The sequence below is a fragment of the Phoca vitulina genome, unplaced genomic scaffold (assembly GCF_004348235.1).
Source record: "Phoca vitulina isolate PV1807 unplaced genomic scaffold, GSC_HSeal_1.0 scaffold2, whole genome shotgun sequence".
NCBI lineage: Eukaryota > Metazoa > Chordata > Mammalia > Carnivora > Phocidae > Phoca > Phoca vitulina.
The window spans coordinates 11,843,657-11,987,835 of NW_022589705.1; the positions used below are offsets into that span (position 1 = coordinate 11,843,657).

At 40.8% G+C, this 144,179-nt stretch overlaps 1 protein-coding gene, 1 non-coding gene and 1 pseudogene across 3 annotated transcripts; 2 read left to right on the forward strand and 1 right to left on the reverse strand.

Annotated features, from left to right (window-relative positions):
* Positions 1-12,613: 12,613 nt before the first annotated feature.
* LOC116643463 (calcium-binding mitochondrial carrier protein SCaMC-1) lies at positions 12,614-63,897 on the forward strand. 2 transcript variants are annotated; one of them, XM_032422258.1, is made up of 10 exons: positions 12,614-12,971; positions 27,669-27,795; positions 31,630-31,717; positions 44,284-44,395; positions 46,159-46,317; positions 49,503-49,655; positions 53,543-53,650; positions 55,128-55,295; positions 59,482-59,632; positions 61,824-63,897. In XM_032422258.1, exons 1-10 carry the CDS (start codon positions 12,789-12,791, stop codon positions 62,006-62,008), a joined length of 1,434 nt encoding a protein of 477 aa, XP_032278149.1. In that variant the 5' UTR covers positions 12,614-12,788; the 3' UTR covers positions 62,009-63,897. The 2 variants fall into 2 exon arrangements, with proteins under 2 accessions (XP_032278149.1, XP_032278160.1); XM_032422269.1 differs by lacking the exon at positions 12,614-12,971 and adding an exon at positions 23,847-23,986.
* Positions 38,139-41,028, forward strand: LOC116643454 (annotated as a pseudogene).
* Positions 63,898-73,248: 9,351 nt separating the features above from the next.
* On the reverse strand, positions 73,249-73,382 carry LOC116627002. The gene has a single exon (XR_004298390.1). It is a non-coding gene; the product is annotated as a small nucleolar RNA SNORA70 (small nucleolar RNA).
* Between the last annotated feature and the right edge of the window lie 70,797 nt (positions 73,383-144,179).

Sequence of the window (144,179 nt, forward strand, 5' to 3'; positions counted from 1 at the left end):
AGAAAAAGTAGCGTGATTCAAAATTCAGTTTCTACCTCATTCCAATGGAACCCAAGCAAGACAAAATATATCCAACTGAATATTTAGATACTTTTCTTTGTAATTGAGATTTTGAAAGAGCTAAATAAGCATATTTGTATACACACACACATACACACACACACATAGAATTACAACAAAGTGACAACAACAGATACAGAGTAACACAGGAATGTTGCTTTGGCAGCTCAAACACCACCAAGCAGTGTTACCATCAGTGACATTATTTTCCAAAATGGTAAACATTTCTTAGTAGCATTCTGAACAAAGGAAGTATAATTTCTCCTTGATTTGCATGATAGTTCTTGAAATGTTTCATGAAAATTAAAACAGTGCAAAATAGATAATAAACACGTTTTACTTGCATAAATGGTATTGTGAACATCAAAAGTGTCCCCACAAATCTGTAAGGCTAAAGGCAAAAGGAACTGCACATGAATACTATACTCTAGTTATAAAAGTTGTTTAGGCATACAGGTTAACAATTCTGAAACCACTATACATGTATACTGGAATTTAACAAGAAACCCATCTCTCTGGAGTTTATTATCAATATGACTATCATCAATATTATTAATATAATTAATATCATCATCATTATTAGAATTATGAATTAGGCAGCAAATCAAATTACCTAGTGAAAATATTTCACACAAACCCCATGGCAAGTGAAACAATGTCCTTATCTATTCCTAAAAAGTATGTGTATTCCACCTTACCTTCAATTTTTCTGAGTAGAGAAGTAAGATATCAGAGCTTAAAGTATGGGACTAGCTCAGTAGGTTCTCAATGAGAATAATACCATCTCCTGGGGAGCAATTTGGAAATTCATGGGGGCATTTTAAAACAATTTTTAAATAAAAATTTAACTTTAGAATAATTTTAGACTTGCAGTAAAGTTAATTTTCAGTAAAGGACATAACAACTAGGCAGAAGACAAACAAGGAAATAAAACACTTGAACAACACCATACACAAACTAGACCTAATATCCATAGAATACTCTACCTAGCAATAGGAGACTCATACCTTCTTCTTAAGTGCACATGAAACATTCTCCATAATAGACATATACTAGGTCATAAAATAATCTCAATAAATTTAAAAGAATTAAAATCATACATAATATTGTTCTCTGGTCTCAGTGCAGTGAAATTAGAAATTTCACCCCATTGTTAATATAATAATTTTGAAGAAGAACAAAGTTTGAGGATTCATACTTCTTGACTTTAAGACTACTCTAAAGCTACAGTAACATGACAGGGTGGTATTGCCATAAGGATAGGCATTGAGATTAATGAATCAAATTGGAGAGCCCAGGAATAGACCCATGTATATGTGGTCAATTGAATTTTGATAAAAGTGCCAAGGTAATCCGAAGGGGGAAAAGACAGTCTTTTCAACAAATGGCTCTGAGACAACTGGATATCCATATGGAATAATATGAACTTCAATCCTCCTACCTGACACAATACAGAAAAAGTTAGCTGAAATAGATCATACCTTTTTTTTTTTTTTAAGATTTATTTATTTATTTTGGAGAGAGAGAGAGAGCAAGCGAGCATGTGGCAGGGAGGGACAGAGGGAGAGAATGTTCAAGCAGACTTACCGCTGAGTGTGATGCCCAACTCGGGGCTCGATCTCACGACCCAGGTGATCATGACCTGAGCTGAAACCTGGCTTAACTGACTGAGCCACCCAGGGGCCTCCGAAATAGATCATACCTTAATGTGAAAGTGCAACACTACTATTCAAAGTATTGCATATTTAAGTAAGACACCATTTTCACCTCTCATATTGAGAAAGTTTATAATATTCTAATACCCAGTATTTTTATTTTTTAATTAAATAAAGCACTCTCATATACTACCTGGAATGGATGGAAGTGGGAATTAATCCAAACTTACTGGAGGGCAATTTGACATGCTTATTAAAAAAGATGTATCTACTGGAGTGTTCATATTTTCCATTGTTTATAATAGCAAAGAATTGTAATAAATATGTTTAACACAAAATATTAGTTGAAATCTAACACAGTACAATATGTTTTTTAAAAGATTTTATTTTTATTTATTTGAGAGAGAGAGAGCTAGAGAGAGCCTGAGCAGGGGGGGAGAGGGAGAGGCAGACCCCTTGCTGAGCAGGGAGCCAGATCCAGGGTTCCATCCCAGGACCCTGGGATCATGACCTGAGCTGAAGGCAGACGCTTAACCAACTGCACCACCCAGGCGCCCCTTAACACAGTACAATATTAAGCAGTTTTTTGAAATGTTGATATAGGAGAATATTAATGACATGGGGAAATGTTTATATTAAATCAATTAGGAAAAGCAGTACTCAAAATATTATATATAATTTGAGATTATTTTAATCAAGAAGAAATATGCAATAAAGCAGACATATAAAGAAGAGTTGGTGGGGTGGGAGAGAGAGAGGTTACTATATCTAAATTAAACTTCTGGACAATGAGCTCATGAGTATTTTGTTCTCTGTGATTTTCTATACTTTTCATACAATAAATATGTATCAGTTTTGTAATCAGAAATGAAATTACAAAGGTCACTTAAAAATAGCGAAAGAAATTATAAAGGAGAGAATTTTTTTTTTTAATTTAATTTTTTTTTAAGTAATCTCTGCATCCAGTGTGGGGCTCGAACCTACAACCCTGAGATCAAGAGTTGCACACTCTACCAACTGAGCCAGCCAGGTGTCCCTATAAAGGAGAGAATTTTAAGGTGGCTGAAAAAATTCTAATGTAACACAGTTGGCTAATGAAACTCCTTTGTTTTTAAGATTAAATGCCTTAAACATCATTTAAACGGAATAAAAATGTAAGAATAAAATAGACTTATTTATTTATTTATTTATTTATTTATTTATTATTCTAATTTTTTTAGAGGGGGTAGGGCAGACGGAGAGGGAGAGAGAGAATCTTAGGCAGGCTCCACACCCCGTGCAGAGCCCGATATGGGGCTCGATCTCACAACCCTGAGATCATGACCTGGGCGGAAATCAAGAGTTGGACACTTAACCGACTGAGCCACCCAGGCACCCCTACTCCGTTTTTTAAAACTTAGTAATTTTATAATAGTTGATTCTTAGTCATCACGTCTCTCTTATAAATAACCTCTGTTCTCCTAGGAAGAGGGTGGTAATAACTCAAGGGAAGCTGAAGGGTTCATAATGTTGTATATTTATTCACCCTGTTAGGTCACAAAAGGCTACCAGGAAGCCTGTGCAGGATGTTATGTGGGCAGCAGGAAGTTCTTCTGAGATTTAACAAATACATTTGGCTAAAGAAAATTCAAACAGGTGCACATCGTGGCCAGCCTTATCCATTCACTCATGTACACTCTGGATTACTGTAGCCAAGTCATTCTTAGATTGGTAATGATTTGTATCATCCAAATACATGTTTTTAATTCAATGATAAAATGAAAAAGAATGGTCTCCATTTTCTACTTTTAGTTTTTACTGGTGGCAGTGTTGGGTTTTTAGACCAGTAAACTTAATTTTTAAGCAAGCATTTCTGGTTTGAATTTTTTCAGAGAAGATATAATGGCTTTTAGTGCTGTAGTATGTCCCAAACAATTTATGATGATGTATGGTCCCCCCAAAAATATGATTGCCTCCAATATAATTCTTCTGTCTGCAGAAGAAGGGACAACAAGGTATTGCTCCTCTCCTCCAGTAACAAGATTTTGGAATTAATGAAGTGCTTTATAGTGTATTATCTCATGATTCTTCCACTATCCCTTGGAGAAAGGCAGAGCAGGTATTATTAATCCGGTCTTTTCTGCGAAGAAACTGGAGCTCAGAGATTTTAGGCAAGTTTGCTGGAAGTTAAAAATGTCTAAGAACATGGTAACTAAGGTGGTGTTTAGAAAGGACATGGTTCTTGGGGCCAGATATATATGAATATGAATCCTGACCGTCATTTGGGAAAGTCACTCAGTCTTGCTGATAGTTTTCACGTAAGTAAAAAAGGGGTATTAATTCCTGTTTTAGAGGATTGTTATGAGACTTAAATGAGAATAATATATGTAGATTATCTAGAATTTGGGATGTTTCTCTAACAGCTGTCTCCATTCATTTCTCTTAAATATCTCTATATTCACTGAGACCCTTGCAGCTGACTGTTTTAAGTATGAAGCACAACTTACAGGATGGAATTGCTAGGCCATTTTTCAACTGTGTTTCCCAGAGTCACTTTGACTTTATTTTGTGTGGGGCTGGTTCTTCCCATGCTCTAGATGAAATTTAGGGCAAGTCCTATAACTTTTCTGATTGCTTTCAGTTAACAAAATGTTCTTCAATAAAGTAATTGATATGTTTGGTGCAGTGTGGTCATCCCAACTTCAGTCTCGATTTAAAGGTCAATAACTTCTCCCTCTCCCTTTGCTCGGGCATGCTGTGATGAGAGAGCTGTGATGACCAGGCTGGGCCTGTTTGGTTTCTTCCCTCTTTTCCCCTTCTAGGATTTTTCTTGCTCTAGCCCCTGAGCCCCATCAGAGTCACCACGGAATAGAAAGGAGAGAGGAAAGGGCCAGGAGGTTGGTTCTTACGTGACTAACATACTGATAGGAGCTGCACCGAGTTCTCTGCCCTGCTATCTTTCTGTAATGGGGAGACTCCCCACCTCACCCAGTCACTAGGAAACTCTCTTCTGTAGTTTCTTGCTGGGTGTCGTGCATTCTCTCTGGCTGGTCACTTATGTTTCCTTCTTCCATCTCCACACAACTGATGTTGCCTCCACCTTTCTTTCCTGCTGAAGTTCATCTCTGAATTCAGACAGCCCTTCAGCCCTTTCAGTCAGGACCCGAGACAACACGGTCGTTCCCCGAGGCGGCCCTTGCACAGCGCACATCTGGTGCAGGGGAAACATTCAGACATTCTTTGTTTCCACAGACTGTGTAGCTGGCCTAAGGCAGCAGCCCCTCTTTCACTTTATTGGTGAGAACAATTAGCAAACACTGTATAACCATAATCAGGTACCCGGTGCACTGTGTCCAGCACAGTCCACAGGCCTCAAAACGCATAGACTTATGTCGAATTTCCAGGTAGTCTCACTGAGGCTCCTTGCTCTAAGCTGGAGGTGAGGAGTGCAGACCCCTTCCCCTAGGTGGAAGGTGAGGGTGGGTAGACGGGGGGTCTCAGTGTGGCAGCAGCTCTCTCCAGATACCCTCTTCTAATCCAACCCCTTTGACCCTCAGTATGGGTGAGGGCTTCAAGGTCACAAAACTGACTTTCCACCACCACTTCCTTGGAAAATTCTGCATTATGGTCTTGCATATCATTTTGGAATAGGTTATGTGCTGTCTTGGTATCTTAATCTAAACTTCTATTTAACTGCCTGTTAATTTTGCATTACTTTATATAAAATTTGTGTTCCTATACGTTGCCTATGAATTTAGTTTTTGTTAATTGGATCTCATGTTGCCATTGACTTTAATAATAATTTCCAAGATGCTTTATTGTTTTTATCTGACTTGTTTTCAAGTGGAACTGACTTTTGGACATTTGACAAATAATCTGATGTACTGAAACCCAAGTTAAGTTTAATAAAGAAAATCTATCTGTATGTCTACATCCCCTTCCAGAAAATGCCCTTCTCCCCTTTCTTTTTATCTGGACTCACTGGGAACTGCAGGGCATTGACAGAATCCTGGGCCTGTGGATTGTCCCAGAGGTGAGCACCTAACCTCACGAGGAGTCCCTCATGAAGATTTGGAGAGCTTAGTACCAGAAAGAGTGTTGAGAAAGGCTCTCTCTAGTGCCTGAGGTAGTACGACATAAAACTGAGAGCTTTCTACCATGCCTCGAAAACTGTGTGCTGTGGGAAAAGATGAAAGCAGGAGCACAGATAGGAGCAGAGACATGGGAGAGAACCTTGAGGCTCTTCCAGTTCATGGCTCTTGTTTCACCCGAGTTCCAGATGCAGTCCTTCTCTTTCTGCATTAGTTAAATCAAATTGGATTTCTGGCCTTTGGGCTCTTCAAATGCTATCTCCTGATAGCCCACTAAGGTTTCTTAAAAAAATTTTTTTTTGAAAACAGAAAATATAAAAATTAGATTTTAATATGACTACAAATTTACTGCACACACACACACGTAATATAGTGCCTTACGCAGAGTCAACATCTAGAAGATGTTTGAAGCTGTGTAGACATTTAAAAATATTTATTTTTATTTTTATTTTTTAAAGATTTTGTTTATTTATTTGACAGAGAGAGACACAGTGAGAGAGGGAACACAAGCAAGGGGAGAAGCAGGCTTCCCGCGGAGCAGGCTTCCCCCAGTGCGGGGCCTGATCCCAGGACCCTGGGATCATGACCTGAGCTGAAGGCAGATGCTTAAAGAGTGAGCCACCCAGGCGCCCCGAAGCTGTGTAGACATTTAAAGGAGGGTGGGTTAATTAAAATCGACAACAGTAGCAAGAATCAGTACTTTAAGAACCTTAAAAAATGGCACACTTTGACAACAGAAGGTTTCAAGGGTTACAAAAAGAACTTTAACCATCTCATGGCCTTTTTTGGAGCACAAAGTTACATTATTTACTTCAGGGCTTAAATAGATGACTGAGTCACTGAGCAATCATTCACAGGGATTATAAAGTTCCTGATTTGGAAGAAACTTTGATTTTGTTATTGAGGGAAGTGTGCTGATGTGATGCATTGTTTTTGCAATATATAAAACAACTCTCAAAGATAAATGTATTACATTTCTTCTGTTGATGTACTTTAGTATTGTTAGATTGCACCACGAATGAATATGGACAGAATATTTTTTAAGTGGAAAAAAATATGCTGTTACACCCCGGTTTCAAATAATATTTTAGTTTGTATCTTTTGTTAGTATAGTTTAGGGATCCATAACTATATTGATGACTAAAGAGTAAAGACCCACCTATCTTCTTTCTTCTGATCCCCTCCTGCCTGCACTTCCCCCTCCTTGCTTCTAGTTGGCACCGACCACCCTTTATCTTTAGGTTACAGCACCCTCTAGTGAGCTGTTAGCAACATTACATTGTGGCCATTTTCCCCAATAGTGGCGGCTTTTCCTTCAGAAGGAGAGTAACACTTTGAAAATGTACTGAAGAGATGAACTTTCTGCAAATTGAATTGCTCTCAAACTCTTTGAAACTTATTACAAAGATACAGGTACAGCCACATTACTACAAAGAAGTGATGGTAAGTTTGAAGACACTGTGAAGACATAAGTGGACAAATTTTAACGTAAAAGACATTCAAAATTTGAATATATGTAGCAAAAAGGCATGAAAGAAAAAAAAAACAGCAAAAACTTCTGTTTTAAAATGAGTGATGAACACAATAGCCAAACTGTAGAAAGAGCCGAGATGTCCATCGATAGATGAATGGATAAAGAAGATGTGGTCCATATATACAATGGAATATTACTCAGCCATCGGAAAGGATGAATACTTGCCATTTACATCGACATGGATGGAACTGGAAGGGATTATGCTAAGTGAAATAAGTCAAGCAGAGAAAGACAATTATATGGTTTCACTCATATGTGGAACATAAGGAATAGCACGGAGGACATTAGGAGAAGGAAGGGAAAACTGAATGGGAAGAAATCAGAGAGGGAGACAAATCATGAGAGAGAGACTCTTGACTCTGGGAAACAAACTGAGGGCTACGGAAGGGAAGGGGGTTGGGGGGATGGGGTAACTGGGTGATGGGTGTTATGGAGGGCACATGTAGTGATGAGCACTGGGTGTTATACGCAACAGATGAATTACTGAACACTACATCTGAAACTAATGATGTACTATATGTTGGCTAATTGAATCTAAATTAAAAAAATGAGTGATGAACACCTTAAAATGGGAAAATTTGCATTATAAATTTCTGCACAGCATAACTTTAAAAATGGATGTTTTCTTATTTTATAGATAACTTTTTTGTTTTTTTCCTTGTTTTATAGATTCTTAATTTTATTGTTATTTTTACTTGTTTTATAGATTCTTAATTTTATTGTTATTTATACAACCCAGACTTTTTCTAGCTATAGAACCCTGGAGGTATGATTCAGTTATTTTCTTATCTTATAGATTCTTAATTTTATTGTTATTTATACAATAATTTTTTGTTTTATAGATTCTTAATTTTATTATTATTTATACAACCCAAACTTCTAGCTACACAGCCCTGGAAGTATGATTCAGTTATATTCTCTCTCCTTTGACTAAATTGTATGCTCTATGAGAACAAAGACCCCTTTATATTTCTATATCCAAAACTATTTAAAACCATGCATTCACATCAGTACCACTAATTCAAAAGCAATACTCCAGAGTTCATTCTAGTTTTCCCCGTCGCATATTAGTAACTCATTTCTCTGACAGCAAGAAGCCTAGCTCTCTTTATCCTCAATATATTTATTTATTTGCTCAAGCCCCTTGTATGTAACCAACCTCCCAACTCATTAGGCTGCTGCCTTGCTCAGCCAATTTTTTTCTCTGAGCTTTAACCGATGGTGGGCAGCTTTCCTCAAGCTGGCCCAATGGCTTTTGACTGGTGATGAAGGAAGGAAGGGAGAATGGAAGGGAGAGAGGGGAGAGAGATGGATGTAGGCTTTACAAGCAAAAATATAGATACAGGATTTTGACCCAATTCTCCTGATTACTGACTGATTCTTCAATAAATGTGCAAAATTTTTTCATTTTAAATTTATCAGTCTTCAGAACAAAATTTACACAAATTTTCACAAACAAGACATTTTTTTTAAAAGATCTTATTTGAGTGCACCTGGGTGGCTCAGTCGTTAAGCGTCTGCCTTCGGCTCAGGTCATGATCCCAGAGTCCTGGGATCGAGCCCCGCATCGGGCTCCCTGCTCGGCGGGAAGCCTGCTTCTCCCTCTCCCACTCCCCCTGCTTGTGTTCCCTCTCTCTCTGTGTCTCTCTCTCTGTCAAATAAATAAATAAAATCTTTAAACTAAAAAAAAGATTTTATTTGAGAGCGAGAGAGAGCACGAGCAATGGGGGAGGGGCAGAGGGAGACGGAAAAGCAGACTCTCCACTGAGCAGGGAGCCTGACATGGGGCTCCATATCAGGGCCCTGGTATCAAGACCTGAGCCTAAGGCAGACGCTTAGCCTAGTGAGCCACCTAGTTGTCCCAACCGAAGACATTTTAACAGTTTTTGATATAATTATTTCCAAAGTGGTGAGGCATGTGGTTTTGAAGCCAGTTTGAACTTGACACAACTGTTTTGGAATGGGAAGTATTTACATGATTTAGTTATAAAGACAAACTTTCAGTAATTAAGTGCCATGTTTTTATGATTGTCTACATTTACTTTTGGGGGGATTAAGAATAGTGGATAGGCTGAGCAAGAGACAGAATTCACCTTGTTATCTGGACTTCTGTCTCCTAAATGACTTAGAAAATCTGGGGAGAATATTCACTTAGCTTAATGTGATAGAGTCAAAACTTAAAATTTTAAGATTATTGTCTTTCTAAAGATTACTAGGATATTCAAGTTTAAAATTCATTGTATGATAAAACTATCTTTCTAGTGATGGTGATGGCTTTATATTAAGTCAATCAAATTCTCTCACATAGCCCCCTTTGTAATTGCTTAAATTTGAGAAAGCAGTGACCAGGATTTTGACATAGAGTTGGTCCTTGTGGAGAGGCTTGAGACTTTGGTCTTATTAGCACCACACAATAACTACAGGGTCCAGTAGATAAAAAAAGGTAAACTTGTGAACATCTAGAATGATCATTTAAGTGGATTCTTTCTAACAACAAGGTGTTCAAAGCAGGTGCTGAAAGAGGTCTTTGAAGACCAATATAGATGGAATTGATAAAGTTTGAAGGTTGTCCCAATGGAAGATGGTAGTACTTAAAACAGCTAGAAGCTGGGAAAAATAGATACAAGCTGAACTGGGCTGAACCTTAACTTCTGTCCTGACCACAGAAATGAATTGGGTTAAGGAAATCTGAGTGAGTTCAGGGTTTCTCCTCTTGACCTCTGCAGGAACCACTGGTCTTTGGGAATTATTAACATAGAAATGGGTAGGGATGCCCTCTCTCATGCAGATGTTTAAATGTCTATGTGAAATTTTATTCTCTCATGCAGGAAGTTTCTGTTGTTGATTTTACTTTTATTCTGTATGGTAACAGTGTTTTCTTAATCCGTTGTGGACATTTTACTATTGTAAAATACAGTAAAAATGATTTATTAGAAAAGTGAAATTAAAAAGACAATCCATGAGTTATTATCAGATTCAACAAACAAAAGTACTCCATCAAAACTGCTATAAAGTTTCTAAATGCTTCTAAATCTTTGATTTAGCTTGTTGTGAACAAGTAACGGCTTGCAGTCTGGCACTAGAGTGCAAACCACGCTTTGAGTGGTATTACTTTTTACTGACAGAGCATCTCAAACTTTAATGTAGGAAAGGATCACCTGGGGCTCTTGCCTAAGTGCAACTCTGGGGTGGTCCTGAGACTATTTCCTAAAAAGCTCCCAAGTGGTACTGATGCAGCTGGTCTGCAACCATAGTTTTGTGTAACATGTCATAAACTGTTTTGATTTTCACACTGCTACTTTGAACTAAGAATTCTTACTCTATTTTACTCATGTTTAAGTCAGGTACTAATTAAAGTCAGATTTATTGAGGTATAATTTCCACAGAGTAAAATTAAACCTTTTTTTAGTGTACAGTGGTGTGCATTTTAACAAAGTCATAGTTGTCTAACCACCACCATAATCAAAACCTAAACAGTTCCATCACCCCCCAAAGCTCCCTTATGCTCTTACATAGTCAACACCTCCCACCCCGCAGCCCCTGGCAACCACTGGTCTGTTTTCTGTCCCTATAGTTTTGCCTTTTCCAGAATGTTATGTAGTGTATTGTATAGTAGTTTATTCCTTTTTATCACTGAGTGGTGGTCCATTCTATGAATGCAACACAGGTTGCTTATCCATTCACCCATTTAAGGATGTTTTGCTTGGGTTTTGGTGATCATGAATAAAACTGCTATAATCTTTCTTGTACAAGTTTTTGTGTGAACATAAGTTTTCTCAGTCAAAATTTTGACAGGCAATTCCTGTAATTACCAAAAAACCCCCCCAAAACCCTCCCCAAACAAAAAAAAAACAACCCAAAAAACCATTCAAGTGTGGGATGACTATTTCAAGCAGCCTCTCTTCGAGTACAGAGTATCCACAGGGGAGGTTAAAAGAGGTTTTTAAGGACAGATAAAATTTGATGACGTTGGAAGGCTTTTCCAAGGAAGAGGATAATTCTTAAGACTGGAAATCGGAAGTAATATAAAGAAATAAATTGGCCTCACAGTGATTTAACTAAACAGTCCTCAATTTACAAACTCTAGATTCACATATGTCTTAAATATATAACACGGTATGAGGGGAAGTAAACTCAGGGTTTGAGTTCCTGGGCTTTGTTGGAAGAACTAGTGTTTGTTTAGTGATTCAGAGGATGTGGGGAGAGCCTTACAAGTACCCAGTTCTATCTCCTGTAGATAAAGGAATACAATGACAGTTTCTGTTAAGCAGCAGTGAATGAACAGAATTATTACAGTTAATGATATCTCATTTGGCACTTGTGAGTAATAAGACCTTTCGCATACAATATACAACCTCGTTATGAGGCAGATAGTCATACTCTCATCTTACTGGTAAGAAGCTACTCAGAGAGGCTATGCCACGTTTCCAAGTTTACAGAGCGTAAGGATTAGGACCCTGGCATTTTCGACTTCCAATGTTCCTTGTCTTATTCCACGTTATGAAGTAAGCCCTAAGGTTGTAACTGCATCCATCCTGAGAGAGAGGGGCCTGAGGTTTTGCTGGCAAGTGCTGTTGGCAAATGCTGTGATTTATCCGGGGTCAGATCATACTAAGCGGTAGAGCAAAGTAGTCCCACTTTTTACCACCTCCTACCTGGATGAACCTTCATCTTTTCTGCCAAAGAGCCTTGAGTTTCTTTTACCCCCAGTTTTATTGAGGCATAATTGACATGTAATATTGTATTGGTTTTAGGTGTTCCTTTTGTTTTTTAAATTGCTTTCAGATTTAACTCCTCTGCTTCTTAAAGCAGAATTCCCATCCCAGGTGCGCAAGCTCTCAACTTCCTCATTTTTGTCAATAGAAAACAGGCCCAGAGATGTGTAATATCTGTGGAGCCTCAGGAAAAAGTCCGAGATCTGTGTCGCCCGCCATGTCCCAATTTCCGTGCAGTGAGAACTGCCTACCTGTGGGCAGTCTGCAAAGACTCCAAGCTGTTAGGGTAAGAGGCCCTGAAGTTGAGTAACCTGAGCTTCGAACTGTCCTCTCCCCCATTCCCCAAAACGTAACCAGCGGATGCCCAAACCCAAGGCCTCTGGGGGGCTTGCTCCTCGACCCTGCGCCTCTGACAGTTCGACTGGGAACGAGCAGAACTCATTTCCCGAGTCCCACCGCTCCTCCGGAGACCCACCCGCAGCCCTTTCACTTCCTGCGCGTTCCAGGCGGCGCCAGGCCCGCCCCTCCACGCCTCTCGGGGAGGCCGGCGCCCGGCGAGCTCCTCCCCGAGTAGCAGCGGGAGCGGCCACTCCCTGCGCGCCAAGCCGGGCTGGGCCGGGGTCTCTGCGCCTTCTCCCTGCACGCCGCGGGCCCCTCGAAGCCAGGCGGCGGCCGTCGCGCGGGTCCTCGACGCGCCCGGCAGTGCTCGTCCCCGTGACCCCCCTGGGCTGGGCCGTCCCGCGCCTCCCGCACCATGCTACGCTGGCTGCGGGGCTTCGTGCTGCCCGCGGCGGCCTGCCAGGACGCGGAGCCGCGGACGCGCTACGAGACCCTCTTCCAGAGGCTGGACCACAACAAGGACGGTGTGGTGGACATCGGCGAGCTGCAGGAGGGGCTCAAGAGCCTGGGCATCCCCCTGGGCCAGGACGCCGAGGAGGTGGGTCGCTGCGGGGCGCGGCTGGAGGGCCGGGAGGGCTGCGGAGATTCTGGGCGCGGGCTGCAGGAAGGCGGAACTGTGGCTTCCAGCCCGCGAAGGGGTTCCGAAGCTCGGGAATGGGCCGCGGGGCCAGTTACCCCCGGAGCCGATGCGCGTCAACACCTGAAAGCCTACTGGTATTTTTCCGAATGAAATTAGTGCGGTGAACACTGTGGCCCACTGTAACAACTTAAAAAACGCTGTTCCATAGTACCTTTGGTCTGAATGCATCCCGGGCCCTTCACCTGCCTTTTTGCAAAATTTAATAAAAAATTTTTTTGTTTAACCCTCAGCTTTTGCAAGCATTTAATCAAGGTTTTGTTTGTTTGGCTTTGTTTTGTTTTGTTTTAAGCTCTCAGACTTAAGTGGGCCCCACTTCTGTAAAAAGGCTCACACTTCGCATCTCTTAGGAGCTCCTTTGTTATACACCAGCTAGTTTTGTCTAGTGTTTCAGAACTTTTGAAAACCAATCCTATGTATGTTTCCTCCAACTTCCTGTTGAGGAGAGGCAACATTCCATGGTGTAAGACCTTCCTTAATGTCCTAAGACATAAATTGATCTAAAGGATTGGCCGGTCGCTGAGCAGTTTCAACTTCTCTGAGTCATTTTAATTGTGTCTGTGAAGTTCAGCCCCTTTGGCAGGGTGGAGATACTTGGAACCTCTCCAACCCCTCTGAAACATAAGAGGTTCCTATCCTGAGAGGGAAAGTGATTAAACGCTTAAGAGCCAGCAACTGTTTCACAGTTATATTTTAAGCTACTCGTTCAATGTCTTTAGTAGTTACACGTCCCTTTAGTTTATTTACTATGTCTTATTGAGTCAGATTTAGTAAGTTACAATTTTTAGAAAACTGTCTATTTTGTCCAAGGTTCATAATATTCACTTAGGATTTTTAGAAAGTTCTGACTATATGCGTGGTTATATGCTCTTTCATTTCTGATATCGAGCTCCACCCCCCACTTCAATCTTGCCAAAGATTTGTCTATTTTATTTATACGTTGAAAGAATCAACTTTTGGTACTTTATGCTGATGGTCTCTTTTCAGTTTTTTCTTATTCTGTAAGAATTCTTATTCTTATTATTTTTTCTAATTTCTGTGTATTTCCTTCTATTTTGGGTTTACTCATTTGCTCTTTTTCGAATTTTTTTAGTTGAATGCTTGATTCCTTAATTTTGAGCTACAATATCCCTTTAATCACTTTTTTTCTTTAAATTCAATTAGCCAACATATAGTACATCATTAGTTTTTGGTATGGTGTTCAGTGATTCATTAGTTGCATGTAATACCCAGTGCTTATCACATCACGTGCCCTCCTTAATTCCCATCATCCAGTTACCCCATCCCCCCATCTACCTCCCCCCTTTAATCACTTCTTTAGCTGCATCCCACAAGTTTGTATTTTTGTTTAGTTCCAAGTATTTTCTAATTTCCAATGTGATTTCATCTTTGACCCAGTAATTATTTAAATGCGTGCTTTAAATTTCCAAAGACTTCCTTTTTCAGTTGGTTCTTTGAAAATATGAATAAAATAGACAAGCCTCTGGCAAGGTTGATTAAGAAAATACGAACTCAAAATCAGGAATAAAAAATGTGTTTAATTTTCCAAAATTTATATATGAACAAATTATAAAGGAAGTTGTATAAAATCACGTGTATGCAAACATACAATAGGATGGCATATATTTATCACTGTCATATATATGTATTTTATACATACATATATAAGTATATAACTTCCTGTGCTTTTGCTAGATGTTATTAACTAATCCCAGGACTCCTGACTGGTACCTTCTTCAATAAAAGGTTACTAATGATTATTTATGGATGATAGGAGTTAAATTACTTTTTTACTTTTTTCTTTACAATTTTTGTATTATTTCAATTTTTTAAAATAATTGTATATTATTATGATTGGGGAAAAAAGAGGTTTTTGTTTTCATTTTTGTTTTGTTTTTATAAATATCACCTCCTCTGAGATGAGCCTTTCCAGACCACCCTCTATGGAAGAGTTGATCACACCCTACTATGTGTAGGTCCTTGGTCTCACATGTCACTACTATTATAATTTTCAAAAGGTGTTAATTTTAGTTATTGACTGTGCCCTCCACTAGACCAAGCATCTTGAAGATGAGGTCATGTCTTAGTCATTTAAGCACAGTAATACAAAAAGATTTAGGGCTGTGATTTGAAACAGCCTAAATAAGGCAGTGGCTCGTTCGAGTAATTATAGGAAAAAAGAGGTAAAATTTAATTGTAAAGCAGTTGTTAGTGCTTGTATTTCCAGCATGTATAGGACAAGATGACCAAAAATCCTCCTACTGCAAGATATCAAGAAATGCTGGATAAAATAAGATAAGCATTTTTTAATGAAAACTTTTTTTTAAGAGCAATTTTAAGTTTGAGAAGAAGGTACAGAGATTTCCCGTAGACCATCTGCCCTTGCGTATCACGTGCACAGCCTTCCCCACTGTCAACATTGCTCAACCAAATGGTACTTTTTTTTAACCAAGGGTGAACCTACACTGACACATCGTTATCACCCAAAGCCCATAGTTTACCTGAGGATTCACTCGTGATGTTGTATATTCTCTGGGTTTGGACAAATGTGTAATGACATGTATCCATCATTATAATCTCATACAGAAGATTTTCACTGCCCTAAAAATCCTGTGCTCTGCCTATTCATCCCTGCTCCCACTGCTGATCTTTTTATTGGCTCCATAGTTTTGCCACATAAAACATCTTTTTACATGCATAATAAGAAAAAGCTAATCAAACTGTCTGGGTTTAAATCTTGGTTCTGCTGCTTACTAGTTAACTTTGGACAATTTTCTTTTACTCTCTTTTTTTAATTGAAGCATAGTTGACACACAGCATTACATTAGTTTCAGGTGTACAGCATAGGGATTCGACAACCCTGTAGGTTCCGCTGTGCTCACCACAAGTGCAGCTCCCATCTGTCACCATACAACGCTATTACAGTGCCACCGACTATATTCCCTATGCTGGGCCTTTTATCCCTGTGACTTACTCCGTAACTGGAAGCCTGTACGTCCCACTCCCTTCACCCATTTTGCCTGTATCCCCACCCCTCTCTGGACAATTTTCTTAATCTCTAGCCCCAGTTTCCTCAGCGGTGGCAGAGGCAACACTAGTACCTATCTCAGAGGGTTATTATGGAGAATAAATGAATTAAAATATGTAAAGTACTTAGAAAAATGCCTGGTAACCTAATAAGGACTCTGCCACTTGGATGGTGAGTGAGCCAGCTTCCAAATCCCATGTTACCACCTCTTTTTTTTCTTTTTAAGATTTTATTTATTTATTAGAGAATGAGAGAGAGAAAGGACATGAGAGGGGGGAGGGTCAGAGGGAGAAGCAGACTCCCCGCCGAGCAGGGAGCCCGATGCGGGACTCGATCCAGGGACTCCAGGATCATGACCTGAGCCGAAGGCAGTCGCTTAACCAACTGAGCCACCCAGGCGCTCCGCATGTTACCACCTCTTGTGTTGGACCACTCTTGGTACTGTCAGTTCTGGTCTTCTGAGGGGCAGAAACCAAGATGGGATTGGGGGTGCAAAAGATTTATTGGGAGAGATGCTTGTGAAGGGTAAGGGAGAGGGAAAAAAGGAGTGAGCTGAGGTCTTAAGACCGTGACACAAATTTAACCCCTGTTAGAAGAGTTCAAGAAGGAATGATTTGGGAAGAACCTCAGACCAAAGCACAGTTCTTAAAAAGTCTCAACTAAGCCAATAGGGGGGTCCCTGGGGGAAGTGTTATCAGTTAGTGGGGTCCTGTGTCGTTGGCTGCCCCGTGCCGTACCCTGCTGCAGCTAGTCGTTGGTTGGAGCAGCCCAGGACAAGCATGGACTTAGTGCGAGTGCTGTGGGCACAGAGGTGTGCCAGGCAGGCAGCCTGTCGTTCGGCTCGGCTCCCACAGCAGGTTCTCTCAAAGGGCCATCTGACCTAGCCACCAGAGCCCTCTCCTCGTGCGACACCGATCTGCGTCTCTCTATCAGCTTGGGGAGTGCTTCCTCATCGCGCCCTGCCTCTCTTTCTCGGGGAGGCCAGAGGGACAAACTACAGTCCCCATTGCTTCCGTTAGTCCCCGCTGGTACTCCTAATTTCCCTTTTGGACAGTCTGCTTTAAATTCCACTCATACCCTGCTGTAATCTCTGCAGGTCCTCGTGACTTCTGGTGGTGCGCCCCAAACCTTCATTTGTGAGGGGTCTGAGCTTTGCAAGCCAGTGTTGTTGCGTGTGCACGTTCACAGTGATAACTGTGCAGACAGCATGTGCGGTGTCCACATGGGTCCCCTGAGTCCATACCTATCCCCCCTGTCTCCATTGTGTAAAAGCAGCCCTGTCTCCTGCTGATCGAGGTCAGCGTCTACCTACTAAGACGGTGACTTCTTTTCTTGCCTGTTGGTCCCTGGGCACAAGGAATTCCAAGTGTCCAGGTGCAGTTATAGCTTGTAGTTCACTGGGACCATTGCTGTATTCCCTGGCAAGAGTATGTCCTGTTTGGGGACCAGAAACTAGCCCTACAGAGCCCGGAGTTGTGGGAGTAGGAAGCAAAAAGTCTCCCAGTGGGTCACTCGGAGTGCTAGTAAGTGAGACCGCTCCTGCTTCCGCCTCTTGGTTTCTGGACTCATGTATTCTTCCTGCTGGGGGCACAGAACTCTACAGAGGTCTCTCATTTAGTGCATATACGGCATCCTGAAGGCCGGCAACTCATTTTTGCCAAATATTGTTTCCTTGGTGGTGCTTCCGTTATGGTTTCTGTAGGCCATTCTAGCATCCTGTGAGGACGGCTGCTTCTGGATGGTGTGGTGTATGGTATGGCCAGTGGATCTCTTGGTCATGGGCCCACTTCCACACCTTTTACTATGAAGCAGACTCCCTGGTCAGAAGCTATGTTGTGTGGGGATTTCATGCCCGTGGATCAGGCATTCCATAAGCCCCCAGATAGTGGTGCTGTCTAAGCCTTTGTGGGCAGGAAAGGAAAACCCCTACCTAGAAGAGGTATCTGTTCCTGTCGGGGCGGGCCAGTGCCCCTTCCCAAATAGGAGGCCTCAATATAACTGACTTTTCACCTAGTGACTGGTTGGTCTTCCTGAAGAATAGTGTCATATCGGGGGCAGACAGGGGTCAGGTCATGAAAGACATTTTGGGCCCGCTGAGTGGTTTGGATTTCATATGAGTAATGGGGGCCTTGAGAAGTTTTAAGTAAGAGAGGGACACAGGCAGACTTAAGTTTTAGGAAGATCACTCTGGTGGCTGTGTGGGAAATAGATGGAGGAAGAAAGGGCTATGAGGCAAGCCTGGGAAACAGTAGCCAACCAAATACTTGGAATTAGGATTACATGGTCAGTCTTTATGGGGGAAAATTTCAGAGGCGTAGGTCAAGGGTTTGCATAATGTCAAGGATTGGGGAGATTATCTACTTGAGTATCTAGAAATGAGAACTATGAGGTGACTCTTCAAGGGAAGGTTTCAAGATAGTAGTTTGCATCTAAGGCAGATACCCAGCTTGAAGTGAAATCCTTCTAAATTTCCACCGATTTTATCTCTTTTCCATGTTTCCAAGCTTTTGTAATGAATTTAGCATTGAGAAGAGAGCAAGTGTCCGTTTAAGTTCCTTTAGACCTTAAATGGAAAGAATATGGAAAATAAAAGTGGAGTGTAGAAAACGGGCATAAGGGGTACAATAGCTAACCATTATTAAGTGTTCCAAGACTACCCAGGGAAGAGAAAAGACTTCAAAGCAAGTACTGCTTTTTAGAGTATTTTCTATTTTGTGTTCATCCTCCTCCTCCTCCTTAATGTTTGTTTTTTGTCAAAGGCCACATTAAAACATTCTCAAAGACAGTCATTTGAGGTACTCCAAGGAACAGGTTTTAGAACATTGAAGAATAGAGGAAATAATCTGAATTTTAATTTACTCAAATGAAAATTGTGAGGAAAATAAACTGATGAAGAGTCAGCAGTTTTAGCTGGAAGTATGCTTATTTTGTTTCAATTTAGACTTGGAAGAATTTGGAACAGTGAAGGCCAAAAAAACCCAAAAAACAAAAAACAAAAAATTTCCCAGATGTAGAATTAAGGCAGTAAAATGAAAAAAGTGGATCTTGCCCCGTAGGATTTTACAGATATTTTCTTCTTCTCCAATCTTGGCATCATTTTAGCTGCGCCTCTTTTATTAGTATGTGGAGGAGAAAGGGGGACAGGTTTTGTAGAGTGTATGAAGGTATTCCTGTATCTGAGTTCAGAGCTGGCTGACTTGACAAATGTGTTCAGTTAACCTGGTAAATTACAGGCAGTTTTAAAACTAAGTTGTTTGCCGTATCTTCATGTGCACAAACTCTTACTGTAACTTTCTTAGGAGAGGTTTATCATCATAAGGGGCCCAGGACTCTTAAAACAGAGAGGATTGCGGGCGCCTGGGTGGCTCAGTTGGTTAAGCAACTGCCTTCGGCTCAGGTCATGATCCTGGAGTCCCGGGATCGAGTCCCGCATTGGGCTCCCTGCTCAGCAGGGAGTCTGCTTCTCCCTCTGATCCTTCCCCTCTCATGCTCTCTGTCTCCCATTCTCTCTCTCAGATAAATAAATAAAGTCTTAAAAAAAAAAACAAAAACAGAGAGGATTGCTGAGAGCAAAAAGGGAAGCATCTTGGCCCATGAGTTCCATACTTGGTGTGACTGTGTAGCCTGGGTCAAGTCATTCAAACTTTGGTTTACTTTCCTTATTCTTAAAATGCAGGTATCTGCCATGACTCCTGGGCAGATTTTTATCAAGACCCCATGTGACTGGACATGAAAGTTGATGTAAAAAAGCCTTTCAAATGTGATGTCACAGGTACTAGATGACGGGCTCCTTGAGGACCCTCTGTCCCCATGGATATTGAGTGTATGCTGAACGATTACAAGTGGGAGTCTGACAAGTGGTTGGACCGGACAGCCTGATTTAAGGGCTCCTCCACCTCTGATATTCTACGGTTGTTTTGATTCTCTGTCTTTAAATTTTCTGTTTACAACTACAGATGGAATAGGGTCACATACAAAAACAGTAGCTTAGAGGCACCATGGTGGCTCAGTCGTTAAGCGTCTGCCTTCGGCCCAGGTCATGATCCCAGGATCCTGGGATCGAGCCTCGTATCAGGGAGCCTGCTTCTCCCTCTGCCCCTCCCTTTGCCCCTTTCCCTGCTCGTGCTTTCTTTCTCTCTCTCTCTTTCAAATAAATAAATAAAATCTAAAAAACACACAAAACAGTAGCTTAGCAAATGTGTATTGCTTTGAATGGAATTTCTTTTCAGGGTTTCACTCCATAGCATAATTCCTCTGTTAACAGCAGGGATTTATTTTATTAGCATTTTCATTTTAGAAACTTTATTACTAAAGGAAATGCGATAAAGAAGTCATAGAGGTACATTTTAAGGCATCACAGGAGGGGGATTATGGTATAAGAAAAACAATGAATTCCAAATACATTTATGTCAAATGTTCTAAAATATATAACATCTGTACCTTTTGTGTTTTCTCCTTATATTCTAAAATCTGATGTTATCCCTTCTTTGAGGCTATTTTGGAAAGAATGAAAAAAATGGAAGAGTTCTTTTGTAAGGCATAAAATAACCCTTTCCACCTTGGTAGCAGTCTACCTGTTAGTCTCCTTCCCAAATCCCAACATTCTCCCAACCGGGCCACAGCCATAGACATTTGTCTCTTTATTTTCTTTTCTCTGCTTGGCATTGCTCTCACTCCTTTTTTTCTGCCTGGTCAGTTATTACCCATTTGTTTAAGGCTTCAGCTCACCTGTATAATTTTACCCTAGCACAGTCAGAATTATTTTTTTAATCAACATTTCAGGTAAGATGTTTAGAAATAAATAAGCTCCCACAAGGCAACATACTGTAAGGGTGCTGCTTGACTCTTTTTGACTGCTCTGAGTTAAAATATGCTATCTTTTTAAGGGTCACATAGCGTCCACTGAGAAGTCTATATTGGACAGGATCTATGAAAACAACAAGAGGATTTGCTGAGAAAGTTTGATGCCTCACTCTGAAATGTAGACCATCGTATCTACTTCATTCATTGCTGCAATGTGTGTAGTGGTTATTCTTATGAGCTGTGGACTCAGACCAGGGTTCAAATGTTTTCACCATTTGCTACACTTGTGACCTTGAGTGAGCTATTTAATGCTTGGAAACCTCAAATGTAACCTAGGATTGGTAAGAGCTACACAGTAGTACAAATATTAAATTCATTCAATTAATATTTTTGAATAGTTCCAGACACTGTTCAATGAACTGGGGATATAGTAGTGAACAAGACAGATAGGGTCCCTCAACTGTGTCCTCACAACTTTCTGTAGAGGAGGTCTGTTTGTGTTGGATGGGTAGGTGGGGGTAATTATAAGCAAATAAGGAACAGGATAATTTTTAAAAGTGGAAAAGAATTGTTGAATACAACAAAAATAGTTGCCCTTTTATTAGATGAGACTATCGACTCTGTTTTGCTCCTTCATATCCCTTGTGTAAAATTCTGTCAGTCTGTTTTCCTTATTACTCTGGCCATGACTTCTGTTTTTTCTCCTTGGACCACTGGGCTCTTGTGCCCTGTCTGGATGTCTGTCTTCAATGACTCTTTGTGGCTACGTGCCTTCTCTGCAGTGCACAGGGCCCCTGTGGATTGTACAATTCTCCTGTGTGGGAGAATTCATTCTTGATTGGGACACAGCACATCTTGTGAAACATCATTAAATGTCTGCCACTGCTCAGTTGCTCTGGGGGGGAAGTGTTTATTGCAAACAGTGGTACTTAGTCGTACTAAGTACTAACTGTGGTGCAACCTCCTTCTAAAGGCAAACCTGTGGGTATTTCACGGACATGTGACAGGCCTCTGTATGTTGTCAGTGCTTGACAGGATGAGGGAACAGAGCAAGAGCGAACAGATAATGGCCCAATTAAATTTGCTTTGTGAATTTTTAAAAAAGAATTTATTTATTTTCTTGGAGCAGTTTTAGGTTCACAGCAAAATGAAGAGGAATTTATAGAGATTTCCCATAGACTCCCTGCTCCCACACATGAATAGCCTCCCCCATTGTCAGCATCCCCCACCAGAGTGGTACATTTGTTACAATTGATAAACCTACAGTGACACATCATTATCTCCCAAAGTCCATAGTTCACCATAGGGTTCACTTTTGGTGGTGTTCTCTGGGTTTGGACAAATGTATAATGACATGTATGCATCTTTATAGTATCATACAGAGTATTTTCAACTGCCCTAAAAAAATCCCCTGTGCTCTGCCTATTCATTCTTCTACCCTCTCCCCCCAACCTCTGGCAACCACTGATCTTTTTAATGTGTTCATAATTTTGCCTTTTCCAGAATGTCATATGGCTAGAATCATATAGTATGTAGCCTTTTCAGATTAGCTTCTTTCACTTAGTAATATGTAATATACATTTAAGTTTCCTCTGTCTTTTCATGGCTTGATACTTCATTTCTTTTTAGCACTGAATAATATTCCATTATCTGGATGTGCCGCAGTTTACTTATCCATCACCTACTGAAGGCCATCTTGGTTGTTTCCAAGCTTTGGCAATTATGAAAAAAGCTGCTCTAAACATCTGTGTGCAGGATTTTGTGTGGACATAAGTTTTCAGCTCTTTTGGGTGGACTCCAAGGAACATGGTTGCTGGATCATACGGTAAGGGTGTATTTAGTTTCGTAAGAAACTGCCCAACTGTCTTCCAATGTGGCTGTGCCATATTGCATTCCCACCGGCAATGAATGAGAGTTCCCGTTGTTCCACATGAATTTTAATATTCAACTTTTTAAAGAGTACTCCATGTTTAGGAAAAGAAATTACAGAAAAAGTGGAATTTTTACTGTGCAACTACACTTACACATTTTCAGTGGAGCAGGTGAGGGACCATAGGGAGGCCAGAGCCCTCAGTGGCTTTGGAGAGTGGGATTAAGAAGAAGCCACAGGCATTGTTTGTGAATACCTCCTGACTTCTCTCTGTGATCCCAGCTGACTTCTGCCCATTTTGCGATTATCCTCCTGAGTGTGCTGCCGACATCTGTAAGGACTGAGCTGGGACCCTGGTGGTTAGAGTAGCCTTGCTCTGGAGCGACCACAGATGCTGGGTGAAGATAAGGAACTAGGGTGGGAGTTGGGGGTGGGTAAATCACAGAAGGAGGGGTCCAAGTGGGCAGATTTTCATTAGGCCCCCAATTCCTAACCTCCACACTATTAAGTGCTTAAACCTTAGAAGAAGGATTCTAAGAAGGTGTGACGAAACAACTAAAACATGTTGGGCTTTACCACCAGTCAATATGGCCCCACAGTCCATGTCCCAACACTCTCCCACCCACTTTTCTCTAAAAAGAAGCTCTACCTTTAGAGACAGTCCTATGCAGAGGTCTTTCTGGAAGTTTCGGGGGAAGGACATGAGTTGTCCCTTCTAGGTTCCTCCTGGAGTGGGGTGAAAGCCTGGGCGTCTCACCCGCCGGCGCAGGAGCACAGCCCAAGCGCCGAGGCCTCCCTGTCTGGGTCAGACCCCCAGTGGTAGCAGCCGAGGCTCTGGGCGGAGAGGCCAGGCCCGCGTGGCGCACGGATGCACCTCGTGCCTCTGCGCTGGAGCCGTTGCGATGGTCCCTCCCCGTCCTGCGCTTTATCTCGCGGAAGGAGCCTGGGGTTGGGGGGGACATTGCTATCGTCGGTCCCTGCTAACTGGATGTGTGGTGGGCAGGGTCGCCTTCCTCCCTCTCACTTCCACCTCTGTGAGGCTCCTGGGGGCCACAGCGTGGACCACTCCTGCCGCCAGAGACATCCCAAATGGACGTCCTCTATGAAGAACTCTTTCGGTACCTGGACCATAATGAGAATGGGACCCTGGATGTCCTTGAGCTTCAGGAAGGCCTGCAGGATATAGGGGTCCTTGAATTCCTGGAGGAAGGGCAGGTGGGCCTCAGTGGGGCTGTGGTAGGAGAGATGTGGGGGCTGGGAGCCCCGGAGACGCCTTGGGCAGAGATGGGGGAAGCTGTATTGACACCTTACCCAGCTTCCCCTGGGGACCCACTATAGCTTTCAGGTTGGTTACCAACGTTTTACCATTTGAAGAATAACAACACAGCTAATACTTTTCTCAAGCATTTTTCTTGTTTCCCCTGGCTCTCATAAAATTTCCAAATTCAAATTGCTCTGAAGATGCTGGCTACCACGTTGTTTTGGGGGGTCACCTTGTTCAATGTACTCACCTGTTATTACTAGCCTGGATGGGCATCTAGGCCAATGAGGCTCCCTCCCCACTTTGGGGAACTGGGATAATCACCATATGTTTTATGTGTTTGGGAGTGGGGGCGGGGTGTAGTTGGAAATGGTCTAATATTATCTTTCAGTTTCTGTTCCTGGAAGGAGGGCATTCAGTCTGGTGGCTTGTACCCTGGGGGTCTCGCCAGTTCTGACCTTTCCTCTGAGCATGCCTTCATCAGCACACTTGTAAAGACTGAGCTTGGCATCATTTCCTCTGGGAAGCCCTCTTTTTCCCAGCCTAGATCACAGATTGTGTCTCAGCGTGTAATGCCTGATGCATATTTCTATCACTGTATTTCCAAGTTATTTTCTGTTTGGAAATTCTTATTGAATATAATTACTTTCCAATTATATTTGCTCTTTGGATGTTTACAGCAGTAGACTGGGTGGGAGATTCAGGAGAGTGAGGACTGTTGAATGCATTTCATATCATTGGTACTTTGTGCTCAGGAATCTCTTGGCTGAGCTCTGTATGTTAAGATTAAGTAAAGCTCTTCTTACTAGCTGTGGGAGCTTTGGGAATCTTTACTTTCATCATCCATTCGGTGATTGGGCAGCTGGGTTTTGGGAATGTTCTATATACCAAGTGCTACAGCTCAGTTTTCTCATTTGTGGTATCAGAGGCCTGGACCGGGTGTTGTCTGTGGACCAGGCCAATCCAAAATGTTATCTCTGTAAAGTTCACTCGGTTTCTGTAATTCCTAGAACAAAAATGGAAGTGGTTTTCTTTTTCTTTTTTATTTATTTTTTAGTTTTTTTGAAGCATTTTTCTTTTTAAAGCTAAATATCCCTTATGCTTATTATTTATTACTTTTTAAAGATTTATTCATTTGAGAGAGAGAGACAGAGTGAGCAGAGGGAGAGGGAGACAGCAGACTCCCCACTGAGTGGGGAGCCCGATGTGGGGTTCGATCCCAGGACCCTGAGATCATGACCTGAGCCGAAAACAAGAGTCAGACCCTTAACTAACTGAGCCACCCGGGTGCCCTACTTTATGTTTATTTAAATGTACTTTATTCTTGTACTTAGATTTCCAAGTGTGACTTGTATTTGTTTATTTGATACAAACTAAACTTTCAAAAGAAATTCTGGTTTATGCCATAAACAAGTTCAGTTCTTTGAAACACATTTCAAAGCAATTTATCAAACAAACTTATCAAAACAATTTGTTGCAAATCTGTCTTTTGTTTTTTAAGAGATGGTGTGAGCCATATAAAGGCTTTGTATACCCCGTGGTGACTGAGGGCTTATATATTAAAACCAAGGAAGAGTTAAATCTGAAGGGCTTTCATCAACCAAACAGAACCTTACATTTCAGGGGAATACTGATGTGGCTTTTCCTCAGGTGACAGTGACATCTTTAGGGGGTTCTAATGTGAATTTTCTCCCACATGTCTCCAGCTTCCCTAGTAGAAAATTCATTTATATAAATTAAGAATTCATCAGTTAAAAAAAATAGAAATGGTACTTACATTTTGTAATGATAAGAAAGAAAAGATACAACTTTTTATTCTTTTTTTTTTTTTTTTAAAGATTTTATTTATTTATTTGACAGCGAGAGAGGGAACACAAGCAGGGGGAGTGGGAGAGGGAGAAGCAGGCTCCCTGCAGAGCAGGGAGCCGATGTGGGACTCAATCCCAGGACTCCGGGATCATGACCTGAGCCGAAGGCAGTCGCTTAACTGACTGAGCCACCCAGGCGCCCCACAACTTTTTATTCTGATAACAGGTTTTTTGAATGACGTTTTATTTGGCTTTTTACTGTGGGGCGTGAGAGACTGAGTATACAAGTATGGACAATGGTTTGCTCATATATAAAATTGAACTTTGACCCACAACTTAGAGTAACCTGCTCAGGAAACCAACCCCTTTTCTATAGTAAACAACCCAGGGAACCAACTTGCCATAAATCAGACTTAACAGGAGTCCGGATTGCCATCTCTAGAGACAATCCACGAAGCAAAATAATTTCTGTAACAATCAGCCCCAAATGGCCAGAAATTGATTGATACCTGACAGTTTCCCTAATTTTTGTCCCCACTTCCAACTTAGGACCAACTAGGGAGAGGGAAATACATACCCCTAACCAAACACAGGATGCCCCACTTCTCATTAGCCTGCCTACAGCCAAGAGCCACCAGCCAGGGCACACCTGAAGCCTCCCTTTTCCCCACTATAAAGCTTGCTCACCTTTTTGTCTGCCTGCCTTTAAGTCTCAGCCAGAACTGACCACGGCTGACTGCCTTGCTATATACTAAGCTCAGGACAAATAGCCTTTGCTTTTCTCATTTGATTGGTCTTCATTTATTTCTACAGAGGAATGCAAAAGAACATTCAAAAGGGAAACCCTAGTCTTTCATATTATTGTAGGTTAGAGTCCTTATTTACCATAAGAAGGTTAAAAAATCAAGCTGTTCAAAGGTAGGGTCAGAGATGTCTTTTAACTTGCAATTTCCAAAATGATAGTTGTTCCCTGATATTTCCATTGACCAAAATATAAACTTCTTAGATGAAACTTTAGTGCATTAAATGGGGCCCCAGAATGCTGTGCCATTTTCTCTTGGATTATGCACATCTCGGTATATGTTGAGTTATCAGGATGTAATTTTCAGGTGAATATGATCCTCAATCTAATTTGTGAAAGTAATTAAATAACAGTAATTATTTTTCAGTGATAATATAAATGTATTTGCTTTTATTTATTTATATATATATTTATTATTATTATTTTTTTTAAGATTCAATTTATTTATTTGGACAGAGAGAGACACAGCAAGAGAGGGAACACAAGCAGGGGAGTAGGAGAGGGAGAAGCAGGCCTCCCGCCAAGCAGGGAGCCTGATGCGGGGCTCGATCCCAGGACTCCAGGATCACGACCTGAGCCGAAGGCAGACGCTCAACGACTGAGCCACCCAGGCGCCCCTATTTATTTATTTTTGAGAGAGAGAGAGAGAATGTGCCTGGATTACGGGAGGGGGTAGTGTCTGAAGGAGAGGCAGAGAGAGAATCTTGAACAGGCTCCCTGCCCGTTGCTGAGCCCCATGCGGGGCTTGATCTCATGGCCCTGTGATCATGACCTGAGCCAAAATCAAGAGTCCCAGGATTAACTGACTGAGCTATCCAGGCGCCTCAGGAAATATATTGTTTTAGACATCTAAATCCCATGCTAGGTCAAGTGTGTGTTTTTTATCTTGGAGTTTATAAAATGCATGTCTTACAGGAGAACAGCCAATCAGGCTGCTCGAAGTATAAGTATGTCCAAATAATTTAGTAGTTTAAAAAATGATAATTAATTTAAATAATTTTTAAAAATCTCCTTTCTTTTTTATAGAAAATCTTTACTACTGGTGATATCAACAAAGATGGGAAGCTGGATTTTGAAGAATTTATGAAGTACCTTAAAGACCATGAGAAAAAAATGAAATTGGCATTTAAGAGTTTGGACAAAAATAATGATGGTATGTCTTTATTTTGTATTCATCACCAGCTATGAAGAAGCATCTGTCCTATTTCCAAAAGTGTAAAACAATATGTATTTAGTCTCTCTTTTTTTGGAAAATAATTATTAGTAGTTGTAGTACTTGTTTTTCATAGTAATATGATTTTTCTGTAGAATTTATGTTTTTAGTGAAGAAAACTTATGCATAGCCTTGTCTACTGAATTAAAATCTGTGAATAGGGCTGTGTATATATGTTTGCTATAGAATATTGTGCTGATTGGACTTATAGGTTAAAAATAATAACTATGTTTCCTTGTTCTCTGGATAAGAGATATTTATTTTTGTTCATATATAGGTACAATGTAAAATTTAAAAAACTTTCAGATTATCTTAGATTTAATAATCTTTTTGAAAGAATTACTTTAGGGCAAGTACTCTGATCATGAAAATTGGTAGAAAAAGATAAATATTTCAAATATGTGCCTTTTTTTTTTTTTAATTAAGTAAACTCTACCCCCAATGTGGGGCTTGAACTTACCACTCTGAGATCAAGAGTCACATGCTCTACTAACTGAGCCAGTCAGGCACCCCTAAATATGTATCTTCTGATTGGGATTATGGTTTCACGATTTAGATTAATAGTTTAGAGTCCCAGTGAGTAGAGCAAAAAGCAAGTGCCACAGTAGGAGAAAGGGAGGAGTAATGAAACCCTTATCACTAGAGGTAGCCTTTGATAGGAAGTGGGAATTTATTTTTAAAAATTATAATGCATACAAAACTTAATAAAAAGATAAACTTAATAAAAAAACTAAAATGCATCCTCAAATCCCTCCCTGTATATGAACAGTCAGGGCCATTCCATTCACAGACTTGGTATTCAAGAAACAAACAAATAGGGGCGCCTGGGTGGCTCAGATGGTTAGGCGTCTGCCTTCGGCCCAGGTCATGGTCCCAGGGTCCTGGGATCGAGCCCCACATTGGGCTCCTGGCTCAGCGGGGAGCCTGCTTCTCCCTCTCCCTCTCTCCCTGCTCATCTCTCTCTCTCTCTCTGTATCTCTTTGTCTCAAATGAATAAATAAAATCTTAAAAAAACAAACAAACAAACAAATGGATTGAGGAAAAAGTATGGTTTATTCCTGGGGCAGGCAAATTTTTTTTGTAAAAGGCCAGATAGTAAGTATTTTAGCTTTGTGGGCCGTGTGGTCTCGGTTGTAGGTACTCATCTCTGCTGTCATAGTTCACACTTGATCTTAGCCAAAAGGCCGAGAAGCGATCTGCTATCATAGTTCAAAAACAGCCATAAACAATATGTACATGAATAAACATGGCTGTGTTCCAATAAAACTTTATTTATAAAAGCAGGCAACAGACCTTATTTGGCCAGTAGGTCATAGTTTGTTGGCCCCTTGTTTATACTGAATAAAGAACTTTCATTTTAGTTAGGTATAAAGCAAATTTCTTCAAACAACTAAACCCTTTGAATGGATTTGATGATGCTTTCAGTCTGTGATACTCATCCAGGAAGTTGAGTTTGTAGTGGAAAGTAGTGCTATTCAAACATTTGTTACCTCCTAGAAGCCTTATACTACATGCCTCCAAGTTTAGCCTTAGTCCAATCTTCTAGCAAAATGCAGTTCTTTTTTTTTTTTTTTTTAAGATTTTATTTATCTATTTGACCGAGAGAGAGACAGTGAGAGAGGGAACACAAGCAGGGGGAGTGGGAGAGGGGGAAGCAGGCTTCCCGCTGAGCAGGGAGCCCGCGTGGGGCTCGATCCCAGGACCCTGGGATCATGGGATCATGACCTGAGCCGAAGGCAGATGCTTAACGACTGAGCCACCCAGGCGCCCCACAAAATGCAGTTCTTACAGCCAGCTTTGCTTTTCTGCAAACTTTCATCCTATCTTGAGCCCACTACAGCTCAGTCACGTAGTAGGACTGTGTAGTGTGGAGGCAGGCAGTAGCTGGGAGACGGAGCCACCTCAGGGGCATCTGCCAGCTAAGCAGAGGTGGGTCATCCTGGTATGTAAGTTGTGCCCGTATCAGTTGTCCCTTTCAGAAAATTCTACATGAACCAGAGGAAATAATTGAAGGTGAAATTTTGTGATACATTTGTAGTAAATGAAAACAGTTTTTACTTAATTTATCTTGTTTGTAGATTTTCAAACAGTTTCTCATTATAAGTTCATATTTTTGTGCAAGCAAAGCATAAACAGTCTTTCCTCCTTATTTGTGGATTGTGTATTTGAGAATTTGCCTACTTGCTAAAATTTAACCCCAAAAGTAACTCCAAAATCAGTGCTTGCGGCATTTTGGCAGTCCTTCATGGGCTTGACTTCATTTGCTTGGCGAGCACATTTCTTGCTGAGATCAAAGAAATGATGCCCTGCTTTCTTGTTTGAGCTCTCATACTGTAAACAAGTGTCCTTCTGCAGTCCACTTAGTGCCATGTTTCTTGCATTTTTGTGCTTTTTGTTGGTGGTTTTGCTGTTCACAATGGCTCCCAAGCATAGTGCTGAAGTGCTGTCTGGCATTCCTAAATGCAAGAAGATATACTTCATTCAGGCATGAGTTGTAGTATTATTGGCCATGAGTTCAATGTTATAGAATCAACACTCTAATATGGTATTGTATAGTATTTATACACACCTATAACAAGGTTTTATACCGACAAGGTTTTATATTGATTGGTCGATGAATACGTTGTGACCAGAGGCTCAAGGAACCTAACCCTGTATTCTCCATAAGAAAAATGGTTCGATAATTCAGGGTTCATAGTGACCTTGTAGAACATAATTACCAAGAATAATGAGAATTGACTGTATTTCTTTAAGAGTGCAATTATAATGGAGAATATTCAGAATGGCATTTAAGGAATTTCATTGCTAAACAAATTGATCCCTCTAACAGTTTTTTGCATTATGCAGAATCTCATGTTTCTCTTTTCCTCTCCCCAGGAAAATTCTTTCCAAATCCTGGGATTTCTTCAGAGTCCTTCTCTTAAATGAAGTCTTTGCTTTCACCACTAACAGTAATTTTTGTCCGCCTCTTTTCCTGGCGAACTTTGCCATTAGTACTGTTGGGCAGCAGACCCTCTCGTGCTTTGTTTGGTTTCCTCCTATTTCATGCATATTGGTCTTGGGGTCATGAGTCTGTGAGCTGCTTGAGGGAAATGCAGTATTTATGACTCCCATTTATTGCTTCTATTTTCTCTTTCTTCCTCTCTTCTGTTTCGTCTCGTTCTATCTACAAACATGCACTAATTTCTCTAATAATAATAACCTTCCCTCTTCCATTGTCCTACCATCCCTGCTTTCTTTATTTTTATTGCCACATTTCTCAAAAGAATAGTCCCCACTCTTTGGTTTCTTTTAGTCATTTTCTACTTCCTTTTAACCCCGTGCAACACATCTTTACATGTATGAAAATTGCCTAGTCATTTATTAAAATCTAGAAATGCATACGTATGAAATTAATTGATCCTAGCCTAATGGAATTTACTTTGGAGTCAGAGTGTCTTGATTTGAGTCTCAGTCCTGCTGCTTAATGTTGTTACTTGGTAAGGCCACATAAGCTCTCAGTCCCTTCTTCTTTAGATGGATTATTATTATTTACCGATGAGACTTCATGATTTCTGAATGAGATAACATCTGTGTACTTGTTTAGTGTATTTGTTAAACTTTGAGTTGGTGTTGTAGTATGTATTTAAGCAAATCTGTAACTCACCGAGAGTCATAATTTTGCCTTAATGAGTCCAACGCTTTCCCTTACAAAATGAGAGTTTTGAAATTCAGGATTTCTAAGATCCTTATCCGTTCTGAGTCTGAGTTTATGCTCTTTTTCATTTTTTAAAGGAGTAATTGAGGCTTCCGAAATTGTCCAGTCTCTCCAGATACTAGGTCTGACTGTTTCTGAACAGCAAGCAGAGTTGATTCTTCAAAGGTAAGCTTTTTATCTTACTGGCAATCGTGGGCTTTCTTTGACGTTAATTTTCATATCTCGTATTCAAGATCTTCATTTTAAGTATAGCTGAAAACTCTCTACACCTTAACCATTCCTCATTATGTGTGTTCAGTATCTGTCTTCCTTTTTGTTTTGTATGTACATATTTAAGGTGTAGGAGTGGGAAGCGTAAGCTCAGATTGGATTCTCTCTTGCAAGGAAGGCCCCTGGGGCAGTGGAATGGCAGTGAGGTGTTCATAGAGAAGGAGCCTAGGCATTTTCGTGCTGCCATTTTTCCCATTTGGTTTCTAAGGTGATAATGGAACTCATTGTTCCAAGATAAGATGTTTAGCAGATTCATCACATTATTTAACCTACATGTCACTGGATAAGTGGGAAATTCCAAAGGTTCACAAAGAAATACCAATTTAAACTCTCAGAAAATGGTGATGGCAATTTGAACATTATTGCCCAGGGTAATCAATTCAGCTGTTTAGTGAGTCAGACCTTTACAGCCTTAATGTTTTATTTCACAGGATAGAGCAATAATCTCTAAAGTCTCAGTGCCCTTGAAGACTCTTCTATTACAAACACACCATAGGGACTAATTAATTTTTTTTGTGATAAAGGAAAACAGAAAAGGGTGCTTCTATTATATTCCTGTGAATGCTTTCAGTTTTTGACATTATCTAAAAAGTTTCTGCTAAATGGCTTTATTGTTGAGTTTATCTCCTTTTATATCTGTACCAGTAGCATTTTCCTCCTTTCTTTCTGTTCAGAATTTCTTTTAAAAGCAGCCGCTCAACAGGAGGGCCCAAGTCTCAGAGCTTGGGCATGATGTTGCTATTGTTAACACTGGATGAGGAAGGCTTTCCTGAGGAAATGAAAAACTAAAAAAATGAAAAGGGGTAAACCGGATTTTGACAGTGGGGTATGGGGCATGTAATATTCTGTTGCTGAAGTCATTCTTCCAGGGAATTGAAGGTTTGTTTTTTTTTTTTTAATTTTATTTTATTATGTTAGTCACCATACAGTACCTCATTAATTTTTGATGTAGTGTTCCATGATTCATTGTTTGCGTATAACACCCAGTGCTCCATGCAATACGTGCCCTCCTTAATACCCATCACTGGGCTACCCCATCCCCCCACCCTCCTCCCCTCTAAAGCCCTCAGTTTCTCGGAGTCCATAGTCTCTCATGGTTCATCTCCCCCTCCGATATCCCCCCCTTCATTTTTCCCTTCCTTCTCCTAATGTCCTCCATGCTATTCCTTATGTTCCACAAAGTGAAACAAATAATCAAGTCAAAAAATGGGCAGAAGACATGAACAGACACTTCTCAAAAGAAGACATACAAATGGCTAACAGACACATGAAAAAATGTTCATCATCATTAGCCATCAGGGAAATTCAAATCAAAACCACACTGAGGGGCGCCTGGGTGGCGCAGTTGGTTGAGCGCCTGCCTTCGGCTCAGGTCGTGATCCCAGGGTCCTGGGGTCAAGCCCCGCATCAGGCTCCCTGCTCGGCGGAGAGCCTGCTTCTCCCTCTCCCACTCCCCGGCTTGTGTTCCGTCTCTCACTGTCTCTTTCTCTCTGTCAAATAAATAAATCTTAAAAAAAAAAAAAACCACCACACTGAGATACCACTGTATACCAGTTAAAATGGCAAAAATTGACAAGGCAAGAACAACAAATGTTGGAGAGGTTGTGGAGAAAGGGGAACCCTCTTACACTGTTGGTGGGAATGCAAGTTGGTGCAGCCGCTTTGGAAAAGAGTGTGGAGGTGCCTCAAAAAATGAAAAATAGAGCTACCCTGTGACTCAGCAATTGCACTACTGGGTATTTACCCCAAAGACACAGATGTAGTGAAAAGAAGGGCCATATGCACCCCAATGTTCATAGCAGCAATGTCCACAATAGCCAAACTGTGGAAAGAGCCGAGATGCCCTTCAACAGATGAATAGATAAAGAAGATGTGGTCCATATATACAATGGAATATTACTCAGCCATCAGAAAGGATGAATACCAACTTTTGCATCAGCATGGGTGGGACTGGAGGAGATTATGCTAAGTGAAATAAGTCAGTGGCTTTTAATATATTCATGGACTTGTGTAACTACCACCATTACTTAATTTTGGAGCATTTTCATCACCCCAAAAAGTAACCCGGTACTCATTAGCAGTCACTCCTTATTCCTCCTCTGCAAGCCCCCAGCAACCACTGACCTACATTTTCTTCTCTTCTGATTTGTCTGTTCTGGACATTTCACAAAAAAATGGAATCCTACAGCATGTGGCCTTTTGTGTCTGGCTTTTTTCACTTAGCATGATATCTTCAAAGTTCATGCATTTGTAGCATGTATCAGTACTTCATTCCTTTTTTAGACCAAGTCACATTCCATTGTAAGGATATATCACACTTTGTTTATCCATTCATCAGTAGATAGGCATTTGGTTGTTTCCTTTTTTTGGCTATTATGAATAATTCATGTACAAGTTTTTGTGTGAACATATGTTTTCAGTTCTCTTGGGTATATACCTAGAGGTGGAATGACTCGATTATATGATAACTCTATGTTTAACATTTTGAGGAACTGCCAGACTGTTTTTGAAAGTGACTGCATCATTTTATAATTCCAACAGCCATGTATGAGGGTTTTAGTTTCTCCACATCCTCCCAACACTTGTTATTTGTTGTCTTTTGCTTTTTACCATCTACGTGGGTATAATGTATCTCGTTATTGTTTTGATTTGTATTTCCCTGATGGCTAATAAATTGTATATTCTTTTACACTTTTGGGTTATTATTATTATTAGCATTTGTGATGCTTCAGCAAAAATACTAGAATATGTTTATACTGGAAAAACCTCCGTTTTCCTTTCTCTGTGTGTCTTCTTTACTAACACAGAAAACACTTCACTTCTGACACCTCTGGTCACCAAATGTGTGAATTCCCCCACCCCCCCTGACCCACAATAGGCAATTATCTGTGACATTATCCCTGGTACCCTACAATTTAGCTTAATTCTAATACTATCTGCCCAGAGATAGTATCAGATCCCATAGGTTAAGGGCTCAGTCCCACAAGACTCCTCCCCAGTTAGATGCCAATCACAAATAGTAGGTCCCCATGTTACCCTCAGTTTCTGTCTGACTTGGCTACACATTGGAGGTTCCCAAGACCTCCTTCCTCAGAGCAGCTTACAGAACTCAGGGAAATATTTACTTACATCTTCCAGTTTATTAAAGGATATGATGAAGGGTACAGATGAATAGCCAGATGAAGAGATACGTAAGGTGAGGTCTGGGAGGGTCCCAAGCACATGAGCTTCTGTCCCTGTGGGGTTGGGGTGTGTTACCCTCCTGGTATGGATGTGTTCACCGACGTGAAAGTTCTCTGAACCCATACTTTGGGGGATTTTATGGGGGCTTTCTCACATAGGCATGTTCAATTATTAACTCTATTGTAAACCTCTCTCCCCTCTCTGGAGAAATCGGAGTGGGGGACTGAATATTCTTTTTTTTTTTGAAGACACATTTATTCAGTGTCATGATCAGAGTATTACATTTAGCAACCAACAGCATGGGTGCAAAAAAAAAAAAAACAAAAAAAAAACAAACTACATTAAAACCCTTTGTTGGAATGCTTTCACACATTTGGTGACCACTTTCCACAGAACAGAAACTAAAATAACCTGTTATACAATTAGTCACAAATACAGTCCTCAAGTTTTTTGCCCATACACATGTGTATTGTCTAAAACATGTCTTCTTTGTAGCAGCTAGGCCCTGCCCCCACTGTGCTTGGCTGAGTTCACAAATCTGTTGTAACCTGTAGCTTCCCTGTCACTTCTCTGTCTCTTCTCTCCTGCTAAGCCTTGTTTCCCGGCAGTCATGAAAACCTCCTGCCACTGTCATAGCTACGGCTGCTGCTGGAACCAGCACAGCCACCTTGGTTTCGTGGTTTGGCAAAGTATTGGCCTCCACCACCATAGGGGCCAGAGCCTCTGCCTCCAAAATTTCCTCCTTTCATGGGTCCAAAATTTGAGGATTGATTGTTGTAGTTGCCAAAATCATTATAGCTTTCGCCACCTCCAAAGTTGCTTCCATCATTACCAAATCCATGATAGCCATCCTCACTGCCACCATATCCACCACCACCTCGACTGCCACCAAAGCCCCCTCGACCACGGAAGTTCCCTCCACGACCAAAGTTGTCATTCCTACCAAAACCACCTCCACGACCACCACCAAAGTTTCCAGAACCATTTTGACTTCTTTGGCTGGATGAAGCCCTAGCCACCTCTTGCTTAGTAAAAGCGGCTTACAGAACTCAGGGAAATATTTACTTACATTTTCCAGTTTATTAAAGGATATGATGAAGAGCTAGGCATGTCTGTGGACAATGCTTCCACCATGTTTCTTTCAGTTCTTTGAATTCTCTAAGAGTCATTTCCAACTTTGGAGCACTTGCAGTTCTTGCTGCTTAAGGGACTAAACCTCTCCCCTCTCCTATCCTTTATTAGCCTTCAGTTTTCACCTCAGAGAGAGCTATGCTGTCTAAATCTGCCCACTTCCACCCTACAGCGGTTTTTTTTATTTGTGTGACTTGTTTCTCTGCTCTGTGGTTCTTACAGGTGGTAACCATGAGCTTATTTCTATAGCTTAGTGGTTAGAAATACAGTTTCTGAAGTTAGAATGCCTGGCTTGAAATGAAATACTTAATTCTACTCCACTTACCAGGCCTGTGATCCAGGACAAAATACTTAGCCTCTCTCTGTATAAAATGGAGACAATAGAAAGTATATAGGATTGTTTTCAGGATTAAATAAATTTGCTTGCGAAGTGCTTAGAACAATGCCTAGCAAAGGCTCAGTGAATATTAGCTATTAGTTGCTATTGTTTGCGAAGTGCTTAGAACAATGCCTAGCAAAGGCTCAGTGAATATTAGCTATTAGTTGCTATTGTTTCCTACTACACTAAGCTTCGAGGGCACAGACCACTTCTGTCCTGTTAACTGTTACATACTCAGCACCTTGTAATCATGTGCCCTCAGAAAATATTGAAGAATGTGTTGAAGAATGAGTAGAAGTTATCCTAGTGAAAAAGGGTGAGGGGCAGGACATTCTAGATAGAGGGAAAGACACGTTCAGACATGGAAGCATGTTGTGAAGGGCACATTCGGGCAATGGGTCAGGCAGTGTTTCTCAGAATGCTCTCTAGACCACTGGTGGTCTGTCTCTTAGCTGGTGGTCCATGAGCTGTTTGCGTGGTCCATCGGAGACAGCCATGAATGTAATATTAATGACCAATTTGTAGGATTTAAGAAAAAGGACAGCTGAAATAGTAGACGAGAAGAGTGAGTCAGGAGAGAATAATTTGTTTCACACTGTCCTAAGATTCTTATTCAGGAGAAGGAGGTAAAATAATAACTTTAGATTTTGTTGTTATGTGTACATGGTAAAATTTCAGGGTAAACTGCTGAAAGTCTAGGAATTGAGTATATAACTTCTAAACCAGTAAGGGGAAAAATGGAATAAGAAAATCAACAAGTGCAAAATTCAGGCATTCCAACAAAGTAAAGAAAGGAGGAAAACAAAGAAAAAAATGAGACAAATAGAAAGCAGAAGATAGGATGGGAGAAATAAGTTCAAACCCCACCAAGATGTGCCCTGAAATAATGTTAGGTCCTGTTTTCCTTTCACCTCCATTCCCAAATGGGGCAGGTTAAATAAAGTTATTATCTTTTTGGGGGGTGTGGGGTGGGAGAGAAGAGTAAGTTAGGAGGTTATTGCTTCTGGCCAGCCAGGATTTTCTCAGTTTAGTGTACAATCTGATGGGGACAAAGAATTTCAATATTTTCATAGTATTGTGACAGGATATACTAATTGAAAAATATTATTAACAGTGAAAAAGGGAAAGAAGAAAAATACTAACCTCACAGTGGTGTGAAACTATATTACATTTTTTTATGATCCCTACTTATAGTGGACTTTTAATGTATCTCAAAATAAAAACAAGATTTGCTAGAACACAGAGATAGTCAGATGAAAGAAAAAGGAAAACAAAATCCTACAAACTAAAAGCAAGCTGAAGTAGCTAATTAATATCGGATAAAATTATAAGGTAAAAAACATTCATGGGAAATAAAGTGTTACCACATTTAAAATTCACCACAAAGAGATGCCTGGATGGCTCAGTCTGTTAAGTGTCTGCCTTTGGCTCAGGTCATGATCCTGGGGTCCTGGGATCAAGCCCCGCATCGGGCTCCCTGCTCAGCAGGGAGTCTGCTTCTCCCTCTCCTGCTCCCCCTGCTTGTGTTCCCTCTCTCGCTGTCTCTCTCTCTCTGTCAAATAAATAAATAATCTTAAAAAATAAATAAATAAATAAATAAAATCTTAAAAGTCACCCCAAAGACACAAAATTTTTAAGCTGGGTGATAGAATTCCAGGGATAAATTGACAAATTTTTTATAGTAGTGAGAAATTTTAACATATATCTTCCTATACTTGTTAGATCAAGCTGAGAAAAAATTTAGTCAAGATGGAGAGAAATAAATAAGCTTGACTTAATGGGCATACAATGGAACCTTGTACCAAAAAACCAGAAAAAATTTTTTTTCTCATGTACTTATAGCATGTATAAAAATTGATTTTATAGTAGACCATAAAGCCAGGCTTAACACATTTCAAATAATTGGTATCACAGAGACCCATTTTCTTTGACCATATATATTAATTTAGAAGTTAATAGTGGAAGTAAGTTCTAAAAATACATTGGTTTTGGATATGATATACACTTCTCAATAATTTTTGGGTCAAAGAGGAAATCATAGTAGACATTCAAGGATACTTTGACTTGAAAGAATATCACACATGAAAGCTTTTGAGATATAGCTAACGTGGTACGTAGGGGGAATTTTATGGCTTTAAAGCTTGTATGGCTGCCAGGCCAGAGCAATGAGTGAGACCAAGATCATCTACCACCTGGATGGGCAGGAGACGCTGCCCCTGCTCGCCAAGTGTGTCACCTTGGCAGACTTGAAGGTCATTCTGCAGCGACCCAGCTGTATATTCTTCTTCAAGTCTATGGGCCACGGTTTTGGAGTGATGAAGGAGGAGATGTGGGATGACAGTGCCTAGCTGAGGGTGCTGTCCACTGAGGGCTGCACCCAGAGCCAGCTCCCTTCTGTGCTACAACCCATCGGAACTGCCACTGCCCATGGAGCGCACAGGAGGCATTGGGGACTCCTGGCCCTGTCCTTCCACCCTTGTGCTGGTGGGGGCAGCCAGGAAAACCTGGGCAGTGACACAGAGACAGACTCCTTCGTATCTGCCCAGTGTGAGTGGCCATGCAGGAGGGACAGCCCAGAGCACACAACCCGGCTAAATGGAACTGCAAAGGTGGAGCGTGGTGAGAGCCAGGGGGCTGTGATAGCTCGGCCTTTATGAACAACGAGTTGGAGACCACCAGCTTCTTCGATTTGGCTGAGGATGACTGCATCCTCAGCTCCACAGAGCAGAGCAGCCCCTTACACCTGATGAGAAGACAAGCGGCATGGAAGCAGGAGGTTTCACGGCCTGAGTGGTCCTGGTCCTTCAGCAGCATCATGGACTCCATTGTGTCACTCAACATCATCATGGTCACTCTCATGGAAAAGTACAACTTTCTGTGCATCTCCACTGTGGGCCAAGGCAAAGAGCGTGGTGACGGAGGCATCTACATTGTCTCTATCATGAAGGCTGGGGCCGTGGCTGCTAATGGAGGCGTAGATCTAGAAGATGCGCTGTTACGGGCAAGCTAGGTGAGCTGTGAGAACATGAGTAATGATGGTGCGGTACGGGTTTTGCGTGAGACTGTGCACAGACTGGGGCCATCACCCTGACTGTAGCCAGGGGGCTGGGACCCAAGTCCACGTGGCTGCTTCACACTGTCCAGGAGTGAGCCCTTCTGGCCTACTGACCCTGAATCCTGGGTCACCCACCCTGTAGCCTATGGCATGAGCCCTGTCCTGAGCACCATCACCTCCACTGGCTCTTCCATCACCAGCTCCATCCATGACACAGAGTGCCTGGACATGACTCACACCTGTCCATCCACACTGATGTGGCCGCTACTGTCAAAGCCATGGCCTCCTCTGAATCTGCGCTGGAGGTCGGTGGCCGCATGTGACTCAAGATTACCATCCCCAGTGTTTTTGTTGGCTTGGATGTGGTGGACTTGCTGTACCACAATGTGGAAGGCTTCACTGATTGGCAGGAGGCCAGCAAGTATGCTAGCAGCCTTCTGGAAGCAGCTTCATCCACGATCAAGAAGGTCACCTTCTCTGAGCAGTGCTTCTACATCTTCAGAGACCTTTGTGGCACCATGGCTAATGTGTCCCTCCATGATCACGATGGCTTCCATGGCACCTCTACCAGGACAGACTGGCCTCTTTGCCACACCGGGGGCCACCCCTTGGTCCAAGGCTTTCCCTTACCAGTACCTGCTGCCCCCACACGCCTACAACCTGCGCCTGGGCTTCCCAGAGCTGGGGTACAGCTATGGCGGGGGCAGTGCCGGCAGTCAGTACAGTGAAGGCGGCTGGAGCGGAGGCTCCAACCGTAGTGGCAGTGACCGGCAGGAGGGGAAGGACCCGAAGGCCAGGGACTTGAAGTGGAGCGGCAACGGTGATGAGTGGGACCACACAACCCACAGTAGCCTGGGGGCCATGGGAGCATAGCCACTGCAGCCACCACTCCATGACCAGCAGCCTTTGCAGCCCCCACATGCATCTGAGCTACAGCCCCCGCGGTGGGCCTTCTTTCTGTGGTCCCCCCATGCTGATGGTGCATCTACCACCTGTGGCCATGGGGCCCCCAGGAGCCCCTCCAGGCTGAGACCTGGCCTACGTGCCCCCAGACTGACCGCCAGCAGACAGTCCTTCCACATGGTCATGGGGACACCCCAGGGGAGTTCTTTGTGGATGTGATGTGAACAGGGCCCCTGCCCCACTTCCATGCCACTCCCATCCCAGGCCAGCTGTGTTCCTCTCTCCATTCCTCCATCTTTTTTACTTGGTCTGACACCTGAAAGGGAAGTAAACAGAAATAAATTCAAAAGAAAAGAAAGGAATTAAGGCTGAGAATTAATGTGCTAATTTAAAGGGAGAAATCAGAATAATTTCAAAGAAGGTAGAAAGAAGGAGGTAATTAAGGAAGCGCAGTGGAAATAGAATGCAGAGATACGATAATAGGATCAACAAAGTCAAACATCGGTTATTGGAAAAGACAAACTTCTGGAGAGACTGATGAAGAAAAAAGAGAAATGAGGGGACGCCTGGGTAGCTCAGTCGTTAAGCGTCTGCCTTTGGCCCAGGTCATGATCCCAGGGTCCTGGGATCGAGCCCTGCATCGGGCTCCCTGCTCTGCAGGAAGCCTGCTTCTCCCTCTCCCACTCCCACTGCTTGTGTTCCCCCCTCTCACTGTGTCTCTCCCTGTCAAATAAATAAATTTAAAAAATCTTAAAAAAAAAGAAATGAGATGGAAATAAATAATAACAAGTGGAAAAATAAATGATTGCAAAGACACATCAGAAATTTTTCAAAGATAATAAAATGTCACAAACAATTTTATGCCAATAAATTTGAAAACATGAAATAGAAGAATTTCCAGACATAACAATTTACCAAACCTAAATCAAGAAGAAATAGCCAATAGTACCTAAATAAACACATCACATCAGTAATTAAAAATTTTCCCATAAAGAAAACTTTAGCCCCAGATGGTTCTTACAAACTATTAAAGAACAGGTCTACAAATATATGGAGAGTGTAGAAGTGCAGCATCCGATCCATTCTGTGAGGTCGTGCTAAGCATAACAGCAAAGGCAGACAACTAGTGAGAGAAGGAAATTATAGGCCAACATCATTTATGACATAGATGTATATATTTTACTTTTTTTATATAGATACATTTTACAGGTTTATTTATTTATTTGAGAGAGAGAGAGTGCATGTGAATGGGGGGAGGGATAGGGAGAGAGTCCTCTGAGTGCAGAGCCCAATGCTGAGCTCCATCTCATAACCCATGAGATCATGACCTGAGCCGAAACCAAGACTGATGCCCAACCGACTTAGCTACTCAGGTGCCCCTAGATGTAAATATTTTAGAGAAAATATTCGTGATCTGTTAGCTATATAGAAAAAAATGTTAGCTGTATATAGGGGCACCTGGGTGGCTCAGTCTGCCTTCGGCTCAGGTCATGATCCCAGGGTCCTGGGATCGAGCCCCGCATCGGGCTCCCTGCTCCGCGGGAAGCCTGCTTCTCCCTCTCCCACTCCCCCTGCTTGTGTTCCCTCTCTCGCTGGGTCTCTCTCTGTCAAATAAATAAGTAAAATCTTTTACAAAACATTAGCTGTATTTAGAAAGCATATTATACCACAATCAGTACTTTTAAAAGGGCAACTTAAAACATTTTGTTAGATTACAAAGTACAGAAAAGATGCACCTTTTCTCCAAATTGGTAATGATTCAATGCCATTGAAAAAAAAAAGTAGTTTTTTTTTTTTTTTGAGAAACTTGTTAAGCTGAATCTCAAATTAATATCAAAGAGCCCAAGAATAACCTAGACATTCTTGAAGAGCCATAGGAAGCAGGGGACCTGCTCTGTCATATATCAAGAGTTGTTATTAAGCCATAATTAAGATAGGGGTAGTGGTACAAGTATAGATAAGTTGACAAATGGAACATAATATCCCAGAAACAGACCCATCCATATTTGGGGTTTGTCACACAGGAGAAGTAGCCTTGCAGATCACTTTGCAGAAGAGAAGAGACTATGCAGTACATGCTACTAGTGCCTCTGGTTATCCATGCAGACGGGAATGAAACTGGGTACCTACCTCACACCATACGTAAAAATCAACCTAAATGTGAAAGTTAAACTATCATACTTGTAGGCGAAGAAAAGGAAATGTTTTTACCTCAGTGTAGGGAAGGAATTATTTGAAAAAAAAAAAAAAAGACATGAAAGGCAGTAACATAAATGAAAAGATCGATACATTCAGCTATATTAAAATTAAGAGCCTCTATTCACAGATAGCATAAACAAAGTGAAAAGACAAAGGTATTTGCTAATTTATAACTTGAAGTATTAGAATCAACTATGTAAAGAACAGTACATATAAAAGAAAAAGATACCCAACCCATTAAAAAAATGGGCAAAAGACACAAATAGGCATTTCACACAAGGGGAAACATGAATAGCAAGTGAATATGATAAGGGATGTTCAACCTCATTGGTGATTTGAAGAGAAATGCAATTTAAACCCACAGACTATTTTATTTAAGACGTTTGTGAGTGTTCTGTGGCTTTCAGCTACGGAATTTAGAATTTGTTTATTCATTCAGTAAATATTCTCTCTGCCAGGCACTGTTCTAAACACTTGGGTCATCTCAGTGATCAAAATCAACAAAAATCCTTGCCCTGTGGAAGATGCTCATGAATGCATATATGGGAGATGGAGGGGTAGGGTCAGATGATAAACAATTGCATTAAAATAGAAAACAGTGATAAAAATAGAGCTCTAAATATTGCAACCCAGAATAATGTTATAACTAGGGCTCTCATGTGAGATGTTAATACCCATGTGCTAAGACAAATTAATGTGTTTGTGTAATTTCACAAATATGCAGATCAAAATTAAAATTGGCACCAGAAAACGTGATAATATTAATACCTGAAAATTGCATTTGATTTGACTGCCATCTTAATGTATCATTTTCATACGAATTATTGATAAATATAAGGTTTGAAGGAGACACCCAAACTTTTTTTTCAGGGACTGTCATTCAACAAATATGTGAACACCTTCTTTGCGCCAGCCACTTTAGGTCCTGGGTATAGATAGTGAACAAAACAATCAAAATCCCGGCACGGTTCAGAGTTGATCTTGGGAAAAAACTGGTCAAATAGCACACTACCAAGAAACTTGTAAATCAGGCAAAAAGTTAACGAAAAATATCTAAGGCTAGAGTATATTAACGTTAAATGTTGAAGATGAGGTACTAGGATTTCTTAAGACTCAAAAGGCCCAGTCACCAAGTTAGATTTTTTTTTTTACAATTACTGCTAATTTTCTTAGCTTTGAGGAGGTTGGAAAAGGAAATTGATAGAATATTTTGAGTATATTCTAAAATCACATCCAAATGTTAGAACATTAAGAAATATCTTCCTGAGCCAATGCAAGAAAAAAATGGTCATAAATCCATTCATTACTACCTCCCAGTATTTAATCTTCCAGCTTTAGTGTTTGATAGCTCATTGATTAGAGTTTGACACAATGCCAAAAGTAGTCTTGAGTGAGATCTCTCTGTGACTTTGGGGTCCTTCTTCACCTAAATGATTAAAACTAATAGAACATCAAAAGCTTGCTGCCATTTCCAACAACCTATTACTGTGAATTGGGATCTTTTCATAAGACTGTTGAGTTGGAGAATAAACTGTCATTCTGCAAAATGGCCAATAATGTTTTACTTATAAATTTTATTTTGTTTTTTAATTAGCTTCTTTTTATTTTCAGTATTGATGCTGATGGGACAATGACAGTAGACTGGAATGAATGGAGGGACTATTTCTTATTTAATCCTGTTACAGACATTGAGGAAATTATCCGTTTCTGGAAACATTCTACTGTAAGTCTGCTGTGTGTATTACATTGTACTTACTTGTAAGCCATAGTTACTTATTACATGAGAACACTCTGTAACGCTCACAGGCCAGGGTGCCCAATTCCCAGTAGCTCCTTAACTTGTAGAGTTCTGCTTATTCTATTAGGTATATATTCAGAATATCATAAAAAAACCCAAACCCTGAGGCTGCATAAACATTGCAAATGTGGGACACATTTTTGCCATTCTCAATACTTGGAGGAGATACTGCCTTCCAAAAATCTTATGAAGATGAGCGGCCCAGCTTTTATTGCATTTAAGTATTTTGCCAAGAGAAGTGTGAAAATCAGGGGTTTTACTTTTTATAGATATACATTGTTTAAATAATCCCAGAACCTCAAGATTGCTGAGATTCTATTTCCTTGGCCATGTATGATGGCCAGACATGACTTCTGAAACTTTTGCTTGTTTTGTCAACTGTCTAGATTTATCTCTGGGATAAGGTACTTATAATAACAATAATTGAAGGTTAAAACACCTTTGGCTCTTTTGTTTAGCAGTTCACACCTGTCTGTATTTCTCAAAACTTTCAAATTTTAATGAAATTTCATTAATATTCTGCTAACATACATTGGTGTAAATAAAGGTCAGTTTATTGTGCAATCTGCTCCCGAAACCAATGGGAATTCTTGGAGGGAATTTTAATTTTCCTAGTGGGCTTGTCTGCTATGCTTATTCATGGATTTCAATAAGTTTTATACATAATAAATGAAGCCTAGAGTTCACATTGCCGCTAGTAACAATGCCTAAACTTAAATAGAGCATTGTAAAATTATGGTGATGAATGCCTCTTCTATGAGTATAGAATAATATACTATATTAGTAGTTCAGTTGCCTAGATACATTTTCTACTTATGTGAATTTATATTTACATAATCAGACTCTTACTGTACCTTTGGAGATAGTTGTTAACAATTGTGTATTCATTTTATTGATAGTAAAATGAAGACAGAGGAGGTTACTACTATAGCATAGCCTCTTACCCCTACACTCCTACCTATAAAATCTTTTACAGCAGAATCATTTAGATAATAAAGTTGTAAAAATACTATCATTTTAGAACTCCGTTTATCTCAAGTTATATTTGTAATCTATGGTAATGCTTATTGAATACATTGGAGGAAGGATTATTTTTAAACAGTACCTCCCTGTTAGCTAAATTTTATAAAGAACCTGTTGCATGTTTTAAATGACAAGTCTATAAAAATATTTATAGGCAGTCTACATAGGAGATGAGTTTTGGGGTGTTCACATATATAGCTTTAATTTAATTTCTATTTACAGGTCTAAGTAAAGAATGTATCATGGTATAAAGAATAACATGGATAGAATTTTGAGATAAAGGGAGTATCTTTGAAGAATTGACAAACGAATTTCTTTCTGTAGCTAAGAAGGATTCCCACCTGATAAACCGCTGACCTTTCATTCTGACTTAGACCAAGGAGAAAAGTTACTCTGAATCTATTTAAGAAAGAAAGTTGTAATGTTGGTTTTGTAACTTCGTAATTACCGTCAACTTTCATTTCTTGTGAACTGATCCTGCACTTCATTTAGTGTGACTAGGCTATTTAAAATCATCTGTATGCTCAGATTGGTGTAATATACTTTCTAAGGAATGAAGTTGATCTTCACTGTAAAATAACACATGATTCTTCTCTGAAGTGAACCTTCTGGAGCGATCTATTTTTAACGGAGGGAGTATGGGGATCTTTTTTCCATCTTAACAGGGTATTGACATTGGAGATAGTTTAACTATTCCGGACGAATTCACAGAAGATGAGAAGAAGTCTGGGCAGTGGTGGAGGCAGCTCTTGTCAGGAGGTATTGCGGGCGCTGTCTCTCGGACAAGCACGGCCCCTTTGGACCGTCTGAAAGTCATGATGCAGGTGAGCCTTGTGATCTTGTGTCTCAGCGTCTCCCACATACGCTAAAACGATGAGAAATGTGCCGCTTTGAGAAAGAAGTTTTAAAATTTCTCCATAATCTTCTTTCCTACATTTAAAAGATTGGTATGAAATCTCTATTGTTACTAACCCTGAATTCAGTCCCTATGAGTATTTCACCAAACCTTAAATTGTGGGTCCATGTGTGTGATGGACTTTTAATCTCTGGCATTCCATGACTTTTCAAATGTTTAATTAAACAAAAAAAGTCTGTATGGATAAGGAAGATGTGGTATATACATACAATGGAATATTATGCAGCCATCAAAAAATGAGATCTTGCCATTTGCAACAATGTGGATGGAACTAGAGGGTATTATGCTAAGTGAAATAAGTCAATCAAAGAAAGACAAGTATATGATCTCACTGATATGAGGAATTTGAGAAACAAGGCAGAGGATCATAGGGGAAGGGAGGGAAAAATTAAACAAGACAAAACCAGAGAGGGAGACAAACCCTAAGAGACTCTTAATCTCAGGAAACAAACTGAGGGTTGCTGGAGGGGAGGGAGGTGGAAGGGATGAGGTGGCTGGGTGATGGACATCGGGGAGGTTTGTGTTGTAGTGAGCATTGGGTATTATATAAGACTGATGAATCACAGGCCTGATGTCTGAAACAAATAATACATTATATGTTAATAAAAAATAAATAAATAAAAAGTCTCTAGCCATTATTTTAGGAAATAATATTTTCCTTCTGTTTTATGTACTTTCTCAAAAGTGAGATATTTCCGAAGTTTAGAATCTTGGAACAGGGATATGATTTTTAAAAATATTCTAAAGATGAGGTTAGCAGAAAAGACCTGGATTTATAGACTGACTTTGCTATTTACTAGCAAGATGTGGTCTTGGCTGGTCAGAGTGGAAAGAGAGAGAGAAAGGAAAGGAATTGATATTTACTTGGTGCTCATTATGGTAACCCATTTAGCAACCCAGTGAGGTGAGTATTTCATCCTCACATTATCTGTGGAGAACCTGAGGCTCGGAGAAGTAAATAACTTTTCCTTTACAACAATTAGATGAGGAAGGGAGTATCTTTGACTCTAGACCTTGTGGTTCTCACACTGCATGAAACCCCTGAGGTCTCATTTTCCTTCATCCTGCAGTGGGATTAAGAATATCTAACAAGGCTGGTTGGAAGAATTAAATGATGTAAAGTATGTGAAAATGCCGGATACACTGGAACACCCCACTGGAATATAGTAGTTGCTTAAAAAATAGTTTTAGAAGTTGTGTTGTCATACCTATGGTCAACACTTTTTATACCTGTCCTTAGATTTATGTATAAAAAGATTTCTGATGATATTTTAAGCGAGCATCCATTCAGAATGTGCCTAAATCTCAAAATATATTTAGGGGTAAGGAGAAGGAATTGGCGCTTGTGTTTTTCTTTAGGAATGATAGCACATTGCCTTTGAGAGAGCTTGAATAAGCATTCCTCTTTTTCTTTGTTGTATTTTATTGTGAAGTTTATTTAAAATAAAACGGATATCTCCGGACTTTATTTCTTGCAAGTTCCGTGGGGTGAGTGGGTGGGGTTTTTCAAAACTACCTTCTGGTTCAGTAATTCAGTAGGGCTCACAGAACACACTAGAAGCTTTAATACTCCTGGTTGTGTTTTATTACAAGGCAAAGTTGCAGATTAAAATCAGCGAAAGAAAGAAGCATATCGGGACAAGTCTGGGACAGTGCCAAATGCAGAGCTTTTGTTGTCTTCTCTCCGTAGAGTCATGATGTGTTACTTTCCTGGCACCGAGGAGTCACAGTATGCACAGTGTTGCAAACAGACCAAGAAAGTTCACCTACGTCTTTGATGTCCAGAGTCTTTTTTTTTTTTTTTTTAATTCTCAGGTTTTTAGCTACATATTTTATTTTTTTGAAGATTTTATTTATTTATTTGAGAGAGACAGAGATAGCGACAGAGATAGCGAGAGAGAGCATGAACAGAAAGGAGAGGGAGACGCAGGCTTCCCACTGAGCAGGGAGCCCGATGCGGCACTCGATCCCAGGACCCTGGGATCATGACCTGAGCCGAAGGCAGGCGGTTAACTGACTGAGCCACCCAGGCGCCCCTCCGGAGTCTTTATTGCGGATCAACCACACATTGCCCACGTGACTGACTTTTAGTCTTCAGCCCCTCACATCTTGTTTTTCTATTTTTTACAGTAGTCACTCATTTTGTGTGAGCCAAAACAGTCAGAAGAGAGCTGATTTCTTTATGTGTTTTTGGCTTATTGGATTTAATTGTTTTTACATGGAGGCAGTTATAAGGTCTAGTGTATTTAAACAGCGATCACGTCTGTAGTCTAAACCGAGTACTCACAGGGTGAGGCATTCATGTTGCCATGAGTCTATTGCCTACAGAGGTTTTGAGATAAGCCATAGAAGGTATAATTTTTATTTTTGGTGCCAGGCTATGTGCATTCCAGTGTCTGTGGCTCTGACATACATAATATAAAATTGTTATCAGACCCATTTATATTTCATATTGGTATTACTTCTGGTGGGGGGAGAGATGGTATATTACCTGCAGTATATTTTTAAAAGTTTTCTTAAACTGAACTTGTTTGCATTCCAAGCAAAATACAAAAATTCCATAGCCTAATACATAATTTGGTTCATGTTATCTTATGAATGTTGTTTATAATAATTTTAATTTAGATCATGTCCTCTCTGCTTTCCCACACTGAGGATACTGATTTTTCTTAGTTTTAGATTTAGAGTCAGGCCTCTAAAATGGTGGTAGTAATTCTTCCTAGCATTATACATTATCCGAACTTTCTATATTCTATTTTTTTTTTTTTAAAGATTTTATTTATTTATTTGACAGAGACAGAGATAGTGAGAGCAGGAACACAAGCAGGGGCAGTGGGAGAGGGAGAAGCAGGCTTCCCGCTGAGCAGGGAGCCCGATGTGGGACTCGATCCCAGGACCCTGGGATCATGACCTGAGCCGAAGGCAGACGCTTAACGACTGAGCCACCCAGACGCCCCTATATTCTATTTTTAAATACATCTTCTTGCAGTAATAAATAGTATTGAAATAAAGAGGGTGGTTTGTACAGTTACATTAGAAATAGTAACAGTAACATGCCACCAATGTTTTGTATCCTTTTGCTTTTATTTTTAGGTCCATGGTTCAAAATCAGGCAAAATGAACATATACAATGGCTTTCGACAGATGGTGAGAGAAGGAGGTGTCCGCTCCCTTTGGAGAGGAAATGGCACAAATGTCATTAAAATTGCTCCTGAGACAGCTGTTAAGTTCTGGGCATATGAACAGGTAATTGTTGTCACCTGTGGAATTTATTAACAAAGAGGGGTTAATAAACTGATTCAATAGCAATGAACATGTAGTGCTTCTTCGGTTCTTATTTTACTATATAGTAATTTTTCACGTATACTCCAGGAGGAATTTCTCTTCCAGGAGATTAGAAATACGTGAACTCAGATTCTTTATGACCAAACTTTAGAATTCTTAAGTTCATATTATTTATTTTAAAAAAGACTTCTGTATTCTTTTCTAGTAGCTCTTAAAGGAAATAGAGCATTTTTGCTTATTCATTTATTCAGAGTAGAAGCTGCATGCTAACCTAAGTTTTATGAAAGCATCCCAGTCTGACATCTGGAAGGAAAACTTTTAAGTTGAATTCCTGTGTGTAATATGACATTGCCATGAAGTTGAATTGAATTTAGAGTGAAAGCTCCTTGAAGGCAGGGGCTTGCCTGCTTCTCCGTTGACTCCAGCGCTTGGAGCCTGGCATGTGATAAGTGCTCAGTAAGTGTTTGTTGAATGAATGTCAGATAGTAGCGAACATCCTGCAAGACTTGACTCAGGAGTTACTTCCTCCAGGAAACCTTCTTCATTGTCACAGTTCTTTTTGTCTCCCTCTCTTATAGTACTTTCACATTAAATTCTGATTATCTCAGTACTTATCTCTCTCCTTAATAAGACTGTGAGCTTCCTTAGGCAATACTGGTTTTCAGGTTTGTATTCCCCGCACTTTGCCCAGTGCCAGCGAGTCCTTACTGAAGGAGTGAAAACACAGAAGTGCCTGAGCTGGAGTTTGAGCCCAAGCCCGCCTGAATCTCAGGTCCACTAAGGTGAAGGGAAAGATGTGTATTTCGAGCAGAAGCAGCTGCGTGTGGACAGAAATGCAGGCACAGGGGAGCATTGTTCACTAAGGAAATTGAAGGTGGTTCATTTGGCTCCAGTGTGTAGCGGAGTGTGTTTCTGGGACGAGAATGACAAAAGCAGGCTGGACAGGTAGGCAGAAGCCAAGTGTAATAGGAGTCTTGATTTTATCCTGAAGAGGGTGAGCGACCTATTGAAGCATCTTCTATAGAGAAGTGAAATGAGTATATTTACGTTTAAGAAAGATGAACGTGGAAAAAAATGGAGAATGTATTAGAGGAGAGCGAGGCCAGACTGGAGGCAGGGAGACTATTTAAGGATATTCCTATCATCCAGGTAAGAAATGATGAGCACCAGGATAAGGTGGTGGCTGGAGAAACTGAAGAAGAAGGAAATGAACAGAAAAATATTTTGGAAATAGAATCAACAGGACTCACTGACTGAGTGGATATGGAAGTGAGAAAGAAAGAGGAATCAAGGATGATACTCTGGGGCCTCATTTGGGCAACTAAGTACATGGAGAATACAATAAAGGGAATAGATTTTGGGGTACAATGACGGGTTCCATTTTGGACATGCTGAGTTTGAAGCATCTCTGCAACATGAATAGGTAGCTGTCCAGTAGGACTTTTGATCTCTGATGGACAGGTGGTTTTTGAGTTGAAGCCATTGGAATGGATCACTGAGGAAGACTTATAGAATGGAAGAATTCTGGGAATATGCCCCAGGAGAAGAAGAAGGAGCCCCTTGTAGAGGAGATTGAGAAGGAATAGCCAGAGGGATGGAGGAAATGCAGAGACCGATGGCCTAGAAGTGAGAGGATAAAAAAGGATTTGTCAATCCAGAGATAGGAGAGCTTGGTATAGAGGTTCCAGGGAAGTGAAGAGATGAGAAACCATTCTGAAATGAGTGAAAGTAAACCAGGGGCTGACGAAAATTGCATAGTGTAGACACATTTTTGGGGAGTTTGAGTTGAGTGAAGGGAAGGAGAAGAAATGAGGGAAAGTGATAGATAAGAAAGATGGTGGGCAGAGAGAGGGTTTTGATAAGTTTTATTTTCATGTGCCCGTGGCTGAAGGAAGCATGTTAAAAGTATAGAAGGGAGAGGCTGGTGAATGCAGCAAGTGTTCACAGGAAGTATGTGTGGGGATGGAAGGGCTGGGGAGACATGGGTGCCATCCAGAGGCCCTGGGAAGGATTGGCTTTGGTGGCATGGAGAACTCTTCTTCTGTCACTTTGGGAAGAAAGAGATGTATGTGGCTGTGGATCATTCTGTGGAGGGTGGGCAGGAATATTCTTGCTTGGTGGCCTCTGTTCTTCCTTGAATTCCCAAGAAAGGACATTTCCTGAGAATAAGGGAGGAAGTGGTATTGGAAGCTGGAAGAGAATGGAAACATTTAAATAGGTGTTGTAACAAATGGAAAAGAAAAGGATAGACAAAAGGATTTTAGGGTGGCTTTGGGAGCCCCGTTAGCCTCCCGCTTCTCTCTGTTGATTTATCCACTTCTCCCTCCTGGGTCGATGGTCATTTACCTCTGTAGACTCACCTCACCTCTCTGAAACAAGGAATCTGGTTTGCCTGGTTTATGACCAGTCTGTGTTTGGGCAGAGCCTTTCTTTCCAAGTTGTAGGAAGAGAATGGTAATAGTAATATTACCATATTACTGAATATTCGCCATGTGCCCGGCACTATGCTGTATTACATGTATTATCTTATTTAATTTATTTATTATCTTATTTAATCCTTTCAGCAACCTTGTGAGAATAGGTACTGTTATCACAGATGAGGAAACACGTTCACGAACTTGCTCAGGGCCACGCATTTCTGGGGTTCCAGCCCAGGTCTCCCTGACTCCACAGCCCATGATATTAATATTCTGGTTTGTGGATATTTTCACTGCAGTGGGGTCAGATTTTACCCTTGGCCTGATCGGCTGTGTTGGTTGCTTTAGTACTGGTCAGCCACGTGGGCTCTGGGGTTGATGTGGTAGTGTAATTATATGTGTTACCCACAGAAATGTCTTTCCCAGTTGTTTTGTTAATATTTGTCACTTATTTATACTGATGAAAATAAACTCATCTTAAAAAAAGAAAAGCTAGGGGCACCTGGGTGGCTCAGTCAGTTAAGCGTCTGCCTTCGGCTCAGGTCATGATCCCAGGGTCCTGGGATCGAGCTCCGCATTGGGCTCCCTGCTCAGCGGGGAGTCTGCTTCTCCCTCTGCTTGCTGCTTCCCCACTTGTGCTCTCTCTGTCTCGATCTCTCGATCTCTGTCAAATGAATAAATCTTTAAAAAAAAGGAAAAACTATGAGGAAAACATACAAAAATTGTGAACACTTTATCAACCCTATATTTTCTGGGGAAGAATGCTATTACTGTGTTTTAGCAAAGGAGTGACTGGGTCCCATCTGTGGAACATCTGTGTTCTGTGGAAATCTAACTTAAGAACCACTGTCCAGTAAACTGAATGTTTCAGCATCTGAGCTTTGCTTTTCTTCTGGGTATTGTTAATGCAGTGTATGCATTTGGAAAAACATCATCATATTGTCAATTAATTGATTACTAGGAGTTGATTTGTATTTTGGTATTTATTTAGCTGGGACTGCCATAACAAAATACCTTATTAGTTGTTTAAGCAACAGAAATTACTCTCTCACAGTCCTGGAGCTGGGGCATCCAAGACCAAGGTGCTGACCAATTTGGCTCCTGGGGAGGGCTCTCTTCCCAGCTTGCACATGGCTACCCTCTTGCTGTGTGCTCATATGGCCTTTCTTTAGTACATGTGTGTATAGAAAGAGAAAGAGAGGGAGGGAACGGGGAAGAGAAAACTCTCTGGTGTCTCTTTTAAGGACACTAAGCCTTTCGAGGGCCCTGCCCTCATGACCTCATCTAACCCTGATTATCTCCTAGAGGCCCCATCTCCAAATATCATCACAGTGGGGGGTTACAGCTTCAACCTAAGAATTTGTTGGGAGGGGGAGACATGACTCAGTCTATAGCAGGTACTAATTTACATTTTTAAATGTATTTATACAGTACAAGAAGTTGCTTACTGAGGAAGGACAAAAAGTAGGAACCTTTGAGAGGTTTATCTCTGGTTCCCTGGCCGGAGCAACTGCACAGACTATTATTTATCCCATGGAGGTAAGTACCATTGCGAAGTCTGACTGTGTTGGTGGTGTTCGTTTCATTATCGATCGCTGGGCAACAGGTTATCCCCAAACTAGCAGTTTAACACAGGCATTTATTGTCTCACGGTTTCTGTGGGTCAGGAATCTGGGAGTAGCTTAGCAGGGTGCCCCTGGCTCAGGGTTCCTCTGAGCCTAGAGTCAAGGTGTGGGTCAGGGCTGCAGTCACTGCAAGGTTCAACTGGGGGCACGTCTGCTTGCAAGCTCGCTCACGCGTTTGTTGCTGAGCCTCCTTGGCTATTACAGCTGGAGCTGTCAGTTCCTTATCTCAGGGGTCCTCCATTGGCTGTTTGAGTACCCCCACAACATGATAGCTGTTCTTCCCAAGTCGGTGATATGAGAGAGAGAGAGAGAGAGAGAGAGAGAATTGTTAGCCAGCACTTAAGATGGAAGCTGCAATCTTTTGTCATTTCTGCTGTCTTCTGTTGGTCACACAGACCACCCCTGGGAGAGTGTGGGAGGGGACCACACACGGTGTGAACACCAGGCGGCAGGGACAGTTGGGGGCCCTCTTAGAGGCTGGCTGCCACAATGTTGATAAGAATTACAGCACCCATTCTTCTCCAAAGAGTTTCTGTACCATAAATTTAACAGTAGATTTGATGAGGTGACGGCAGTCCTCACTAGACATCCTACCGTTAGACGGTTGGCAAACCATGAGACTGGGGAGTACTTCGTACAGCCCTTGAGCTAAGAATGGCTTTATACATTTTAAAAAGTTGGTTAAAAGGATTTAAAAAATATGTAACAGACCTGAAGTTTTAGGCCTGCAAAGACTGAGATATTTCCTACATCACCTTTGCAGGAAAAGCTTGTCAACTCTTGCTTTAGAGCAAAAATAATATTGTAGATGTGGCTATCTTTATTGATGCGACAGAGGGTTTTTCAACAACTAGTAAGATTTAAGCAAAATATACCCTTAATCTTCATCTTGTGGTATGCATATTAATGTAGCTTTCCTTACAAGTATCTTAATATGGTTGTTCATATTCCTCACACCCCTCAAAAAATATCCTAACTGAATACATAGTCTTCCTCGTATATCCTCCATCTGAGTTAATATCAGCACCTTCCCACCTCCCTGCTGTCCTTCTCCTGTGTTCCAAGCTAGAAACACTGGGGTCACCCTCTACGCTACCATTTCCCTCACCTTCCGTATCTAATTGGTCACAAGTCAATTTTAAGACATCTGTGAATTATTTTCTATTTTCTCTGCCCTCATTCAGATCCTCTTTACAATAAATAGTTCTTCTTGGCTCTGGTGTTAGCCCTTCAGTAGACATTATGTGTGAGGGATAACACATCAACAAATTGGGCAGTCATTTGAGAGACAATATGTGCTAGGTATCTGTTCTCTGTAAAGTTACTTCCTTTGAATTCCATGATGACAGAATTCATATAAATGATAATCTGTTACATTCTTTTATAACTAGGTTATGAAAACCAGGCTGGCTGTAGGCAAAACTGGACAATATTCTGGAATATTCGATTGTGCCAAGCAGATTTTGAAACATGAAGGCGTGGGAGCTTTTTACAAAGGTTATGTTCCCAACTTGTTGGGCATCATACCTTATGCAGGTATAGATCTCGCTGTGTATGAGGTGAGTCTGCGGCAGTGTTTTGAATCTGAGAATGTAGTTAAATAGTTCTTATTGTTAGAATTTGATTTTATGTAAAGAAGCACATGTATACCAGGAAATAGTTTGTGACTAAAAGTAGATTCAGGGGTGCGTTGTTTGATCATTTTTTTCCAAGTACCTTGAATATGAGACCCCATATGCCTGTGGTCACCTTTGTATCAGATTTCCCTGTGAATTATTTTAATGAATCAAGAGCGCAAACTCACATTATATAATATCGTTATAGAATTATAATGTAATATATAATTGTTCAGCTTAGACGACGATACTAGGGATTTTTTTGAGGGAATAGGAAATAAGCACAGAGGGCACATTTTCTTTGATTTGTTAAAATCTACCATCATAAAGCCAAGAGACTGATATGGATGACACAGATTCATCCCTGGCACTGGAAAGACAACTTAGACCACAAATCTTGGATCAACTCTGCCATTTACACTTGATCTTAGCCAAAAGGCCGAGAAGCGATCATCAACTCTGCCATTTAAACCCTTTAATAATTTACGAATCTGACAAACAGTCTTGGTTTTTGCCTTGAAAAAACTGTAGTTCTGGTCAGGGAGAGAGACAAGCCAGCTGCTAAGGCTCAGGGTGGGGAGTTTTGCTGTGATAGGAGTAAGCCTCTAGTGGAGGGGAGGAATGGGATGTGGAATGCAAGTCTTCTTAGAGGACCATACCTTTCTTTCTAAACAGCTTTATTAGGATATAATTTACACACCATACATTTCATTCATTTAAAGTTTACAATTCAGTGGCCTTTGGAATTTAATTTAAAATTTAATTTAAAAATTGTGGTAAAATATATGTAACATAATATTTGCCATTTTAACCATTTTTAAGGGTACAACTCAGGGATGTTAATTATAGTCACAATGTCGTGACCCATCCCCACTATCTATTTCCAATACCTTTTCATGATTCCAAGCATAAATTCTGTTACTGTTTTGAAATAATTCTCCACTCTCCCCCCCCCAGCCCCTGGTAACCTGTAATCTACTTTCTGTGTCTATGAATGCGTCCATTCCAGTTATTTCATACAAGTAGAATCATATAATATTTGTCCTTTTTGGTCTGGATTCTTTCTTTCTTTTTTTTTTTTTTTTTTAAAGATTTTTATTTATTTATTTGACAGAGAGAGAGAGAGAGAGGGAACCCAAGCAGGGGAAGTGGGAGAGGGAGAAGCAGACTTCGCACTGAGCAGGGAGCCTGATTCGGGGCTCAATCCCAGGACCTTGGGATCATGACCTGAGCCAAAGGCAGACGCTTAATGACTGAGCCACCCAGATGCCCCTCTTTTGCCCATTTTTGAGGAACTGTCAAACTGGTTTCCATGGTAGCTGTACCCTATTTCATTCCTACCAACAGTACACAAGAATTCTAATTTCTCTACATCCTTGATAACACTTGGTAGCTTCTGTTTCTGTGTTGTTTTTTTTCATAGTGACCATCCTGATAGATGTGAGGCAATGTCTCATTATGCCTTTGATTTGCATTTCTCTGATAATATGTGAGGTTGAGCATCTTTTCATATGCTTTTTGTCCATTTATATATCTTTTTTGGAGAAATGTCAAAATTTTTTGCCAATTTTTTTGTTGAAGTGTAGTTGAGACAAAATGTTATATTAGTTTTAGGTGTACAACATAGTGATCCAGCAACTCAATATGTTCTGCTCTGCTCACCACAAGTGTAGCTGTGATCTGTCACCATACAACTCAATTAACAATACCATTGACTATATTTCCTATGCTGTGCCTTTCATGCCCGTGATTTACTCCTTCCATAACTGGAAGCCTTTACCTCCCACTCCCCTTCACCCATTTTGCCTCTCCCCTTTCTCCTCCTCCCCTCTGACAGCTATCAGTTTGTTTTCTGTATTTAAGAGTTTGTTTCTACTTTTTTTTGGTTTGTTCATTTGTTTTGTTTAAAAGATTCCGCATATAAATGAAATCATATGGTGCGTTTCTTTTTTTTTCGGACTTATTTCACTTAATACCCTCATAATACTCTCTAGGTCCATTCATGTTGTTGCAAATGGCAAGATCTTATTTTTTATGACTGAGTAATAAAATTTTTATGGCGCACGCACACATACACACCCCATATCTTCTTTATCCATTCATTTATCCATGGACATTTAGGTTGCTTCCATATCTTAGCTATTATAAATAATGCTGCAGTAAACATAGGGCTATAAATTAGTGTTTTCGTTTTCTTTGGGTAAATACCCAATAGTGGAATTGCTGGATTGTATGGTAGTTCCACTTTTGATTTTTCGAGAAACCTCTGCACTATTTTCCACAGTGGCTGCACCAGTTTGTATTCCCATCAACAGTGTATGAATGTTCCTTTTGTGCCACATCCTCTCCAACACTTGCTCTTTCCTTTCCTTTTCTTTTTTCTCTTCTCTTCTCTTCTCTTCTCTTCTCTTCTCTTCTCTTCTCTTCTCTTCTCTTCTCTCTTCTCTTCTCATGTGAGCCGTGGGGGTAGGCAGAAGGGCAGAGGGAAAGGGAGAGAGAGAATCTTAAGCAGGTGCCACGCCAAGAATGGAGCCCGATGTGGGGCTCAATCTCACAACCCTGAGATCATGACCTGAGCCAAATCAAGAGTCAGATGCTTACCCGACTGAGCCACCCAGGAGCCCCTATTTCTTGTCTCTTTGATTCTAGTCATTCTAACAGGGGTAAGGTGATATATCTCATTATGGTTTTGATTTGCATTTCCCTGATGATTAGTGATGTTGAGCATCTTTTCATATATCTGTTGCCTTTGCCCATTTTTAATTTTTTAAATTGTTGTTATCGGAGTTCTTTATGTATTTTGGGTATTAACCCCTTATCAGATGTGTGGTTTGCAAATATATTCTCCCATTCTGTAGATTGCCTTTTCACCCTGCTGATTGTTTCCTTTGCTGCACAGTTTTTAAGTTGGTGAAGTTCTTTTATCTCTTTTTGCTTTTGTTGCCTGTGCTTTTGATGTCCAAGAAATCATTGCCGAATTCAGTGCCCTGAAGCTTTTATCCTGTGTTTTCTCCTAGAAGTTGTAAAGTATTAGGTCTTCTGTTTAGGTCTTTAATCTGTTTTGAGTTAATTTTTGTATATGGTGTAAGGTAAAGGTCCAACTTTATCCTTTTGCATGTGGATATTCAGTTTTCCCCACACCATTTGTGGCAGAGACTGTTCTTTCTCCAGTGTGTAGTCTTGGCATCCTGTTGATCATTTGGCCATATATTCAGGAGTTTATTTATGGACTCTCTTTTGTTCCACTGATCTGTGTATCTGTCTTTATGGCAATACCACTCTGTCTGATTACTGTTGCTTTGTAGGATCTATTGAAATCAGGGAGTATGAGGCTCCCAAGTTTATTCTTCTTTCCTAAGATTATTTGGCTCCCTTGAGATTCCATATGAATTTTAGGGTGGTTTTCTCTTTTTCTTCAAAAATTGCCATGGGGATTTGAGTAGAAATTGCATTGAACCCATAGATTGCTTTAGGTAGTATATTACTATGCTTGTGCTACCAATAACAATAATTTCCCCCACATATTAGCATAGATTCTTATACTGAAAATATTATATATTTAAAAAGTAGATTAGCATATGTATTTTAGACATTTATTTTCCATCATTGCCTTCTAATGGAAATGCAAGGATGTGGGATAATAGGGGGAAAGGCACAGGCTGGGGATCAGTACTCCTGATTCTGTACCCTTGTTAAAAAAAAAATCCACTGAGACTCATTTTCCTCGTTTCTAAAATTGGAAGAATAGCTCCACCTCAGGGAAAGGACTAAGTGAAATGTATGTGTAAAGTACAAAATTAGATGCAATTAGAATTATATTGTTTTTATTAATACTCACCGTAGGAAATATTCTTGAGATACTGCATTGGGAGTGCTGTTGATATTAACATTTGTTTAGAAGAAAATAAGCAACCAGTGCAAACCTCACGTGTCCTGAGTCCCCACGCGCTCCCCCCACCTGCCCGCCGCCTCCTCCAGTGCCTTCTGCTCCTGGGAATGTGCCACCTGATCTTGCAGCAGTGTGGCCCGTCTCTCGTAAGGACAAGAGTGGCTAAGAAAATGTTCACGCTGCGTGAAAGCAGTTGTCGAGGTAGTTGTTCACTGCTTTTCTTTTCTGTCTCTCTGGCAGCTCCTGAAGTCCCATTGGCTTGATAATTATGCCAAAGACTCTGTAAACCCTGGAGTCATGGTGTTGCTGGGCTGTGGTGCCTTATCCAGCACCTGCGGTCAGCTGGCCAGCTACCCCTTGGCTTTGGTGAGAACGCGCATGCAGGCTCAAGGTGGGTTTTGTGTGTGTGTGTGTGGTTTTTTTTTTTTTTTTAAGATTTATTTATTTATTTTAGAGAGAGAGCATGTGGCAGTGGGAGGAGGGGCAGAGGGAGAGAGAAAAACCTAAGCCGACTCCGCACTGAGCAGGGAGCCTGATGTGGGGCTCGACCTCACGACCCTGAGATCATGACCAGAGGCGAAATCAATAGTCGAACGCTTAACAGACTGAGCCACCCAGGTGCCCATCCCTTGGCTTTGATTACACTGTGTCCTCCTGGCTTTTCTCCCACCTCATTGATTAGTCTCTTTTCTTAAGATTTGCTGGCTTTTATTGCTATTTAAAGTATGTAGCCTGTGCCTTTCTTTTCTTTTTGGCTCTTTTGCTGGCCAGTCTCACTCACCCACTGTCATTTCTTTAAATAGTGCCCCCTGGGTATCTACAGCTCTATCTCCAGTGTCTCTTCCAAGTACCCACCACCGCCCCACCCCCAACCAAGCTGTCGCTCATTAATTAACAAATACTTCCAGAGCCCCAATGGTCAGGTGCTGGAAACTCTGCCAGATGCTAGGGTTAGAGCGGTCCACAAGTCAGATGTGGTCCCTGCCATTGTTGAGTGGAGAAGACACACGGTCAACAAGTAAACAGTCTTGTTAAACCATCTCCCCTTTGTTAGGGGAGCACAGAGCAAGGAGCTCTAACCTTACTTTGGGAGCCTGAGAACATTGTCATTTAAGCTCAACCTGGAAAGACAGGTGGGACTTAGCTGGACAAAGATGGGTGGGGTGGAAAATAAAGAGCATTCTAGCTGAGGAAACGTGTATGTGAAGGCACTGAGGCAGGAGAAATGGGGACTGTTTGAGGCACTGAGAGATCATGTGGCTGGAGAGAAAAATGCAAAGTTAGTAACTAAATATTTCATAAGTATTCTCTCATTATCCATCACAGCCATCTTCGGGATTGATACTAATATCATCTGCATTTTACACATGAGTAACTGGGGCAAAAAAGAGATTAAGTAACTTCCTTAAGGTTTTACATTTGGCAAATAGTGGAGCTAGCCTTCAAACCCAGGCCTCCTGATTGACAGCATCACCTGGCAAGCCCTCCCTTCCCGTCTGCCATCTCCATTTCCGTCCTCCTGTGGCCCATAGAGCTGTTGTTTTTAAAGCCAAGGCCTGATCATCTTATGCTTGTTCAGAAATCTTTGTGACTCTCAGTGTCTTCAGAATAAACTCTCAAGTTCTTAGTGGGAATTTCAAAGCCTGTAGTAATCTGGCCCCGCTTTATTTCTCTGCCTCCCGCTGCTGGGTGCCCCTCTGTGTAGTGACCACATGGGCAGTCAGCTGCGTCCCCTAGCACATGCATGTTCCCGCCCCTGTCTTTGTTGTGCCAGCAACAAGGGCTTCCCCATTCCCCCTTTCTTGCCTCTTCAGGTCATTTGCACCGCCCCGGGACCCTACATTTTCCCAAGTTCCCCAAAGTGTTCCCCCTGCTCCCCTTAATTCGCAGGATTGAACTATACTCTCTTTTCCGGGCATAGTTAATGAGGAGGCGGGGTGGTAGAAAGTGTGTGAACTTTGGAGTCAGAAAGACTGTCTGCTCTCAGGTCTCCCCCTTGCAGGCTAAGTGTACCAGGCCAAGTTTCTCCATCTCTCTAAGCTTCCAATTCCTCATTTATAAAATGGGTATAATACTTACCTCGCAGGATTGGTGGATAAAGTAATTAGCCCAGTATCTAACATAGTAATCACTCAACAAATAACTGTGTTATCATTGTTATTATAATTATGGAACTCACTATCAAGTGCCATGCAAGAATTACATAAAGGGGTACTTTCTTGGGCCCCTTGGAATAAATATTATCCTTTCATTATATTCTCAAATATCATTCAGAATTGTAATTGTATATGGTAATAATAACAAAACATTCTTGAATATTAAATTAGCCTGGTTTGGGGGCACCTGGGTGGCTCAGTCGTTAAGCGTCTGCCTTCAGCTCAGGTCATGATCCCGGGGTCCTGGGATTGAGTCCCACATCGGCCTCCCTGCTCGGTGGGAAGCCTGCTTCTCCCTCTCCCACTCCCCCTGTTTGTGTTCCCTCTCTTGCTGTGTCCCTCTGTCAAATAAATAAATAAAATCTTAAAAAAAAATAAATTAGCTTGGTTTCTTTTTTTTTCTCTCTCTTTTTTTTTTTTCTCTAGCCATGATAGAAGGAAATAAACAGATGAACATGGTTGGCCTCTTTCGACGGATAATTTCTAAAGAAGGAATCCCAGGACTTTACAGAGGCATCACTCCAAACTTCATGAAGGTGCTCCCCGCTGTGGGCATCAGTTATGTGGTTTATGAAAATATGAAGCAAACTTTAGGAGTATCCCAGAAATGATGTTCAATTTTTTGCTTTAGCATGATTATTGAAATTTTCAACAATCTCTGGAGTGACTTTTTCTCCTAGAATTACAAGCCTGTGGCAAAAGAAGTCCTATATTTCTCACAAAAAAAGGAAGAGCATATCAGTGATTACTTCAAACATTTGGGCTCAATTTTATATATACACAAATGTCAAAAATCATAGTTTTGATAAGCTCATACGATTTTGAAAAGGCCGCAAAAATTGTATTTTATCTTTTCTTTTCTTACTAGTACCTTTCTACACATCTATGCCCTGAGTCCTAAATCTGAAAAAATGTATTGCTCGAATTAAATATGTTTTGTGTGGTAATTATAAATCATTAATCTTTATTTTGGTTGGTTCAAGTTTACGCCAGTTCCTTAATACTTAAATGTCTTTTTCTACAAAAGAAAATGATCAGAAAAACTTGAAACTTGAGTTGTTTTATGTATTTTGAATGTCTTTATAGACTTGTTAAAATTTCCTTGTAGAACCATTAATGGAAAATCATTGCATGAAAACATATCTTACAGCAGCCAAGTAAGTATATGGCTTCTCCCCTTATCTGTCTTGAAGCTGAATGAGAATGAACTTAAGTGGCAGAATTCCAGGGCATGCAAATACTCTAGTCCATTTGTATTTTTGTATAAGGAGGAGTGATGAAATAATATTTGTTTCAGTGGGCCTTTTTCCATTTTCCTTGCATTGTTATTTGGCTCCTGGAATGGCACACCGATTGTCAGTATATTACTGTTAAATTATCAACACAAGGCAACTTATTTGAAAGCTTCTATTTATTCTGTCATCGCTTTGAAAAGCACCAAGAAACAAAACCTGATATCAGCTTCTTCAAAGCATCTCTCTTGTCTTTGTCCTTTGTTTCCTACTTGGATCAGATTCTGTTTTAATCAGGAAAGCTTCTAGGGAGCAATCTTGGTAATCTGACATTTCTTAATTACATGAAGTAGGTTGATCATGGGTGAATGACATTTTCATTTCCCCCACACTGTTGAATTTGTTTGAACCTGCAGTTCTCAATTTGGACAGCACAAACCTAGGAGATTAGTGCATTTTAATAGTAGTATGTATTAATATTATGTATTAGATACCTACGTTTAAATGAAGGGCCTAAGTCATAAACATATACATTCATATTCTCCCTTGCCCCAAGTTTTAGGAACATGTTACAATACAGAAAATTTATAATATTGTTAGCATATTTTTTATTTTACTAAAACATTTTTGTAGTCAACCATCTTGTTTTGATTTGTGTGATTAGGACTTAGACAGATATTTGTTAGTTGAAGTTGTTCTGTAGCTTTTTAATTTCGTTCCTAAACTCACATTTGATTTCTAGTGATTTCTGTTATAAATTGCCAACATTTTAGTGAAAATCCAGTGATGTAATAGGCACTTACTTTATTTGAACCTACCTCTTATATTTTCTGAACTAAAGAGAAATGTTGGAGTTGTGTTTGTGAAACATTATTCTAAAATACAGTTTTTAATACATTAGTTATGCCTGATAAATGTCTTGGTATTTTTATAATACCTGTGATAAACATGGGACTCTATTTTTTTCTTCAGGGTTGTTTATACTTTTGAGTAATCCAGAAATGACAATATTAAGGTACATGATTAGCTTTTTCTTTGCTTACTCATAAGAATTATGGGATGAATGACTAGAGTTTCAAGCTACTGAAAAGCAGTCACTGTTCATTATGAATTTAAATTGTTTGCTCTTTAACATTATAAGGTATGAATGTGATTTATCCATGCATCTTATATCTTTTGAAAAAATCATCTTGTGTCTTTCGAAAAGAGCCCAGAGTTGAAGATGTTTATTTCCAGTATTACTGCATATGTACTTTCCATTTATATTAAAAAAGCTATATATTTGTTTTAAAAATGACTTGTTTCCTCATTTGAAAAAAAATAGGCCACACACACACACAAACCCCCCCCCCAAAACTGTATCATATAGCCTCTATCCTTGGCAGCAGTTTGAATAATAGTTTTCACATCTGACTCCTGAACAGCGATAGCAGTTGTCTCTGTCATACATTTTGGCATAAGATAATGTTTTTCCTGATGTCCAAATTCCACATTTACTAGTTAGGTTTACACCCCCGGGGGTTCACAGTGTCAGGGAGAATTCAAATCCAGGGATTTCTTGACACAACTTGGTGGAGTATCAGTTCGTCTGGAAGCTGTGGGAAGCAAAGCTAAGTAAGTTTATTGGTAAGTGATTGGACAATTTTTTTTTTTTTTACGATGCAGATTACAATTAAATACAAAATCTGGTTTAAAAAAATAAAAATAATAAAAGTAAGACTGCAAAGAAATTTCTGCGTTCCAACTCAAATGCCAGCCTGATGCCAGGAAGAAACATAATCATCATGCTGTCCGGGGCCCTTTGTTAGCAAAATGATGCTGGGTTTATTTCTCAGTCTTGTATCCACACCAAGAGAATAATCTTCATGCAAACAGGGATCGTATACTATGCTATTTTGTTCTTTGAGCTGTACATCAGGGCACGTGTATAAAAGTGTGGCGTGGTTTCCCTCTCCCCAGATAGGAATGTTATCAGCCCTTTTGTTATCGTGGAATCTGTTGTGGTGGTTGAGATGTGCACCACAGGAGGATGGGTATTTGTGGAGAGGAGCAAGCAGCAACCCTCCTGTCCCTGCTTTGCCGTATCCCCTTGTTGGGAGAAGCATGGAGTGGGCTGGGCTCGTTTAGACTGCTGTCGGGGAGAGTGTGCCCTGCCATGTTCCACCTGCTTTCTCCCTCCCGTGCAGGACAGCTGAGCTGAAGTCCAAGCTGCCCCAGCCTGGACCCACTGCTGCCCTCCGGCCCCAGTGTGATTGAAGATGCCCATTCACAGTCCTGTGGCTGGTGTTGGACATGGTTTTTTGTTCTTTGTGAGTTTTGTTTTTTTTGTTTTTTTTCTTTTTCTTTTTCTTTTTTTACCAAATGTGCATGTTCCCTGGTTGTCAGTGGGCCCCCTGGCCATATACTCAGCTGCTTGGCCACAGCCACTGCAACCCTGTTTGCTGTGAAAACAGAAGTACCCATTTATTCCATAAGAACATATGTGCTCATTTTTCATTTCGGTAAAGTATTTATGAAACACCTACTTGGTGTCAGACACATTTAGGGACTGAGGACAGCATTGAACAAAAGACACAGTACCTTTCCTCGTGGAGATTCCCTAGAGGGAAGAGACAGACAAGACACACAATGAGTAAAATATGTGATACTGTAAATGGGGGTAAGTGCAGAAGGCAGTGCTGGGAAGGTGCTGTTTGAGTAAAGACCCAAAGGAGGTACGGGAACGGGCCATACTAATGTCTGGGGAGGGCATTTCAGGCAGAGGGGCTGCAGGTACAGGCCCCGTGTTTGGCGGGAGTGGAGCGGGGCCGGCGAGGGCGGGGAGGGTGTGAGCAATGCGCCGGCAGGAAGCATATCAGCTGAGCCTTCCTCCGTTGCTCCGTCTCCAGGACTCCAGGACAAGGTAAATGTCTCTCCTCTGGGGGTGGGGCTTTCTTATTGGAGATGTTGGAAGACACCTGCCGTTTCTGGTAACCTTCACGTCCATCCGCACAGTTGGCCCCACCGCAGTCCCAGCACACTGGCCCCTTCCCCAGGTAACATGTCTGCTGGCTGCTGTGTATCTCTCCCTCTCCAGGGAGAATTTTACTTTTTTTTTTTTTTTTTTTGAGAATTTGAATTAAAAAAAAACTAGAGACCTTAAAATCTTTCTAGATATTTTCCTGAGAATAACAGAGAACCTCAATCTCAGCAAACTAGCAAGGCTATAATTCTCTTCACATCCTTCTCTGACCACCCTATATCTGCCCAGGGTTTGTTTGTTTGTTTATAATTTATACAAGTTGGACAATATTGGAAACAGTCCTTTTATTTATTTTTTGTTGGTTGATACTGTCCTGCTTTGAATTCACTTCCACAAAGTCAAGGTAACAGTAACAAAGGCGTGATCTGTATTTTGTTACTCCTGAAAGAGGAGCTGATCTGGCCAGGGATTTTAAAACCATTCTAAAGTACTCTTCAAACTTTAACTTACCACACACCCTCGGTATTCACTCATCAGCCATGTTTTCCAAGAGTTTATACTCATCTCTTTATACAAGTTCTACAACGCAGTCATGACCATGAGCTCAGGATGAGTTAGCGCAAATTCCAGCCCCTATAATTAGTGTGGGCTGTAGGTATGCATCAGTCATCCCGCATGGGAGGTGCACACATGAGTCTTAGAACACCAACAGGGTTGTGCAAAAAATGTGACATTCCCTAATTTTCTTTGTATCAGCTTAAATCCAGCTGGAAGCTCCTGTACCACTCAGTGTTGTGCCAATGATCTGGGGTCTTGGCCCCTCTGGATGCCGGTCATGGTATTCAGCTGTGCCATGCTTGGCATGGGAGTAGGTGGGAACACGTGGGCCATCTGTACTTGGGGTCTGGCCTTTCCATTCTGAAGGGGTGAAAAGCCGAATGTAAATCTCTCTTAACCCTGGGACCCACCAACCTTTATCTCCCTCCCAAACTCTGGGTTTGCCTCTTTTTCTCTTTGCTCTTTTTTTTTTTTTTTAAAGATTTTATTTATTTATTTGACAAAGAGAGAGAGTTGGTGAGAGCAGGAACACAAGCGGGGGAGTGGGAGAGGGAGAAGCAGGCTTCCCGCCGAGCAGGGAGCCCGATGCGGGGCTCGATCCCAGGACCCTGGGATCATGACCTGAGCCGAAGGCAGACGCTTAACGACTGAGCCACCCAGGCGCCCCTCTCTTTGCTCTTAATAGCATTCATCTTTTCCTCCCCCTAGGGACCCTGGCATCCTTTCTGTAGGTAACTTAGATGTTTGCAAAAGACAGAAGAGACTAATTGAAAGTGACTTCTGTTTTCTGCTTTTAAAACTCACTCAGGGAGGGGCGCCTGGGTGGCTCAGTCAGTTGGACATCTGACTCCTGGTTTGGCTCAGGTTGTGATCTCAGGGTTGTGATCTCGGGGTTGTGGAATGGAGCCCCGTGTTGCGCTCTGCACTCAGTGCAGTGTCTGCCTGTCTCTCTCCCTCCTCCCTTCTGCTCACATGCAGGCGTGCTCTCTCTTTAATAAATAAAATCTTTAACAAAATTAAAATAAAATCACTCAGGGAAGGAAATGCTAAAGGCTTACCGCCTTGCCTGAAGTGAGATGAAAGGGAACATATAGGGGAATAAAAACAAATTAGTATTTCACGAAGTTATCCTGTTATAGGCTCTCAAGCTGCCTCCTGTCCGTTGGCGCTCTGTCTCAGGAGTAAGCCTCATCGTGCTATGAAGCAGGGGCTCTGTACAGGTGAAACACCACATTGTTCCCCCTACTGGATCTCTAAATCCCTAAAGCTTTATTAATGTACGGCAATGTAGCTGCATAGCTAGGCAGTTCAGTAAACAATGTCTAAATGGAAAAGTCCGCGATGTCATCAAGAGTGAACACTTTCCAAGGGCTTGGGAGGAGGTAGGAAATAGAGGGAAAAATTAGTTGAAATGTGGAAAAGAATAACTTGGAGTCTAGAATTGTTTCTGAATCTTCTGTTTTGGATAATATAGGGAATACAGATGATAAGGGGCAAGTGTAGAATTATAGGTGGTATTAATGAGTCAGGTGCTTGAGAGCTTTACAGTAGAAGAATCTGGAAGAAAACTAAAGGTGAAGAATTTTTAAAGTCTATCCACTTGTGATCTTTGTTCTTCTGATATTGTTCTCTTTCCACTTTACTATTTGTTAAGATGTTCCTCCTGGAGAGAAATGAGAGAAGCTTCTGTAAGGTAATAAAACTATGTTAAGGAGAGGAAAGAGTCAGTAGACAATTGAAGAATTTTGTTGTAGTTTGGAGATTTTGCCTATTTATGCACATTTGACTAATAAAAATGTATGACTATTATTTTAGAGAATTTTGAACGGAGATTATGGGAGACTTTCCTCTCTATGCCAAGTCTTAATAATTCACTTATTCTTCATATAAGGCATGAGCAGAAAGATTCAGAACATTAAGAGACATACATTGGTCAAAAGGGTTATTCAGCAAAGTTTTTCCTATTTTTTTTAAAGGATTTTACATATTTATTTGAGAGAGAGCAAGCATGAGCAGGGGGAGGGGCAGAGAGAGAAGCAGACTCCTAACTGAGCATGGAGCCCGATGCGGGACTCAATCCCAGGACCCTGGAATCCTGACCTGAGCCAAAGGCAGGCGCTTAACCAACTGAGCCACCCAGGTGCCCCCTATTTTTTTTTTTTTTCATGGTACTATCAGGTGGTAACTGCTGGTGAGGTATTCCCTCCCCTTTTCAGAATTCCCCACAGTGGAGTTCCCCTGGGTCAGGAGGCCTGGGCAGAAGACGCATGAGAGGTTGATTCGGTACAACTCTGTGGACGGGCCCTTAGGCTAAGAAGTGAACTGACATCCTTGTTTATAACTGATAATTGCTCATGATGTTATTCAATTATAGATTTGCCTATTTGGAGCACCAAAGACCATAAATATGGTTCTCTAATATAGGCATGGCAAGTACCAAGCATGCATAATTTCCGAGAGAGAGAGAGAGGGGGAGAGAGAAAATAGATTTATGACTTTTGCAGCCCATTTCATGCCTTCCTTTGTTGAACTGTATAAATTACCTCTTTGGAATAAATAGCACCAGCTTTGGGAACACTAATACAATCAATCTCTTCCCGGATGGATGGATAGTCACATGACAAATGGCCAAGAGCCTCAGCCCAGATGTTGTATTTTCCAAGGATTTCTTGCCAGAGTCTACCCTTTGCTTTACTGACTGCAAACAGAGGACTTACAAAACTCTAGTTTCTATCATCCAATGCAAAATGAAATAGGAAGACTGTTTTTTTTGCCTGTTGTGACAGTAACACAGGACCAGTAAAATAATGACACCAGGCTTACAACAGCAAGGCTTTGAAGGTGCTGGTCATGGGAATTTTTTCCACAGCAGTCTAGTGACCACCATTTAAAAGGCATAAACTGGGGCGCCTGAGTGGCTCAGTCTGTTGAGCGTCTGCCTTCCGCTCCGGTCATGATCCCAGGGTCCTGGGATCGAGCCCCACATCAGGCTCCCTGCTCAGCGGGGAGTCTGCTTCTCCCTCTGTCTCTACCCCTGCTTGTGTTCTCTCTCTCTTCCTGTCAAATAAATAAATAAATAAAATCTTTTAAAAAAGTATACATTGTTTAAACCCAATTTTTTGTTTAATTTTCAACACCATGGTCTATCTTGTATTAGTTTTTCACATAGTCCCAGATAAGATTGTTAAATTTCAGTTGATCCGGATTATGATGATATACAAACTGAGGTAGGGCCAAGTTTACCTCAGCCTGTTGGGTCCAAAGATTATACTCCTGACTCACCTAAATTTTAATCCAAATAATATATGCTCCTTCTGAGAGATGTCATTTTTTTTTTTTTTCCAGACAATAGAATGGTGCCTCTAATTGGAGGATGGGGATGTCTCTGCATCCTTGTTGACTGCGGCTCTCACAGGGATACTGACAGCTTTGGTTGGCTAAATTAAATGGATGCACATAATTGCCAATCTAGTGTTAGGATGCACTGTCCGGGCTCCCCCCACTGTCCGGAGTCATCCGCTGCAGCGCATATTTCCGTTGAGAGCAAAGGCAGGTATTTTTATTGAGCCTCCTGGACTTCCAAAGTGAGCCAAGAATTATGTAAATCATGCTGATTACATATGGAATATATGCACAGCAAGTGTCCCCTTATCTATCTGTGGTTTCGCTTTCCGCAGTTTCAGTTGCGCGGTCCGCCGCGGTCCCGGAGTAGATGATCCCTTTTCTGACGAATCGTAAGAAGGTCAGTAAGTAGTCTAACTCGACGTCGCAATGCCTAGGTCATTCACCTCGCTTCAGCTCAGCGGTAGGCTTTTTATTCTCTCACATCATCACAAGAAGGGTGAGTATAGTCCAATGAGATATTTTTATAGAGACCACATTCACATAACTTTTGTTACAGTGTATTGTTATAATTGTTCTATTTTATTATTGGTTATTGTTAATGCCTTATTGTGCCTAATTTATAAATTAAACTTTACCACATGCACGTACATATAGATAAGAAAAAACAGTATAAATAGGGTTTGGTACGATCCCAGCGTCCGCTGAGGGTCTTGGAACATAACCCCTGTGGACGAGAGGGATCTATTGTAATGCAGGTTAATGAGGACGTTACGTATTTAATTGCTTGGAAGAAGAAAAGTGAACTAATATTTATAAGAATCACATTTAGACATTGTAACTTCTTAAGCAGGTCTTAGACCCAGTTGAGTCTTTGTAAGTAATATTTTTTTACACAGCCTGATTGGTGTATAATTGAGATACAATAAACTGCACATATTCAAAGTGTATAATTTGATGAGTTTTGACATATCTGTATCCCTATAAACACGATCAAGGTGATGAGCATACCATCAGCCTTAAAAATTTCCTCCTCCACTAGGAAACCACTGATCTTCTTTCCTGCTATCACTATAGATTAGCTTGCATTTTATAAATTTCACATAAATGTCTGGCTTCTTTGACTGCAGACTGCTTCCTCTGTGTTGCTGCATGTACTAATAGTCCCTTCCTTTTTCTTGCTGAGCAGTATTCCATTGTAGGGCTATTCTACAGTTTGTTTATGGACACTGACCTGTTGATGGATGTTAGAGTGGTTTCCAGCTATTACAAATAAAGCTGCTATGAACATTCATGTACAAGCTTTGTATGGACATATGTTTTTATTTCTCTTGGGTAAATGCCTAGGGGTGGCATGGCTGGATCATCTGGTAGCGTATGTTTAACTTTTTATAAATTGCCAAACTGTTTACCAAAGTTTTCATACTGTTTTATATTCCCATCAGTGAGAGTCCTAGTTACTCCACATTCTTTTTTTTTTTTTTTTTTTAAGATTTTATTTATTTATTTGAGAGAGAGAGAGAGTGAGAGAGCATGAGCGAGGAGCATGAGGCAGGAGAGGGAGAAGCAGACTCCCTGCTGAGCAGGGAGCAGGACGTTGGGGTGGATCCCAGGACCCTGGGATCATGATCTGAGCCAAAGGCAGACACTTAACCAACTGAGCCACCCAGGAGCCCCGTTACTCCACATTCTTGACTTGTGGCCAGTCTTTTAAAATTTTAACCATTCTAATAGTAGTGCCATCTTCTTGTGGTTTTAATTTATATTTCCCTAATGACTAATGATGTTGAGCATTTTCTTTCTTATGTGCTTTTTTCTTTTGCCCCTAGTTTTTTGCCACTATATTTATGGGTGTATACCTAAGTCAAAATTAAGAAACTATGTTTCATTTTTTTGAACTATTTCTTCAGGTCTTTTGACCGTTTTTTTTTTTTTAATTGTTTGCTTATTATTGAATAGTGAGAATTCCTTATATATTCTGCGTAGAAGTCCTTTATCAGATATATATGTTTGCAAGTATTTTCTCCCAGTCTGATGCTTGTCTTTTCATTTTCATAGCTGTGTCTTTGGAGAACAGTTTCTAATTTTGATGTAGTCCAGGTTATCAATTTGTTAAGTTTTAAATTTTGATGTAATCCAATTTATTAATTTGTTCTTTATGAATGATAGTATTGTATCTAAGAAACCTTTGCTTAAAGTCACAAAAATTTTCTACTGTGTTTGCTTCTAGAAGCTTTGTAGTTTAAAGGCCTTTAAATTTAGGTCTGATCTGTTTTCAAGTTAATTTTTGTATATGGTGCAAGGTGTGGATTGAAGTTCGTGCTTTTGCAAATGGATATTCAATTGTTCTCATACCATTTGTTGAAAGAACTATTTTTTCTTTACTGAATAGACTTTGTACCTTGTTGAAAATTATTTGTCTATAGATATGTGCTTCTGTTGTTGGACTCTATTCTGTTGATCTCGTGTATTTTATTTATTTATTTATTTTTATTTTTTTAAAGATTTTATTTATTTAATTGACAGAGAGAGAGAGAAAGAGACAGTGAGAGAGGGAACACAAGCAGGGGGGAGTGGGAGAGGGAGAAGCAGGCTTCCCGCGGAGCAGGGAGCCCGATGCGGGGCTCGATCCCAGGACCGTGGGATCATGACCTGAGCCGAAGGCAGACGCTTAACCGACTGAGCCACTCAGGCTCCCCTACCCGTCTATTTTAAATCAGCATGACACTGTCTTTATTACTGTGGCTTTGTAAATCTTGAAATCAAGTACGGTAAATCATCCAACTTTGTTCTTCTTTTTCAAGGTTGATTTGGCTATTTTAGGTCCTTTGCGTTACCATATGAATTTTGGAATTAGCTTCTCAATGTCTATAATAAAGCCTGTGGGAAATTTGATTGGGGGTTATATGGAATCTATTAATTTGGGGAGAAATGACATTTTTTTGACCCATGAAGAAGGTATACCTTTCCGTGTATTAATTTTAAAAATTTCTCCCAATAGTGTTTTGTAGTGTGATAGCTTCTCTAGGTGCCCGCAGCTGCAGCTGGTGTGATGCTGTACCCTTTCCTGGCTTCCTTCCCTGTCTCATCTTACTTCCCCATCCTGCCCAGGAACCCTTACCTCGTGGTCTGCTTTGGAGGGAACCCAAACCGAAACAGTCCACCACCAGTAGATCCGGACACAGCAGCAGACACATTTTATTTCGAGATTATGGAGGAACATAGCAGAAGAAGCATCTAACAGACTGACAAGTAGTTACTTCTAGGGAACAGGACTAGAGTAGGAAGGGGTAGAACAGAGGACTGATGTCTTCAAATAGGTACCTGTCCATGTGCTACTTTATTTATTTTTTTGACAGGAAGTAGGATTTATTGGTGGGCATGAATAGGGAGGGAGCAGTGCCGAGGTTCTCATGAGTGCAGAGCCCTCCGTTTGTCCAAGGGGCCACGATTAGGGATGTATTTGACCCCATAGCCATCTGGGATGAGCCGCTTCAAATTCGTCTGCATTAAATTTAGTAAAGCCCCACTTCTTGGAGATATGGATCTTCTGGCCACCAGGGAACTTGAACTTGGCCCTGTGTAGGGCCTCAATCACATGCTTCTTGTTCTGCGGCTTGGTACGGATGGACATGATGACTTGGCCAATGTGGACGCTGGCCACTGTGCCCTGGGGCTTTCCAAAGGCACCCCGCGTACCTGTCTGCAGCCTAGATTGGAGATAGCATGAGGTCAGACCTCAGTGTTCACTGGAAAGTGCTGTCTCCAAGGTCCCTTCGGGCAACCCATACAATCAACAGGCTGCATCTACTACCCAGGAGGCTACTGTCTGCAGCCATGGCACCTTGGGCCCCCATGGAGAAAGAGCACAGTTGGCTTAATTGGCTGCAGACAAGTGCTACTTTAATATAAATTTAAAACAAGCATTTAAAACATAAAGCGAACTAGAATAGTGTGACAAATGGAATCAAAAGAAGAGAGCACAAACATATCTGCATAGCCTGGCCTGGGATCCAGCTCCCAATCCCTTAACTTTATTTGAACATGTCAATCATTTTTGAGTGGCAGCCATAAACTGGGATAAGTTATTGCATGGGTATGAAGAGCTGAAAAATGCTCTCCGTGCAGAAAATTCACAAGTACAACTTTAATCATAATAATGGGGGATAAGTATACTTCGCACCTTGTGTTTTCACCGTGTAGGAAAAGACACACAGAATACATTGGTAATCACTGTGGCAATGGGAGGGGATTTGTTAAGTAAAAACACTCAGTGTACTTCATGACGCACTACTTGATGAAGGGGTTTTATGTAGGGCGCCACTGTGTAGTTTTCATTTATAGGAAGGAACGTTTTGTGTCTGGGGTTTGGCATATTGTTTGTAGCTGGGGCTGGGTAGTCTCTGGATAGTACACCATGTCCCGAATGGAAGTTATGGCTCCAGTACTCCATTTATAGAAGCGGTTCTTGACAGCCACGCGGCCCTGGCACAAAACTATTTCAAGTAACCAGCCTTGGCCTATATCCTCCACTAGGTGGCAGACTTCTCCCAGTTCTGCCGGCCGCAGGCTCTCTTCGCGCTGCTTTCTCCCTTTGTGTCCACCTGGAAAATCACTGGGCTGCCTGGGGCCAGATTTAGATTTCCAGCACAAACCATCATTACCTTGGTTAGAGGAGTGAAGGTAGGGTCGGTCTGTTGGGATTCCAGGAGAGAAGGTGACAAAGAAGGTCCTTTATATGTAGCACAGGAGAGAAAGGCTCGTTCTTATTTTTTTAGACAATTTTTCAAAAATGGAAAAATTCCATGTTTTTCAAGTCAAATTACAAACGATTGGGAAAAAAAAAAAACCCACAAGTATTACCGGTCCTATGTAGGATTATAGTTAAATGTTCAGATATGAACGTTGCGACCATAGGAGATATTTTGAGATATTTGTTTTCATAGGGTGTTGAATCTTTTTTTCATTTGCTTAAAATAATTTGAGAAGTGTACTCATAATTCCAGCTTGAAGTGCAAGGGCAGTAAAATAAGTGTAAAAATAAAATAAAACAAACAAGCCAAATGCACCACAAAATTGAATTTGCTCCATTCTCTTTTAGGGTTTTTTTTTTTTTTTTTTTTTTAAAGAAGTTGTTTATATTGATTCGTGTGGTTCTCTGGTTGACATGTTTTGAAAGAAATACAATTTAGGTTTCAGATGGAGATTGAGATAAACATGCTCTGTTGTATCCCTGGAACAATGAGCATCGGAAGAAGAATTTAATAAGAAAATCAGGCAACTCAATCTGTATTTTTGGATTAATCTGGAGTATTCATGAATTCCATTAAACAGGTGGAAATATTTACAAATTTCGATCAGAGGAAAATAGAAATTAGGGTGGGGAAGAGAACTGTTAGATTCAGTTGTGATGTGGGGACACCCCCCCGACAGGGTCTACCAGATGTTTACCTGCTCCCCCCACCCCACCGCATAATGGGAACTGAGAAAAAGTGCCAGGCCCTGGCCTCCTTTGCTTCTTCCTTTCTCCGTCCTCCCCCACACCACTCCTCGAGTGTTTTTAAGCAATTCTTCTTTACTTCCCAATTATCTCTTTCCTCTTGTTAACTTAGCATTAAAAAACTGCAGACGGGTCACGCGTGAGAACTCTGTACACCACGCCTGCATACTTTGCAAGAAAAGTGGGCAAAAATTGAAAAAGAAAGTCAAGGTGATGAAACCGACCTTGTTACATTGCTAAACTCCTTCAAGCCGGCCTAAAACTGTGATGAGCTTCTTAGCTCATTTCCCTCAAAATTCACAGAAAAATGTCTGCGCTCGAAAAGAAAACACAGAGGATCCAGAGCTGAGACCTGGTGATATTCTGGCCAATTTTTTAGCCAGTGGTAAGATTTTCTCACCAAATGATCACTATTTAAAATGAATAAAAAAGATTCTATAAAAATGAGAAAGAAAATGAAATGAAAGTAAAGATTGAGATTATAAGGCTTGTTCACAAGAATAGAGCATAGTGATATAGCTTCCCAGTTTTAATTCTTATTATTGATTATTTTGATTCGGGGATATTATTTTTAGTGTGTGATACCGGTTCTGAAATCTACTTGATCAACACTGGTTAATACTAATGGTTTTCACCAGGTCTCTCTTTTTAAAGCCCTAACACAGTGGCTAGAAAACTTAGCAGCACATTAGAACCACCTGGGTGGGGGCTAGGAGTGGATTTTATTTATTAATTTTTTATGGGTTTTTCCCCCCAAATTTTTATTTAAATTCTAGATAGTTAACATATAGTGTAATATTGGTTTTTTCCCTTACACATTGTTTTTTTCCCAGTGCTCATCACAACAAGTGACCTCTTTAATACCCAGCACCCATTTAGCCCATCCCCCAGCCTTCTCCCAGGAGTGGCTTTTAAAAGTCTCAGGCCATACTCCAGATCATTTAAATAAGAATCTCTGGGGGTGGGATGTGGACACCAGAATTTTTAAAGGCGCTGACAACCCAGATGATTCCAATGTGCAGCAAAGGCTGAGAACCACTGCAAACTGGTTGCCTCCTGACCACAGCATATAAATGATCTTATGAATGGTTGAGATGAAAGGATATCAAGAGGGTGATGCTCTGGACCACTGGGTGTTATGCACAAACAATGAATCATGGAACACTATATCTAAAACTAATGATGTAATGTATGGGGATTAACATAACAATAAAAAATTAAAAAAAAAAAAGAGGGTGATGCTCTCCAGTGCCCTCCAATGGGGAGGAGACTGGGAAGGAGAGCTGACAGGATTAGCTGACAGATGAGTTAGAGGTTTAACAGAAATTGTTGAGTCACGTTTCTGAACCAAGAGAGATAGAATGACGAAGCTGCCTTTTATTGAAATGGGGAGACTGCATGAATCCCAAAAAAGATGGGGCCAAGTGGGGAGGTGGAGAACTGGGTTTGGGACATATGAAATTTGAGATGCCTATGAGGTAGCCTAGGCAAAAATTCAAGAAGGCAGTTCTGGAATCCAGGCTTGACACACACATCTGGGAGTCTTCAGCATGGAGATGGCATTTAAAGCCAAGAGATCAGATGGTTACCTAAGCAGTAAGTGTAGGTAAGGGGGAGGAGATAACGGGCTGAAGACCAAGGCCTGGTGCAGCTTCCAGTGAGAGGTCAGAGTGATGAGGAGGCAGCAGTGGCGAGTTAGGAGGAAAGCCAGAACGTGGGGTGCTTTGGAGGTCACGTTAGGTAAGGTGAAGACTGAGAACGGACCCTTGGCTTTCACTCCATGGAGGTGGCCAGAGGAAGGAGAGGAAGAGAGGTGCGTGACAGCAGAGCAAATCCTACCACACCACACCAGATTTTCTCCAGCAGTGTTTGACATCAGATAGCTCGACGATTCACCTAGGGTTCAACAGGCAAGGGTATGAGAGCACAGAGAGCAAGGGAAGGTGGCGATCCCTTAGGACTTTGGAATCAAAGTAGCACAACGGGAGGGGAGACTGTTGCATAGAGAAGGGTGTGGGTTGATGGCCCACAGGTCCTAAAGGATCTGAAGAACAGAGGTAGTGGGAATGATTGCAGATAACCTGGGAGGAGAGAGCTTGGGCCAGATTGAGATTTTGAGTTATAACTCTGACAGAGTAACAGTGTGGGGTGAGAACAATTTCTAGTGATCTAGCTACTTAAAGTCTTTAATGAATGAGAGGGAGTAACCAGGAAGTAGGAAAAAATGTTGACGACAAAGGGGATAAGTGGTCAAAGGCAGGACCTTGGTGGAGCAGGCCTTTAATGAGAGGGTGCATGTGGACAATGGTCTCGAAGTTGAAGAGATGAGTGAGGAGCACCCATATCCACCCCCTACCCTGCAGAGGGCCAGGGGTGTCCTCATGGGAGAGGTAGGCTCTCCAAAGAGAGGGGAAGATGGGAGAGGCGGGGTGTGGGGGTACAGAGCTTTATAGGCTAAGGTTTTAGGGAAGCTGATGAGGGGGAGAATTTAAGATACGGGAAGATGGTGAGTGGAAGTAGGAATGTGAGCAGTGTTGACGCCTGCCAGTCTCCCTCCCCTGTCAGGCGGGGGCTCTTTGGAGCTTGTGTTCCCAGGGGTGCTGTGGCCAGAGGCAGAGTTCTGCTTGCTGGCTGTCACAGAGGGGAGCAAGAAGGCAGAGCTGAGAAATTCCATCCTGGAGGGACAACAAGTCCAAACGGAATCATCTGTCCACGTTACTAAGAAAGTATGAGACCATGGCACCAACCTCAAATGTCAGGGTGTGGAGGAGCCTGGAAGCTGAGTGGGGGAAATCAGGGGATAGGCAAGCAGGAGAGGGCCTGGGAGCATCCTGGAGACAGAGTGATGACCTGCTTTTTTGTGCCATGACTTTTCAAATCAAGCCTAACGAAGTCTAGTGTGGGTGGGCATGGTTCGTTTACAAGGGCGGGAATGGGATGAGCGGAAGGCATGGTTTTCAAAGAGTAGTAATTACTACACAATGACAAAATTAGAAAGAATGAAAGGAAATTAAATGTTGTAAAATAGGCTGTGCCTTTTGAATCAAGAATAGCCACTTAAGCTGTTTGGTTATGTAATATTTCATTCATTAGGCATTGAATTACCTCTGGCTGTATGTACTGTTTCTGTGAAGTTAATTTTTATTCCATTATGAAAGAATTAATCAAATCCAGTGAAAGAACATCTGTCCTCATTGCTATCTACAGGAGGAGGGGCGTGAACCAAGTCTTTTTGTGGTTTAATATTTTTGATTTCAGCTTAATAAAGAAGAGGAGCCTGGGGGATAAGAAAAGAGGTCAGGTTTTGCCTTTTCCTCTTGAAGTACATAAATAGAACAAAAAGAAGTAGTAAGATGTAGACAATTGTAAAGACATAAAATCAACCCAGAACATACTAGATGTTGATGGGAAGCACCCCCAGCAAGTATTCATGGTACCACTGAGAACTGAGTGGTCAGTTCAGCCAGTTTTTGTTGTTGTGTGCTAACTACATCACAGAGCCTTTGCTAGGCGTTAGGCATATATAAAAAATAAATAATATGTACTTCTCAGAGCTCACAGTCTGTTAGAAAGACAGACATGAAAAAAAGAACACAAAAATTTCCATATAACATGGGACGCCTGGGTGGCTCAGTCAGTTAAGTGTCTGCCTTCGGCTCAGGTCATGATCTCAGGGTCCTGGGATCGAGTCCCGAATCGGGCTCCCTGCTCAGTGGGAAGCCTGCTTCTCCCTCTGCCTGCCACTTCCCCTGCTTGTGCTCTCTCTGACAAATAAATAAATAACATCTTAAAAAATATTTTCCATATAACGTGAGAAGTGCTAGAATCAATTTTGTTTTTTTTTTTAAGTAGGCTCCTTTTCCAGTGTGGAGCCCAATGTGGGGCTCGAACTCACTCTGAGATCACGACCTAAGCTGAGATCAGGAGTCGGACACTTAACCAACTGAGCCACCCAGGCACCCCTAGAATCTAAATTTTAATTAAAATTTAATTTTTAAACAAATGACCAGATGTCAGGAATGGAGACAGTGTAGTGTAGAGGAGAGAATGCTGGACTGAAATAGAAAACCCAGGTTCTCGCCCCGGCCGGGCTGCTAAGCAGCTGAGTGAGCTTCACCAAGCTCTGTGTGGAGCTTTCTTTTTTTTTTTTTTTAAGATTTTATTTATTTGCGAGAGAGAGAATGAGAGACAGAGAGCATGAGAGGGAGGAGGGTCAGAGGGAGAAGCAGACTCCCCGCTGAGCAGGGAGCCCGATGTGGGACTCGATCCCGGGACTCCAGGATCATGACCTGAGCCGAAGGCAGTCGCTTAACCAACTGAGCCACCCAGGTGCCCTGTGTGGAGCTTTCATTTCACCTCTGAAATGAGTGAAGTTCTGTGCAATGGTCTCTTTCAGCCTGAAAACTCTATGATGCAAGGTGTTACAAATTTGGTAATAGAAACATATAAAAATAAAGACCTTTCCTAAAACAGTTGGCCTCAAGTATAACTTAGGTGTTTGGTTTTTGGAGTTTTTGCTTTATATGATCTTTAAGAATAAATGTGTGTTCTTTAAGAGTAAATGTATGTGAGAAAGAACCTTGTAGACTCTTGAGATAAAACGGCCAACTTTCTGTTTATTAATAATCATGCTAATTTTCTTGACCCAGAGATCTCACATGTTTTCTCTCTCTCTCTCTCTCTCTTTTTTTTTTTTTTTGATATATTACCCCAGAGTATGAAATCTTAGCAGAAGGGGGACCAAAATTAAATTAGCTCCTTATCTAAAGATTTAGATGCCCTGGTACAAACCTCTCAAGGATAGTAAACTAATCATTTCCCTATGGATGGTGAAATTCTGGTTTGCATAATTATTTCCTCATGATTTAATTGAAAATATGAAAGATTAAGCACACAGATACCAGGGACTCTAATACAGGATAACACATTTCCATCTTTTGTCCCTCTAGCCCTTGCAACCTGTAAGGCTTAAATGGAGCTAGAAATGCCCGTGAAAGACGGGCCTGACCTGGGACGTGGAGTTGGGCCATTCTAGGGTAAATGGAAGCACTAGATCACTGGCCATGTGACGGATGCCATTTTCCAGGGGTCTGTGGAGGGCAGAGGCCAGCAGCTGTCTTTCTCCTCCTCTAACGTATTCCTGATCCTGCCTGTAAGTGTCCCTCTGCGGGATCTGGCCGTGCCACCCAAGCATTTCACACCCTCAGACCTGGCAGCACAGGAATTGGCTGGCTTTGTGAATAGATCCTCCTCCAGCCGGGGAAGGCGGCCGCCTCCTGATCTCTGTAGTTCAGAGACACAACCAGTCACCCCGGCTAGAAACCCAGCAGCCTCCTTTTCTCCTCCCCCCTGTCTAGTGCATCGTCTCTTACTTTGGGTTTTGGCACCTGAAGAGCCTTTCTTCTGGGTCCCCTTTGCTCTTACTATGCTCATTGATGTAACTTTAACAATCACCTCTCCTGTTTCTCCTGCTTCCCAGCCATGCCCCCTTCACATCCACCCTCCACAATGTCGCCAGATTCTCCAAGAGGGCATTCAAGGCCCCTCCTTTTTTGGCCTCTCAGCCCTCCTACTTTCATGTCTAGATTCTATGAATGGGATGTGGTTCCCTGTTTCATCTATTTGCACATGGCCCCTGCTTGCCTGTACATCCCCCATCCCAATGTTTAGCCCATAATAGGTGCTCAATGTATGCATATTAAATGGGGCTGAATTTTGTTTCATTCTTTCCTTCCTTACCGGCTATATACCCTTTTATTTTTATTTTCACATATATGTTTCTAGCAGAATAGAGAACTTTTCTTTTGTTTTTCACACATTTCCTAATAATAATAACAAAAACAAATGTTTCAGTTATCAAGTGTTTTCCAAAGACTAGGCACCATTCTAAGAATTTTACATACATGATTCTCTTTTTTCCTTACAACAGTCATGTGGGGGAGGTATTATTGTCTTTATGTTATACATGAAAGGGCTTAGCTTCAGAGACGAAGCAGCTTGACCAAGGTCTGGAACATAGCTGCAGACCTGGGTCTCCTGAGTGCAATCATATGCTTTTATTATCTTGCATCTGCCTCTTACTACTAGTTGTTACCGTTTGTTGAATGTGCTTTGGCAACATAATCTCGGTCAATTGTTTTAAAAACACAGTTTTTTAAAAATGCATGTGTGCTATAAAAATGTGTGTGACTATCATCTCTTATTTAAAAGAAAAACATCACAGAAAGAGTTCTTTGGCTGCTGATTCCCAAACCCGTCTCCCAGCCAAGAGGAAACTCCTGAGTTTTGTGTGTAGTCTTCCAGATCTTTCCCTGTGCTTTTGCACACACTGCACACACCTACAATGTATTCGTGAGAGTAAAGCAAGCTATTTCCGCAAAGGGGCCCCCAAATGTAGTTGATTATAGAAAGTTGACATGTATGTTCTCGCACATAAAGGTCCCAAGGTGGACAGTTCATGTAGAAAGATGCCTTTGTCCATGCAGCCAACATGGACCTTCCTGCTGTTTTAGCCTTCTAGGCATGCTTGAAGCTAGGTCAAAGGTAGCTCTAAATTCCATCGTCAGGAAGAGAGGAAATGCGTGGAGGACCTCTCACCTAGTTTCCCATGAGATTGCTACTTGCGACAGCATTCCAGGAATTATGTTCAGAGGTGACTGGTGCTGTGAGGAAAAGACCTAAAAGGGGCACACCTCACTTTTGCTGATGTTCAACTGGTGGGATAGGAGCATCCCAAATTTTAAAAAATTCTGTTGAATACCAGTAAGTACTGGGCAGTTGTACTTATTTACATGGTTGCCAGCAGTATATGAGAGTCTTCCATTCCTATATTCTCATTATCACTTGATATTATTGGATTTAAGAAAATTTTTACCAATTGAAAGGATGAGAAAAGATCTCACTTGTTTTCTGTTGAATTTTTTTGGGATTGATTTGTAATTTTTTCTCCATATTAAACTCTAAACTTTTATTGGGGATATAAATGTCAAACAACTTTTCTCGGCCTTTAACTTGTCTGTTAACCTTGTTTATGATTGGCTTTCTCAACCTCTGCACTGTTGAAATACTGGGCTAGATAATTCTTTGGTGTGGGGGTCATCCTGTGTACTGTAGGATGTTTAGCAGCCACCCTGGCTTAAGTACATTAGATGTCAGTAATATCCAAGCTCCCCTCCACAGTTTTGGTAGGCAAAAATGTCTCCAGGTATTGCCGGATGTTCCTTAGGGAGCAAAATTGTCCCCAGTCAAGAACTATTGTTTACACAAAGCTTAATTCTTAGTACAATTATATCAATAAGGCTTTTTCTTATGATTTTGTTTTTTCGTGTCTTGTTTAAGGGAGCCTGTCTTATCCCCCCAAATAATAAAAGCACGCTTTTATTTTCTTCTAGTGCTTTTATAGTTTATTGTTCTTTAAAAAGTAATTAGGTCTTTAATGCCCTAGAAATTATTTTTGTGTATAAGGGGAGGTGGGGATCTGTAACAGAGCCAGTTTCTGTGCATCCTAGATCTGCCAGGCTCAGCCAGGGTGCTGGCCACCTGCCCTGCTTCCTGGCCAGTGGGACCTTGGCAATGGCTCACTTTGCTCTCATGGGTATGAAGCCACGGCCACTGATGCCATAGCATGAGGAGCCCCTTGTGCAGCACCAACTGACAAAGAGAGTCTGTCGTACCTGCACCCTGCGTAGATGGGACCTGTGGAGGCTCAGATTTCTCTAGTGGCTGCCCGGAGGGGGCATAACCAGGAAGTGTAAGAGAGTCAAAGCCCTAGCAGGTGGACTTCTGTCAAGAAAGAGAAGAGGGGAAGAGGAAAGGCAGCCTTTAGTTTGCTTGCCTGTCCTCCTCCCATGGTGTTCCAGATCCAGTGGTTTCATATGGCCTTTTTGGAACATCCTGTGAGACCCAGCAATGAGCTGTGTTGGTTGCAAAGCTGTGGCCAGCTCAGTAACTCCCCTCCATGCATTTGCTCTCCCTCTCTCCCACAATGCAGTGCTGGCATATGGGCTTTTCCTGGGGTCTGCCTGAAGGTAACATCTTACTCAAACATTTATCCCATATGGATAACCAATTTCCCTGACAGCTTTTTATCAAACTCTTCATTTTTTTTTTTTTTTTTTTTTTCCACTTTGAAGGTGATTTTGGCTGCCAGTAACAAAAATTACAGTTTAAAGTAGCAGGGTCCGGACTTGAGGGGGGCAACTGAGGGACTTGCCTTGGGTGCACATTTGGGAGGGGGGCACCAAAAAACAGTAATATAAGATTTATACCATTTTAATGTAGTGTTTTAAAATATCAGCTTTAATGAAAAAAATCCATGATGAACAAAATATCAAAATTTTAAATGAAAACAGAATTTGATCTTGCACCTGCTTGGTTTACTCACTTTCTCCTAATCCTGACCTTTAAACAATAAGAAATTCCTATATTACATAAGGAGAAATCTATAGGAAGAAAAGGGCAGGCTCCAGGCATGTTACAATCATCAGCTCAGTTGTGTCCTCCAGGACCCAGATTCCTTTCATCTTCTTTTCTGCTGTCTTCTTATCAGCTTCAGCCCAAGGCTAGTTTCAGCATCCGCCAAGGCTAGTTTCCCATGAGATTGCTACTTGCGACAGCATTCCAGGAATTATGTTCAGAGGTGACTACGTGCAGAGCCAAAAATGGGACACATCTTTGGCGAAATTCTACTCAGTTGTGTTTTGGACAAAAAAAAAAGGGGGAGCTTTTGTGTGAATTAATTCAATGAGAGGTTTTCATCCCAATACCCAGTTTAGCTTTCCTGAGGGAGACTGAGTTTTGGGGATGAGAATAATGATGGGAAAAAGGGAGAATAGTGATGGGAAAAAGGGAGAGTTAATTTTGTGATTTGGGGGACATTTCAGGGAGAGCAGATCTGAGTGGGCTCTGGGAAGCTAGAGAAAATGTGAGAGCACTGGGAACTTTGTGGGGGGGACCTCGTGCCAAGGGAGGGAGGGAAATGAGAGAGAGGTACAGGGAACGGGGGCTGAGGAAAGCTTCTGGACAGTATGTAGGACCTGCCCTGCTCCCTCCCCACCCCTCAGGGATGTTTGATAAGAGTCCCATTTCCAGATAAGCCTAAGCTGTCATTTGACCTTCAGGATGGGACCATTCTCTCAACTGCTCCAGTGCTATTTACATGGAAACCTGGGGACACTTTCCAAGCTGGCTAGGCAGGGTTCTAGGAAAAGTGATAGTGCTGTGTGTGTGTGTGTGTGTGTGTGTTTCTGTCTCTGACGGCACTGAGGGCTCACAGCATGAAAGCCTCATCCTCCCTGTCCTCTGATGGGACAGCCCAGGTCCCCTCCTCTTTTGGACATCCTCTCTTGGTAACCTGTCACAATGAGTTCGCTGGCCCTTTGTAGGCTCAGCATCATGACCACAGCCTGGGGCTCACTGGACCCATGCTGACAGCTTGCTGATCTGATGGAGGCAGGTCTTTCCAGTTTGAAATGATGCATCTGGCGTTGTTCTTAATCTATCACTCCACTCATTTCTCCCCAGGCATGGAGGGGTGGGGTGGGAGGAGGTAATTATTGATTGCCTTTGGGAGGCACTCAATACTTGTGGCTCGGCCAGCCACCCTCCACTTTTCAGTCTGTTTTGGAGCCACCTGTTTATAGAACAGACTTATTTTGATCTGCTTTCTGCTATATACCGTTTTCCCTGACCCAGTCAGGGAGGCCTCTGATGGCTCAGCTGGGGATGAGGGGTGGGTGCGGGTAAGTCATTGTAGTTATACATCTAGGCCACATGCTTCACTCCAGTTATGTAAGTAATAAAGCTGCCTGATTCCTTTTCTTTTCCTCTCTCTCAATAGTTCTGAATTATTGGCCCTTAAAATCCTAAAAGAGGAAAGAGGAAACATAAAGAAAGGGGGACATAAAGAATCTCCTTCCATTGGAAACTTGGTTTGCTCATTTATTCAATAGATATTTATTAAGTATATACTTGGTGGGCAGTATGGTGCTAGGTGCTGGGCATGTTGTGGTGACTAAATCCAGCGTCATGGAGGCGATATCCAGTGTGTGTGTGTGTGTATAGTCAATAAATAGATGGTCCCCAAATTAGTTTATTACAAATGTTAAGGAATTTTACTGTGAAAGAAAAGTGCTGTAAGAGTCACTGTTGTTGGGGTGCCTGGGTGGCTCTGTCGGTTAAGCATCTGCCTCCTGCTCAGGTCATGATCCCAGAGTTCTGGGATGGAGCCCAGCATTGGGCTCCCTGCTTAGGCTGCTTCTCCCTCTCCCTCTGCCTGCCGCTCTGCCTACTTGTGCTCTCTCTCTCTCTCTCTCTGTCAAATAAATAAATAAATAAATAAATAAAATCTTTAAAAAAAAAAAAAGGAGTCCATGTTGTTGCTCAGGCAGATCAACCTGCCCTCAAACAGCCTCAAAGACACCCCCCAAACCCCTTGCAACATCTCTCCCACAAGGCACAGGGGCACCGCGCAAAGTGAGCCTTGGCAATACCCTATGTGTCCCCAGGGTAGATGTGCAAGATACACTCACAGTGGTTCTGGGGTACAGAGTATCTTTAATTAGAGATGTTAAATTGCCAAATTAAGAGAAGAGGGAACAACTGCCAAAAAAAAAAAAAAAAGTTGAAGAGAGGATCATATCAAGGAAATAATTGCTTAATAACCCCTGTTGTACTTGTCTAAGAATATGAGCAGGAACAGTCTTTTTGGTCTCTAAGTGTTCAGAGCAGGCATCAGGCTCCTCCTGGACATCAGAAACCGTTCCGAAGCTGTGCTCTCAAGCATGTGGGGATGGAGAGAGGGACCCATGAGGCCGGGAGAGCCTCCTGTTCAAAAGTATCTTTCCGGTGTTCCCACTAACAAGAACTTTCTCTTGGTTTACAAATAACCTTTTCTTAGGGTTCAATCTGTTAATAATTTGTTTCTTAGTATAAATATCTGCATTGGGATACTAGGAATTTGAGTTAGGAATTAAGGGAGTAATAATAGTAATTATTGTTTTCAGAAAACCTAGCAAACTGATTCCATGAATTAGCTGATAAGGATTTTTTGAGGCTGGGACTGTTATTATTCCAATGGATTTCAAGAAGATTTGCTTAAGGTCACAGCCCTATTAATTGGCAGAATCATAATTGGAACCCAGAATATTCTGACTTCAGAGTCAAGTCAATGCTTAAGTCTCATTGAGCACTATGGGAAGGAAGGGAGAGATCATCTCTACAAGGCCAGAAGGCAATGTGAAAGGGTAATGGAATAATAATGATAATATTAATAGAGATACCTTCCGTTTATTGGGTGCCTACTCTGTGCAACTCATCTCATATATGTCATATCCTTAACCCTCTCAACAACCCTACAAGGAGGGCCGTGTGATCCCCATTTTACAAATGAGAAAAGGGAGGCTAAGAGGGGTTGCATGACCATACTCAAAGCTATACATCTTTAGGGGCAAGAGCAGCTTGGATTGTCAGGCAAAGTGGTACCACCTGAATTCCATCACCAGGGTCATAAACTGCTGGTGCTGTTTGGAAGACATTTTGTTGGAGGCAAGAAGGGGCCTCAACATCATGATTCTGGTGTAAACCACCTTGGGAAGCAATTGAGACCCAAGAACTAGAATTCTTTGAAGTTTACTTTCCTACTCTGAATTTGTTGTGTTTCTGTATCTAATTAGCCCAGAACTACATTTAGAGATTAATCTGCATATCTTCCTTGGGGAGTTTTGGGCCCTACTGCAGAAACTCAATTTACATATGTAGACTTGGAACCTGGAGGGAAGCTTGGGGAGGAATGGTAGGAGGAGAAACCTCATAGACTCAGATATCTGTGGCTGTCTGAGAGTGGGCTAGTCTGGATATGTGTCAACTTTGCCACATCTGCCCCAGACTCCCAGTTTCTCCCCAAAAGACCTAGAAATCCCCAAGTTGCTTGATGTACTCTGTCAAGGTTATCAGAAGACACCCCATCCCAACGCCACTCATGAACATGAGCCCCTGGGAGGTATGGAGGGTACCGTGACTCCCTTTTTAAAGAATGCACTAACTTCTTAGGGAGAAATACAGTGCAATGGTAGCTTTTCGTGGGGACTGAGCCCAGAGCTCAGAGCCTCAGGTGTTTGTTGCCAGGGGCTACAGTGAATGGGCTCCAGTCACTTTTGCTGCTGGTGTCTGGGCACAAGCTCCTACAGCGGTCCAACTACTGCCCCAGCTCCTTCTTCATGGACAAGCCCCAGCTCTTGCCATGCTACTCAAGTCCCAGCAGAGGGGTTGGGTTCCTCAATTTCCCTTGGTGTGTAAGTGCTACTAAATGCCAAAAGTGATGCCAGGCCACACTCACAGATTTGGTAGTTTAATTAACTGTGTTTTCTGGAAGTAGAATTAGGCATGCTAATAAAGCATGCTTAAGTAAAACTTAAGCCTGGCTGTCTGATGAAAAAGTGCTTTGCTGACAGCTTCATTAAACATATATGAGGAAGTGAGTCAAGCATTTCAGCAGAGAGGAAATCCAGTAGACAGTGCGCAGGAAATAATAGGAACACCAGCAGGGCTTAGAGATACATGAATACGAAGCATAGTTCTAAGGATGAGAATAATTGGTGTTGGCATGGATGCATGCCAGTATAGAGGATTAATGAGGCTTTGTTTATTCACTCATTAAAAAAATATTTATGGAGCTATTTTTCCATCCCAGGTACTGTACTAGACAATGGAAAATAAGATGAAGAACAAGAAGTGTTGACCCTCTTGGTACTTACCAAGTCTAATAGGTTAACATTACCAGGAATTTTGGGGGGAACTATAGGCTGGTAGACAATTTGGGCAAATTATTTACTAATATTATTTTTAAAATCTCAATTTGGAAACATACAGTCAAAAGTGTATAAAATGCAAATGTAAAGTTTAATGAAAAATAATAAGACAAAGACCTGCGTAGCTGTGTCTCGGTTTAAGGAACAGAAACTAAGAACTCAGAAGCCTCCTATGAACCCCTTCTGAATTTAATTCTCAGCCCCACCCAAAGGAAACTACCCTGACATTTGTGTTAACTTTCCTTTTCCTAGTTGTTTTCCTTTTGCATGTTTCTCTGAACAATATTTTGGGGCTCTGAAAAGTATATAAGTGAATCTAAAGATCATTTTGGTGAGAATTAACTTCATTATGATATTAAATCTTTCTATCCAAGAATCTTGCCTATCTCTCCATTCGTTTAGGTCTCTCACAGCCTTGAAGTAAAGTTTGATATTTTTTTCAGTAAAACACTTTACATCTTTTGTTAGTTATTTTCCCTAGCTAGATGCATCTTTTTAAAAAAAAAAGTATCTTAAAAAATTATGATTTCTTGACTGATTGATGAGGGTGTAGAGCAATGCAATTGGCATTTTCATGTGGGCTTTGTAAAAAGGAACTGTTAAACTCTGTTACTAATAATTTGCTGCTGTTTTGGATTTCTATGTAGACAATCATAGGAGATGCAAATACTGACATATTTATTCCTTTCAAATCTGTTTTTGGTATATTTTTCTTGTCTTACTATACAGGCTAAAATCTCTAGTACAATGTTAAATAGACGCAGTATTAAATAGACATCCATGTCTTGTACCAGAGAGTGCATGACAGTAAAATGCTGGAAAGCACTACATTTAGCAGAGTCCCCGAGGGGGGGGGAAGGGGAGGCCGAGATACCAAGCAAAATGTACATATGAATGTTATATTTATATAAATTTTCAATGTGGAGGCTATTATTTTAAAAATTATAGTTTTTAATATATTTTATTCTAATGCCTGCCTTTATAATTAGACTTTTCTTAAAAGATTTATTTCTTTAATTTATTTTAGAGAGAGAGAGAGAGCGCACGAACAGTGGGGAGGGGCAGAGAGAGTCCCAATATGCTTTGCTGTCAGTTATTTTTAGATATCCTTTGATAAGTTAGAGACTTTCAATTTCCAGTTTCTTTAGGTTTTCTTTTTAAAATCATGAGTGGATATTGAATTTTATTGAATGCTTTTCTTATATCTATTGGAATGATCATTTAGATTACTTGATGTTTAATTTTAAGACAACCTTTCATTCCTGAGAAGGAAAACCAACTTGGTCATGTTACATGATCATTTTACACATTTTGGGATTCAGAGTTATAATATTTTCCTTAGGATATTTACATTTTTGTTCATGAGTTTACCCTGACCTGGGTGATTGATTTCTTTCTTGTGCTATCTTTGTCTGGGTTGGGTATGGAATTATGGCAGCTTTAGAATATGAACTGGGTAACATTTCTTCTTTTTATGTTTTCTGGAAGAGTTTATATAAGATTAGAGTTATTTTTTACTTGAATATTTGGTAGAATTTGTCTCTGAAGCTCTCAGGGCGTACTTTTCCTTTGGGGAAGGTTTTAAAATATTAATTAAGTTTATATAATGGTTATAGGAATATTCAGATTTTCTATTTCTTCAGTTATTGTTGGTAAGGACTTCCCCCCCTAGGGATTGATATGTTTCATCTGGTTTTCAAATTTACAAAAAATTGGTCACCATTTTCTAATCTTAGTATCTGTGTTTAAAAAAACAACCCCAAATCCCAGATAGGCACAATATCTTTTCCCTGAGCCAATGTTCCAATGAAAGTGTTTATTGATTACCGCCCTGCGAATTCAACCTCTACTCCCTGCCACCATTATCATTTTGAAGGATTTGATCTCAGAATTTAGATGTCCATAACTTAACCAGATGTTTGCCCCAAAGCTGAGTTTTAATAGGCCTTTGTTATGCCAAAGCTTGCTCAATGTTACGTTTTACTCTTTGGGGTTGAGAGGCGGTTGCCTCCTGTACTGTACAAATCCCTGAATTTGTGGACTCTGTTCTCTTTCATCCTTTTCTGAAAGCCAACCAAATCTTCTCCGAGCTCCTTTCTTCCCTGTGGCACCTTATTGAATGCAGCCAATCGTAACCAAAACATAGAGCTACCATTTTTTTTCTTCTGAACTTTTCTGCTAGGGTTCTAAATTCACTAGATGCACGAGCTGCCTTCCAGGTTCCTGTAGTGACAGTTCCACCAAAGGCTCCCTTCTGTATAAAATGGATTTGCCGTTCTAGCCTCTGCTGCTGACCAGCTGAGCACAAAGCCAGGGTACCCACTGAGGGTATTTTTCTTATTAGCAGAGTCCCCCTTCTCATACCAGTTTCTGTGCCTGCCAAGGCTGTGTTGCAGTACCAAATGACCTCAAGCCTGATAAGTTCAACGAAGTCATCGGAGGCTCTGCCCCTCACACTCACTCTTTGACAAGTGTTGCCCCACAGCAGCAGGGAAAGGGGTGGCTTGCCTGGTGGCCCGTGGCCCTGTTCTTCATCCCTCCCTGCTTTGCTCTGTAGTGTAGGAAGCTGACACGGCTTCCCATGTCAGCTGGCTGCTCACGGGTGTGCCAGTGGAAGGCACTGGGGTGCGGGGGAGGAGGAACGGAGTATTTCTGAGATTCTGAAAGGAATCTGAGATGGCTGAGACCACTGTAGCAGTGTTGGTCCTCTCCCATCCCCACGGATAGTTCTTGCACCGAGACTTGAAGCCTGGGAGGGCTCCTCTCAGCTTCACCAGGTGGCCCTCACACCTGCCCCCCAGATTTCTACTTGGATGGGTCTTCTTTTGGTGGTGAGCCTTTGCCAGGCTTTTTCGTTTGTTTGGTTAGGTTTCAGGATGAGTTTGGGGGAGATTCAACAATTTCATGCTGCTGTCATTGTTCTTTTTCAGAAGTCCGCTGGGGTCACTTTAAATTCTCTGCTTGGGTGTTTGGACCACAGTGTTGGTGTGAATTTACACTGTGAACCTGAGAGAACACTCTGGTTATGAGATTTCAAGGAGAATATTTTTTCCTTTTCCACCCAGTGTCAAGGTAGAGGTGGACTATCGCTTTCAGCATGGAAGGGTTTGTTTTTTATTACTTTTTCTGAGGGTGTTGGCCTGTGTGATCTCAGCTTTGTGCAGGGTCTTCCATTTGATGCCCTACTTTGGGTAGTAGCTACGATTTACACGCTCCCCACCTCCCCCCCACCAGCCATGTACTCTGCAGTTTTATTAAATGTGTCTCTAGGATTTAGTACAAACTCTCCATGCAGAGTTTCATATTTGCTTACCACCTAGAGTTCCTGCTCTCATTTCATTTTTGGATTCTGTAACATTCCTTTGTGACAGCTCAGTGATGCATTTAAAATATTTTAAGAAACATTTTATCCTGTGTTTCAGTTGACTCAGTTGTGAGGGTTGTTCAGAGTATCTAATCGTCTATAATGCCAGAAAAAGCAGCCTACTTCTGGTGTTTATTTTTTATTCTTTCTGTAGCATAAGAGGTAAAATTCACTGGGAGGGTAGTCCCTATTTCAAAGTGCTATGACCATACCAAAAAGACATGGGAAATAGATGACTAGGTTAATACAGATTAATAGCCAGTAACAAGCTAAATTGATAAGTTTAGTATTGTTCACTTGTCTGGAATTCCTCAGGTCCTCCTGTCTGCTGGAAGGTGGGGAATTATGTTTAATGAATTTAAATAAAACTGATCTGAAACCCCATCACAAGTTAAAAAGAGAAACACAAGCTTGCTAAGGATTTTTCAGTGGAAGAGGCTTTCATTCAGGGGTGCTAGATTTAGTAAATAATAATACCAATTGTTTTAAGTATTAGTATGTCCCAGCAATATTTGAGATATACTTATTGCAAGAAATTTTGTTATCATAAATTAAAATTTAAGTGGGTGTCCTTTATTCTATCTGGCAACCCTGCTCTCATTTCGTCTGGTCACCTCTTTTTTTTTAAGATTATTTATTTATTTATTTGACAGAGAGAGACACAGTGAGAGAGGGTACACAAGCAGGGAGAGTGGGAGAGGGAGAAGCAGGCTTCCCGCCGAGCAGGGAGCCCGATGCGGGGCTCGATCCCAGGACCCCGGGATCATGACCTGAGCCAAAGGCAGACGCTTAACGACTGAGCCACCCAGGTGCCCCTCATCTGGTCACCTCTTGCTCACGTTTTCTACTTCCACCAAATTCTGCTTCTTCTTTGTTTCATCTTTTGTGGATATTCCCTTCTCTCTGCTTTTGGTTAACCTGAAGGGAAGAGTTCTTTTTTCTGATCTCTATGAAATATACTGTAGACTTTTACCAGTGACTTGGAGGTTGATGTCAGGTTTGTGTGATATTGCAGCAGAGCCCAGCAAGCAATTTAAAATAGAATATTAGCTACCCCTTTTCTTTAAGATCAATAGCTATGCCCACAACTTCGGATTTCTGCATAGCCATCTGTTCTCTCATCTCCTGCCATGAACCTCTTTTTCTCTCTTCAACCTCTTTTATCTCTTCCCCCAGTTTCTACTGTGTTCTCAGATACCACCTCCCGCCACCCCACTTCCACAAAAACTTCTTACTTATTGCATAGAACAATTTAATTCTCTTTTCTTCACTCCTGGGCCATCCTGCATAATCTTAAGGGATATCTTTCTACAACAACAGGCCAATCAAGACGTTATAAATGACAGATAATTTTCTCTTAAAAGTATTCTCTTACTTAGTTTTCTAAACCAACATCTTTTCCTTCCCTTTTCCCCACCTTGCATGATCATTGGTGATTATAGATTTGAGCATGAAGGGAGAAAGAGGAAAGAAAATCTTTAATGCATGTACTAAGACTAAGCTGTGTTAAAAGGAATTAGGAACACGAAGTGTTCTGAAATGTAGCTTTCTTGGTAGAAAAATTATCCAAAGGCATTTATAGCATTGGTGGATTCAGTAAATGTATTCATAGTTTTCTTCTACCTGGTGCCAAAAAAGTGATTATGAATGCAATATGTAACACCAAATTACATAGTTGCTTTTCATGTTGTGAAGATTTATAGTTAAATGGCATGTTTTCATAATATTACAGTTAAAATATATTTTGTTAGCAATTCGTTTAGTCACGGCATCAATAAACCAAAAATTTATAGCACCCTATATACTCTAGGACTTATTACCATCAGGCTGTATTTGTTTTCTGAGACTATCAAAATCACAAATTTAAATGTATTAACCTTCTTCATAAATAGCACTGAGTAATGGAAGCAAGTTGATGCCTTTAGATAACAGTGCTGTTGCCATGGGCCTCTGATGTGGATCAACTTTCTTAGTTGACAAGATCTAATGTCTTACAAAGTAGGGCAGAATGTCTCAAGGTTGTTGGCAATGAAACTTAGAGATTACACTCAATTTTTTGTGAGCTGACAATGACTTTTGACAAGGGCCTGTGGTAGATTGCTTTATTGTACCCAATTCCCTGTTGCCCCTTGCTTCTGCACCTTTGCTGGGGCCTCATAGAGGCTGAACTCTATCTCCTTGACCTTAACTTTGGGCCCAACTTTGTGATTTGTTCTTGATAGTGACCTGTGCATAGAAATGACAGTGCGCCCGTTCCAAACCTGAGCTGTGCATTTCTATAGCCCCTCTTGTGCATTGGTCATCTCATGAGAAGAACATGCCTGGACTAGCCCATTGGTCCAGGAAGGATGAGGGACAGGTGGAGCCGTGCCTAATCTAGGTCAGCCAACATGGCAGATGCATTAGCAATAATAAAACTGCTGAATTTTGGAGAGTTGTTTCATATTTGTTTGTTTTGTTTCATTTTTGCATATAATTCTTGTGGCAATAGCTGACAGATCAGCAGACAGACCATTTTTAAAGGTAAAATATTGTGAAGACTCTGAATGAAGGATGACAATTTCCAAGTTGTCTGTTCTGATTGATGTTACCAGCTGCCTAATGCATTGCTCTGAAAAGGAATCTGAAATTGAGTCTAGATTTACCACAAAAGTGATTCGATTGATTATTAATGTCTGCCACAGGATTAGAAAGGGAAAGTGGAAGGATGTTTGCTATACATGTTCCATCCTTACTCAGACTCAACTTACATGTGACTGGCTATTAGTGACTGGCAGGGTAAGTGGATCACCAGGAGCTTCCTGAAGTAGATTATGACTCATCATCGAATCTCACCTGACTCTTTCTATCTTGTGTTTTGTTTTCTTTCAAAAATACCTGCTTTCTCTGAGTATTGTTACATCTATCTATTGTGTGGCACATACTGTGGTTTCTGTGGCCTTCTCCCTGTCCATCTTAATGTCTTTCTAGCATGTCCTCCTGTACATCAGAGGCTACAAAGCTAGAAATCACATTTTTAAGGCTTCTTTAAGGTTCTGGTTGTAATTTAGGTTTTGCCAATCAGATGCACTTGTAACTTAGAACTGAGTTAAGTGGGAAAAGGGTCAGTGTCTGAAACCTCCCCTGGGCTGACCGGGATTGTGATAGAGCAGCAGCTTCTTCAGTCAGCAAATTATTTTTCCTCCTTGATTTCTTCATTCCCTTCTTCCTGCCTGTCATCCTCAGTTCCATTCCACACAGCCTGTCTGTTTATTCTGGTGGCAGCAGGTAAGTCCTGCCAGCATGCCCTTAGACAGTGACTCTCTTTGTTTCTTTTCAGCTCTCCTCACATTATTGATGACAACATTCCTTTGAAGCAGTCAAGTATTTAAATCTTATTTTCCCTGGGAAAAATCAATAATAGCTTAAGTTACTAGGAATCTTGGAGGTGCATGTCTGAAAGGAAGCCACACAATTGGGCATGGTGTTGGAGCTGGGTGGCTCTCTGGGGCGGAAAGCATTGGGTTTCTTCACTAAGGAAGCTCTTGTGGTCTGATCCTGGGAGTAAGTGACCTTATGCAGGGAAAAAAATCCAATCTTCATTGCCCAGTTATGTTTACCATTTAATTAATGGGTGAAATTTCCTCCCCTTTTAAAAAAATCAATAATACAATGAAGTCTTGAGGATAGAACAAATCAGATTTCAGGCATGAGGAAATCATCAATAGCCACAGAATAATGGCATGTTGAATTAAAAGTGACTTCAGAAGTAGTTTAATCTAACGTTCCACTCAGTGGAGAAATCTCCTTTTACATCATCCTTAAGAGGGCTGAGCTCTCATAAAAAAATGTAGCCAAGCAGGGACCGCCACCTCATTAGAGAATTCTAACTCAACGTTTCTCAAAATGTGTTCCATTTTGGAAAGTGATAATTTGCAGAAAAAGGTTCTGAGGTCAAATGCATTATTAGGAAAACATTTTACAAAATTGCCTCCTGTTGGAGAGCCATCATATAAATTAGAGTAACAGGAGCTCTGCAAAGATCAGGAGGGGAGAAAACTATTTTGTTTAAACCAAAATTTTCCCCACATTTGGCCATGGAACTTCTACCTCTTCATAGAAGTGATCTGAAGACATGTTTGGAAAATGCTGCACTAATTATAAAGCTCTTTATAATGAAAGAAATTTGTATTTTTGTAAATTTGTATTTTGTAATTTTGTAAAAATTTATATTTTTATATTTTGTTACATGTACACCAATTAGTCTTCATTGTGACCTGGAGCCACTGAGAAAAATGAGTAATCTCCTTTCCACATTAAAACCTGTTGTATGATGGTCACTCAGGACTGTCAGTGGGTAAGGGGTGGAAGCTGTGGGGGGAAAGAGAGGGCATCATGAGGGATAGAAAAAAAGTCCCCTACCAATTTGTCTTTCTGTCGGGCTTGTGACTTTCCATATTCTGCCCAATTCTTTCTTCATTTTGCTCCATGGAGTGACCTGTCTAATCTCACCCTGTTTTTCCCTTCAAAACTTCAGTGCTTCCCATCATGGAATGGATAAATTTCAGTTTCCTTGACGAGGCATACGAGGTGATGCACGATCTATCTGGTCCTTGCTTCTTGCAATTTTTTTTTGGTCAGTATTTTCTTTTGTCATTCTACTTGCACTATAGCAGTAATGAATTACTTGCAATTCTTGGACCCACAATGCCATTTCACACTTCATAGGCTTTGCACAGGGTGGTCCCTATGTCTGGAAGAACACCCTCCCATTCCCCATCCCCACCTTGCTTTCCTGTAGCCATCATCCACACCCCAAATCCACATCACTGTGTCTGTGAAGCCTTCCATGAGTTCCCCCCTCCCCACCTAGAACCCCAGCAGAGTTAACCACTACTTGTTACTACATTTGAATGTTGTACATAATTTTTTTTTTGTCTTATCACTCTATGGTGTAAATATTTCTTTGTGTGTCTCTTATTATGGTTTCTGAAGATAGAGACTGTATTAGTTTCCTAGGGCTGCAATAAAAAGGTACTACAAACTGGGTGGCTTGAAAAGAACAGAAATGGATTGTCTTGCAGTTCTGGAGGAAGCAGTCTGAAATCCAGGTGTCAGCAGAACCATGTTCCCTCTGAGAGCTGTAGGGCAATCCTTCCTTGCTTCTTCCTCATTTCTGGTGGCTGCCAGTCCTTGGTGTTCTGGGTTCGCAGCTGTCGCACTCCAATCTCTGCCTCTGGGATTACATGGCCTTCTCTGTGTGTGTGTCTCTCTCTTCTTCTAAGGACACCAATCATACGGGATTAAGGATCCTCCCTACTCCAATATGACCTCATCTTAACTAATTACATCTGCAACCACCCTCATACAAAATAAGGTCACATTCTGAGGTACTGGGGTTTAGAACTTCAACATATCTTTTTAGAGAATATAATTCAACCCATAGCAGGGACTAAATCTCATTTTTCTTTTACTAGAGAGTAGATACTTGGTTAATGTTTCCTTGGTTAAGACCCATGTTTAAAGTTAGACACTTTGGTTGTCTGGTTACCTGCACTTTCCCTCTCTATTTAAAATATTGCTGTGAACAACTGTGCATCCATTTTTTTCACCTCTGCTGAATTAAGTCTATGACATAAATTCCTGAAACTCAAGTTCTTGAATAGGGGCTGGGCATTGACTCAGGCCAACTGAAGAGATGACTACAAAGGTACAGTCAGGTAGGTGGACGGTTAATTCATTCATGATTCATTATTCATTTGTTAATGTGCCCACTATCTATCAGATACTGGGTTAGTGAATAATGGTGCCATGTCCCATGCCTTCATAGAATTTATAACCTAAGAGCCCTGAGCACTGAGTAAATCCCTACCTTCAAGATCTCCCAGTCTAATGGGGGAGATTGACATATTAAGTGATAATTACAATACAATGTTGACTATAAGAAAGAAGTATGTGCTGTGATATCTTTGACGAGGAGCACCCAAGCCGGCCAGACTGGAGAGTGGAGGTCAAAGGGAGGGTTTCTGGAGATGGAGATAGCTCAGCTGAGTATGAAGTGATGAATAAGAACTGGGTATGTTTTTGTGTCTGAGTCTTTTGTGGCTCAGGGAGTGGGAATAATTCATCAACTAAGGCAAGGAGGTAAGAAACAAGTTGTATATAATTCCGTGTGACCTAGAGCATAAATTGACAGGTAGGGAGAAGAAGATAATCGGAGAGATAGAATGTTTCCAGATCATGAAGAGTTTCCTAAGCTGTGACATTTGTTTTTTCTCTGATTACAAATACAGTACATAGGCAATATTTGAACATTCGCAAAATAGCCAAGTAAATCTCAACAAATCCAACCCCAGAAATAACCATGGTCAACATTTTAGCCTACATTCCTCCAATTATTTTCTATACCTATAATTTCTATACATATTTTCTATACATATTATAATAATTATGCTATGTATATATTTTTCTGTAGCTTGCTTCTTTAAATTAATATTTCCCAGGCATCTTTCTACATTAGAACACATGGCTCAGGGTGAGCTCAAGTGTATTTAATCATTTCCATGCTGATGAATATTAGCATGGCTTCCAAATTTTGTAATTATGAATAGTGGTGTAAAGAAGAGTTTTAAGTGTATATTTTTGGGCAGTTGTGGGAGTATTTCTGACACATAAATTCATAGGAGTAAAATATGAACATTTTAAAAGGAAAAACCAAAAAAAGGTTATCAATTTACACTACTACCAATAGTGTGTAAGCACTAATTTCTCCAGATTACTGTCAATCTTTAAAAAATATTTGCCGACATGAAGGGCAAAAAATACCACATTCAGTTATAAAGTTGTCTCATTAGTAAGAGTGATTATCTTTTTAAGTATTTATTGGCCACCATTATTTAGCATAAATTTCCTTTTTAAATACTGTGTATACTTTTCTATTGAACCATTCCTTATTACCTTACAGAAACTCTTATATAGTGTAGATATGAACTATTAAACATATGCCAAATCCTTACGTCCAGTCTGTCATTTGTCTAGTAACTTTGTTTATAGCATCTTTTGCCATATAGAATTAAAAAAATTATACTGTGATATCTTTATTTTTTTGACTTCTGAGTTTAATGTTTTGTTGAAAGAGCCCTTTTCTGTCTCACAATTTAAAATGTCCTATATTTTCTTATAATCATTTATTTTTATACTTAGGGATTTTTTTTTCAACCATCAGGAGTAAATTTTTTTGTATGATGTGAGATGGGGATTTAGTGATTATTTATTTATTTATTTATTATTTTTGAATTGGACTATTTTTTCTCCCCCACTGTTTGGAGACGTTTACTTTGTCATACACACACACACACACACACACACACACACACACACACAGGTCCATTTCTGGGCTCTAAAATCTGTCCCATTGAGCTTTTGTCTATTCCTGTGCCAATGCCACCCTGTCTAATTACTAGAGCTTTGGAATATATTTTACATCTGAGATGACAAGTCTTTCATTCATCTTTGTCAAAGTTTTTTTGGCTGTTCTTGTTCATTCACTCTTGGGAATGCTACTGATTAGGACCAGATTTAGCTGAAAACTTAAAACCAACAGTGGTTTAAACTAGATGAAAGTGTATTTCTCTATCAAACAAAACTTGGTCCAGGGACACTATGGTGGTTACATGATTAATAGGGTATCAGTATTTTCCATCCTGTTGTTTCACTATCCTCAATATTTGGCTTTGACCTCATGTTCTAAAATGAGTGCTCAAGTTCCTACCACAACATGTGGGGGAAGAGGCAAGTGAGGATGAAGAGGCAAAGGGGCATGCTAACTGCCTTTGTAGGGGTTTCCTAGTAGCTGCAATATGGCGTTTATATTTATATCTTATTGGCAAAACTTGGCCCCAAAGCTGTACCTAATGGTCGCAAAGTTTGGAAATTTATTCTTTGTTCTGTATGGCCAGGTGCTCAGCCTAAATTCGGAAGATTTATTACTAAGAAAGAGACCTTAAAAAACATGTGTTGGGGTAGAAAACTAGTGTCTCTACACATTCCCTTTTATCCCACTGGGATTTTGATGGACTTACATTAAATTTATAGATGAATTTGGGGATAATTGATATTGTTATGATATCACAGCTCTCTTACCAAGAGCATGGCTTGAATCTCCATTTATTTGGGTCTTCCTTTATATTTTTTAGCAAAATTTTATGTTTTTATTTTCTAATAAACATTATGCTCCTATCTTTTAAAATTTATTTCTAGGTGTTTTATAATCAATTTTGCTTTTAATTATTATTAGAGTTCAGGTACTCCTTCCCTAAGCTTCCACCATGGTTTGTATATACCTCCAAAAGAGCAATCATTAATTGTATGGTAATTGCCTATTTACTTCCTAACCGATTTCCAATGTAATCTTCTTGAGGCCATTGGTTGTGTCTCATTCATGGTTGTGTCCTTAGTATCATGCTTCACATTCAGAACATACTTTATAATATTTTTGAGTGAATGAATGGAGCAGTTATTAGAATTTCCAGCACTTAATAGGTGTATAATAAAGATTACTTCTTAACTTCCTTCCACTGTCCCTTTTTATATTGGTGGATGGTGAAAGAAAAAGAGAGGGAATTCAGATAGAGAGGGGGTTTAGGATTAATTTATACATAAACATAAAAATATTTTCACTCCCCCATCCTTCCAGCTGCCTTTCTGGGTCATTGCTCACTTATCTAATGAAGGGAGGGTGGGCCTTGACACTCACTATCCCTGAAAATAATTTTGATTCCAATTTTGCATTCCCTTCCTATAGGAATGCTTTCTTATTTCTTTAAGGTTTTGTGTTTGTTCATTAAACACAATGAAATACAGTTCATTTATCTATTATTTTGTCTTAAATTTTTGATTTTTTAGGGAATTTCCTGAATCGGATATTCAAACAGATACAGAGGAACCCAGACTATCAGGGAAGGAGCATGTAGTATTATTTGGCAAGGGAATTGGGACTCATGCTGGCTTACATACTACACTTCCAAGTGCAACATCCAGCTGCTGCTTGCTGTCTTCAGGCCTTGACCTTGCATTGATGTAAAATAACTCCTTGGAGTCCCACTTGTTGACCCAACCTTTGGGCCTTGCTATTTGCTAAAGTGAGAAGTGGTATAAGGTACTTCTCATGAGGTCAGTGCCCTGGATTCCTAATGTTATAAGCAGATGTATTTCCTAGAAAAGTCTTTTTGCCATTTCACCATCTCTGGAGAATTCCTATACATCTAAATATGCTAATATCCAAAATTGTCCATCCATTCTCATCGGAGTTAGTCTACTAGAGTTGAGTGGATATGTTTTGTTTCTAGAAGCCTCTCATTGTTGAAGGCACAAGAACTTCCTGTGTACTATTTGGCTATCAAGTTTGGCATGGTCCAATGAGGAATGTATACATCTTTTGAAATAAGGGTGTTCCTGCTCTGATAGCACAAGAACAGGGAGTTTAGCTATGTTTCAAAGCAGTGAAGGGGTTTGGAATGATGCTGGGCAAGGAGATAGGAGGCCAGAGTTATAGCTTTGCCCTTTCACTTAATAATCAATGGACTTGGAGTCACATTTTTAAAACCAATTTCTAAAGACAACTTTTCTAACTATCAATATTAAGCTCATAACATTCTAAGAGAGAGGCTTCTTTTTCCTTTATTAAAAATTTTTTTAAAGATTTCATTTTTTTAAAAGATTTATTTATTTTAGAGAGACAGAGAAAGAGAGAGAGCGAGCACAGGAGGGGCAGAGGAAGAGAGAGAGAATCTCAAGCAGACTCCCTGCTGAGTGAGGAGGCCAATGCAGGGCTTGATCCTACCACCCTGGGATTGTGACCTAAGCCGAAACCAAGAGTCGGATGCTTAACCAACTGCACCACTCAGGCACCCCTAAAAGATTTCATTTTTAAGTAATCTCTATACCCAATGTGGGGCTTGAATTCACACCCTTGAAATCAAGAGTCACACACTCTACCCTCTGAGCCAGCCAGGCGCCTCATCTTTTCCTTTAAGAACCACTGCTTCTTCACTCAGATGCATATCTTATTTCCTAACACATTTTAAGCTAGCATCCAACACTTAGAAAATGGGGAGGACTCACTGAAATATTAGTATATAATTAATTGCCAAATCTGACATTTTTATGGCAAAAGTGATCTTATTTATTTCTAAACTGTTTTGATAAGAGATTTTTGAATAAAACTTGTTCTGAAATATCAGTAACTAAGAATTATTACAACTAGAAATATATATATTGACAAAAAATTTTGGTTTTATTATCATGTCTCTGTTTTAAAAAGCAATTTTTTCTTTCTCTGTGTCTTACCTTTTGGTCTTTGCCCTTATACTTGCATATTTTTAGACAGTTGTAATAACAGTGCACATATTGTTTTGTATTCTGTCTTTGTTTTGGCAATAGGAGGTAAAATAACAAGCACCATAATCAAAACAGAATTCTTTTGAATCTAACTGTAACTAAAAACATCATTCATAAAATCACACAAGTTGAAGAAAAATGAAAGAAAACAGACAGAGTGTCTTATTTGTGGAACATATATTTAGCAAGCTACATCAGCACAACATTTTAAAACTTACCCCTCTTGCTCTTCCAGAATTTCCATTGTTTGAAAGAAGGTTACATCTGTTTATGGAGTCCTTGGGACATCTCATAGGTGTTTGGGAACCCAGCAAGCTCAGCAGCCATGTCCCCTGTCTTAGTCTGTTTGAACTGCTGTAACAACTTACCACAGACTGGATGGCTTATAAACAGAAATTCTGTTTCTCAAAGTTCTGGAGGCTTGGAAGTCCAAGATCAAGGTGCTGCCCAACTTGGTGTTTGGTGAGAACCCACTTTCTGGTTCATAGATAGTTGTCTTTTTGCAGTGTTTTAAAGTGGCAGTAGGGACAAGAGAGCTCTCTGGGATCTCTCTCTCTCTCTTTTTTTAAAGTAGGCTCCATACCTAGTGTGTAGCCCAAGGTGGGGCTTGAACTCACAACCCTGAGATCAAGACCTGAGCTGAGATCAGGAGTCAGACGCTTAATGGACTGAGCCACCCAGGTGCCCCTGGGGTCTCTTTTATAGGGGCATCAATCCCATTCATGAGGATCTATCCTGGTTAGGCCTATGCATTTGATAATACTTACTTCTTCAAACAATTTTTGAAAACAACTGGCTTCCTAGCACTTTTTTTAAAGATCTTATTTATTTATTCATGAGAGAGAGAGAGAGAGAGGCAGAGGGAGAAGCAGGCTCCCCGCTGAACAGGGAGCCCGATGCGGGACTCGATCCCAGGACCCTGGGATCATGACCTGAGCTGAAGGCAGATGCCCAACCATCTGAGCCACCCAGGTGCCCCTGGCTTCCTAGCATTTTGTCCAGAGTTTTCTGGTCTTGTGGCTTTGGTACACAGATCTATTTTGGTGCATTCAGAATGCAGTAGTTCATATTTATCTCAAATTTTGCCTTGATTTTCTGTAATAACCCAATAGAAACATATGGACGATAGGACTTAGAAACAATTAGATGACCATACATTCTGGTTGGTCTAAGACAGCCCTGGTTTTATGCCTATTATTTGGGTGTAAACATTAATAGGGTCCCCTTTCATGCTTAAGTTATTCTTATTTAGATAATAAAGTATGGTCACCCTTGAGATGATGTCATTAATTGCTGGCTCTAACCAGATGTTAACTTAAGGCAGAGCACTCTTTTTATGGTGTTATTTTCAGGGTCAAGTTTCTTATATCTCTATTTTATGCTGTTACTCTGAACACAGATTCTATTACACTCAGGAAGGACATAACCTTACTCCTTATTTGTATCTTCCTCCTGTCTTTTCTTCCACAGTCTGGGGATTGAAGAGTCTTTAAATCAAAAGTTTTCAAGATTTAAACAAGGTGTCTCAGTTGTGAAAGCTTCAGGAAAAGAAGTGGTTTCTGTCTTTTGGCAGAATTTGCACTCAAGACAAGGATGAGAATATTCAGAAGCTCCCCAGCCTCTCACCTATAGTACTGAGCAAGTACTTCAGATGGGCTGGGGTTGTACTTTGTTGGTGAACCATCCCATCCCCAATCCAGGCATGTAACCATATCCCTTTTATCCCCACCCCTTCTTCAGGAGATTCCACTTCACACACCTGAAGTAGGTATTTGGACTTGGCCATGGAGTCCCAATCCATACAACGCTTGCAACAGGAAGGGCTTAGGTGGTCATCAGGATGATTTCAAAATTATGGTCATTTGTTGCAATTGAGCCCTCTAGAGTACCAAATCCCCTCTATTTTTCTAATAGGGCTAACTTTCATCCTTGTTTTTCCTTGAACCTCTTATAAGTAAACCTTTGAAAGTCAGTAATATTCCTTAAATTTCATTTTCACTGGCATCTACCAGTCACCTCTGAGAGTCTATACTCTTTCCTGCACACTTAAAAGTACATACAATTTTTCCCAACATCACATAATTCTTGTTCTAGATAATTAGTCTGTGGGGTAAGTATATACTGGGCAAAGGTCCATTATCATTCTGGACAGTGCCCTATCCCCTTTCCCCACAGTCATCCTTCCATTGATACCTCAAGTGTTAATGACTCCCAGATCCCGTTGGCTTCCCTGGTATTTCTGGAATTACTGTGGGGGCTAATTTGTTCCTAAAAATTGTCCTGATCCTTCTACTACTTACAGTTAGTATAGGAACTTGGATGCGACCTTGAGGCTACTGTTGGCCATGGGGCTGGTTCTCCAGAGAGTCCACCACCATCTGAGAATAGCTTGCTCTGAAGTTGGCAGGATGGAAATGTTGGTGTTGCCTACTAATAGAGAGATCCACATTTCACTGTCATAGGGAAAGTTTCTATGATAGGCTCAATTAAATGAGAATCAGGTGGTGGTGGAGGGGAGCCTCTAAGCAAGGTTGTTTATGCCCCAAGGCATCTTGTTTCTATAGCTCTTAACCCTACCACTGGGACAGGCTGGGTGGTCACTGCCAGTTTTGTGGAGACCCTGGCAGACCTGTATGGGTCTGGCTAACTGGACTCCCACTCCTGCTGTCCTCATTGCCCACCTCTGTTATCCACCCACCAGTAGGACAGATGACTGCAGTGGTATCTCCCTGGATGAGGGACAACTTGTCTTCTCTCTGCCTTACCTTTTGTGTCCCACAGAAATATGCCTGGGCCCCAAGGGTTAAAACTCTTCTAATACAAGTCCACCTCCAAGGTAGCTGAGTTGGGGGCAGTTCTGAGACAGATACTACTATCCTAATCCTTAGCCCTTGGTGCCAAGACCAGCCCACTGCTTTTGATTCCTCCCACCTACATGGTAAGTTCCTTTTAGGATTCTCACTATTCTTCCTTAAAGTTCAAACTCAGACCCTCTCATTTCTAACCCATCAGACAATTTACAAAAACTTTGAATCTCAAAGGGAAGGATTTGGGGTCTTCCAGAAGTCTTTACTCTCTCTATTAATTTATGGGTACATAAAGATTGTGGTCAGACTCTCAGTAATTGTTAAGCTTTAACACAAATGGATATATTAGGAGGGGCATTATGCAAATCTGCCATCATCCTGAGTCTGGGCCAAAACATGTCCAGCCAAAGTATCTTGTAATATATGACATAATAATTTGATTTAAAAACAAAATTTGGATCACACCAAATATTCTCTTTTATGACCTTCATGTTTTTACTTAACTTCATTAACATCTTGCTATAACAATTTGAGACATATATTTCCAGTTTTTTCACTATCTTGAATAGTGATGAGATAAATATCCTTTTACAAACACCTTTGGGTACACCACTGATTATTTCCTTGGGATAATTTCCTAGAAGTGGAATTTGCTGAGTAAAAGGGCACTCCAGTGTACTCCAACACCAGAAGCATATGGGGCTTTGCAAAGGGCTGTCAGTAGTCATAGGAAATAATTCAGAAGACATTCTCTTAGGGCTTTTCTTTTAAATGGTCCATAAGAGAATGCAATCAAAGCTTAGAATTGTTCACATACAACAGCTACTTCCAAGTCCCTGAATAACAAACTAGATAGTACAGTTAACTGCTCTCTCTCAAAATATCTTTTATTGAATATATCTTTAATATTTGCTTTTCAGCAAAACATAATGACAGCTGTAAGACTAATAATTGCCAGGAAGTGTTTTCCCTAATGCTCTGAGTATTTGTGTGTCAAAAGAAGAGCCTTTATATCCTTCCAAAAGAACAGCAAATATGGTGGGGTGAGGGTGGGGACAAAGTTGCATCTCAAAGGCTTTCCTGTTCTTGGGGAGATGCCTAGAGAGGTCAGGAAGTATTTCATGGTGGGGATGGAGCTGGCTACCTCCCCCATCAGATTGTAGCATTAAGAAGAATACTATGTCCTAATAATGTGTGATGTTTGTCATTCTGGCTATTAGTTTGTCCCCTGGGACCTTCTTCTAACCTTCTTATGCACCCTGTAGCATGTTGGCTCTAGACTTGTGATGTTTTTGTCTTTTTCTCTGAAGGCACAGGGAGAGTTAGGGAATCATCTGTGCTTGCCCTCAATACTGTGTTTAAGAGATAAAGAAACAATTACTTTTCTCCTCAGGCAAGCTCATTTTCTGTCAGGAAGCCTCTGCCTTGATCTCTCCTTAGTAAATAGTAGAGACAATGTAGCAATTCCACCACCATAGAAGCCTGTGGCTGGCTGCTACCCCAGCAACTTTAGAATGCATTAATAGAAATGCAGCATATGGACAGAATAAAATGCCAATCCCTTTATACTCTGCAATTCTTTGATCTGCAGACATTTCCTATGCATTATGCACTGGACACCTGGCCAAATGTTGAGATTCAAGGCTGAAAAGACAGTCCCCACACTTAAGGAACTCAGACATAAGGAAGGCAAATATGGCAGCAAGTAGTTATCATATGATGCTATAATTATTTAACCGATATTTGTTCAAAGGGCAGGAGGTGTGAAAGGAGATGGAACACCTCAGACAAAGAGCCAATGAGCTTTTCTTGGAGGATAAATAGGTGTTTGCCCAGCAGATGAGGGGATGAGGAGATTCCAGGCAAAGGAACAGCATGTGCAAAGTCATGAAATTGTAATAGTTCATGAAGTGTTGGGTGAAACATCGAGTATTCTAGTTTTGTTATTAAAATATGAAAGTGGATGGGCAGGAAATGAGGTTAGAGGAGTAGTCAGGGGCAGGTGGTGAGGGGTCTCATATGTCACATGTGGGAGAGACTATTAATTTTCCTCCAATATTTGTTTCCTCCCTTCTTCAATTAGCCATAGACATGCTAGCTGGGCACATTTTCCAAACTTCCTTGAAGCTAGGTGTGGCCCGGTGGCTAAGTTCCATAAATAGAAGATCACAAGGCAGGTCCAGGGAGTCTGCCCTTAGGCCCTTAAAGATAGTGAGCATGAGAGCATCCTTTTTGTTTGTTTTGTCTTTGTCGCTTTCTCTGTCTAGATTCTGGAAAGCAAATAATGTCAACCATATGGACAAAGATAGAAAGCCTCGGTCATTGATGCCATGGGTAGCCTTACAGCTCCAGACCACCTACGCAGATTTCTACCTGAGAGAGAAATACATTTCTATTTTGTTTAAACAACTATTACTTTGAGTTTTCTGTCTCTTGCAAACATACCTAATCCTAACTAATACATTATGCAAAGGAGTTTAGATTTTGTGCTGCTGCTGATGGAGAGGTAGTGGGAAATTTGATGGGGAATTGCTGCAATTTAGGACAGCATCATCGCCAGAGTTGTGTAAGACAACCATCTCCTGAGGACACTGTGAAGGATGGATTAGAGTGGGACATGTGAGGGGTGGGTAGAGCCACTCGATGATGATGCAGTGGCTTTGTACTGGGTCAAACGAGCTGAACTGGAATTAAACTTCCCTTCCCTGTTGGTTAGGACTGGCCTCAAGAGAAATTTCACAGGATTTGGAAGGGGAAGAGGCGAGCAGCAGCAATGTTTAAATGAAAAGTGGATGTAGGGTTGGGTGTTGTTGCAGCTCATGCATGGTTGGGAATCTGCTGGTTCACATTCTTGGCTCCAGGCAGCAGCTGGGCCTGCATCTAGTCCAACTATCACTGATCTCCTCTTTCAGCTTCTCTGTCTCTGGGCCAGCTGTGGTTTAGATTCTGGATAAAGGATGAAAGCTTAGAGGTGCTGGGAGATGAGGAGAGTTTCAGCTTGTCCTCTTGGGCTCCAACCTACCCTTGTGGGTTCCAATTTTCCTTGCTCTCCCCCACCCCCTGTCCATCTTTCCTTACCAGCTGCCTGCCCTGCTGACTGAAGGCCAACAACAAATGAAGAAGCAACAGCTGTACGTAAACTCCTTAACCAGCTCCCCCAAAATTGCACTCAGTCAAATCCCTAGAGTAGGTCTCCTCACTCTGAGTGGTTCTCTTTTCTGACTGAACTCTGACTGATACTGAGTATGAAGATGGTCAGGGCAAGACTGTGACTTTCTTATTTACCACCGTGTCCCCAGAGTCTAGAATAGTGCCTGGAACATAATAGATGTTCAAGAAATATTTTTAAATGAAACAACTGAAGAGGGTGAATATTAAGAGAACTTTGAGAGGCAGAATTAATAGGAGTTGGTGATTGCCTGAATGTGGAATTAAGAGAGAGGGGTACAACTAGCAGGACCTCATATTTTTTTGCCTTTTGCAACTGGGTGAATTTGGTGTCATATTCTAAGATAGGGAATCTGGGAGGGGACCAATTTGGGGTGTACTTTCCAGAAGGGGTCTTCCCAGGATGATATTGAGTTGAATGAACCGCAAGGCAGCTCTTGTGCAGTAATGCTTGTATTTGTAGAGATTCTCGAAGCTGTGGGATTAGAGGTTGAACCAGACAGCCTTTGCAGTTCCTTTTGGCCTTAGAATCCTATGACAGTGGGGAGAAGATAATGAATTCTACTTTGAATATACAGAATTTGAGGAGACTGTGGGATGTTCTTTTGGGGATATGTAGAAAACTGAAATTCAATTCATACATCAGGTAAGGGGTTTAGGCTGGGGATTTAGTTTTGGGAGTCACCTGTGTTAAGAGCAGTCGTTGAGGCAATGGGCATGCTTAAATGAGTTTAAAGGTTATTAGGAGATGGTAGGGACCAGCAATGTTTAAGAGTCTGGCAGGAGAAGGGGAGCCTGAAAGGAGACTTAAGACAGTGGTCAGTTGAAATAACAGGTGAACCAGGAGAGTGTGGTTCTAGAAACTGAGGGAAGAAATGGTTTTAAGAGAAGCACCATCCGTTGTGAAGTATTGAAGTGAATGAAAACTTAGAAGTGTTCCTAGGAAGAGCACTTTCTGTGACACCTTGGGCTGAGAAGCCAGGGTGAGGTGGATTGGGAGTAGTTGAGAGGTAGGGAAATGGGTGTTGGTGAGTGAAAACTGTGCTTTTTTAAAAGCTTGGCTGTGCAAGAAAAGAGAAAGTTGGGATAGGAGTGAGAAAGAGTATGGGAACTGAACAGGGAATAGTCAGAATAGGACAGTGGGGTTTAAAATCTCTGAGGGCGTTTTTTTGAGTGATGCCAAGGTCTGTGTGAGGACTTGGGAGTGGATGACTGAGGGGTACAAGATGAAGTCACTGGAGTTGAGGTCAAGGAAGTGTAGGCCCGTATGTGGAAACACAGTCTATTGATTCTCAAGCAGACCATGGCAAGATGGTGAGAAAGATGACAACCTGAAGTTTGTGATGAACATGCGGGAGTGGACTAGAGATGGGAAAACTGCAGGGGAGAAGAAGAGAAGAGCTTGTCACTCTTGGACTGCATGGGTCTCAAAGGAACAAGGGGTTGTTCACTTAAGGCTCAATATTAAGCGCCTACGATCATGACCAGGGGTATCAGCGGAGCATAACTGGAGGAGCCACCTACTGACTCAATGCTAAGTGGGGTGAGGGAGGTAAAACATCTTCACATGGGAAGGAGTAGGCTTAGGAAGGATCCAGATTTCCTCAGTGGTTTTTAACCCTGGCTGCACATTAGAACACCTGGGAGGCTTTGAAAATGCACCGTGCCAAGTCCTATGCCAGTCCAATTCTGTCCGAGTGTCTGATAGCATCATCTGCAGAGCACCGCAGCACTGTTTTGTAAAGGCGGATCACTGATGAGCAAGGAGTCCTTGGGCATAAAAGGGCTTCGTTGCTAAAGCTGACATGGGCCTCTAGAACCTGGAGGTGGGGGTGAGTGCTGAGTGGCACCTGCATTTGGCACCCAGCGCGCAGGATGTATAGTGGGGCCTCCGCATCTGGGGAGCGCTGATGGTCTGTAGCTGAAGCCCGCGGCCGGCAGGTGGACATGAAGCAGGGCTCAGGTGCAGAGCAGCTTGTCACTGCCCGCAGCTGGACGCTGGTGCCGGGGAAGGACAGGAAAGGGGGTGGCCCCAGCTTTATGTCCCACCGGGAGGGAGGCTACTTGTAGAGTTCTGTCATCAGTCCTTGGTGCTACATTTGAAAAGTAGCATGAGAAATTGGGCCTGTCTTGAGAGAGTAAAGAGAAAGGAGGCTGGATTCAGGACACCATGTCACATTAGGAATGAAAGAAGGAACCGGGAACTGGGAGAAGAAAAGCTTTTGAGTGGTTCTGACAACTGTCCCACTGAAAGGCTGTCTGTCCTGTAGAAGAGTGATGAGGTTTACCGCATTTAGCTCCAGAAGGCAGACCAGAGAGTAGGAATTCAAAGGAAGAAGAATTCATCTCGGTGTGAAGGAAGACATTTCTAACACTTAGCGTCCACCACACTTGAGAGGTCACCATATGAAATAGGACAATTGTTTAGAGTTTTTCAAGAGGTTGGACGACCAGATCTTTAAATGGTTTAATAACAGTATAGCCCTACTTTGGGTAGGAGGCTTGATATCATGATCATTATTATCTCTTCCTAGTCTTAGATTCTAGGAAACTATTCGACATGAACATTAAAGATCATTAAAAAATGAATGACAGGGGTGCCTCGGTGGCTCAGTTGGTTAAGCATCTGACTCTTGATTTCAGCTCAGGTCATGATCTCAGGGTCGTGAGATCGAGTCCCATGTCTGGCTCCTCGTGCTGGGGGTGGAGCCTGCTTGAGATTCCCTCTCTCTCTTCCTCTCCCTCTGCGTCTCCCTCTTTTCACTCTCTAAAAAAAGAAAGAAATAAGAAAAACAGAAAGACAGACTCTTCAACAAATGGTGTTGGGAAAATTGGACAGCCACATGCAGAAGAATGAAACTGGACCATTTCCTATACCACACACAAAAATAGACTCAAAACTGATGAGAGACCTAAATGTGAGATAGAAATCCATCAAAATCCTTGAAGAGAACACAGGCAGCAATCTCTTCGACCCCAGCCACAGCAACTTCTTCCTAAACATATCGCCAAAGGCAAGGGAAGCAAGGGCAAAAATGAACTATTGGGACTTCATCAAGATAAAAAGCTTTTGCACAGCAAAGGAAACAGTCAGCAAAACCAAAAGACAACCAACAGAATGGGAGAAGTTATTTGCAAATGACATATCAGATAAAGAGCTAGTATCCAAAATCTATAAAGAACTTATCAAACTCAATACCCAAAGAACAAATAATCTAATCAAGAAATGGGCAGAAGACACGAACAGACATTTCTGTAAAGAAGACATCCAAATGGCCAACAGACACATGAAAAAGTGCTCAACATCACTCGGCATCAGGGAAATACAAATCAAAACTTCGATGAGATATCACCTCACACCAGTCAGAATGGCTAAAATTAAAGTCAGGAAATGACAGATGTTGGCAAGGATGCAGAGAAAGGGGAACACTCCTACACTGCTGGTGCAAATGCAAACTGGTGCAGCCACTCTGGAAAACAGTATGGAGGTTCCTCAAAAAGTTGAAAATAGAGCTACCCTATGTCCCAGCAATTGCACTACTAGGTATTTACCCCAAAGATACAAATACAGTGATCCAAAGGGGCACCTGCACCCCAATGTTTATAGCAGCAATGTCCACAATAGCCAAACTATGGAAAGAGCCTAGATGTCCATCAACAGATGAATGGATAAAGAAGATGTGATATATATATATATATATATATAATGGAATATTTTGCAGCCATCAAAAAATGAAATCTTGCCATTTGCAACGACATGGATGGAACTAGAGGGTATTATGCTAAGCAAAATAAGTTAATCAGAGAAAGACAAGTATCATATGATCTCACTGATATGAGGAATTTGAGAAAGAAGACAGAAGATCACAGGGGAAGGGAGGGAAAAAGGAAACAAGATGAAACCCGAGAGGGAGACAAACCCTAAGAGACTCTTAATCTCAGGAAACAAACTGAGGGTTGCTGGAGTGGAGGGGGGTGGGAGGGATGGGGTGGCTGGGGGATGGACATTGGGGAGTGTATGTGCTATGGTGAGCACTGTGAATTGTGTAAGACTGAGGAATTACAGACCTGTATCCCTGAAACAAATAATACATTATATGTCAATAAAAAAAAGGAAAAAAAGAAAGAAAGGAAGAAAGAAAGAAAGAAAAAGAAAGAAAGGAAGAAAGACAACTAAAAAAATCCTTGGCATATATTGGCCATTGTCTTGGGAAAAAAAAAAGTTATAGTTTTTTTTTTTTTTTTAATCTAGCATTATTCTTGGGAAGTATAGGTAACAACAATAAACTATTCAAGCTGACAGGTTTTTTTTTTTAAATTAAAAATCAAGAACTTCCTCTGATATATATATATATCTATTTATAGCTTAACACATTAATAATAACATTTATAGATCCTGACATTTTCAGAACAATCTATTGGTTAAACCTCAGAGTGTTTCTATTTAAGTAGGTCAGTATTTTCACCGGAGGAGAAACTTGAAAAACAGAGAAATCTATGTGACTTGAAGAAGGTCATGGCTGAAGTCAGCATTGCAGCCAAGAATAACCAATTGCCATAATTTGACAGGTATACATGTCTAACGGTGAGCCCAGACTGAATACATAAAACAGAGCATATAGATAAATATAGTCCCCGTTCAAGTGGATTTCCACATAAACCAAGGCAGATGACAATTAATACAGAAAGAAGGTGGACTGTGTTCCTTAGGGAAAGGCAGTAGATACGACCTTGTTTTCCACGGCTAGTCCTTGTGAAGAAACCACATCACAACCCTTTAAGAATGGCTCTACTCTAACATGTTAAAATTTTTGGAGAGATTAAAAAAACATTTTTTTTGGAGAGATTAAAAAAAAGGTTCTAAGGAATAAGAGGTCAAAAGAGGTGGGTTTTTTTTTTTGAAGATTTTATTTATTTATTTATTTATTTGACAGAGAGAGACACAGTAAGAGAGGGAACACAAGCAGGGAGATGGGAGAGGGAGAAGCAGGCTTCCTGCTGAGCAGGGAGCCCGATGCGGGGCTCGATCCCAGGACCCCGGGATCATGACCTGAGCTGGAAGGCAGACGCTTAACGACTGAGCCACCCAGGCGCCCCAAAAGTGGTGGTTTTAGGAGGAGGTGGTAGGGCTAATTACCAGATAATTTTAAGGAATTAGATGCAAAAACATTCATAGCTGCCCAGAGCTGCAAGACATGGAGGCTGGTAACTGAGAATAGGTCATGATCCCAGGGTCCTGGGATTGAGCCCCGCCTCCCAACTTGTCGGGCTCCCTGCTCAGCGGGGAGTCTGTTTCTGCTTCTCCCTCTGCCCCTCCCCCTCCCGCTGCTCATGCTCTCTTCTTTTCTCTCTCTCTCTCAAATAAATAAATAAAATCCTAAAAAAAAGAAAACATAAAGAGGTGAAAGCCCCTCCTCTATGAAGACCATTAATACCCTCTGAAGCTCCTGAGAACAGTGTGTGAAATGAGTCCCCAGAAAGTCTGAGTTACACAGGCCTTGACTTTAGACATCAGAGCATAAGAGAAAGTAGAAAGTTCTTCTTAAAATAAAAAATAGAAACAGTGTTAGATTCAGTGGCCATTGTTTAAAAATTGATGTTTATAGTGTGAGAAGCTATTTGTTTTTACTTAAGTTTTAAGCCTTATTCTAAATTGTGTGTCATGCTGTTCACAAATAGACGTACAAGCTCTATTTCATTAAAGAGCTATATTTGCGCAGAAAAAGCACGTGTCTTAAATTGTGAACTATAAGCTATGGCACCAGAAATATCCATGTAGGGAGATCCTGGACTGGTGGCCAGGTGACCATTGCCCATGGAATCATACTTCTTCTCTGGGTACAGATTCATCAAACTATAGAAACTAGTGTGTCTCTAAGCTACAGTGTAAGCAAAGAGCCCGTCCTCAGGTATAGGGATCCTCACGTGTGCTTCCATCTCAGGCCTTCAGGGGCTGATCACTTTTCTATTTAAATAGACTGTTAATGAACAGGCAAGTGGTGAATTTTCAAAGACAAAAAATGTTTCGCTCTGAAATCAGTAGAGGGAAAACGTCTCTGTTATCTAGGATGACTGTAATGAGGGACGAGCAGGGACGTAGAGATGACAGGGGCAAATGACAGGTATGGAATGATGGCCCTCAAACTTTGGTGTTCATCAGAATCACTTAGAAGGCTTGTTAAAAAATACACATTCCCAGACACGACCAAAGAAGACATACAGATGGCAAAGAAGCAGGTGAAAGATGCTCAGTGTCATTTATCTTTTAAAGAATTGCAAATTAAAACAACAATGAGAGATCATCACATAACTTTTAGAATTGTTAGAATTAAAAAAACTCAACCAACACAAATGCTGTGAGGATGTGGAGCAACAGGGACTCTCATTCATCCTGGCAGGAATGCAAAATGCCACTTTAGAAGAGAGTTTAACAGTTTGATTACTTACCATACGATTCAGTAATCACACCCTTCAACTCAGCTGAGGAGGTGTTTACTCAACTGAATCAAAAACTTATGTCCACATGAAAACTTGCACACAAATGCTTATAGCAGCCTGAATTATAATCACCCCAATTTTTTTAAGTGGATGGATAAATAAACTGTGGTACATCCATACAATGGAATATTATTTGGCAATAAAAAGAAATGAGCTGTGAAGCCATGAAAAGACATTGAAGAACCTTTAATGTACATTGCTAAGTGAAAGAAGCCAGTCTAAGTCAGTGGTTGCCAGGGCCTTGAGGGGCAGGGGGAAAAGGATGAGTAGGCAGAACACAGGGGATTTTTAGGGTGGTGAAAGTATTCTATATGATACCGTAGTGATTTATACATGCTGTTATGCATTTGTGAAAGCCTGTTAGAGCTTTACAACACAAGAGTGAACCTTAATGTATGCAAATTTGAAAAAATCATTTAGGAGGTTAGGGGGTTCCAGGGAAGAAGGCAGACTGTGACAAGACAATGTAAGTGTGTTACAGATGCATAAAACACCCTCACTGGGGTATGACCTAGTGGCTTTGGAAGCGAGTGGAGTCTGGAAGACCAACAGCAAAAGGGAGTGCACATAAGTACTGGCCTCCAGTCAGAAAGTTGTTTCTCACCGAGGTAAGCATTAACGATTCTCATACTGCTATAGATGTACATGTATGTTGGGATTGAACAATAAAGTAAATGAATGGCAGCTGCTTGTTGCCAAGTTTCTGACTATTGGATTGGGAGTTTTTAGAGAAGGGAGAGAATGACCCATGTGGTAATGGGTTAGAATTGGTGGCTTCAGTAAAATTTCATGGCACTATTGATCAAGATGGTTAACATAGAAATATTTATAGATACATATACATACACACAGAAGGGGTATGGCAAAGGTGCACAGGGGCCAACTGAAAGCTCCCAATGGCCAAAGTCAGAATGTTTTGAGCAACAAAATACAGTAGCTTTAAATTATAACCCAAAGTATAAAATAAATATCCACGAGTACATACTGATATAAATAAATTATTGAGTAAATTAATAAACTGGGGAGAAGAGACAAATATTCCATTCAGAAAAACTTCATATTAATTATGTAGATCCTCCATCCTACAGGAGGGAGAGCATACCTTCCCACTCCTCATTTGTGGGCTGCACATAGTGACTTTCTTCCAAAGAGGAGGAGTAACTTTACAGTAGAGAAACCTGACAAACACTATTTAAGCCAGATGATCAAGGTCAACAACAGTCATAAATCATGTTGATAGTATGTACCCTTGACATGCTGAGATGAAAATGGAAATTTACCTCTGTGATTCTCCTCCCCAAAACTCATAATCCACAGTCTAATCATGAGCAAAATATCGGACGAATTCCAAAAGAGGGCCTTCCTACAAAATAGCTGACCAGTACTTTTTAAAACTGCCAAGGGCATCAAAAACAAGTCTGAGAGGGACGCCTGGGTGGCTCAGTTGGTTAAGTGTCTGCCTTCGGCTCAGGTCATGATCCCAGGGTCCTGGAATCGAGTCCCACAATGGGGGCTCCCTGTTCAGCAGGGAGCCTGCTTCTCCCTCTCCCTGCCACTCCCCCTGTTTGTGCTCTCTGTCTCTCTCTCTGACAGATAAATAAATAAAATCTTAAAAAAAAAAAAGTCTGAGAAACTATCACAGCTAAGAGGAGCCTAAGGATACATGACAACCATATTATAATATGATCTCCTGGAACAGAAGAAGAGCATTAGGTAAAAACTAAGGAAATCTAAATAAACTTTGCAGCCTTAGTTAATAATAGTGTATCAGTATTGGTTCCTTAATATTAACAAATGCCCCATAGTAATGAAAGATGTTAATAGGGGAAACTGTGTGTAGGGAACACTGGTCGCTCCCTATATTACTGCCTTCATTTTCTGTAAATCTAAAACTGTTCTAAAAAATAAAGGCTATTAATAAAAACACCAATTCAAAAAATACAAATTCCCAGCTCCCACTCCTGCTGATTCTGATATACGTCCAAGTATGAAGACTACTTATATCATCAAAATGCTCCAAAGCCAGGAGAAGGCTTGAATTCCAGGCCCTTTACTGGGTCAGCATATATTTTTTAATATGCTAAAAAGCAAACATAAGATCTTAGTGAATCTTGCATTTTTTAAAAACATCTGTCTCTTCAGCTGGGTTCATCAGGTGCAAGAAGCTGTCTGATTCTGGAAGGCGAAGCTGCTGACAGCTCCGCAGAGAGGAGGTGGGGAGAGACGTGAGGGTTTTGAGCCTTCCACAGTTTAGGGGCTAGAGACAGCTGGTGGGACTGTTTGTTACCATATGAGATTTGCATTCAAATTGTCATCAGCAACATGTATTAATAAAGATACTCCTGACTTCCGAGAGTTGACAATTTCCATGTTCACTGTTGGCTGTTGATTACTGAAAGACAGGATAACAAAATTGGAAGAGATTAGAAGGAATAATTGGCCTGGCATCTTCTCTTCTCTTGGGTAAAAGCAACCTATATATTTTCCCCTGCAGTATTGTAATGGGAAATGGTAATCTTAAATGCGTTCTTTTTCTTTCCTTAAAAAGTAAAATAGGGGGCGCCTGGGTGGCTCAGTCGGTTAAGCGTCTGCCTTCGGCCCAGGTCATGATCCCAGAGTCCTGGGATCGAGCCCCACGTCGGGCTCCTGGCTCAGTAGGGAGCTTGCATCTCCCTCTGCCTGCCCCTCTCTTTCTCTCTCTCTCTCTCTCAAATAAATAAATAAATAAAATCTTAAAAAAAAAAAGTAAAATAGGTAAAATGTGACAAAATTGTAGGATAAACAAGCTTGGGTCTCTAAGGATGGGGATTCCTCAAAGTGGCAACATCTGACTTATAAATGCCACATATGTACAAAGCTCAACCTGTGCTTATTACTAAATCTAGAAGAGGGAATAGTGTTCCCTAGGACAGTGGATTATCTTCCCCTTATATGCTTGCAATGCTCCAGAGCATTAATTCTTTTTTGTTTTTTAAATTTTTATTTATTTATTTATTTATTAAAAGATTTTATTTATTTATTTGACAGAGAGAGAGATAGCGAGGGCAGGAACACAAGCAGGGGGAGTGGGAGAGGGAGAAGCAGGCTTCCCGCCGAGCAGAGAGCCCGATGTGGGGCTCAATGCCAGGACTCTGGGATCATGACCCGAGCTGAAGGCAGACGCTTAACGACTGAGCCACCCAGGTGCCCCCAGAGCATTAATTCTTAAAGTGTGCTTCCAGGACCAGCTGCATCAGCATCACCTGGGAACTTGTTAGAAATGCAAATATTGGGGCCCCACCTCAGACTTACCATGTCTGAGATTCTGGAGTGGGGTCCAACAGTGTGTGTGATAACATTCCTTCCAGATAATTCTGACCCACACTGAAGTTTGAGAACCACTGATCCAGGAGGTGGGGGGAGAAATGCTCTTAGTACCACTAATTCCCTTCCTGCCCTCTAAGCAACCAAGAGAGTTCATGAGGATGGGGGAAGAATGTGATTGTCTCTTTGTCCGGAAACCATTTTCCCATTCAAACAATGTTACATATGCTGGTTAGGATCTTAGGAAGGTCCACAGCAGATTCTTTTATCCACAACGTGACTGAAATACTCATACAATCTAGTCACCATTTAGAACGTTTGGGATCCCAGGGTCCTGTCATGTCAATTTGCCACATCAGTGGTGCCACGGCCTTCCAGAGGTGTATTTTCAATGAGGGAAGGGCTGTCATAGGTAACAAAAATTCAAGGTTAAAAGGAAATCAGGGATGCCTGGGTGGCTCAATTGGTTGAGCATCTGCCTTCGGCTGGGGTCGTGATCCCACGGTCCTCGGGTCGAGTCCCTCGTCGGCCTCCTTGCTCAGCAGGGAGACTGCTTCTCCCTCTTCCACTCCCCCTGCTTGTGCTTGCTCTCAAATAAATGAATAAAATCTTAAAAAAAAAAAAAGGAACTCACATTTCCTCAATTTTAAGATGAATACTTTCCCACAAGTTAATATTTCTGAAAAAAAGATATACCTTACAATTGGTGTATACATTCAATGTGGTGTTTCTCACCAAACCCTCTCAAATTACTTTTAAATTAATAATGTTTTACAGGTGACCCACCTTAAGAACTGAGAAAATCTGGCAGTCAGAACATCTATGGAAGGTGAAAAGAACAGCCTCTGAATCATTTCCCCTGTGAATCTAGTGAGGCCACTTACAAAACAATTTTATTTTCTCTTCATCAAATTCTAAACATGATACATTTAATATTTGCTCTTTTAAAATTAAAATTGACTCCAAGGCTTTTGCTTTAGGGTCAAGATAAGACGGACTATATTTAACCCTTGCCTGAAAACAACTAAAAAAAAGGAACAAAATATATGAAATAACAGTTTTCAAGACGCTGAAACATCTGTCAACAAGGAACGGTGATCCCTGAGGAATGGGAAAGAACTGAGGTGAGCCCTGGGATGACCCCAGCTGACAGCCTGGGAGTTCTCAGGCCTGGGGTGCAGGGAAGGGCGTGGTACCACCATTTGGAGAGGGAGAGCAGGTTCTGCATCACAGTAATGGGTAACATGATGGGTCATGGTTCCCATGATGTGTTTTTGTCCATTTGGAATATATTTTAAAATTATTGGCTAACTAGATTTATCTATAATATAGATATCAAGGTGTTTATCAGGGTTAGATGGAATTAAGTATTAGTATTTGGGGGGAAGTGCCAATACATCAATGCTAAAATCTTTCTGGATTTTAGAGGCATGAGAGAACTGTTTGGTTATAGCCGAATGTGAGTTACAGTCCAAGTGAGTGTTTGTGTTTGTGTGGGCATGCACACTCAACAGACAACAGCTGTTTGGTTACAGGATGAAGCAGGCCAATTGGGAATTATAGAATTTTTATTTCTTTGCCCAGACCTTACTCAGAACTTCCTGGCTTCTGCAAGATTGGCTTGTGATATGAGTAAAAGAGGAATATTCTACCTGATAGAAAAAAGGCTCTTTTGACATGGTCTCTCCAGTTGGACTGAGCCACACATGGTTTTGAGTTTGAAAGATGAAATGCTGAGCGAGGCCATTTATCCGTTACATCTGTGGCCTATCAGGGGCTAGTTACAGGGGCTAGTTACAACAGAAGCTGGGTAGAGGAAAGCATGTGCGGACCTGGATACCAACAATGATCATCTCTAGTCTGCAACTTACTAAAAACTGGGTGACCTTGAGTACATTACTGACCCTGAGATTAGGCCCCAGCAGGGACCAAATAAGTGAGAATCTCTGGTTGTGGGTTTGAGCATCAGTAATTTTTCTGAAGCATCTGGTGATTCTAACGTGCATCCAGGTATGAGAACCACTGAGTAGTAACTGATCTGTAAGTTCCCTTCTAGACCTTGGGGTATAAATTGAAGCCTAAATTTTGGCAGATGACAGGCCGTTAGCTGTTATCTTGTGACACTTTATTTTTGTTGTTAATTTTTTTTTCTAATTATGATAATTAGCTCCTGCATCAGCAGACATCTGCAGCCTTAAATCCAGGATCTGGAAATGATATGTCCAGCTGGGGCCTGTACTTCCCACCTCCCAGGACTAGCTGGAACAATGTGTCAGTCTCTTACTGCTCTTTCCTAATCATTTTAATGAACTTCCTGCTATTTAAAAATTGCTCTGGCAGTCTACCCTCTCTAGGCCATTTGCTCGTTGCTAACAGCTGGTTATCACCCTAATTAGAAGGAGTGTTGACTTTCTTTTTAGTCCTATAATTTAGGCTGCAGAAGCTGCCAAGTTGAGGTCAGTTTTGTTTGTGGGATCTGAAGCTTACCAAAGTGATCTTGACAGCTAAAACTTTGTGTTAAGTCTATTTCTACCGTATTAGAGGGTATTTTTTCCTATTAACTTAGGTCATCAACTGTAACCAGATATGTTAAAAGCTTAAAATATTCTGCCAAATAAATTAACGAAAGTGTGATAACGTATCTCCTTTGGAAATATTATTTCATATATTCATATTATTATTATTTCATAACATCCAGGGCATAAAATTATGGAATCCTGGAGGGGATTTATAGGATCATCATCTTCCTATGGAATAAAGAAATCTCTACCAGGATGTTGCCAATGAGCATGCACCTGTCTTCCAAACATTTCTAGTGACTATAGCTTGTTGCTGTGTTCATTCATCATGATTTGTTTCTTCCAAGCATTTGTTTAAACTTCAATATTTCTCATACCTATTCTGAATTCAAGGATTATACAGATTTTGGTGGGGGGGGAGTCATGATTTATTTCCCATGCCTTAGTGGGAGAAAAATGACAAGTACCAACTATAGCAATCCAGTGAGACAAATGCTCCTATGGGTGTAGATTTTTCTGGAAGTCCCCACACTGGGAAATAATTAATTTTGCTTGCACCTGGGAGGGGGCAAAAGATCAGGGAAGTTTCATAGACAAGCTGATATATGAATTAGGTCTTAAAGAATCAGATTTTCAGGCAGAAAAGATAGAGGGGGGAGAAGGTAACAGGGGTACAATAGAACCTCTCCCAACTAAAACCTCACTTTTATCCTTGGTATCTCTCTAATGATGTCTTTCTCGCGCGCCCTTTCCCTAAGACAAAGAATAGTACATAATTTTGTTACTCAAAGTATGATCCATGGACCAGGAGCTTGAAAGAAATGTAGACTCTTAGATCCCACCCAGATCTACTGCAGCAAGAGCCCCACATACTTTGTGTGTAGATGCAGTTTGAGGAGCACAAGGCTACCACTTGTGCTCCATTCCGTTATCTCCCATTCAGTCTTTTAAAAGGACTTACTGTATTTTATAACTAACTAATGTGTGTATATAGTTTTAATAGTCAAATAATTTTACAAGGTTCCTAACAAAAAACGGCAGACCCCTTTTCTGTCCCTCTCCATTGCCACTAATCACTTCCTAGAATCAACCACTTTTAGATTTTTCAGCCATTTCTTCTAATAGTTACCTCTAACTCGAAAATTAATAGGATCACATTATTACTTATGGATTTGTCTATTTTAGAACTAACCTGTGCTTCCTATCACAGAAGGTAAAAAATTGACTTTTTTACACAACCACCTTGACTTTCCTTCCTTCCTCTCCATCCAACATAATTATAATACAATTCTGATTAAACTAATATTTAGTGTTTATAGTGTTATGACTATAAACATTATTTGTTAAAACAAGTAGTGTACTTTTAGAATTTTTTGCTGGAGTTAATTATTGCCTTGCTTTGTTAATTTGTTTAGATTTTTATGTACCTATACCTAGACCTAATTCTTCCTTATCTCTCCAACAGTACTGTAAAAATCCTATGAATAGAGTCAAACTATTCTATCAGTTTCATGTGTTTTCCTTGGAGTCCTTTCTTAAAATCCTATATCCTCTTGTTCTAACCTGGATTGGCTGCTCTATAGACAGTTAACACAGCTGTTATCCTAGAACTTCTTGTTCCCATCTTCCTGGAAAATTCTTTTGCCTCTCTTCCGTTCTGAATTCTCAGTTTCTAGGATCTCATGATTTGCTCCTTTTTGGTTTAACTTTTCATTTTTATGGAGTATATCCTTCAAAGCTTCTGGAAAGAAATGTGTGCTAGGTATATCCGCTGGCTTTCAGTAACTTTTGCGGTCTTCCTTTGAATGATAGAGGCTGGAAGCCTGGGAACTACATTTCCCAGAATTCTTTGCCAGCAAGGTCCTTGTTTAGAGTAGGCCAATTAAAGGTACTCCTAAGAAATGTGGAAGGAGGAAGTAAGATAGGGTTTATTCTTCTCCCATCAGAAATGGTGACAGATTAACATGAGCTTCTGCAGTGGCTTTCTTACATTTTGCTGTTAGACCTAGCAGCTGTAATTTTACCAGCAGATTTATGTGGTTTCCTGATTACTGGGTAGCTCCTTCCTACTGCTTAGCCCTATCAACAATATGAGATGACTACATTAGATCATTTCCTGTTTGGACTGCCTATGAGAGATATTTTTTTTCTGATTGAACACTTACTAAGAGGGCTTCAAGAAAAAGAGCTTCCAAAATAGGAATTTAGGGGGTGCCTGGCTGGCTCAGGTAGTGGAGCATGAGACTCTTGGTCTCAGGGTTGTGAGTTTAAGCCCCACATGGGGTGTAGAGATTACTTAAAAATAAAATCATTTAAAAAAAAAGGGAATTTAAACTTTGTTATTTGGAGTTGTTAAGATTTGAAGTAGTGATGACCTACTTAGTAGTGATTATTATTAACTAAGGACAAAATGGTTGCATAAATTATTACCTGTACTTGCATAGCATGAAGTGCCTAATATTAAAGGTACAGTTTTGGGGAGACCAAGTGGCTGCTGCAATATTTGGATATTGTTGGAGTGAGGACAAAAGAACTAGTAGATTGGATATTTCTGGGTGCACTGGAGAGATTACAGAAAGAAATGATGACCTCAGGGTTGTAAAATGTCTGCTTAAGATATTCTCAGAAAACCAGAGTACTTCCATGACTGCCCCTAAATAAAAACTTACCTTTTAGAATTATACGACCAATGTAACAAAAAACTGGACCAACAGTTTGATCTTGCACACTCAATAATTGCAAAACAAGTGAATTCACTACCTCAAGAAGTCTGATATGTGAAAGAAGGTAGAACATATTGTGAAAAAGTGTGTTATGGACTGAATTTTGCCCCTCTCCCCATTCATGTGTTGAAGCCCTAACTCCCAAGGTGACTATATTTGGAGACAGGGCCTTTAAAGAGGCAGTTCAGGTTAAATGAGGTCATAAGGGTAGGGCCCAAACCCAATATGACTGGTACTCCTATAGGAAGAGGAGGAGACACCAGAGATTCAAGAAATAGGTCTCAACAGAAACCAAACCTGCTGATGTCTTGATCTTGGACTTCCAGCTTCCAGAACTGTGAAAAAATAAATTTCTGTTGTTTAAGTCACCCAATCTGTGGTATTTTGTTATGACAGCTCTAGTAAACTAATAATATCCTCTCAGAGGATTTTACCTTTATCAAAATTTGGGGAAAGACATTATTTAGAGGCACACCAGTTTTCTTTGAAAGAGCTCTAGTGTCTGTCCTTGAAGGCCGGATGTGACAGCTGAAGATAGTGCCATAGAAATAGCCTCTTTGATTTCATTGTGGCTGATGGATCTCAGTGATAGAGTGGCAACCGATAATGCCAAGACAAGGTGAGACTGAGACCAAATAGTGATAATGAGATTGTTTAATCTACAGACATTTTTAAAGATGGCTAATTGATGATGAAGACATGAAAAATCGATCCCTAAGACTGATATAGATGGGCAACTTTACTTTTATGTGACAAGGTTTTACTTCATCTATAAAATAGAAAAGTTCTAGGTTTGTGAGTAGAGGCTTAATTTTAATCACAATGGAGAGCTAATGTTATTTACTATTTCTAGACCTGAGCTGGTTCTCAAATTTAGAACCCCTTGATTAGAAGGTAAGGTCTGTCTCATGGAGGAAGACTCCTATGGCCCTTGTTATAACTGTATATTATATGTCTTCCACTGAAAAAATCCCAGACTTTTCTGGGATTACTGTCCACTGCCTCTGAGCTGACACCAGCTCTTAGGGTTCCAAAATGCCACTGTGATCCACCAGTCAGGGAGGAAGTCCATACAGGTCAGATGATATGGTGGATTTTATTACTATTTTCCAAATTCTCCATTTTCTCTCCCTGAAGTGCCTTCAAGATGGCAGGATTATAGTATGCCATGTTGGCCATGTGATTTGCTTTGACTGGTGGAAAGAAGGCAGGAGTGACATATGTCACTTCTGGACAAAAGCTTTAAGGCACATTTTTAAAATGTTTTGTCGTGTTTCTTTTCCTTCTATCACAAGATAGGCCATGCTTCAGATAGCAGCAGCAGCTATTAGCCCGAGTCCTGGAATGAAGACAGTGTAGGACAGAGCCATGCCCAATCAATGATGGCATGTAACACGAATAAGGAATTATGCTTTGTTTTTGTAAGGCACCAATATTTGGGGCTATTTGTCATTACTGCATAACATAGACAATCTTGACCAATGCAGGTGTTAAATGGAGTTTTGCCCTGAGTCTCTATCACAGTGGGCCCAATGGATCCACAGATCTGTCTTGTGGTTATTTCCCCAGGACCTGAATGTATAGTTGGAATAGACATATTAAGAAACTAGCAAAATATTCACTCTGATGTGTAGTATAAAATTTATTTTAATAGAAAGGACAAATTTGTAAATCAAAAGCAATATTGAATCTCTAGGGGAACTGCAGAGATTAATGCTACCATCAAGGACTTGAAAGATGCATGGATGGTGATTCCTATTACTTCTTCAATTATCTTGTCTGTTTGGTCTGTGCAGAAGACAGATGGATCCTGGATGATGAGAGTAGAATATCATAAACTTAATCAGGTGGTAAATTTAATTTCATCAATTGTTCCTAATATTTTCTTTCTGCTGGAATCAACCAACATAGCTTCTCACATCTGGTATGCAGCTATTGATCTGGAAAATACCTTGTTTCTCTAAACTGTGTAGTAGCAAAGACCTGCAGAGCAGTTTGCTTTTACCTGACAGGGACAGTAGTGCATCTCACTGTCTTCTTACCTGACTGCTGCCCCAGATCTAATGCGGCATTCTCTACTTGCCATCCTTGAGTTGGACCTCTCTTGTTTCTGTAAAGAAGAACAAGTCTGCTGCCTCTGGTATTCTAGGCTTCTGGGATCTTAGTTTGTTTGTTCATTAATTTTATTCCAATTCTGGCTGTCAGTATGATTCAACTCACTTTCCATCAAAAATTGTCAAAAACATTTGTCTGATGCCACCTTGTCTTACTTTATATTTATAGATTTAGAATTTTGGGGTAATGAGGATTTTGTTCATCACAAATTCTACATAAAGATTTGAAAATGTGTTAGTATGAGAAAATTATACTTGCCAGGGAACTCCACACATCTCTTTCTTTGAGGAGAAAAGTGGAGACACCTGGTCTTCCAGAAATTCTGAAGCTATCTGATGCAGTTCACAGGGAAGGACAGACATTCCAGCTGCAGAGTGGTGAGATATTACAGCAGGGTGAGGGAGGGGGAGGAAAAACAAGAACCTGAGGGAGCTGCAGGAGTAGGTATTTGGGAAAGTTCACACACACACACACACACACACACACACACACACAGGTGTGGAGAAAAAGGGGAAAGAGAGGTGGGACATTGAGAGGTATAGGGATAGATGCTGCTTAGGTGGAGAAGATAGAGAAGTGAGAGAAAAAGAGGCATTAGAGATGTTTGCTGCTAATTAAGAATGCACTCCTTACTGTCTTACTTACATGTCAGAATTTTTTCTTTGAAGAAGGCACCATGTTGAGTCTGTAGCTAGGAACCCAGACATTTACTTGGGTACATTTGTATATTTTTATTCTATTCCAATGGGATCTAGTGGAGAGGAAGTCAAACACATGCCCAGTTTGTCCTCTCAAACTCTTTTTGAATTAAACACATTGAAAAGCATCTGGATGACTTCCTACTATCTTTTCATTTCCTTTAACAGCCATTCCCCTTTATTACAATATTTAACTTGCTTATCCCAATTTAAATATTTGAAGATCATTCTTTTTGATGGAAAATATGGAAGCAAAAGTCAAGATGTCTTCTTTCTACCATCTCTTGAGATTACACCAAAACGGTAGTTGTCCTTAGGGTTTGTGATCTACATATGGAGGTTTTTAGATTTTGTGATATAATTTTTACAGATAGAGAATTAAGGACAACAGGAACCATTTCTACCTGCACAAAGTCTATACCTGTAGCTATTTATTTCAGGTTTTATGTCTATATGTCTATCCCTTCACACCTCTCTGCAATGTTTAGTTTTAAATCTGAGCTAATCAGAAAGCTTTTATGCAATCTCATTGATTTCTTTAAATGTCTCTCCACTTTTTTCCCACCAGGACAGGATTTTGAGGACTATATACCTAGAATTTCATACTTTGAAAATATTGGAACACTCTTGTGCTAAATTCCTCTTCAGGACCTCCGGTCATGTCTATCTTTTCTCTAAAATAATCAAATATCCTATTTTCTCAAGCTTATGTCCAACATTTTGCATCTTTCCTTTCCTTCCCTATTAAAAACTCCAAGTGACAAGGTTACTTCCTGTTATACTCAATTGCCAACCACATTTCCCTTATTTCTCAGAATTAGGTCTGGAACATGAGTTCCCTTTGTGGCTTTCTGTGTCTTCCATGAGATGAAATTACAGGGAGGGCAAGTAAAGACTGAGTCTGATACTGAATCTGATACAGCAGAAGGGGACTTTCAGAAGCTGTTGATGTCATTAGCACAATTGCACTCTATCCTGAATTTTTAATCTCTGTTAGGAAAGTAATGACTTTCATCTAGCTTGGTGTACTATGGAACATGGCAATAGCCATTTAATTTGTCTTCTTTCTCTTTTTATCCCCAACTAAATACTTTCTAATTTGCATGTATTATCAGAATACTGGATTCCCAGACAGGGCTTTACTCTGGAGTGATTTACTCTGGAGTGTTGCCATTTCTCTGCCTCCTTTCTTGTGTATCTGCTTTATATTAATGAGATAAGCCCTTCCAATATTGGGTTTTAAGTTCCATCTTTACAAGTCTCAGATTGTGTTTACTGTACTCCATTAAAATTTCCTGTTAAGTTGGCCTGCTCTCTGTTCCCTGTACTTTGAAATATAGCACCTCCTCCCCTCTACTTTTTTTTTTGTTAAAATATTATAAATCATTAGGTTTGAAGTTATATAGTTGTGTTATGTCGGGTAAGAAATGCTAGCTGTTATGTCAAACAAACCACCAAATCTCGGTGGCTTAATATAATAAAGCTTTAATTCTTGCTCCCACAGAGTTCAAAGCAGATGTTTCTGCTTAGTGGGTAGGCTTCCATGTGTTTGCTTGCAGACCTAGTCTCCTTCATCTTGCAGCTCTTCCCTTTTCTATATTCTTGGAATCGTGGTCCATTCAGCCAGTAGATAAGGAAAGACAGAGAGAAGGCAGAGAATCCCACAGGAAGTTTTTATGGGTTAGATCTGGAAGTGAAATACATTACTTTTGCCCTCATGGCATGGATAGTAATGAGAACCAGTCGCATGGCTATTCTTAACTGCAAGGGAGTCTGGGAGATATAGACTAGCTATGGGCCCAGGAGGAAAGAGAAACAGAATTGGTAAATAGCAACCAGTCTCTGCTTTGTTTAATTTATATAGTTATATAAAATATTTGTTGAGAGTTCTCCATTTTGATTTAAAGTGATTTTCTAGTGACCTTTATGTTCCCCTTCATGCCTGAATCATGTGACAACATCACAGTGGCTTCCTTGTTTTCAGTTTATATTTCTAACAATACACCCTAAAGAGCCCCAATAGATGTATCTTCTTAAATTCCTGTTTCCATCATGTCCTTTTCTTGTCTTTCCTCATGTCAGCTCTTCATAACTTCTCTGTAATTTGGATCCATCTTATCTATTTTTTTTTTTTTAGAGAGGGAGAGAGATGGGGGTGGTGGGGGAGGTAAGCAGAGGGAAAGAAAGAATCTTAAGCAGGCCCCATGCCCAGCATGGAGCCTGACTCAGGGCTCCATCTCACACAGTAAGATCATGACCTGAGCCGAAATCAAGAGTTGGATGCTTAACTGAGTGAGCCACCCAGGCACCCCTTACTTATCTAATCTTATCTCCTATTAATCCCTACTCGTATTTGTAATTTTATGGGTGGGGTGGTGGTATTTGGTCTGGGATCCAAATACCTAAATCCTTTGCTGCTACAGTCCTCTTCCTTAATTCAAAACCGTAGTACAAGGCCAGGGAAATGACACTCTTCAATGTTGTGAGCTTCAGACTCAAACTGCAAACTGCTTTCTAGAGGAAGAACAGACTGTGCAGAAGCCCCTTTGCACAGGCAGTCTTAGATGCACATAGTCTATGAGTGGCCTCCCTGGACTCTCTCCCTCTATGTCCATACCAAACTCTTGTCCCCTAAGCATCTTACTATTCTGCTAATGGGGAAAGTTGAATCTAAGGAGAAGCAGTGTGTCAGTTAGTTTTTGCTACATAACAAATAATTCCAACACTTAGTGACTTAAAGCAACAAATATTTCTTATTCCTTAGGATTCTGTGGGATGGCTGGACAGTTCTTTTGGTCTAGTCTGGCTCAACTGGAGTGGATGGTTTAGAATAGCCTTGCTCACATGTCAGGGGATTCAGCCAGGGTGGTGGGGAATAGCTTGCGCTCCTTCCTACATTGTCTTTCTTCCTCCAGAGTGTGGCCTGGGCTGTTCATATGGTGGCCAAGTGGTTCCCAGCAGCAAGAGATGGCAAGCTCCAATGCACAAATTCTTTTACTATCTCTTCTGACATCATCTTAACAAGCAGGCTGAGGAAAGGTAAAGGAGAGGTTCCTGTTGACTTAAAACAGATCTGGTTAAAGCTATCCACTCCACTTATCTCTAAAGGAAATCACCAGGAAAAAAATATTTCTTTATGATGGAATCAGGAGAGAGAGAGAGAACAAGAGACAGGGGGATGTTGGGAGGTGGAGGAGGTTGAGAGAGAGAGAGACTGATCATACTTTGATCATGCTCCTAAAATGGTTGCCTATAAATGTCCCTGCTCTTTACCTGTCCATATCAGCATACCCTCTTTTTTTGGGAAGAAGATGACCTGGCAGAAAATGGAAGAGGGAAGAGGATCTTGGAAATTTCTCCAGCTCAGGGAGTTTTGACATGGTGGGAAAATAGAAAGAGGGGTGCTTTCTTGTTGACAATATCATAAAAAGTAAAGATACTTATAGGAAGTTGATGGGCATAACAGTGCCAAGATAAGAAGGAGAATCATATATTGGAGGCCAATGATGTTGGTTTCTCTCTTCCCCCCTTCAAAGTTTACTTCCCCCTGAGTTTGTGTCTTATTTAGAAGGCCATCTTGGCTTCTGCAACTATTCAAAACTTGTAAGTCCTTTGTTTCAGATACTACTAGTTGCCTACCTAATGCACATTCTCCTCTTTTTCATTACTAACAGAATCTGAATTTTGTTTGGGGCATTTATATTTTGCCAGCTTTTGGGGGGCTAGGGAGGGTTATATAACACAGTTCCAATTTATCTGCTGGAGATGGTCAGGAAATTTTTGCTTTCCTGATATAGGTACCACTTTTTCCTCTTTTTGCTTTCTTCTTCCTATCTGGGATAAAGACGTTAGGCTGGAGAAGGAGCAGCCACCTTGTGGCTATGAGGCAACCATAAAGCTGAAAGCCATATGCTAAGGATGGAGGAACCAAAAGTTAAAAGGAGCCTGAAGACTTGACATCATAGAATCACTTATCAGTCTAGCTTGCCCTCTTTCAGACTCCTTGTGGTATAAAAAAATAAGTGGCTGTATTTGTTTACAACATTATGATAGCTTTCTTTGACATGTAAACAAAGGCGATCCCCAACAGACATAGTCTTCAAATCCTTTCACGGAACTCATCTCCCTCATGAAGCCCTCCCTGTTTTAATAAATCTTAATCTCTCTCCTTCCTGACTGCAACAGCCGTCCCATTTATAATATGATGTATTGGTTTTCTGTTGCTACTAAACAAATTACCACAAATTTAGGGGCTTAAAAACAACAGAAATCTATTATTTTACACTTCTGGAAGTTAGAAATCTAAAAGGAGTTGGCAATGTTGTATTCCTGATGGAGATTCTAGGGAAGAATCTGTTTCTTTGCCTTTTCTAGTTTCTAGAGGCTGCTCACATTCTTTGCCTTGTTGTTTCACATCATTCTAACCTCTGCTTCTTTTGTCACATCTCTGACTCTCCTGCTGTCCTCTTCTAAGGACCTTTGTGATTGCCATAGTCCCACCAGAATAATCTCAGGTAATCTCTCCATCTCAACATCCTTAATTTAATTGTACCTACAAATTCTCTTTTGCCATGAAAGGTAGCATATTCTCAGAGATTAAGACATGACTATCTTTTGGGGACTGTTATTCTGTCTACCAGATAGGCCCTATATTTGTGTATCTGTAATACATTTTAATCCAAAATTATATTTAATTTAGCTCTATATTTTATATCATTTCTAATTATTTTGTGTAAAATCTCATTTGCTTGTCCATGCATAAATCCTCTGGGGCATATATCATCTGCAGAGCTGGGCATATACCTATTGGTCTTAGAATTTCATGCTCTTCATTGACAAATACTGTATGTCTCTTTGGTGTAAACACAAACACCAAAACATCTTTATGTTTAATTGACTACAGTGAAAATTTATTCACTCTCCTCATTTCCCAGGGGTCTCAGTTCTCAACATGCAATAAAAATATGTAAGCTCTTCTTGCCATTTGCAATGACGTGGATGGAACTAGAGTGTATTATGCTAAGTGAACTAAGTCAGTCAGAGAAAGGCAAATACCATATGATTTCACTCATATGTGGAATTTAAGAAACAAAACAGATGAACATAGGGGAAGGGAAGGAAAAATAAAATTAGATAGGGCGCCTGGGTGGCTCAGTCATTAAGCATCTGCCTTGGGCTCAGGTCGTGGTCCCAGGGTCCTGGAATTGAGCCCCGCATAGTACTCCCTGCTTGGCGGGAAGCCTGCTTCTCCCTCTCCCACTCCCCCTGCTGTGTTCCCTCTCTCGCTGTCTCTCTCTCTGTCAAATAAATAAATAAAATCTTAAAAATAAATAAATAAAATAAGATAAAAACAGAGAGGGAGGCGAACCATAAGAGACTCTTAACTATAGAGAACAAACTGAGGGTTGCTGGAGGGGAGGTGGGTAGGGGGTGGGCTAAATGGGTGATTGGCATTAAGGAGGGCAGTTGTTGTGATGAGTACTGGGTGTTCTAGGTAAGTGATGAATCACTAAGCTCTATTCCTGAAACTAATACTACACTATATGTTAACTAACTTGAATTTAAATAAAATCTTAGAAGAAAAAAAATATGTTAAGCTCTTATAATAAGCCTAAGATAGAAAGCAGTCTTCATTAGTGCTTTTTAACCAAGTTTTAGGAAGAGTCTTAATGATATTTGGTTCTTTTTGGCACCAGCTAATGGGATGTTTGGCTTATTTAGCTGTTCGTTGTATAGTTTGTTTTCAAATCCTTGTTTGATTAACTGATTTTGAGACTTTCTATCATAAAAATATTTCAACACAGAAAAGTAGAATGAATCATTCAGTGACTAGTCATTTAGCTACAATCTAGATTGAGCAACATATGCATACATACCTGATTTTGGCGGGGGGGCGGGGGGAGGGGGGTCCAACCCATTTTAAGGTAAATTACAAATAATTGATTTTGATTCAACGCCATAAAAGTGACAAGTTATGTACATTTTCTCTGTTTCATGAGACTCATCAAATTATGATTGGAGTTGGAGGATACCTCATTATATTGTAGATTTTTCCTTGTTAAATATCTGATGTGCTTCAGGTCACTGTAGATTGTGGGCTTTCTTCTCACTCACTAGAACATCTGTAAACAATTGCTGTTATCTTCTGAACACATGATTGACTTCAAGTAGATTTTATTTTAATAGCCATAGCCTCCATGTTCCTCTTAATTTCTTAACTAGTTTCCTAGAAAAAAAATCACTTAGTTCCCATTTTATTTGGGGTCAAATCTCACTTCAACTTGCTTCAGCCATGTTTGCAGGCTAGGAGACTAAACTAATGGCTTTGATCTTGACGTTTTTTATTCTTTCAAGTTTGTGCCCCTCTATACCAGGTTTTGGCTGCTTTGTTTCTTTCCCAGAAGAAAATAATTTGGACATAATTTTACTTAAAATCCACTTATGCAATTCTTTTGCTCTTGCTTCTGCTAAGGGAATCATGGGTGCTCTTCTTGACTATCTCCAAGAATTTTTGGCAATATTAGAACTACCCAGTGTCAACCTTAAAAATGATGAAAATGTAGCTTTCAAGCAAGGAAAGCATTGGAATTTTTACTCTAATTCTCCTGTCTTGGATAGCAACAAATTATTTCTCAAATTTACACATCTTTCACTTGAAAATTTAAGTTCAGCAAAAATCTTAAAGTTAGGTACTTTGGCTATTCCTAAGTCAGATTGTTGCTTTTACCAGTATTTTGGGTTGTTTGGATGAGCAAAGCATGTTGCTTATGAAAATATTTGGGAGGTAGAACTGGTTAGTATTCTCTCTCTCTTTTCCTATTTTTCTCTACTTCTGGTTAGGATGAAGATTCACAGAATACTTTACCCCATGCCTAGGTGAGACTGTCATGGTCATTCAAATAAAATGGTTTGTCTTTTTAAATGTAAATCCTTTTCTATGCTTTATCAAAGAAATTCTCAAACTCTATTCCCTCTTTCCATTTCAATGAGACTTTAAACTTCTGTTTAACCAATGATTATTAGGAAATTTTTAATAGCATTATTTCACATACTTTACAAAGTAATTTAGATCTTTTATTGTCTCAGGTAATTCTTTTTACCATAATTTCTGGCTTTAATTAGTTTAAAACCACCCTTTTTTTTGTTTTGTTTTTAAGTGTTCGTATTTTATCTTAAAAAAATAAACATTAGGGGCACCTGGGTGGCTCAGTCGTTAAGCGTCTGCCTTCAGCTCAGGTCATAATCTCAGGGTCCTGGAATCGAGCCCCACATCGAGCTCTCTGCTCGGCAGGGAGCCTGCTTCTCCCTCTCCCACTCCCCCTGCTTGTGTTCCCTCTCTTGCTGTGTCTTTCTCTGTCAAATAAATAAATAAAAATCTTTTAAAAAAAAATCAGAGTTAGAATCTATTGTTTCCCTCCATGTTGATCAGAAGCCAAATCTAGGGAAAAAATGATATAAGTACTATCATGAAACTTTAGGTAGTATCAAAAAAAGACTATAGTCTGTGTGAAATGTTTATCTGAGAGTTACGTGTCATAAGACCATTCCACTATGATATTATAAGTAAATTTTAATATATTAGTAAATATGACTTCTATTCATATTAAACTACTAGTGTTTAAAGAATTTTCAAAATCATCCAGAATTGGTATTTTATTTTCAGTATTTGATTTCATTTGAGACCACAAAAATCATCTAGTTAAGTGCATTTAATGTCTACTCAGCTTCACTTTGTACAGTCGGAAGGACCTTAAATAACTTCAGAGGAATGTTCCTTCTAAGAAAGGAATGCTTTACATTTAGAACAATAGAAAAAATACGTTGTGAAAAGAGTTCAAATGACAGAGTTCTCAAACTATTATTGTTCTGACTTCAATTCTCTGATACCCACTGGGTGTCCTCCAATTTAATTCTGACACTAACCATCCAGACCCCACAGGTTTAAAGCCTCAGTCTTCCATGGGATGGCATGCCCCCCCCTTCAGACACCAGCTACAAATCTCAGGGGCCACCCCCACTTCTGAAGACCAGCCATAAATGCTGGGGTTCTTATGACCCCCTCAGCTTCAATAATTTGCTAGAATAGCTCACCAGACTCACTAAAAGTGTTACATTTACCATTACAGTTTCATTATAAAGGATGCATGCAGTTCAGAAATGGCTAAATGGAAGACACACATAGGGCAAGGTGTGGGGAAGGGGCTGCAGAGCTTCTTTGTGTCCTCTCCTCATGGAATCCTGGTGTATGAGCCACCCAGCCCATCAATATGGTCATTAGCCAAGAAGCTCCTCCAAGCTTGGGTCCAGAGTTTTTCCTGGGGTTTCGTTACTTAGGCATGATTGCTTAAATTATTGACCACATGATTGAACTCAATCTCCAGCACCCCCACCTTCCCTGGAGGTCCAGCTGCCCAAAGTTCCAACCCTCTAATCATATGATTGGTCTTTCTGGTGGCCAGCTCTCACCCTAAAGTTCTCTAGGCACCTCATTACACTTCTATCATCAGTGTGTTAGTGTGCCATAACCAAGTACCAGAGGCTGGGTGGCTTAAACAATAGAAGTTTATGTTCTCACAATTCTGGAGGCTAGAAGTCCAAGATCAAAGGGCCGGCAATATTAATTTCTTCTGAGGTTTCTCTCCTTGGCTTTTAGATGACCATTTTCTCCCTGTGTCTTCACAGGGTCTCCCCTCTCCGTGTGTGTCCATGTACTCACCTCCTATTCTTATAAGGACACCAGTCATATCAGAGTAGATCCCACCCTAGAACCTCGTTTAACTTACCTCTTTAAAGACCCTATCTCCAAATGCAGTCACATTCTGAAGGAATGCAGGGGTAGGACTGTTGAAGACCATGAATTTTGGGGTGACGCAATTCAGCCTATAACACTCAGGAAGTTCAAAGAGTTTTTGAAACTCTGTGTTAGGAACTAGGGAAAAAGGCCAGATATATTCTTTATTATACCACAGTATCTTTACATATTCCATTTGCACATCTCCTTTGGAGAAACTCCTCTAGGTTTTGGTTAAAAACTGTCATAGAGATGGATGCAAACAAGTGCTTTTGTTCTGCTGCCTAGAGAGAGGTGGGGCAGGCCACCTTTTTGGAGGGAACACACTGTCTTCTCCTCTAACTCATATTCTGAAGCCCCTGAGAAGCATCATGTTTAATTCTGTTCATAGGCAAAATCTGGGAGGGAGCTGAAGGGAGATTTCCTTTATTTAAGATCCTCTTTCTGCTGTTGATTTCTTCATTTCTTGGTGTCTATGCATTCCTTCTCCCAACCCAAGCTTTCTTTGGACCCCACTATCCAAACAAGGTTTCAGGCATAATGTTATTCGTATTTGATCTGAGTATGCATTTTTTAAAGATTTATTTATTTATTTTAGAGGCAGGGAGGGGCAGAGGGAGAGAGAATCTCAAGCAGACTCCCCACTGAGCACAGAGCTGGGGGGTGGGGGGTGGGGGGGCTCCATCTCACGACCGCCAGATCATGACCTGAGCTGAAATAAAGAGGCGGATGCTTAACTGACTGAGCCGCCCAGGCACCCCAATCTGTGCATTTAAATCACCCTGTTACTTCTTCCTAAGATATTTGCCCTCAGGTGTTATTTTTTTCACTTACTTATACTCTTGAAGTCACCCCAGGGTGATGGCTTTCCAAGTGTAAGTTTTGTGCTCACTGAAGGGTAAGTGATACTTTTAAATTTTTTCGCTTTAAAAGTTAAATTGTTTCTGAATGTATCAATTGTAGGGTTGTAAAATTTATCAAATTCATTCCAGTTTTTTAGTATGTATATACCTTGACAAAGTACAAATGTCATTCCTTTGATAGGGACATTATCCATGTTGCTTGTTACAAACTCTGAACATTTTATTTAGGTCTTACCTTCCTTTTGGCTATTGAAACCTGTGATTCCTGAGGGCAGGCAGCTTATTGTGAACAGCACAGAGGAGGAAGCAAGAATCAGAGTTGGGGGTGGGGCTGTCTCTTATTAGTTTCCCAGGGCGAGAAGGGTAACTGAGTTTGACTGAAAGACTTTAAGACAGAATCATTTCATTTTAGAATTGGGAGGGGAGAGGAGCACAAAGCCTCCCCAGTGAGTGGAGATATAAGTATTTGGTAAAACAGATGTAGAAAGACAACATTCTACACACTGTTTAACAAATACACACTCACATGTTTGTAAAATACTAGAAGGAAAGGAAGGAGTAAACTATGCACAAATGCAAATTTAGTTTACTCATTCTGGTTTAATCATTTGAAGGAATAATTTATCCTGACACACTCATTCACAAACGGCAGCCTGGGACAGCAACCCAGGGTCGCTTTCATATGACATCTTGAGAACATACAGTAGTAGGCAGATTATTTTCCTTTTGCGTGAGTTCATTCTTTCCATGCTATTCAACAGACACTTTAAAACAGAATCCTACGTGCCAAGCACCTAGTGAAAATAAACTGTCTTGTTTGAAATAGCTGGTCTGAAAGTTATTGAAGAAATTCTCCCTCACATTAAAAAGTGAGAATTTTGTTAGTTCTAATGATCTCAGTAATTGTTTGTAGGAAATAGGTCAGGCAATCTGTTTTCTCAAAATAAAATGTTTGGTATGGATGATCTCCAACTTTTTTCCAACTTTGAAATTATAGGACTCTGTAGTCTCTGTCATGATTTCTATACCCCAGAGCAATAGGTTCAAATATATTGGTCCTTATGAGATAGAATTCGTTCCTAACTGAAAAATATGTTGTAAGTCACATGAACCTTTTTTTTTCCATATTGCACAGGATTCTAAGGTGCTGGGTTTGCCAGACAGAAGCTGGTCATGGTTAATATACATCTTAACATACATCTCAGGATTTTTTTGGGCCATTTCCCCAAGCTCACTGGAGGCACCTGGTCTAAGGATGGTTTTCTCCCTCAAACAACTCTCATACCTGCCATGAAACCAGAAATGCCAGAAGTAGAGATGTATTCCTGTTGCTCACGTCTTGTTCTCTATCTAGGCCATGAGTATGAATAATGGACTAGACATTCTAGGCTTTTCCATTGAACAGATGCAGATGCTTTTGGCTGAATACCCAACTAAAAGTGGCTTAACCAATAAAGAATTAATTTTCTCCCATAGTATTAAAATTGGTTAATTGGGCTCCAGGTCAGCTTCTTTCAGATTTCTTGGCTTTCCCTTCCTGGGAACAGAACAGCTACAGCAGCTACAAGCATAGTGTCCTCACATGACAATGTCCAAAGGCAGAAAGGATCCTTCGTCTCCACTTATCCTCTTTTTATTATGGAGGAAATCTTTCCTTGAAGCCTCCAGCCGACTTCCTCTTAGAGGTTAGTACTATGTTATATCCCTGAGTCCATGGATTCATGGACATTCTGTTAGCAAAGTAGAGGGTGGTCTGAATACATTGAGAAGGCAGTCAGTAATGTCTACCTCATCTGTTCTGGCCAAAAATTTGACAACAGATCTAATTGGAAGGGAAGGCACAGAAGGTATTTTGTTCACAAGTGCATACATAGGGGTGCCCCTCCCTTCATGCTTTTAGCCCACTATCCTTAATTTTCAGGGACCCTGGATAGCCACTGGTAAAGGTGAGATGGAGCCTATAGATGATGTGATGTAAGAGCAAGGGACAAGGAAGGACGCCTGGGTGGCTCAGTTGTTTAAGCATCCAACTCTTGATTTCAGCTCAGGTCATGATCTCAGGGTTGTGAGATGGAGCCCTGTATTGGGCTCCGTGCTGGGCGTGGATCCTGCTTAGGATTCTCTCTCCCCCTCTCCCTCTACCCCTACCCCATTCCCTGCTTGAGCACATGCATGCTCTCTCTCTCAAAAAAAAAAAAAATAAAAAAGAGCAAGGGACAGGGACCCACACTGAAATAATGAATGGGTAGAGGCCCAGGGGGAGGTTGAGAGGGAGGCTGAAACTAATGGTAGTAGGAGAAGGGCTGCAAGCAGAGTCTCGGAATTCTCTAGTCCTACGTACCCTGATATGTGGTCTGCTTGACTTGCTGAGCAGCAGGGAAATTTGTCACAGATTCCTATGCCCCAAAATGCAGGATCCACTGACATTTTACATATCTGTAGGATGTTTCATCTCAGATAATTAACCAGAAAGCATATAATTATCTCATTTCTCTGACCTATTGCCCAGGGGTGGATGATCCAGATACAAATAATGGGCTCTTGACTTCTGATGTTAGATTTGCTTTCTTGGGATTAGGGATCAGCAGCATGAGTGTCATTCTGTTTTAAAAACCTATTTTGGTATCCCTGTAACATGTAATTAATTTGCTCATGTAATTTGCTCAAGTTTGGTCAAGTTTTTGACTTGAAGTCATTGTGTGGGTTAATGTGTAAATGCTTTAATGAGAGGACAGGCTTTTAGGACTGAAAGGCTGGAAGAAATACATGAGAAACTCTGGCAAGGCTGCCTACTATGTTTCTTGGCATGTAGCGCACACTCAGTACATGTTCGTTTCCTTCCCTCATTTGGCTCTCTTCCTAATTGCCATTTCCCAAAATTCTCAGCAAAGATGACCTCATCCTCTATTTTGGAGCGTCCCTTACCACGACTCCAGAAGATCAGGAAGAATATAACCAGTAATCTCAGACAAGATAATAAGAAATGAAAAAATAGAAGGAGGGGGATGACTCTTTATCATATGCTGAACACCTGTAATACATGTGTTAGGGATCCTAAGATGAGTTAAGACACCTTCCTAGCTGAAGGAGCTCACCATCTGGGAAGGGCGGTGTAGGGAGAAAGAATGTGAGGTTTGAGGAGTATGAGGACAGAACCTTGCACGGGGTGCAGGTGAACTTAGAAGGGGCACCTAGTGTACATGGGATGGGGGGGCATAGGGGGCCATCAGGGAGTCCTTCTTGGGGCAATGATACTTAGTGGTGGGGGCTTGGTCTTAACACCTGTGCTGGGCTACAGCTTTCAGGACCCTTGCTTCCCCAAGAGGGAGATTGGAATAGAAGATGCCATTTTCCTGGAAGTCCTGAAGAGAGCCAAAGAGCAGCCATTATTCATTTTGCTGTGGGGTTTTGGGCTATACAATGTGTATTAAGAGGCTTCTAAGTGGCCCCCTTTCCTGGGCACACACTGAATCCTGGTGGTGGTTTTAGGAAAATATATGAAAAGTCCACATGCCTAAGCCACAACCCTTGGATTTGGGTTTAGTAGATCTGGAGCAGGGCTATAGAATTTGGTTCTGAGGTATAATCAGGGTAGACAAATGGCTGGAATAGAATGAGAAGGGTACTGGGAGAAGTAGCTCTGTCTACTACTTATTTTCACATATGTTACTTCATTTAAGCTTCAAAATTTTGTGAGGGAGAGACTACACAGCTAGTTTGTGGATGAGAAAGCTGAAACTTAGAGAAGGTGAGGGTACTGCTTACGGTCACTGGGCTGGTGCCTGGGAACCTGGGCCTCCTGGTCAGTCCTCCGCAGGGCGACTCGTGCACCTTCCATTGTGCAGCAATTCACTTAAACATTTCATCGTGTCCTTCACTTGGAGGTTTTTCTGATCATGAAGGAAGAAGAATACCAGTCCCACCAGAAAGTTCTAGATTTGGGGGAGTCAATTCCTTAACAATTCTCTGCAGGATCTTTTAAGGAAAATGGAACCATACAATGAACATTGTTCTCTACTGGAGTTTGTTAACAAATACAAAAGTGCTGTTTACTTGACTTGGACTTTTTTTCCCCTATAACGTGCCTGAATAAAATGGCAGTAGCCTGTAATAACACCAACGTAGTCATTTGATGCAATCAGACATGAAACGTATACAAGTTTCCTTTATTCCTTTTTCAACTATGTATTGAGCACTTGATATATACTAGGATTACCTTAAGTTACTACATGAGTTCTTGAATTTATTGGGAAAATTGGTAATTTAAGATGGTGATTATATAGATCTATATTTTAGAAAAACAGAAAATATGTTTGGCCCCATTTTATGCCATTGCTCTTGGTTATCATGTGTAGTTGGTAATATCTTCCAATTTAAGTTTAGGTTCATGCCCTTTGATGGAATTGTTGGTCGATACAGCCCTCTACGGAGAGGAGGAAGACCTAGAATGCTTTGAGAGGGATTAGCCCTAAAAACTCAACTTCAAAATTTTTAGATTATATATACAGAGCTCTTTGGGACATCTGACCATTTCAAGGGGGTAAGTTATATGTGTCACCTTAATGTGAGCATCGTGTGGCAGGTAAGCGACAAGACTCAGAGGCCGCAGAGGCTTCCATGAGCCTTGAGCCCTCCTGCAACAGGACAGGGCCAGACCCACTGGCCAAAGTTCTGTTTGGAACCACAAGCCCTGTTAGCTTCCTGCTTCTCATCTGTGTGAGACCTGGCCACCACCCAAAATGTAAGCCCTCCTGGACAGGCTTGCATGTGCTTATTCCTGGGTTGTTTTGTGCATTTTAGCCCCTGACTCATCCTCCCACTGCTGTGCCTTCCGCCAGCCTTCCCAGCGTGTCCTCTGCAATCCCCATTCAGCTGTACAGCCCCCGCCCCCTCACACACTTGTTTGTCACAGAATGTTCCCTCCACTTCCTCACCTTCACCCAAACCCAGCTCCCCCCCAAAGGCAGGGGTTGCAAAGAGAGCTCGCTCTTCCCCCCCCCCCCCCCCCCCCCCCACCCCCCCGGCCCCAAGGACCAAAGAATTGAAATGCAGCAGGAGCATCCTCTCAGCCCCCTCTGCTACTTCGTGTCTTTTCTCTGCTACTTGCTTGGGAAACCCCCTCTTTCTCTGAGGCTCTTGTAGTCCCTGTCACACCCTCCCCAGTCCTCACTGGGCACATGTGCCAACCAAATGTGCTATAAGTGTGGATGTTTTCCAAGTCTTAGTAAAAGAGAATATAAAATGTCTCAATATATGTCTATTGGTTACATATTGAAACATGAGACTACTTTGGAGATATTGGGTAAAATAAATTATTAAAATTAATTTTACTTGTTTCTTTTTGTTTCATAAATGTGACTACTGAAAAATTTTAAATTACCGAAATGGCCCCTGTTTGTGCCTTCTGTCATTATATTTCTATTGACTAACACTGGTCTAAGCACTGCCAAGTCCTATGTGGATATCACACTCTGGCCTCTAAGTCTTCATTAAGCTTTTGATGTGCTGGCTGAGGCTTTTTTTATGGATTAAAAAAAAAAAAAACTTTATTGATTTTTAAAATAGACTATAAAGTAAAGCATTTTCATTATATTAGAAAATGCAGATCATAAAATATTAATAAGTGACCAGGAGTCATACATATATGAAAGGGTATATATTGCTTTTTTGTAACTTGCTTTTTACACTTTCCAGCATGTCATAAACATCTTCCTGTGTCATTATGTATTCGTCTGTGACAATTTTTTAAATGGTTGACTAATATTTTCCTATAAAGGTATATGCCCTAATTTGTTTTGCAATCTTTGCTAACTGGGCAGTATTTTTTAATTTTTCTGTTGTAAATGAGGCAGAGTGCTTGCTAAGAGGGAATTTGAAGTGGTTTTTAAAGAGAGGAACGTATTTAAAGATGCCAACATTTTCTAGCTATAGAAGAAGCAGGTCAGTCACAGAGGAGCCCACCTACTTATTTTCTGTCACACAATTGTCACATAATTTTAGAGTAAATATTCACTAATTATTCTTGGAAAAATCCAGAAGTTAGTACTGTAAAACCAAAGACAAATGCTTCAGACTCAGATGGTAAGTCTTTCTACATTGGATAACTACTATCTTTTGGGGACATGGACTTCCAGGTGGCGAGACTCTGGGTTTTCTCTTTGTGAGAGGGACCCCTCCCCTTCCCTGTGGAGTGTTGATAGGAGCCAGGTGCCCTCAGATGGGGTTGAGGTCCCCATGGCTGTGTGTGTGTGGGGGCAAATGGGTACAGACAAGGGAGAGAGCAGCAGGAGAGCTGAGAGTGCCAGACAGTGCACATGTCTAGGAAAGGTGACCAGTGAGTCCCTGCAGGGATTACGGAGTGTGCTCTGTCCTCAGAGAGCCCCAGGAATACTTGGAGCACACTCCAAAGTGGGCCCTGCGGTCTTGGTGCTCCTCAGCTGGAGACTATTAAGCCAATGATTGCTTGGGCTAAAAAAAGGCTGAGATTTCCAACCGTGATTGTTCCATCAGAGGCTCAAATCAAGTCACTTGAGGAAATACTCAAAGCTAAGGCTATCCCTAGGCAGGAAAAGTGTGCAAATTATTTATTGTGTGTCTTTGTGGATATGGCACACAATATAATAATAGTTAAACCAGACACACAATTAAGCCAGAACTGTCAGAGCCAATATTTTCTAATTTCAGGATTTCATCAGATATAAAAAAGGGGGTAAGTATCTTTGTCTTAAATGGATCTTTTCAGGGTTCCTGTAGTGTTCATTGCTGAATTTCCAAAGCAGGTGAAAGTGGGAGTCATATTGCCTGGGTTGGAATCCAGATCCACCACTAGTGATTTTGGACAAGTCACTTAATGTCTCCTAACTTCTCATAGGAGTTTTAGGAGAAATAAATGAGGTAGCTCATACAAAGGGCTGAGCACAATGCCTGGCATATGCTCAATACATACTAATTGCTGTTCTTATATTATTATCTTTATATTATTTCTCAGGTGTGTTATAATAGCTTCCTAACTGGTCTCATTACCTCTACTCTTCCTCTTTCTCCAATACATTCTCCACAAAGCAGCCAGAAAGTTAAAAATTCAAACCTGATCATGTCATGCTCCTGTTTAAGGCCCTTCCTCCACCACTGTTCTCCCATTGCACTGAGGATAAAACCCAAACCCAAACTCCTTGCCATGGTCTGGAAGGAAGACCCTGCAGGATTTGACATTGCGCCCTCTGTGACAGCCCTCCCTTCACCACACTTCCTGTGCTCCAGCCCCACTGGCCTGCTTGCTGCTTCTTGAGCTTCCTGTGCTTGTTCTTGCCTGTACCTCAATCAGATGGCACCTCCCCCAGAGAGTCTTCCCTGGCCCCCCAATCTCAGTGACTCACCTGGCACTTATAATCGCATCATCTTGCTCTATTTTCTTCGCAGCACCATCCTTCTGTTCATTTATTTGATTTCATGCTTACTGTCTGCCTTCCTGCCCTGGGGTATAATCTCCCTTAGAGAAGGCACCTTTTGTGTTTCGTTCAGTACTAACCCCTGGAGCTGAGCCCAACCCATATTAGGAGCTCAAGAACTATTTGCAGAACAAGTGAATGAATGATGGAATGAATGGTCTTCATAATTACACCCTATTCAAAGAAAGATCAGTTTCCATCCATAGTTAGAAAGTGCTTTGATTGAAAAAGCATTTTAGTTGGAACATTAATGATGGAACTTGGAAGCAATAGAATCTTAGGGCCTGCCAATTTCTGATTTTTCTTTATACTGAAAGAATCATGGTTGGAAAAACAAATACTGTTAAAATGTCTATGCTTTCCAGAGCAATCTATATATTCAAAGCAACCCCTATCAAACTACCATCAACATTTTTCACAGAGCCAGAACAAATAATCTGAAAATTTGTATGGGACAAGAAAAGACTCTGAATAGCCAAAGGAAAGTTGAAAAAGAAAACCAAAGCTGGTGGCATCACAATTCTTGACCTCAAGCTCTACTACAAAGCTGTCATCATCAAGACAGTATGGTACTGGCACAAAAACAGACACATAGATCAATGGAACAGAATAGAGAGCCCAGAAATGGACCCTCAACTCTATGGTCAAGTAATCTTCGACAAAGCAGGAAAGAACATGCAATGGAAAAAAGACAGTGTCTTCAACAAATGGTGTTGGGAAAATTGGACAGCCACATGCAGAAAAATGACACTGGACCATTTTCTTACACCATACACAAAAATAAACTCAGAACATGGATGAAAGACCTCAATGCGAGACAGGAATCCATCAAAATCTTAGAAGAAAAAAAAAATTCCTAGAAGAGAACACAGGCAGCAACCTCTGTGATCTCAGCTGCAGCAACTTCTTGCTAGACACGTCTCCAAAGGCAAGGGAAACAAGGGCAAAAATGAACTGTTGGGACTTCATCAAGATAAAAAGTTTTTGCACAGCAAAGGAAACAGTCAACAAAACCAAAAGACAACCGACAGAATGGGAGAAGATATTTGCAAATGTTTTATTACATAAAAGGTTAGTATCCAAAATCTATAAAGAACTTATCAAACTCAATACCCAAAGAATAAATAATCCAGTCAAGAAATGGGCAGAAGACATGAACAGACATTTCTGCAAAGAAGACATTGAAATGGCCCACAGACACATGAAAAAATGCTCCACATCACTTGTCATCAGGGAAATGCAAATCAAAATCACAATGAGATACCACCTCACACCCGTCAGAATGGCTAAAATTAACAAGTCAGGAAATGACAGATGTTGGTGAGGACGAGGAGAAAGGGGAACCCTCTCACACTGTTGGTGGGAATGTAGACTGGTGCATCCACTCTGGAAAACAGTATGGAGGTTCCTTAACAAGTTGAAATTAGAGCTACCGTACGACCCAGCAATTGCACCCCTGGGTATTTACCCAAAGGATATAAATGTAGTGATCCGAAGAGACACCTGCACCCCAATGTTTATAACAGCAATGTCCACAATTGCCAAACTATGGAAAGAGCCCAGATGTCCATGGACAGATGCATGGATAAAGAAGATGTGGTATATATATATACAATGGAATACTACTAAGCCATCAAAAAAAAAAATGAAACCTTACCATTTGCAATGACATGGATGGAACTAGAAGGTATTACGCTAAGCAAAATAA

Coding starts and splice junctions, on each gene's coding strand:
- LOC116643463 (XM_032422258.1), top strand. CDS start 12,789: ATGCTACGCTGGCTGCGGGGCTTCGTGCTGCCCGCGGCGGCCTGCCAG. Junction 27,796..31,629: donor TTTGGACAAAAATAATGATG/GTATGTCTTTAT, acceptor CATTTTTTAAAG/GAGTAATTGAGGCTTCCGAA. Junction 53,651..55,127: donor CTATTATTTATCCCATGGAG/GTAAGTACCATT, acceptor TTTTATAACTAG/GTTATGAAAACCAGGCTGGC.